The 144,179-nt window shown below is 45.7% G+C and overlaps 1 protein-coding gene across 1 annotated transcript; it reads right to left on the bottom strand.

Annotated features, from left to right (window-relative positions):
- Positions 1–59,092: 59,092 nt before the first annotated feature.
- Positions 59,093–117,486, bottom strand: LOC144826440 (nicotinamide riboside kinase 2-like). Its single transcript, XM_078684767.1, has 8 exons — positions 117,242–117,486; positions 105,150–105,240; positions 104,511–104,556; positions 104,240–104,420; positions 89,275–89,346; positions 75,634–75,740; positions 62,991–63,082; positions 59,093–59,309 (listed from the first exon to the last, which is right to left on the bottom strand). The coding sequence occupies exons 1-8, from the start codon at positions 117,265–117,267 to the stop codon at positions 59,304–59,306; spliced, it is 621 nt and encodes a 206-aa protein (XP_078540893.1). The 5' UTR covers positions 117,268–117,486; the 3' UTR covers positions 59,093–59,303.
- Between the last annotated feature and the right edge of the window lie 26,693 nt (positions 117,487–144,179).

The raw sequence follows: 144,179 nt of genomic DNA, 5'->3' as shown, positions 1-144,179 counted from the left end.
ACAGGCGTATTTACTGCGTAGGCCTGTAGGTTATGCGTGTGTTTGTAAATAAAAAGTATTACAATAAAATGAAAACCAAAATATCTGTTACCTATAACCTGGTGATATAAAAGCGAGAAAGCAAAAGACCTTGTTAAATACAGATTTTAAAAACAACTCATTAGTCAGCCATTTTGAATCCCCTCATCTTTAGGACAGTTTCCATAGATGTAATAACAACTGTTGATTGATTTGATTCAACATGAAACAAAATTAGGCTACAATACTCACTGTTGTACAACCACATTTCAAATTAATAGACGTAACAATTTCTTTCTTTCTTAGTCGGACATAAGCATGAAATATGTTCAGAACAACACAGACCACAGTGTTTGTCACAAACCATTTTACCTTTCAATAAACCCGGAACTGAGACAAAGGAATGTAAGGCAATTTAAACTGAAAGAAATGACTTTTGATGCACAGTGTCAGCTTCACCCAACCAAGCTAGCCTCCTAGAGTCCACAGCTGTGCAGAGGTGCCAGATTCAACCATTTTAGTAATAGGAAGACATGCATGTAGACTTGCATCAATTAGTGCCAATGTCTGCATTCAGAGGCAGATGCATCTAGAAAAGTTGATGTATGAATTAGGCATGTTTTAAACTCGCCAGATCGTGAGAAAACTAGGTTATGAACCATTTCATTGAGAAACTAGAGATTTATTCTCTCGGAATTGGCTGTAATTACTAAATTCTAGACAATCAACGATATGTTAAAATCAGTCTTTGTCAGAAACAAGACATCAAGTGGTGTGTCTGTGATACAGCCATTGATGGAAAATCTATGCTTAGAAGCTGAGCAAGTACTGAGTAAAGTGTAGCAGGTCCTGAGATGGATTGTCACAGCCAGATCTTAAATATTCAGTTTGCACGGACTAACATTCTGGGTTTTGGAATCCCATATTGAGTTATCACCCCCTGAGGCCCCCTGAGGCCGGACTGGCCATAGCGGCACCGGCAATCCCCCGGTGCGCCGCACAGGTGGGGGCCGTTTGCAGCATAGCTGCAAAATCGGCCCTGTACCAAGATCGGCCGAAAACTGGCCCCAGCAAAGAGCTCGACGGCACCTCCAACCCCCCGAGTGAGGAGGGGGGGGGGGGGGGGTCCAGCGCAGCACTTTGCCAGGGCCGGTTGTGGTTCCCAGTCCGGCCCTGAAACAAATGTGTTCTAGGATGGGACCAGGTGCTTTTCCCGGCCCAGAACAAAACTTTCCAGATGAAAGGGATTGCAGGGACATTCTAGTACAGTTTAACTGATCAGAGATTTAAATTGTGGGGGAATAAGATACCTTCTGTAATGTAGAAAATATGTACATTTGGATTACCTGTCCTTTCATAATCACTTGTACCTGGCAACTCAAAGTAATGCGCTTCAACTGGGCTGGATTGGAAGTATCAGATTTAAATTCTCACTGATTCAACAGAGAGATGTTTCTTTGCTAGATCATGTCGTTTTTCCAGGAATGTCAGAATGTCCTAACAAATCTAATCTAAGTTGGAAGATAGTCTAGCTAATCAGCTTTCTAGCAAGCCTGGCAGGCAGTACCGGCAGGCATCTAGGGGGAGGGGGGCAGGCACATACACAAAATAAAAAATAAAAAATGTAAACTTACCTGAACGAGACGTCCTCCTCTGGTCCTCTTCTCTCCACCGGAACTGGCAGCAGCAACTCCCTGGACCAATCGGGGCGCTGCTCTCATGTATCATGAGAGCAGTGCCCTGGAGGGAGGGAGCGGCCTCCCACGGCACTCCACAGCGCTGTTTTGGCTTTGGCTTTGGCTTGCTCTAGGAACTGTTCAAAGTGTGCATCTGTGGCTAGCCGTCTCAAGACAGGCGGTCAGAAAGACATAAACACTATAAAGAGTGCTATACAGGCCCACCCTCCTCGCTGCTGAGTGACGTGCCTTGGTCACTCAGCAGTGGCCCGCCCCCTGTCCTGACTCTGCTCAGGATGAGGAAGAACATTAATTAACATTTTATTTTTATGGGGCTTGGGGGGCATTTTAAGTGTTTAGCTGAAACTGTAGATACAAAATTGAAAGGAAAACATGGAGGCTTAAACAATGTCTTGGATGTTAGATTGAAATTGATAGTTCTGATGAAGGACAACTTTAATCAGCATTACAAACAAGGACTACCTTGGTTTAGTCAGAAAATTGAATCCTTAGCCAATCTTGAAAACCAGGAAGAAAATGAGCAAATCCAAGGAAGCGAGAAGACAGATCTGCTGTAAAACTAAATTGAGGCTGCAGATAAAAATCAAGGAAGCAAAAGAGGAATGTTAAACAATCAATTACATCAGGGCAAACACCTCACCTGATCTTTTCATGAACACAAACGTTGTTCCTTCGCAAACTTTGATGGATGCATTGATGATGATTTATTAAGAAAAGATCTTGAAATGACAGGAAAAGCTCAAACAACCCCCTATACTCCTGCCTTAGTCCAGATTCTCCTTCTGCGGTGAACAACCTTTACAACGCAACTTTTACCATGCAGTGCCTTTACGACGCAACTTTTACAATGCAAACCATTACAACGCATTGCGCTGGGGGGCGCTCTAGGATAGGGAATAGGTTTAATCTACTATCCAACACCTTCCCTACTATCCACGGGGACTGGAGTTGGAATAGTAAATTAAACTATTCACTATCCAGCGCCCAAAAGCATTATGCGTTGTAAAGGTATTCGTTGTAAATACCGCGTTGTAAAGGCATGCGATATAAAAGCATGCGTTCTAATGTCATACATCCGTTTTCTGGGTTCTTCTAGAACACAGCCCAGAATTTGGGTTTCTGGACCCCTGCCACCAAAGGATTTGTCAATGTGCCAACACAAGACAGAAAGCTAACTGGACTTCAACCACCCCACCACACACTGAGCAATGTTTAAGTGAGATGGGTTTCGGGAACGATCAATCCTGTGACACTTTACGGGGATCGTCAGTGGAATCCAAACCCTCTTTTATTAAAGGAAGGCACACTCAATAACAAATGATGCCCATATTTTAATGATGTATTTTAACATCAATCACCTATGCTACTGCACAAGATATGAATTATAACCACATTAAAGGTAAATAAAATATAAGCTGCAATTTTTAACAAAATCATGAACAACATGTACTGAAACATATTGGCAGCATAACTTTATTCTAATACCATGCTCATTCTTCCATTTACTTAACTAATCTTTTTTTTTTGTAAATCTTTTTATTATTATTACACAAGAGAAAAATACACATATCGGGTGTCGGTATACAAAATACAGCACTGCAGTGGACGGGCAAGGGAGGTGTCACAATAATGTACAATTATATGCAACAGAAAAATCAAATGCAGCGTGAAGCAAAAGTATCTCAATGAAATAGCAAAGACCGCAGGCACCAACCAACAGTACCCGCCCACCAGGAATGTAGGATACACGGAGCAACCATACGACACCCCGATACGTTAGGTGAGAATCAGGAGAATACGCCACAACCCTTGTGAAGAGAGGAAAAGGGAAATAGAACGGTCATAGAAAATAAGAAAGGAAAAAAAAAAAAAAAACCAACAACCCCCCACCCCACACCCCTGCAGGTGGCTACGACCTAACCCCACTAGCAGCGTGCCTGTCGCCCTCTAAACTACACCCCAAGGAAGGGAAAAAGGTTGGAGGAGGAGAATATAACAAAACAGTTCCGGCTCCCGGAGTACCATCCCCCCGCCAAGAGCAAACTTACCGCGCCATAGTGTTAAGCAAATTATGGCAAATCAAGAGGCATTACGTAATGGAGTCGCAAGCAGCAAAAAGGACCATCACGCCCGATCCCAGGCACCATAGAGGCAGCAAATCCCATCTCGAACACATCAGACACCGAGATGTCAAGCACTCGGGGACACAACTAGCCTTCACTCCCACAGATATTTCCCAGCAAAAACAAAGAAAAACATTGCAGCAGAGCCAAATCAAGCGTAGCCCAGACCCGCACATCCCCAGAACAGCAAGAGCCAATATGACAGGATAATTTACAAGGGACAGAATCAGCCAAAGACCATGTATCGCAAGACCCCCACAACCCTAAAAATCAGAAAATGTCAATACGGAGGAAGCATTGTTTATCCTTGCCCAGTCTTGATCATACCATCAAAGCCCCCCAGATTACCAATCTCCAAGTCCATAGCTGCAGGGAATCGTAATGCCAAAGCATGCCCAGCCAGCAACACCATTGCAATGCTTTGGTACAACCGGACCTCATCCAAGCCCATTTCCTGCTGGTACGGCGGACCCAACCCGGCACAAAAACATGACTCCCACACTCCCTTCGGCAGAGTAACGCAGGGGGAGAATGTCTCAATGTCCAAACACAACTGGAGCAGCACCAGAGTCACTAGCAACATGACGTGGAGAAAAGGTCCATCGCACAGTTCCAATCTAGAGCCTACAGGATGTCCGAGGCATCCGACGTCGCGGGCCTGAAATGGCACGAAGATCAGTATCTCTGGCCCTCCGGTATCAGTGACGGACGCCATCTTGTCGCATCTGGGTAGTGAGTAAGGCATCTCGCCGTGCATCAACGGACCATCCGATCCCATTCGCCCGGCCGCGAGAATAACAGCATCCAACTTACTCCCCAACAATCGGGCATCCTGCTCCAAGGTGTCGTGAAGGGCAGCTAGGGCAGCCATAAGATCGCCAAAGTGTAGTTCTGCCCCGTGCCCCCTCTTTGTCACGCTTCCCCTCTGCATATGCCTTGCATTAGGGCGAGACTCAGTTTCCCAGAAGCTGCACTCTTCTCTGCCCACTATATTCCGGGGAAGCGCAACTCCGGACTGGAACCGAGGCACACGCAGCGGGGCACCGGGCGCCATGGAGCCACCGTCAGGTCGCCAAAGCCGATGCAATGCGACCGGACCGCGGCCATCCATGGAACAATCCCTGCTCGATCGCGATGCGGCCCAAATTCGGGATCCTCCCGCCAAAAGCGGGACGAGTCTCTAAGCACTTCCCGGTGGCAAACGAGCAAAAGTCAAACAATCACTTAACCCACACGGGGCACTACGATAGGCTTCTCCCCAACTCGTGCCCCCAATCGGCCAGTGCAAGCGCTGCGAAAATCGGCCGTTTCTGCCACACGGGATCTGGTCGGTCCTTCTGCACCTCCGGTGGCCGCTGTTGTGCACTTGGAAACCGGCCGTAAAATCTAATCGAGGCCCATGTCATAGGGTTGTTACGGGCCGCAGACGTCGGAGGCTGTTTCTCCCGATATTAAGCAGGCACGAACCTCGGGATCGCGCCCTCGATGAGCGGTCGTGGTCATACACCCAATTATGCCATTTCGCTTCAGGATATCAAGCAGGATGTAAGCGCCGGAGGAGACGGCACCCGGAGCCGAGGGATTAGGCGGCCATCGCGGTCGCCGGCTTGGCTCCTCCTCTACTTAACTAATCTTAACACTAAAATGAAAGCCTAGGTCGAGGTTCAAAGATGGCTTAAACCTGCATACCACAGTAAAGTTTATGTTCAATAAAATAGCAGTCTGCTAATCTTATCCCTGCGGGCAGCCGTGCTGAGGCTGCATGTCTCCTTCTAGCCTTCAGCAAAAGTAGGTGATGAAATGCTGCATGGCCTGTCTCGTCCTTCACAAAGTTCCTCTCCAATCCTTCACACTCCATGCTTAGCTTATATAACATTGTTTAGTAATTGTTGAGTCTTTCAGGATAAACAATTAGGATAAAGTTGCCTGGAGCCCTTTTACTTATTTCCTTTCTGCACAACTGTGTACTTTGAACAATAGTATATGAGAAACTTTGGGGCAGATTTACAAGCCCCATGCACGGCCGGTGCAGCACGTTGCATGACCCACCGGTGGAGCAGCCTGCTAAGGGATATTTACAAGCACAGGTAAAGTTAGCCTGCGTGACTTAACCTGTGCTTGTAAATATCGCCCCTGTTCACACAGCACTTTGCGTGTTAGGAGCGGGACATGGGTGTTGCTGTGGGTGTTCCCACGTAACACCCATGTCCACTGATGCATTTCCAGATTTACGAGAAATCGTAAACCTGGAAATGCGTCAGTTTGCTGCGCCACCATAGGGGTGGCGTAACGAGGCGCAACGAGGAGAAATGTTTTTATTTCTCCTCGTTTTTTCTTCTTTCAATGCGTGCTGCATTTTACAGCACACATTGATAGAGGAAATGCATGCAGTGATAGCTTTTGTGCAGGAAGGGGCCCCTTACTTCACAAAAGCAATCTCCCCATGGCGCAGGCATCCTTGCACCATGGTGCAAGGGTGCCTGCGCCAGCGAATGGCAGCTGTTTCTGCGCCAGCGCTGGGCAGAGCACAGGAATGCGAAATATTCTTGTAAATATGTTGCATTCCTGTGCTCTGAAAGTGCTGCAGCGTGGCGCAGCCAAAAGGCTTGCGGTGCAGTGCTGCAGCACTTTCTTGTAGATCTGCCCCTAAGTTATCAGCTTTTCATTAAACATTGTCCACAACTTAACCATGATATTTAGAACAGAACAGTCAAATACTGATAATATATTTGAGCAGACTTGATTATCACGTTGCAAAGAAAAGTTATGTGAAATAAATGTGCATTATATATTAATTATTACTATTCACATCTAAACAACTAACATGTGTAACCTAAGAGGGAAATACCTAGAAGAGAAAGACATAATAATCATAACAGTTCCTCTGTGTGAAATAAAGTCATAGGCTTTGTACCCATCTATGTGCAGGCTGCAGAGTCCATGTTACTGAAAATGGACCGGGTAGTTTCCCTTTAGCTTAAGCATGCTGTACTCGCCCTCCACTCTGAAAAGACAGTCGCTGCCCAGTGGGCTTAGCAAACCTCAGGACAATCTCAAGTCTTCCTGTGATGGCTAAAGTCGTGGAGAGATTGGTCAATAAGTAACTTCGACAATGGCGAATGGGCACTGTAAAGCACAGAGGGCCATATTATCAAGAAAGGGCGATACAATATCGCCACTTTTATCGGTAGGAAACTGCCGCTAAAGTGGCGATAATGGGCTTGATAATATGCCCTTGTGAATGCCCATAGAAGCCCAGGTTCTGGTGTTAACCTGGGCATCTATGGGAATTCACAAGGGCATATTATCAAGCCCATTTTCGCCGCTTAAGCGGCAGTTTCCTGCCGATAAAAGCGGCGATAACGTATCGCCCTTTCTTGATAATATGGCCCACAGTTCCTTTACAACAGATCCCAAAGAGTCGAAGTGAATCAATCTCTATCTCAGCCCTCTAGAGTATCAATGGGGGTCCCACAAGGGTCTGCCCTATCGCCCACACTCTTCAACCTATTTCTGGAACCGTTAACAAATGCACTAAACGCCATGAACATTCTTTTTCATATGTATGCAGGTGACACGCAACTTTACCTGAAAATCACCTCCCCTGAAGACTTCAAATCACTCAACTCCACCCTGACAAATACCCACAACTGGCTAACCAAGAACCACCTCCTGCTCAACACTTCCAAAACCAAATTCCTTCTCATCTCGCCTCCTAATCACACCCCCAATATAGCTCTCTGGATGAAACACCTCACAGACTTCAACTGCTTTCCTCACATTATTGATTCAGCTAAATCCCTCGGAATCACCCTGGACATGTACTTGAACATGAAGAATCATATTAGTTATGTTTGCAAGGGTGCTAATCACCAGAAGAGGTTACTCAGGAATCTCAAACCATTCCTTCCACACGATTACTTCAAACAGGTGGCGCTTGTATTGTAGAGGCTAGACTATGGGTGTGCTTCGCTCAGTGGCCTCCCCAAATATACCTTGGCCCCTACTAGGGGCTTCCTTGAATGCAGCAGCCAGATTGATTACCAGTACAAAAGAAATGCTCACATATCCCCAGCCCTAAAATCTCTAAACTGGTTGCCTTACAAAGCAAGAATACAGCTAAAGAATGCCTGCATGGCTCACAAAGCCCTCTATTTTAAAACCTCCTATTATCTGGCTCATAAGCTAGAATTATCTGGAGGGGGTAGACCATCACGAAGTACAAACTCATTCCTCTTGAAACCACAGATTTTTCACAAAAAGAGAACGAGTCACAGAACTTTCCAGGCTCTGCCCCGAAGATCTTGCACTCTCTCCCACCGGAAATCCGCAGAATCTTCTCCACTGCTTTTTTCAAAAAGGAAGTAAAGATAATTCTATTGAACAAGTTCCTACCCTAAATGGCCAAGGCTCATCTATTTACTCACCACCCTCTGATTACTTACTGTATTGGTCTAACACTGGTGAAGCCCACAGTTGCCTGCTATATGCAGATAAGTTATGTTCGTTATTGTCTTGCTAAATGTGATGTTCTTTGATACCCCCTCTGTTATTGTTCTTGCTTGCATACTTAAATGACGCTGGTCCTTCCCTTTATTATTTCCTACCCTTCCCAATTGTGAAGCGCTCTGGTAACCGCCTGGGTCATGTATGTGCTATACAAAACTTTATAAATAAATAAACAAACACAGGGACAAGATTATTGGTCAGAAATGGAGAGAATCGATTACTAGTTTACCTCCGTATTGGGAATGATGTCCAAATGGTTGTAAGAAAGTTGGGCAAGTAGTCCATTTATGTTGACCAAAGTATCACAGCTGTAAACGGAGTGTGTTTTAAAAATGATAAACAAACGGGCATAGGTATGTACACACACACAGACCTAAGCATGCCTCTTTCATACTTCCACTGCATCCCCACTGCAGACTCTGTACCTGATTTCCACAGGTGAACCTATGATAGTAAAGAACAAAGCAGAACATGTTAACAGTATATACATAGGCCTGGGTGTGTGGGGCAGGGCAACAGAGGGGTTCCCTGCTTTTTTAGGGCTACTGGCTCCATCAAAAGAAGCAGGAGCTACAACAACAGCATGTGTCTTTGTAAAGCGCACATTCACCCAAGGGTATCTTGGCTCTGAATAAAAGATGTTTATTGAAACCTAACTCAATGGTACACATTTTATGAACTTCAGAAGGATACATGTCTGAGTGGACCTGCTGGGATTTTTAACCTGTGACCATGAGGTCGAACAGAGGCCCCTACAGTGGGTGCATTAGTCCACTAAGCCACCCGGCTACCAATGCAGTGGCCATTCTAAGAATACCTAACCACTCAGCGAAAACGAGCGTGTGCCTCTGCTGCATATAGCAGGCCAAGGGCATGCTCCATTCATTTCAATGTGACACTGTCTAGATAGCTACATACCCTTGCCTGGACAGACAATAAATACATGCTGCACCTGACTAAAAGCCTCTTTTGTGTACTGTTACCTTAGAAAGCACAGGGATTTATGATTACTCCCATTAATTAATCTCTGTCCTAATTCTGTAGTTGTATGAAATCTTTCATGTGTTAAAATGCCTTCCTTCTCTTTTTTATGTTCATGGAGGACACTGTATATTTGAATGCGGTAGACCATTTTGTTTAAAATGAATGGTTTGGGGGGGTCTGGCCAAGCGGCCATGTGAGTCGTGCAGATCGCTCCTCTGCTGCCCGGACCGACACTAGCAGCAACCTGCTGAGTCCCAGGGGCCTCTATTTTGACTGGATGCCTGAGTTGAAGGTTGCTGCAATCTCCAGGCTCCACCTGATACACATGAGCCAGATGCGATCGCCAGTTCAGCTGGAGGATCGCAAGCCCAACGTGAGGCCAAGTGGGGAAGTGAGTGAGTCCGGGCCAGCTCAGTAGGCCCCACACAGCTGGTTTGACAGGTGCAGCAATACAGAGGACCTGGCAGCCGGGCGAAATGCCAAGCTGGTAGTGGAGGACTGAGGCACAGTGGTCCCCACAGGCCCCCTTCTCACATGACTGCTTTCCACCAGTACGGCCTGGATCCGGAACTTGCACCCGGACTTCGCGCTAGGCAGCTGCTCCTGCGATCTGGGGTGTGAAATCCCATGCACCCGACTTGGCAGCAAGCACTCTGGTGGGACAACCTGGAGCTGAGAAGAGTCCGGTGGCCCCGGGGCACAATTGAGAAGCTATCAGGAACCAATGCAGTGTGGCTTCCCTTCATGGGTGCCTTATTTCGGGACATGGTGAACCGCTTCCATCCTGTCGACTCTTCTTTGGGTGTCGCAGAGTTGTGGGGCTTGGGAGGGGAGGGGTCAATTGGCCTCCCGGGCCGAAAATACATATAAATTCTCTCACTTCTTGCGTAGATGAGAGCCTTGGCATGGACCCTGGAACACATTGAATTCAGCACCCCGTACTGTTGCACAAGGTGCTTAGGCTGAGATGCACACCCAAGGAGAGCGGTGTCCGGGGTAGGTGCGGCACACCAGCATTCTTTACTGAGAGTTCGCTACCAGTACACTGATAAGAGACTGCTTCCCCCCAGTTCTCCACATTTAACCTGTACTTCCATAGAGAGAGCGCCTGTAGACTACCTCCTCTTGTGGCATTGGCAGATGTGACTGTCTGTGGGGCGTGAGTACGTCAGTTCTGATGTATCATCACCAGAGGAGGTCTATCCTGATGGAGCACAGCACAGAGAGCTCAACATTGACTAATCCTGCAATGGCGGCCACCAAAGGCAGGAGGGAGCATTCTGTTCGTGAATTGCTCACCCAATCCACTGATGTTGCCCCCAGTGATCCCGGATCGTCCACATAAAAACCTCTCCAGGAAGTTACGATGGATGCGGTAGACCAGGACTCGGCCTTCCTTGTACCTCTGATTTGGACACATGTGATTGGATAGTTTGTAAATGTAAGGTATTTGTCTGGAATGTGATTTTTGGCATAAAAAGGATGGCCTGGGGGGCGTGGCTAGCAGCCGGTGATGGCGGCAGCAAACTAGAGAGGCTCCCGGAGTAAGGCGGCAGCCCACATCAATCCGCATGTCTATCCGCTCATCAACGATCTCGGACGGGATGACCTGAGTGCGGTGACCATACGGCCTTCAGCAGAGAAGTTTCGGAGCAGCGGCGTGCCGGAAATCGGTGGAAAACGCGACTCCCGAAGGCGGCCTAGTGGCGCTCGGAAAGCAGCGAACGCTGGTTGAAGGGGCGCCCGGGCGGAAGTACGGCCTAGGCGGAGTGCGCCGACCGGAAGTGCTCGCAGTGCGATACGACTTGAGCGACACAGGCGGTAAAGAACCCGGCATTCCCACAGTCCCTCCGGAGGTGCAGTACTTCGCCCAAAGCATCCACGGTGCCACAAACAACGGCAGTGCGGACTGGAAACGGAGCCCGGAATTGATGCGACACCGCCACCATTTTCCATAGCCCATGCCACTTCGGAAGCGAGCCTCCCACCAGCGCGGGTCCAGCTGGCACACGCCACGGCCTCATCGGGCCTGACAACGATAGCTTCCACCAGCGCTGTGACCGGAGTAGAGGTGTTGGCCCATCCGTGAAATTGAACCCTACTCAGCACGATCATCGCACGTGACCCCATAATCGGGATATGTTTGGGACTTAAGAGACCCCGTCGATCTCCACCTGGCGGAATCCCACTAGGTGCACCTGATGGTGAACACCTTATCGGCACACGACAATGGCGGGCAGGGGGTCTAAGCATAATTCCACCCAGGCTAAGCTTGACAAATTTGCTTACGAAAAACAATCTCTCCCTGTGCCGGAGCAACGCAAGTCATTGACCAAAGGGTCGGAGGGTGACAGCGCAAAAAAAGGGACGCTGGATGACATTCTCAGCGCCCTGGCCCAGGTGCAAGCGACAGTGGGGGCGACGGCAACGGAAGTAACGCTCATTCGGGCTGACCTCCAGAAAATGAGTGAAAGGGTGAAGCAAGTGGAGGTGGTCGCCAAATCCATGGTGGAGGATGGGTCGGACCTACAGAGGGACATGGAGAAACTGCAAGCGGACAACAAGGTACTTAAGGAGAAGCTGGACGACCATGAAGGACGCTCCAGGAGGAACAACGTTCGCATCCTAGGAGTTCCGGAATCGGAAACAAAAGGCGCCATGGATTTGTATGTGGAAGACTTGATCAAGACCCAGCTTAATCCCAAGGGCCTCTCGAACTTTTTTTCTGTGGAAAGGGCCCACAGGGTACCAGGAGGCCAGCTGAAACCAGGGGCCCCGCCGAGACCGATCTTGGCGAGACTTTTCAATTTTCGCAATCGGGACGCCATTTTGCAAGCGGCGAGGGTGGCTCCGGCCATCCAAATCCAGAACTCAAGAATATCTTTCTTTCCGGACTATACGGGCGAGGTTTCGCGTCGGAGGAGGATATTTCTGGAAGTAAAGAGGACACTGCGGGAGAAGGAACTTCCCTACTCCATGTTGTTTCCAGCCCGGCTTCGAGTGGTCGCCGACAAAAAAGTCTGGTTCTTCGACTCCCCGGAGGCGGCCAGAGACTGGCTCGAAGGATGGCGCACCGCGGGACCTCCACGTAGGTCCAACAGAACGAACCACGGACATCGCGAGGATAGCCGGGCTGGGTCACAATCATCTGGCAGAGGCGACGCAAACAGATCACCGTCACATGACCTACCAGAGACTGAATGAGGGGACTAGCTCGGAAAATCTGCCTGAACAATGGACGCTGACTCCCTTTCTTAACTGTCATTACATGAGAGTCATGGGTGGACGCTGGCCGGGGTGACCCTGAAGAGAGCAGGGATGCGGCCTGCCCGGGGAGACGCTCTCCCCCAACGTGCAATTATTCAAGTTTTGGGATGGGTAAAGCGCTCTGCTCAGTTGGGGAGGCGGCAGTTGAAGGTCCGTTAAGCAGGGAGGCAGGGAGGGGGAAGGGAGGGGGGGGGGGGTTGTTGGTTGTTTGTTAGGAATTCACAAAGACGGTCAAGTAATGGAATGTTATGGATGATTACTCTAGCGGATAGGATAGTCCCAGGGGTTCGGGTCCGTAACCTGGATACACTTCAATACGCCCATAAGTCTAGCAATGGCGGCTGGTCCGATACGTAACTCGGAGGAGACCGGGTCGTGCTCACGTGGCTCCCCCCTACGAATACTGACATGGAATGTAAGAGGTTTGGGGAACAAGGTGAAACGTGGCCTGGTATTGACGGCATTGAAGAGGCAAAAACCTAGCCTAGCACTGCTACAAGAGACACATTTAACTGGTGGGGCGACTAAGGCCTTAGACAGGAGAGGCTATAGAATGTTAGTTCACTTGGAATTCTCTTCGGGATCCCGGGGTACTGGCATCCTGATTAAGAAATCCTTGCAATTTATCCCCCTAGGCACAATGACTGACGGACAGGGCTGCCTCGCAGCGGTACAGGGACAGTGGGAGGGGCGGCTTCTTAATGTGGTGTCGGTCTACATCCCACCGTCACTTCACTCACTAAAACTTCTGGCGCTGGGTGACTTCTTGCTGACCCTTCCCGAGGGAGATGTCATTCTTGGGGGTGATTTTAATGCTACAATAGACACGCGACTCGATAAATTCCTGGCGACGACCCCGTCTGGGGGTCCGTCCAGGTTTCATAGATTCCTAACGGCAATGGGTCTAGTAGATGTCTGGCGACACGTCCACCCTCGGGATCAGCAGTACACATACCACTCCACAGTCCACAACAGCCTATCACGGATAGATTACTTTCTGTCACTAGGTGACGGACTACAGCACATAGATACCATTGACATACACCCTAGAGGCATATCAGATCACTCTCCGATAACCCTAACAATCTCTACGCAAGAAAAGTCACGCAGACGTATCTATCCCATACAAGCTGCATATCTCAGGGTTCCGAAGTTCAGGAAGGCCCTCCGAAAAGCAACCACACAGTACTTTGAAGAAAATGTTGGTTCTGTGGGATCTTCCGGGGTTCTGTGGGAAGCGTACAAGGCGGTTCTGCGTGGGCAGGCCATAAACTCAATCACGGGCCACAAACGAGAAGGGGCTGCTGAGCTGACCAGACTCGAATTGGCTCTTAGCGACGCAACGACACTACACGAGGCAGCCCCAACACTGGACACGGCACACACCCTTTCACTGCAACAGCAGTTATACACAGATCACCTCCGGCACCAAGTGAAGGATCAAATAGCGGACACACAGAACAAGATTTATGACGTCGGAGATAAGGCGGGTAGGATGCTGGCCTGGCTAGACAAGAGAGGGGGTAGCGCAAGGGGTATCCAGCAGGTGAAGGACAGCCGAGGTGTAACTCAGTCGAGCCCTGAGCAGATAGTGGAGATACTGGCGGAACACTTTGAAGGGGTCTATACCCCCGACCGGATTATCCACCGATCTGGCGGGAGCAGCTTTGGACCAGATAGTGACCCCGACATTGAACCCGGAGGCGAAAGCTGAAATGGACGCAGACACTACCAGGGACGAAATACAAATGGCTATATGAGCGCTGAAGCCTGGCAAGGTGCTCGGTCCAAATAGCATCCCGATAGAATGGTACCAGGCCGAGTCCGAGAACCTAAGTAGCCATCTGTTGGCCATGTATAAAGACTGTCTGGGGCAGGGCGAACTTCCGCTTGACCAGAGGATAGCTACTATAGTGGCGATTCCCAAGCCTGGGAAGCCGCAGGAGGACTGCTCCTCTTACCGCCATATCTCATTGCTGAATGCGGAGGTTAAAATCCTGGCCAAACTCCTGGCTTCCCGGTTGCTGTCACATCTGCCAGACCTTATACATCCGGATTTATGCCTCACAGGAACACGGCGATGAACCTCTGCAGGGTGCACAGTGTGCTTGCAAGGGCAGACAAGATCCCGGACCGGGCGGTCATACTAGCCCTGGATGCCAAAATGGCCTTTGACCTAGTTGAATGGAATTATCTCTTTGAGGTCCTAGCTCGCATGGGCTTTGGCCCAATCTTCATCTCTTGGATCAAACTACTGTACACGAAGCCGGTCGCTCACGTGGTCGCGAACGGACATATCTCGCGGGCGTTCCCCTTGGGGAGGGGCACCCGTCAGGGTTGCCCCCTCTCACCTTTGCTCTTTGCGCTCACCCTGGAGCCTCTGGCGATCCTGATACGGCAGACTCCGTTACTTACAGGAATGAGGTGGAAGGAGGGATGGGAAGACCGGCTCTCCCTCTATGCTGACGATATGCTGGTGTATTTAACTGACCCTGAACATGGGGTGCCGGCTCTTCTAGACCTCTGTAACGATCATGGTAAAGTATCAGGGTACACGATAAACTGAAATAAATCAGAAATATATGTTTTGAAAGGCCCGCTCCCAGAGTTGGGCATAGACTGCCCACTGAGGGTGGCTGGCTCCTCCTTTAAATATTTGGGGATCCACGTTACAATGGACCCTACGGAGTTCGCACGCGTGAATCTGGCACCACCTTTGGAACGATTGAAACAGGACGTCAAATTCTGGGCGGGATTGCCTTTGACGATGCTAGGTAAAGCGGCGCTTTATAAGATGATGTCCCTTCCCCGTTTTTTATATATACTGGAGAATACGCCATACCCAGTATCTCCGGGATACTTTAAGAAGGTGGCAGCCTTGGTCTCCGGGTTGCTGTGGAGTAACCGCCCGGCGCGAATTGCGCAGGCCAAAATGCACAGGGGATGGTATGACGGTGGAATAGCGCTGCCGAATCTCAGGCTCTATTACTGGGCGGCCCATCTCAAGCCCATTAATCAGTGGATCCACGTCCCACGGACTGACCCGGCCTTCCAGGCAGATCGGGCACAACTGGGCACTGATAGTGTGTTAGCCCCGCTTTATGACCAACGCCAAGTGCGAAAATTAGTAGGACCCACGAGACTCACCGCAGCGTTGTGGCGACGCTGGGCTGGAAAGGGAAAATAACAAAGCTCACCCCGCTTTGGGACTCTCGAGCCTTGGGAAACTTGAGAAACAGTAAGGGTTTCTCCCAATGGGACGCCATTGGGATATCAACGGTGGGGGACCTATGGGAAAGTGGAGAGGTTATAGCGTTCGACCGCTTGAGGGAACTGTACGAGATGGGACCGCAGGAATCGTACCGATATGTACAGATACGGCATGCATTGCTCGCTGCCGTATCCACCGGGGAAGACATACCGGAGGCATCCCCGATTGAGGATCGTCTCCTCACAGACTTCATGGTTGAGCGAGCGACGTCGTTGACGTACCGCAAGCTCATTAATAACTTGCCTGACCCAATGACTCCGTTGAAGGATAAATGGGAGGGAGAGATAGGCGAGATGGACGAACATGAATGGAATGAGGCACTTGTGTCCCCGCGGGAGGTGGCCATCTCTGCTCGACTGAGGCGTGTGCAACTCAAAATTTTACATAGAGTATACTACACAAGAACAACGTTACACCGCATTCACAGAGCACAGCACCCTTATTGTCTTCGAGGCTGTGGGGAAGAGGGTTCATTTTACCACACGATATGGGATTGCCCACAGATCCAGGAGTATTGGAGGCAAATAATGCGCACAGTGTCACAGACCCTAGGGACCTCACTTCTCCCTGAGCCGCGAACATGTCTGCTAAACATATGGGGACCAAACGACTTGTCCAGGTATGGCCAACTTTGGGTCACGTTGGGCATGATGGTGGCCAAACGTGATGTAGCGCAGCGCTGGGTGGTGGCGAACCTGCCGACAAAAACACAATGGTGCAAGAATATGGACAGGGCGATGGTGACAGAGAGGGCAGTATACTTAGGCCGCGTGTGCCCAAGGAAATGGAGCAAAATATGGACCCCCTGGAATGCGTACCGGGGAGAAATCTGTGAACCACTGCCAGAGGATGACCCCATAGAGTCTGATGAAGAAGGGGAAGAGGACTGATAGGCCTTGGGAACGAGATGAGGGAATGTCCGGGAATGACGTGGGGATGAGGGCCAGGATCAGGGAACCGGGAATTGAGGAAGGATAAGGGCGGGACCCATGGACAGCCACGTGTCAGAAAGTCCAGGCTACTCCGAAACCAATTATGCTTACTTTACTCAGCAGATATCGACAACTGTGGACACAGGGGGCAATCCAAATACTCAGCTAAACGTCACGCTACTTGCTTCAGGATGACCGCAATGTGATTTCCTTGTTGTTTGCCATTTTGTTATTTTTCTAAAAAACAGAAAACAAGAACCTCTACTGATCCGCTTTTTCTCTTTCGTAATGTGCCTTTCAATTTACCTTTGACTTACCATTTTGGCTGATCACTGCTGTACTCCATAAGAGGCCCTCTCGGGGGCAGATTATTTATCAGTACATGATTGCGGCCGGCCCGGAGGGTTGTAGGCCACTGGCTGTGTATTAACGTAAGGTACAATAAAGGTTTAAAAAAAAAAAAAAAAAGGATGGCTTGCTTTGTAAAAATTGAGCAGTCTCCTACGAATATACAGTCATTGTACTTCGTGGACCTCTGTTTCTGGTTGCAGCCAATAAATTCGATCTTTGACGTCACCGAGAAGATTCCGTGTCTCTGTGTTTAGAAGACAGGTGAACCTGGAGACTTTAGGCGTGTCCCCTGACGCCGCTGGGTCTTAAATAACCCGGTTCTTCATTTGGCGCCCAACGTGGGGCGACTTCAGCGGTACCGGTCCAAGCCTGAAGATCGTGAGGAGCTTCGTGTGGAAATTCTGGAGGAAGGCCTGCCACTTCATCGACCCCTGTATGTCGTCGTGGTCCGAAAGTCTTTGCTGCAAGGTTTCCCGCTTTCCGACGGCTACAAAGGACTGCTGCCCTGACTGTCGCCCTGTCTTGGAGCCTTTGATGATTTGTAGAGCGAGACGATAGACGGATCTTCTGGCGACGTCATCGATACTTCAGTTAAGTATGAGTGGAGCGTCTCCCAGTCCTTAGTTTTGTTTTTGGGTATCCCTTGGGATCTTTGATTTGGAACACTCGACGATCTTTGATTTGGAACTTGCAAGCTTCAAAGCCGAGGGACTTGTGTATTCACGAGACTATCGTATTTGATACTCCCTTGAAGTTTGAAGCTAGACTAGAGAGCGAAGATGCCTGGTCTCAGCAGACTTGGAAGAATGTTTTGTTGTGGTCGTAATAGGGATTCCCGATTGGAGGACTCGTGTCCGGTTCCTCCGATTGGAACTCCAACCTATGAGCTCTATGTGAAACATGGCGTGGGCCCCATCACATATAATGAAGTATGGATTTGTTACACCAGGAAAGACGGTGTCCTTAAATGGCCCCAATATGGTAGTTTTGACACGGAAGTTTTAGATAATCTAGAAGTTAGACTTTTTAAGAAGAAAGCCCGGCCGGCGATGTTTGACTCTTTCCGCCTATGGCGAAAGGAAGCCAAACAGAAAGAAATTAAATTAGCGAAGAAGAATAAGAGAGATAAGGGTATGTCGATAATACAAGCTGCTGTTCAGTTTAAAGATAATGAAGAAGAACAAGCAAGTGAGCAGTTGCACAGGCAACGTAAGATGGCGATAGATAAATGCTATCCAGTTTTGACGCCTCTTCAGCAAGATGCGATGAAGGATCTTGTGAAAGATCCTTTGATGTCGCATTTGTTGAATTTGCCACCCCCTTATGCTCAGAATGCTACAGCACCTCCGCAACCTTTAGTTGCACAACAACCGGCTGTTTTGCCTCACGCTATTGCACAGCCGCCAGCTCCTCTTCAGTTGGCTCCTATTCCTCTGGTGCAGCCTTCTCAAGGGCCACCGACTTCACTACCTGCTCCGCCTTTAATTCCTACGACTTTTTCACCTGTTCTTGCTGCCTCCTCTGCTACTGCTCCTACGTTGACCTTTTCTCAGTCCGCTTTATCTCCTGTCCTGTCAACTTCTCCTTCTGTTCGACAGAGGATGACTGATACTGTCACTACTCTCTTGTGTCCTTTCTTTGGGTCATTTAGTACGACCCCCATTTCAGAGCGTAAACAGTTGCGTAGTCAACTGCCTGATTCCCAAGAGAGGGAAGTATTGGATCATTTAGCGTACAAATGGGTCACTCGTCCTTTAAGATACGATGTAGAGTCTGTTATGAATGTCTTCCGTCAATGGGAAGCGCCGAAGCACAGATATGCCTTCGATAAGATGTGCACGTCCCTTCGTGAGGAATGGGAAGATAGTGATCTGGAACTGACTCCGTCTGAGTTGTACAATGTACAATCCGAGTTTGCGAAAGGCACGATTGTGGGCCCTGACGTTGAAAGAGCGGTAGCGACGCTGTTTTCGCTCAGGAATGAGTCTCCCTCTCGGTCGTTGTTTGAGCCTGACCCTTCTGTTAGGAGGAAAGTGAAGCAGTACCCGATGAGAGAAGTTCCTCCTGTATGGAAGGACGCTGTCGCAGCCGATGCCCCTAATAACATTGCTGCCGTACCAGCTAATTTTCAACGTGTTTGGGTGCATGTATCGTGGAAACGAGCTGAAGTTCTGGCCCTTAAGCAGACTTTACCGGACCCCCGTAAAAATCCTGCAGGGTATTATAAGGAATTATCACAGACTGCAGACTCATGCATCATGAATTTAGCGGATATAGACATGTTGTTTGGTAATGTGGTCCCGCAGCCTTTGTGGGGTTTGATTCGTCATACTGATCATGCACAGGAGTTAGGTGACACATGGGCTAATATTGGAGCTGCGGATACGCGACAAGTGGGTGGTGCTAAACCTGAGCCTGTAGTTGCAGAACTTCCTGGTAGAATCATTACTTACATGAAAACCTTAATGCCTGCTATGAGAGTAAATTGGGACAAATTGTCTGCGTGTAAGCAGAAGAAGGATGAAACCGTATCCGATTTCAGAAACGTTTATTGACCATAGTGGTCAAGACATGAGTACTGAGGGTGGTCAACGGTTGTTTGTTGATAAGTTTGTGCATAATTTACTACCTGAATTATGTACTAAGTTAAAGGATTCAGAAAGTTCTTGGGCTGTTTCCTCGTCAGCACAGATATTGGTTACTGCACAATATTACGAAAATAGGGATAAGGATGAGAAGGATAGAGCGGATAAGAAGACTAAAGAGTTCAAGACGAAGGTTCTTTTACAGCAAGCATACCCGCCTCGTAATAATCAACATGATTATCAGCAACCTCAGCAGTTTCAGCGAAACTCGCAACGGTTTGAGCCTTCTCAACCGCGTTTTCCTGTAGGCCCTAATCAATGTGCATACTGCAAAGAAGAGGGTCATTTTAAACATAGTTGCCCTGTTTTGTTACAGCGTATGAATGGTGTTTCTGGCGCAAGAGGTCGGGGTGTTCCGCAAGCTTCTAGACGTAGGGGACGTGGAGGTTTTCCCCAGAACGCGCGTTCCTTCCCTCAGCAGAATTCAATGAATTGTTTCGATCAGCAGAATAATGCGTCTGGTAGAACGACTCAGTACTCTGCTGATGACTACTACGTAGAAGGTGAGAATGTGGATGGTAATGATTGCTAGGACAGCCATGGACAAAGGGAGGGAGTTGTTTCAGTTCCAGTAGATCAGAGTGGACCTTATGTTGAAGTGATTACATCAGGTGTGTCAGAGCCTTTTCTGTTGGATACTGGTGCTACGAAGAGTTCTATTATGCACTCTAGACTCCCTGGCGCACCTATGTCTGGCTTAACGAACCTTTCAGTAGGTTTTTCTGGCGCCCCAGTTAGAAACCCGATTTCTAATCCTTTGTCTCTTTCGTGAACTCGAAGCACCCCTTATTTTGACGACAGATTGTGGTGAGAACTTGTTGGGATTGGATCTGTTGAAAAGATTGTATGCGACATTGTATTGTTCTCCTTCGGGAGTACAACTTACATTGGGTAAGAAAGTGGTCTCGCCTATGTATTTATCGAGAGATCAACTTCCGACAGAATTATCTTCTCTTCCTGATACTATTTGGGCTACTGGACCTAATGATGTGGGTCTTTTGGAGATACCGCCGTATGTTGTGACGCAGAAATCAAACGTTAAAATGCCACGCATTCCTCAATATAGGATATCCAGTGATGGTGAAAGAGCGTTGTTAGCGATTATCAATGATCTAATTGAGAAAGATGTAATTGAGGAAACAAGAGGCAATGTTTGCAACAGCCCTGTTTTGCCTGTCTTGAAACGCACTGACTCTTCTCAGCCACCCGTTTACAGGTTTGTGATCAATCTTAGAGAGGTGAATAAAATAGTTGTGCCACAGTTTCCTGTTGTTCCGGATATTAGTGCCTTATTGACCATGATTCCAGCTTCGGCCACGTGGTTTTCGGTGATTGATTTGAAGAATGCTTTCTTCAGCATCCCGATTGCCGAGGAGAGTAGGGACATCTTTGGCTTCTCTTTAGGAGGCCGAAGCTTCCGGTTTAAGAGAGCTCCTCAGTCCTTCTATCTATAGTCAGGCCTTAAAAACACAGCTTGATAGGATTGATTTACCTGATGGTGCTGCTCTTCTCCAGTACGTTGACGATTTGTTGGTCGCTGACGATACTGAAGAGCTTTGTAAGGAAGCTACTCTGTTGCTGTTGCGTCATTTGTCTGACTTTCATCACAAGGTGTCTCTTTCGAAGTTACAGTATTGTCGACAAGAAGTGACCTACTTAGGTCATCTCTTATCGAAGGAGGGAAGAAGATTGACCCCCAGAACGAATTCAGGCGATTGCGAAAATGAGTGTGCCAATTACACAGAGAGACGTGCGTGCTTTCTTGGGTATCACGTCATACTGCAGACAATAGATACCGAATTTTTCTTTGCTGGCCAAACCTCTGGTGGCATTAACGTGCAAAGATACACCAATTCCCCTCCCGTGGTCTGATGATTGTCAGAAGAGTTTTTCCGAACTGCGCGATGCAATATGTTCGGCTCCTGTGTTGGATACCCCCGACTACAGTAAGCCTTTTACGCTGTACGGCCACGAGAGAGAGGGATGTGCGTTGTCAGTGTTGACGCAATCTTTTGGGGACAAGCAACGTCCATGCGCGTATTTCTCGTCGACTTTGGATCCGGTAGCTAGAGCGTTACCGAGTTGTTTGAGAGCCACAGCGGCAGCAGCTGTTTCCATTCGACAGTCTGCTGGTTTGGTCATGAATAATATGTTGATTGTAATGGTGCCACATGCTGTGGATACCTTGTTGAACAGGACCAAGACACAGCACTTAACTAGTGCTCGATTGTCAGGTTACGAGTTGACCCTTTTAGCGAGCCATGTGCACATAAAGAGATGCAATACGTTGAATCCAGCCACGTTGTTGCCGATTTCAGTAGATACAGATGTTTCCGAACAGCATGATTGTTTTCTCAGGACAGAAGAGGAAACGAAAGGGAGAGTAGATCTTAGGGACACTCCTCTTGTGCAGTGTGATGGTACCTTATGGGTGGATGGTTCATGCTTCAAGCTTCCGAATGGTGATACGCCTGCGGCATATGCTGTTACGACTTTGCATACGATTGTTGAAGCTGCACGTATCCCTCATAATTCAGCTCAAGCAGCCGAGTTGATTGCACTTACCAGAGCGTGTGTGTTATCGAAAAGAAAGAGAGTGACCATATACACCGACAGCCAGTATGCGTTTGGTGTGGCTCATAGTTTTGGACGTTTGTGGAAGGAACGTGGGTTCCTCACGTCTCATGGAACAAAGATTCAGAATGGTCAGTTGGTGAACGAGCTTCTTGAGTCACTTACCTTGCCGTTGCAAGTTGCGATTGTGAAATGCAGTGCACACAAAAAGGTTACCGATGACGTTGGTCGCGGTAATGCGTTTGCCGATGAAGTTGCAAACGATGTGGCGAGGGATGTAATGAGTCAAATGTATGTTGCCGGCCCTGCAAGATGGATTGGTGACGTTGGAATGTGTGAGGATACGATAGAGAGTGTGAAGTCTATCCAAGCTGAAGCTACAGAGAGAGAGTTGAGCGTATGGAGAGAAAGTACGGGTAAATTGGATGCGAATGGCTGTTGGGTTGAGCTGTCAGAACATCAGCGATGGTTGTTAACTGATGCGTACGTGCTTGCAGTGGTTACGATGGCTCATGGAATGGGTCATATCAGTGTGAAAGGGATTTGTAAGTTGTTGGCTCCAGTATGGCAGAATGCTGGAATTCCTAAGTGTGCAGAGAATGTGGTCAAGAATTGTATGGTTTGCCTGATGTACAACCGTGGTAAGGGAACCCCAACTCCAGCTGGTCTTTTTGTGCCTCCGACGTATCCGTTTGAGGTTTTGCAATTAGATTTCACTCACATGGAGAGATGCAACAACCTGAAATACGTACTCGTGGTTGTTTGTGCCTTCTCGAGATGGGCAGAAGCATATCCCCTAAAAGATAACACTGCCTTCTCCACAGCCAGAGTCCTTATTAAGGAGTTCTTCCCTAGATATGGGTTGCCGAGAATGGTCTGGAGTGACAATGGGAGTGAATTTGTGGGCCAAGTGATGAAGAGAGTGTGTGAGGGGCTAGGGATACGACAGAAATTCCACGCTGCAAACCACCCACAATCAGCTGGACTAGTAGAGTGCTATAATGGCACTCTCAAGTTAAAACTTGCCAAGATACAAGCGAGCTCTGGTCTTAAATGGCCTGACGCATTGCCATTAGCACTTTTGTCAACTAGAATGACTGTACATTCTCGAGTGGGACTTAGTCCCTATGAAATAATTTTTGGTCGCCCGGCTAACATATGGGGAGTGCCGAGGCCGACAAAATTTAGCGAGATTGAACACCCTGAGTTGCTTGATTATCTGTATGATTTGACGGCTAAATTGCGTGTCTTACACCAACAGGTTCATGATACATTGCCTCAGGCTTCTGACGATCCAGGACATGTCATCGATCCTGGCTCGTGGGTGCTAGTCAAGAACTTCCAGCGGACAAAGAACGATCAGCCTTGCTGGATTGGTCCCTACTTGGTGCTCCTGTCAACACGATCTGCAGTGCGAGTACAAGGGAAGAAGAACTGGATCCACGGCGTACACTGTAAGAGGGTCCCTTTGCCTCTGCCGTACGACCGGTGGGTCCAGGAGGGCATTCCTGATTCGGAGACTGACACTGTACCTCGCTTTCTGCCTTTTAGCGATGCACGTTTAATTGGGACAAGTTCTGAGCGAGAAAGCGACGATCTTCTACAAGAAGCTGTGCCACCGTCAGGTCGATTGGACATTAATGAGCCTGAACTACTGTTTCGCGACCAGACATTGCCTGAAAAAGGCCGTTATAATTTGCGACCAAGAGTCATGGGACAAATAAAGTGATCACATTTTTTTTCCGCTATTCTTGAAACTCAGCTCTCCCATCTGAGAAACTGTTTTGACCGATTTTTGTTTTTTGAACCGCCATCCGAGTTCAGCTGTAGGGTCGCGGTGTCAAGTCTTTGGAGTGCAAGCCGAAGACACAAGGTCGACGGTTCTGGTTGGTCCTAGGGCGTTCCCTGGACTGACAGGCGCATTCCTTAGCACGGAACACCCAACCGCCACGAACGGCACGGTTAGAGGATGGAGTTTTTCAAGATGGAGAGACCTGTTAAGGAAACGAATTTTAAGAGCAAAATGTGTCGAATAATGAGCAGAAAATGTTTTTTAATATTATGTCTTTTTATGTTGCTTAGCTTAATGATGTTTTTAATGGGATCTATTGTATTCTCTTTTCAAGTGACGTTTGCACCCACTACACAACCTATACCTTCTTCTACTATTTCTTCACATTCTTTTCATCCTCTGCCTGAACATGAATCCATTAGAAGATTGGAATTCATAAATAACTCCTTTGTTCAGCTCCTACACCAACTCCAACTGGTAGTGAACACGACTAACTGTTGGGTGTGTGGCCTTATGCCGCATACTACCGATAAACGTATTCCTTACCTGGTCCTGCCATTCAGCTACAATGGTTCTGTGTGGGCATACAGAACGATGTTCATCTATGCCCGTGAGGTTTACCCCCTGCGTTCTATAAAGGACAATCCAAAGAATAGTGCTCTAGTTAAGGGAATAGTTGATATGATTAGAGGGTTTAGCTCCTATGAGACAATCCCGAGAGAAGAGACACTAGCGTACATTGGATGGAACGTGACTGGATATGGAGTCAGTCTGAGTGAGAACCAGCGAGCGAAAAGATCCTCTCCAATTTGGATCGTACCCCATCAGGGTCATCTTTGTCTGCAAGGTAATGGCCAGAATCCGAGAGCTCAGTTAGGGAAGAGTATCTGCGCGGAGACGTATGTTTTTGCGTCCCAGACTTCCCTACCGTTTCTAGCAGCTAAGGGTACCTATTTTGTCTGTTACGATAGGGCATACACATGGTTGCCCCCTGACTTCTCGGGCACATGTTTTGTATCGTTTCTATTGCCTCCCACCTATACAGCAGCGGCAGATTACCACAAGACGAGAATTGTTAGAGGTGTCTTCAGTAAGGAAGATACTGCAGGACAAGAATTTGGAGATTTCGTGAAGGGTTTTCTGCCGTTTTGGGGACCGATGGCTAACAGCAGGAACATACGGCAGCTAACGAGAGTGGTTGAGTCCACCGTAGGTGAAACTGCCGGTGCCCTTAGTAACTTGACTGCTGAGCTCCAGTCGGATCGTCTTAGGACACTCCAGAATAGAGTTGCGTTAGATGTCGTACTTGCAGATCGAGGTGGGGTATGTAAAGTGATCCAATCGAGCTGCTGTGTTTTCATTCCAGACAATGCTCCGACAGTATATCAGGCTATTTCCAAGTTACATAAGATCTCCGATTCTATACACGTGGATAAAGGAGATCGGTCGTTATTGGGATGGTTCTGGGAACTGTTATCCACCTGGGGATGGAAGATTCTGATGGTCATTGGGATGGCTTTAGCGATTCTGTTTCTGTTCTGTCTCTGTGTGCAATGTGCTCCTGCTATATGTGGCCTCTGTGCTACTACGTGTGCAAGGAGCCCTGTCCCAAGAGAGGTACTAAGCAATAGGATTATGCTTCAGCAACATCTTGATGATCTGATGAATATAGACCTGGACTCAGATTAACGTGAGCGTAGTCAATTGCCTATGTAAGGGCAAAAGGAGGGTCTGAGGTTCCGTGAATCCTGAACCCGTTTCATAAGGGTCATCATTTCGCTACGAATTTGCTATTAGTGAACCGTAACCAGTTAGTACGGCAAGCATGAGTGTTTTCGTCACATTACACCGATGGATTCACTATGTATTTAGTGATTCGTTCTGAACCCTCGGGTTCCATTTTGTATACGGCAGCCATTTTGTGGTTGCCCTCACGTAGGCCGATGACTTCGGCCACACGAGTCTTTAGCAACACGTACACTGTAGCTGACTTCTGAATGACCCGAGCGAACGACCCTCTTGCCTGAAGCCAAACTTGTTAGACCAGTTCCTTTCCCAGTAGCCGATCGAGATTGAGGATCAAGGCACAGGACATCATAAACCCTTTTATTGCACACAACTATGTCTTATCTTGCTCACACCTGTCTCTGCTTCTGTCTTTATGACCCGTTTTACGATGAGGAGGTGCCCGTTTTTATGATGGGTTTTCGATCGACCTGCCTGATGAAGAATGTTGGGTTCGACCAATGATTAGTCGTGGGCTGGGCAACTGAAAAGTGGGTTTTACCGTCATGCGATACCTCTGATTTGGACACATGTGATTGGACAGTTTGTAAATGTAAGGTATTTTTCTGGAATGTGATTTTTGGCATAAAAAGGATGGCTTGCTTTGTAAAAATTGAGCAGTCTCCTACGAATATACAGTCATTGTACTTTGTGGACCTCTGTTTCTGGTTGCAGCCAATAAATCCGATCTTTGACGTCACCGAGAAGATTCCGTGTCTCTGTGTTTAGAAGACAGGTGAACCTGGAGACTTTGGGCGTGTCTCCTGACGCCGCTGGGTCTTAAATAACCCGGTTCTTCAGGGCTTAAGGAAAGAGCTCAAGAGTGTCAGGCTGTGATGGGCAAACTGACACTGGCAATGGCTCCACATGACCCGCAGCACATCTGATGCCCGGCGAATCTGCTGTGTACATAGACCTTGGGTCCTCCCTGAACTGGTCGAGGGCGGTGGAGGAGCGTAATCAATCCCTTGCTCTCAGGAAATCACCCATCATCTTCCCAATTGGATTACTGTTCTCCATTGTTAATGGACTTGTCTACAAATGTGTTTTTTTTGTAGTTATGTTGGGGTTTTCCTTTTTATTCACTCCTGCTTAATTTTTTATTTATATATTTCTTTTTATTAAAATTTAAAAACAAACAATAAACATTAAAGAAACAAGGCAATACAATCATTACAAATGGTGAAGCGTCCTGCGAGGAAGGAAAGCATACAACAGTAGTACAATCAACAATACAGGATGGGGGAAAATAAGGGGGGAGTTGCAAGTCAGGAGGCATTTTAGCTGAAACAGTAGTAGGAATGTCGGGTCAGGGGGGAGGTGGAGTGGCCTCGGCGTGTGTGAAGGGAGGTGTACATATTTCACCTCGATAGGAGTTCCACTGGCTCCAGATTTTCCCCCATTTTCAGGGGCCTGCCGCGTTCCACGTATGTTGTCTTCTCTCTAAACGTACACCAGTCCATGTTTCCCTTCCATGCCAGAACCGTGGGCGACCTCTGAGATCCCCACAATTGCGCAATGTCTCTCTTGGCAATCATATTCCCGAGGGTCACCCACTGAGTCTGAGCCACATCATAGTCAGTCGGTTCCCAAACATTCAACAAACATCTCCTAGCTTCAGGCAACAACGCAACACCCATGACCTCCTCCATAACCGCATGCACTCGGTTCCAATAACGCACAACCGCCGGGCACTCCCAGAGTATATGGAGAAAAGTGCCCAGTTGGCCGCACCCACGCCTACACAGCCCGTCCGAGGAATATCCCATACTAATAAGGCGAGGACCAGTCACATAAATCCGGTGGAGGATTTTAAGCTGCACAAACCGGAGACGAGCCGGAATTGCAACCTCCTTCGGCGAAGATACCGCCGACTGCCAGTCCTCATCATCCAACTCCAGACCATCGCCGGTCCAGGCCTCTCTAAGACGGTCTAAGAGGTCAACCCGATTATTTATCAACTTTTTATAGATCAGCGAAATCGTACTGTCGGGGACGTGCCCGTCCAATACCCGGTCTTCAAGTGGGGATGCCTCCGGGATAATGGTACCCGATGGAAAAACCGAGGTCAGCGCATGGCGAATCTGGGCATAACGGAAAAACTCCCTATCACTCAACTCGAATTCCACTTTCAACTCCTCAAACGTCTTGACCCTGTCCTTGACCCAGACGTCATTCACTCTGCATATACCAACCACTTCCCACCTATCAAAGCCTTTCATCTTCCACAGGGAGCAAAGCCTCTCGGATGCGTATAGTGAAGTCGCTCAAGTCAATCTGTCCTTCCATCCCATTGCAGCATTTGCACGATACCATGCTTGCACAGCTACCTTAGTTGGACCCGTGAGCATCTTCCCGGCAGATTTTGTATAGAGTGCCCTGTTATAGTCCCCGCCAGGCAACAGCCACTTGTCCATTTCGAACGCGGGGTTCGAAGCAGGACCATACGTGCCATGATTGATTGCCCCCAGCTGAGAGGCCCAATAATAACGCCTAATATCTGGGAGTGCGATTCCACCATCGTACCAGGGGAGTGTCAGCTTGGCAAGGGCAATGCGGGATCGCCCCCCCCCCATATCAGTTGTCTATGTAGACCTTCCACCTCTCGAAAGTAGCTCGCTGGGATAACGTCAAATGTGTTTTGTAACGCATATAAAAACCGGGGCAGCGACATCATCTTAAATAGTGCTGCTCGTCCAAGGGGGGACAGCGGAAGTTTGCGCCATGCCACGACATCAGTCCTTAGGCGTTGAAGCGGAGGGAGCAAATTACGTTCGTAGCGAACCACAGGATCTAGGGCAATAAAGACCCCCAGGTATTTAAATCCCGCCTGCACCACCTGTATGGGACAACCACGCGGCAAGGGAGGAGAGTCACCCGAAAGGACATATACACAAGACTTAGACCAGTTAATTACAAGGCCGGAATTCTTCCCGAAAGAATTTAAAACATCAAATAACACTATCAGCGACTTCCGAGGTGACGTGAGGTACAACAGGATATCATCCGCGTAAAGTGACACTCAGTCCTCAAAGTCCGGGGTCCACCGAATACCTTTCATCGATGGCTCCCACCTCAACCAGGCTGCCAAGGGTTCCAAGGCGAGGGCAAAAAGAAGCGGAGACAACGGACACCCCTGGCGCGTACCCCTCCCGAGGGCAAACGGCCCAGAAACTCGACCATTGACGACCACCTGGGCCAATGGTTCCTCGTACAGCAATCTCACCCAGCCGATAAAAACCGGGCCAAAACCAAACTTCGCAAGGGCTTCCCAGAGGTACGGCCATTCTAGCGTATCGAACGCCATTGTGGCATCCAAGGAGGCCAATATGGCCGGCTCACGTAGCGACGCAGCCGTCGCCAGGGCGCCATGTAAGCGCCACAGATTCAATGCCGTGTTACGGTGTGGAATGAAACCGGATTGATCTGGGTGGATCAGGTCACCAATTACAGTTATCAAGCGGTTTGCGAGCACCTTTGCGATGATCTTGGGCTCAGCGTTTAAGAGCGAAATAGGTCTGTACGATACACACCGGTCTCATGGTTTCCCTTCCTTATGAATCACGACAATAAATGCAAGTCGTTGATCAGAAGGGAGCGAGCCCACATCTAACGACTCCAAAAACATCGACCGAAGATACAGTGCTATTCTATCAGGGCGCAGTTTGTAGAGCTCAATGGGGAGTTCGTTAGGGCCCATGGCCTTTCCAGATCGCACGGAGTGAATGGCAGTTGCCACCTCCTCGACGGAAAGTGTCGCGTCCATCGATTCCCTGTCTAAATCCGACAAGCGGGGCAGTGTAATGTCTCTTAACAGCAGATGCGAGTCCTGCTCTGGCCTGTCGGACACAGGGGAATATACAGTTTGGAAGTGTTCCGCAAAACACTCAACAATCTCATTAGGGTCAGTCACTCTCACTCCATCCACTCTCTCAATCAAAGGAACCACATGACTCGCCCTCTCTTTCTTATCTAGCCAGGCAATCAACTTTCCTGCCTTATCTCCCACATCATACAAACGTCCTTGCTGCTCTCTACTCATCACTTTGGCGGCATCCGTTACCAGTGCCCAATGGTCGAGTTGCTAGAGACTAAGGAGGTGGAGCTTGTCATGAGTGACACCAAGTTCCAATTCCCCTTCCAAGTCAGTTATTTCGGTCTCAAGTCGGGTCACAGCCTCGTATTTACATTTCTTAGCGCCATTAATTAATGATAGCGCCTGGCCACGGATAACAGTCTTGAAGGCTTCCCACAGCGAGATAGAAGATGACACAGACCCCACATTTTCCGTGAAGTATCGATCCAGTGATTTGATCAATTCCGCACGGGTCCCAGGGTCGCGGAGATACCAAGGCTTAATCGGGGCTACCCGGCCCTCAGTACCCTGCCTCGCTTCCATCACAAGCCATAGTGGGGAGTGGTCCGAAATACCCCTAGCCAAATGTCTAATCTCCCTGACAGAAGAGGCCTGTGTCGCGGGCATCAGAATGTAGTCGAGTCTCGAGAGACTACCATGTGCACCAGAGTGAAACGTGTATTGTAATTGCCCCGGGTGAAGAAGCCTCCAGCAATCTATTAAACCCAACGTATCCAAAAAGTCACCCAGCCAGGACTGTGATCTTACGAGTTCCCTGGGGGGGGTAGCGATCGTCACCTCCGGAGACAACCGAGTTGAAATCACCACCCACCACCAGGATGCCCTCCGGAAGCCCCAAAATCACTCTCCCCAAGTCGGCAAAGGTCGTAGTCTGAAGGCCAGGCGGGACATAGACAGAAAGCAGATTGATAGTCTTCCCCTCCCATCGTCCAGTAATGGCGGCATATCGCCCCCTATCATCGAGGATGATATCATCTACCTCCAGAGGGAGGGAACCCCTGACCAGTATGCCCGCCCCCCTAGAGCCAGTAGTGAATCCGGAATGTGCCAGAAGACGGTAGCCCGCCGGTTCATAGCATGGCATGTGTTTCCTATCAGGTGTGTCTCCTGCAATAGCACAACATCGGGGGAGAGGCGTCTCAATAGTTGTAACACCACACCCCTTTTTATCCTATCCCCCAACCCATTAACATTCCAGCACAGCAATTTCAATCCCCTACCCCCCATCCCAGGAATAATTGCTGCATCCACCCCACAGCGAACGCGACATCCAAATCCAGAAGTCAATCAATACATTGCCTTGAAATAAACAAAACACCAACAACGTCCCCCCTCCACCCCCCAACAAACACCCAAAACCTGACCCACCACCCTGCACCCCTGCGTTAGACTCAAAAGCCACCCCAACTTGCAGTGTGCCTATCGCCCTAACATGTAACTAATCTACGAAAAGAAACCCCGGAGGAGGAAGAGACCCACCCCCCCGCCACCCCGAGGTGATCATCCCTATACAACCAGTTTAACCACATCCATGCTCATGACCAGCTGAGCTCGTCATGAGTTGCGCCGCTCGCATGCTCATGACGAGCTCAGCTCGTCATGTAACACGGTAAATCGAAAAAAGACGCACAGCGCAAAAATGACCGCAGCACGCATGCGGTTAAGAGTCAGCAAACCACAGCTGGAAGGTCTGTATGTAATCCAGAAAACCAGGCCCGTTTCTCATTCCTGCTCCATCGGGCCACCTTCAGCTCCGCCAGAATGTTCAGAGTGTTCCTGCTGCCTGGGCAGCGTGTCGAGCCAGTCACTAGCGGCCTCAGGGTGTTCAAAGAAAAACGTCCGATCTCCATATTCCACACGCAGCTGAGCTGGAAAGAGCATTGCGTATTTCATGTCCCTGTCCCTCAATCGTCTCTTCACCCCCTGGAACCCCATCCTTTGCTTCTGCACTAGCTGGGTGAAGTCCGGGTAGAAGCTCACCATGGTATTTTCAAATTTCGTGGGGCCACCTAACTGCCTGCAGGATAGCGTCTCTATCCCGAAAGTTGTAGATCCTGGCGATTATGGGTCGCGGGGTAGCACCCAGCTTAGGCTTTCCTCCAGGCACCCTGTGAGCACGTTCCATGGCAAAGAAGTTGCTCAAGCCTTTAGGTGCAAGATGGTTCACGATGAGGTCCTCAACGAGGAGATCCACATTTGGGCTTTCTGGTTTTTCAGGGACCCCAACAATACGAACGTTGTTTCGCCTTGCTCGACTTTCAAAATCCTCCAGTCGGCGAGAAAAGAAATCGTTGGAGGACCGTAGATTGCGGACCTCCGTTTGTAGATCGGAGACATCAGTCGTGAGGCTGGAGGTCTTCAAATCCAGAGATTTAACTTTTTCATTGGTCTTAGCTAAATCTGCCCTGATCAGGTTGACATCGATTGCCACAGTGTCAAGTTTATGGGCCAGAGTCTCATATTGTTGGCCAATAGAGGTCTTCATGCTGGCAATGGCGTCCATTACATCACGTAAGGATCACGTAAGGTCAAATCGTCCCCCGCCATCGAATTATCTCTCGCATCTCCCAGGGACTTACTCACACCACCGGGGATCCCCTAGGATGAGTGTATCGGTCCATAACATTCGATTGTACGGTACCCCCACGGTGGACGGACTTGGTCTTTCGCTTCTCGACCTCCGGTTTGCCGGCCATCTTGGAAGCTGCGCCCCCGAAGGGTCCTCGAGACCTGGTGAAAATGGCTCCGTTCAGTTCACCCAAAGGGGTCCGCTAGAGGAACAGGTTACAACTTGCCATACGACGACCAGTGACATTTTATCACGTTACTGGATCGAAGTTGCGGAGTTGATTATGCCATGGGTAGCAGGAGCGAGAACGAGGCGGGAGAGGGTCCAAGACCAAAAGCGAAACCGAAAGCTAAGACCTGGGTAGAGAGCAGGATCAGGCAGGCCGATGTTGTTCAATTACTGCCCGGGCGGGCCATTGACTCGAGCCCGGGGCAGTTTCATGGAGGCCACAAAAGTTCAGAGTATCATAAGATCGGTTCCCGGAGTCCAAATCGATTTCTGAAAACAGCTATTATATCAGCTGGGTTGTATCTGCAATGACCCGTCGTCATAACCAGGATAGTATTCAGGATAAGTGCAGGAGGTGGCGAAGGTCCGGGAGCCCTGTGCTCACGCGGCCATCACGGTTGCGCGCGAAGCTCCTCCTCCACTCCTGCTTAATTGACTGCCCGACACGGCACATACGAGCTGGGGCCCTAGTGACCCTCCTTTTCCAGCCCTTCTTATGCCCTGGGCGCTCTACCGTGGGCCACCACTTACGCTTACTCTGTGCGATGACACTCTGGGAGTCAAGGTCACCTGCCTCAATGTCAGAAGCTTAAACAATCCAACAAGGATGGCCACAGTTCTATCCCTCTACGATCAGAGCAACCGTGACATCTGCCTACTTCAAGAGACACATCTTCTAGCCGAGGATGAATACATAATGAAATACAGCGGGTTCCCGCATCACTTTTGTTCCTCGGGACTCACGAAGAAGGGTAGGGCGTTGATTCAATCTCTCAAGGGCCTTTCAGGGAGAGGTGGTGGGTAAATTGGCAACGATTAAAGGCCAAATGCTCACATATCGCATACAAGTTTGCCAATCCCCTATGGCGCTCGCCTCCCTATATGCACCCAACGTCCAGCAGGAACTATGCATTGTAGGGGCCCTGACACAAATACTACAATCTCCAGACGTGTCCATTTTGGTGCGAGGGTACCTAAAGCTTGTTATGAGCAAAGACTTGGACCAGTTGAGTCAGTGCTTTGGCCAAACTGGGGCCTTCTCGGCTAGAGGTTTGAGGTGGTAGACGAATGTCGCCTGGGTAACTCATGGAGGCAATGCCATCCTACTGTTTAAGACTATTCATTCTACTCCGCAGCCCACAAAACATATAACTGCATTGACTACTACCTAGTCACCACATAATACAAAGCTTTATTAAGATGTGAGCATTGCTCCTATATTCTATCAGATATTGCCCTCCCTTGTTTTAGTCCGGTAGGTGGATATGGTTGGGGTCCTGCCCTCAGCCTGGTGTCTCTGCGATAGCTTCCTCCAGAACGGGACCAATCTCGCCACATTTGGGGCAGTGATTTTTGACTTCCTCAACGACACGGGGAGACACCAATGGCCACCCATTGGGAGACGATAAAGTTGGTTGAAGCGAAAGCAACTGAAAAAGACAGTACATGAGTTAGAAGCCATACACAAGTGAACCAGGACTCCCAGGGTCTGGCAGGAACTAGATAAGGTGCAGACACACCTTAAGGAGCTGGACCTCGAGAGGGCAGAGTATGCATTGGAACCACAAACACAAATTAAATATAGGGAGTAACAGATGTGGCGGATGTTGGTCTTTGGGCCAAAATGCAAGTAGACATCATCAAAGTAATCCACGATAAAGGGCGGGGGGGGGTTGAGAATCCACAGGGAAAAGCAAACAACTCTTACCTCAACTCAGGCTGACAGCTTGGAGGCCTATCAAAATTGAAGAGGTAATCTCAAACATTGCTAGACTGAAGCCACTAAAGTCCCTGGGCCCTGACAGCTTCTCTCCCCAGTTCTGTAAAACACTGCCACACACTAGCTCCACTCCTCACTAGACTTGTCACACCTTCGCTGATGCCTGGACAATAACTGACACTATGCTCTAGGCCTCCATCACAATCATTCTCAAGCCTGAGAAAGATAAAACACTGTGCAGCTCTTAGAGACCTAGTTCCCTTCTTAGTGTTGACGCTAAACTGTTCACGAGTTCCTGGCGCACTGCCTCAACCCCCTGATGCCTGGCCTGATCGACCCTGGCTGGGTTCATCCCAAATAGGTATGGCAGAGACAATACTGAGAGTGTGATGTATTCCTATAGGTACTGTATCGATTCCCCTATTCCTGACCCTGGTTTGGTTAATAATTAACTAGCAGTCATCCAACGGTGCAAAAACCGTTATCTGATTAAGCCACACCACTGCACAGAAGCGCGTTATCTGATTAGGTCATAACGCATGCCATCTAATTAGACAAGCGATATTCCTCCAGCCCCTGATAAGGCATACGGAGTTCTCAAAACAAATCTAACCTACAGCGACCTGGGAAATTCCCATAGCCATTGTTTCGATTTCACCGAGAACTTCAGCAAAGAATGTGCGAACGAGCCCGTTCATATGACATCCTTATTGAAGTATATATGTCCATCCTTACGTCAATCTCGGCACCTTTCAGGTATAAATATTACCGACATTGCCTTAAGCAAACACATGCGGTGGTGACGAGATCGGAGCAGTGAGACGTGCTGAGGAGCCCAGCAGAGAGCGAAGCCCACAGACGCTGCCCCGCCTTCCTGACGCGCTGAGAACGAGACGCTGCCTTTCTCCTGCCGAGAAATCCAGCTCCGGCGCTTCCAAGCAGCCCTCGCAGGCAGCTGGAATATCAAGACCTGGGATAAGAGATACCAGCCCTCCATCATTCTAGATCTCAGGTACAGAACTGAATAACCCCTTGCAGAGAATTCTCGAATCAGTCCCTTGGCAAAACAAACTTAACTTAAACTGCTACTTATCTACTCCCGCCCACGTATTAGGCTTAGGTCAGGTACACTGGGGTAGGCGTGGTTAGAAGCACCAGTTGAGTATGATTAGTCAAATGTATATATGTATGTATCTATTTTATCCATTTTAAAGTATCATATGGCTCAGAAACCATATCAATGCTTTTACAGTATTATTTTATAATTCTGTCTCTACTGTATGCACTTTACTTAACTACAAGTATTGCAATAATAGCGATTCATTTCTCTTGTATGAGAAAAGAGACTGATCAATAAATAACATCTTTTATTGAACCACGCCCATCTCTTATTTCTCTACAAACTGGTGAAACTAAGAATGCACGTACTGACTGAGTAAAATAAGTTGTCTATTGTTTTCACACGACTCTAGAGATACACTCTTGATTAGGGGAGAGCAAAGTTGTCATGTTCTATGGTTGTCAGAAACTAAATCCCTTCTTGTCTATCCAGGGAAGTTAAAATCCTCCTTGCCTATTCGAGAAAGTTTCTAGTGAACTCTGAGCTAGCTGGCAAACACAAAACTTTAAGTCTAATATCGTCGGTAGAAGACCTAGTTAACCTCTGCCCTAGGTCTATACTATTGAAGATATTATTCCAATGCGCAGAGCCTATTGGGATAATAGGAACTACACTACATGGCACCCAACGTTTGGATAGGCGATAAAACTAACGCAAGACATTAGAGTAACTCAGTCGTGCTTTTTCACACAGACCCCTTTTTTCCCATAATACTCCAAAGACGTCTGGAGTGGGTGAAAGGTCATATCCGCCAAACCTCGCAGGAGGAGACTCCTATGTATGGTTCTTGGTTTATTCAACGTTGAAGGATACACTGTTCCAAAATATTGTGCATCTAATCTTTGTTTCCATAGAAACCTGATCTGCAAACAAACAGAATAACCTTCTTGACAATAGTAACTGAAGAAGAAAGGGAGACAGTTAGACTAGCAGCTGAACTCCTAGAAGCAGACAATACTCTGCTGGAAAATGACCCAAATGCAATACTCATCCCGGTCAACATAAGGAAATCTATAACCTTAAAACTTATAGAAAATGGACTGACACCAAGAGGTGGTACAGTCATATTCGTAATTGAGGCACACGAATATCGGCAGACAGAGGTATTCTATTCATGGATAAACTTTCCAGCAGCAAACGCTGTAACAAAGGACTTCCACTATTACAAAATAGAGGAACCTCCTAGTGAGTACACTCCTTTCGAGGAAGTGGAAATACCACTCAAATTCCAAGAGCACCTGCTCTTGTTTCATGGCGCCCTAAAACATAATAATCACATCACCAGGCTCGGTCCACTAGGTAGACCAGGAGCAACGTGGCCGGTCCTAGCCGGATATACACCACATCCAGACATTGAAGAAATGCCTGCACCAGAGCTTTTAGCACAGCTAAAACAATTAATAAAAATACATAGACAATTAGTCCAATATGTAATGCGGACTTCAACAATCCAACCAGCAATTAAAATTCCACAGCTGACCACTCATCAGGGGAACACAAATAAAATTACACCTCAGAACATACAGTCCTGTCTAGGTAAAGTACCCGCAAAACGGGAACAAATTCCTTTCTGGCTAGCACAAAAAATCACTCAAATAGAGGCGGTGTTTCCAGATACCACCCCTGTTGAGAAACATAGGATTCTGACTCTCTGTCTCCCAATGGGAATCGCACCACATGTGGAGGACTGTGACACTTGGGGAACAGTCTTTGCTTCCATTTACACAAAAACACATGGTGTACCATCCATGTCAGTAATACCAGATGTGCTAAAACAGATTCAAGATGAATACGGTCCAGAACCCGCTTTAACTCTCGGTATGAAACTACTGAAAGATTTCAAGCAGGTCTCGGCAATATTATTAGCCAACATAAAGGGAGAAGCAGCAAATGTGGCGATTCGCCAGAGGTTAAAAGAGACAAATATAGCAGACCAACCATCTGAAATTGCCAGAATCATAGAAAAATCCTATGAAGAACTAGGAAGAGATAGTTTGGGTGGAATACCAGTGAAACCCCAACTAGTTGAAAGTCCTGAAAAGGTATTTATAAAAAATAATTTAAACAATCAAAAAAAGAGCTGGGATGGAAATAAACAATCCAATCCTAAAGAAAAAAGATTCCAGTCCAGAGGAAAGTCTCCTTGGCAGAGAGAAAGATCTCCCGACCAAGGACGCAAGTCTCCCCAACGGGAGCCCTCTGTGAAAAAATACAACCTTAGAAATAGGGATAATATAAAGAAACCTGATAGATATCAAGATATTGATACACGTCCCTCTAAATCTTTTCAGACTTCCTCGCAGAAATCGGAAAGAAGAGGACGATCAGAACAAAGGGAAGAGCACGTCAAGTCCAAAGACAAAGAACCTGCTCATCTGAATAAAAAATTACAATTTCCAAAAAAGAAGGTAGCCAGTATTAAAGTAATCAACAATGCCGAGAATACTGAGGACACAGCTGAAAAACGGAGAATGGGCTAAGACAATGCTAGACAGCGCAGCAGAAGTGAGCATAGCTCGCAAAGTCCTTATGAATCATCTGGAGACAGTGGACACGAATGAATACATTCAGATGGAAACTGCAGATACCAGAGTTAGCAAACCTCATAAAATATATGAAATAACATTGCGTATAGAGGGGGATAAGACTAGAAAAATAAGGGGACTATTTTGGGATAATCTGTCCAAGGGCTATGACATCCTTTTAGCTGAACAAGACTGGCCTCCAGAGTTTGTCAGGGAGTGCCCACATGGCGAAGAAATAATTATGCCTGCCTTCTCAAACCATATTCCAATTCATAAAAAATATACACTTGCAAGAAAGTGGGCAGTAGCTCAAGCCCCTGCCTTATATAAAAATCATGTGGGATGGGATGAGGACTCTCCTCCTCACAAAATCCAGTTAAAATCACAACCTACTGCACAGAGGCAGTACCCGATTAAGCAAGAAGCTAAAAAACAGGTAAAAGAGATCCTAGATCAACTTGAATACCAGGGGGTGATTGAAACTTGCACCTCACAAATGAACAACCCTTTGTTTCCTGTCTCCAAGCCAGACAATTCATATCGTCTTGTTTTGGACTACAGACACCTTAACTCATGTTGCAAAACATTTGCAGTACAAAACTCGCACAGTGCTGCACTAATGAATAACATAGTGCGCAAAAAATACAAAAAAACCTTAGACATTTCTAACGGTTTCTTTTGTCAAAATATAGCACCAGAGAGCAGATATTTGACGGCGTTCTCAATAAATGGCACGCAAAAGAATTTCTGTTGTTTGCCCCAGGGGTTCAAGAACAGCCCAGGGTTATTCTCAGCGAGGGTAACAGAGTTACTACAAACCTATGATGACGAGGCATTATCTTATGTCGACGACATCTATCTAACAGACGATGACTTGGATACTCACTTGAAGAGAGTGAACACCATAATACTTGGGTTCGCAGCAGAGGGTTACAAATTTAACTTTAAAAAAAGTCAAGAATTGCCCATCTAACAGTCCTGTTTTTAGGATATGAACTATCAGAGAAATGTGCTGTAATCCAAGCACCCAGAACACTAAAAAACCTACAATCAATTCTAGGCTTCCTGAATTTCGGAAGAACTTATATTATAAATTATGCAGAAAGGGTCAAACCCCTTTATGATCTAATAAAACCAGATTTTAAAAGAATCAATTGGACTCAAAAACACACAGAAATTTTGAGATCTTTACAAACAGACATGTTAATTAAAACAAAATTACAAACACGTGACAACACACGCAACCTTGTGATTCGAGTCATCCCAGGAAGATGCGGATTCACATACCTGACCTCTAATGAGGGAGAGAAGGTACCAATAGCATACAAATCACATTTGTACACAGAAGCTGAAAAAAGGTTCAGCATTAAGGAAAACATTGTTCATGCGGTTCAAACAGCTGTAGGAAAAGAAAAATACCAAGCAGACGGTAGACAGGTTACAGTCAGAACAGCAGAATCAGCTTTTGAGGCATTAACAACACCATGTAATTTACCGACAACTGCACTAAATCCAGAATGGATACAATGGGTAAATTCTGTTGCTACAGACAAAGTAAAATACTATTTTGACCCGGAAATGAAAGAATTAAAATATCTAGAATATGAGAAAGAATACCCTATGCCAATCGACATTCTGCCTTTACGACAGTATGCCTGTGTAATACATACAGACGGGCATGCTCAACCCTCAGTTTGGGGAGAGCTGGCTTACAAGGCCACATGCGAAATTGTAAAAGAAGTGTGGCGCGGAGGTAAATTAAGACCTCTACTTACAAAAACACACTCAGTGGAAAATAATTCAGAACAACAAACGGAAATAATTTCATTAGAAATGGCGCTAGATAATGCCGATCGCGAATTCCCGACACTTATTGTGTGCGATTCGTATTACTGCGTCAAAACATACAATAACGATTTGAAGAAATGGATTCACAACGGTTACAAAGATGACACAGGTGCAACAATAAAGCAAAAAGTGCTTTGGGAACAAGTAGTTCTTTTACAGAAAGAACTACCAAAAACTCACGTGATACATTCACTGAGTCATCAGCGTGATGGCGTTCACGTTGCAGGGAATTCATTGGCTGAGACAGCCACAGCGGGAGCAACTAAACCGGCTTCCGTAGCTACAAAGAAGCGTGCAGTAAAATACATTGACGGTGAAACTGTGCTGGCGGTGAAAACGTCATCAAAAGGCGACTGTTCAGCACTACCGATCAATTATCCACTCAATTATACATACATAATCGATGCAAACTCCGTCCCTTTTGCTCGAATCCCTGGAGTGGGGGTTAGAGTGATTCCAAACACGGACAGGAGAGGCTTGTTAATAGCAGACGCACATATGGGTGAGGGTCTCAGACACCTTAAGCTAAAAGATTCTCTGGAAGAATTACAATCAGTGTACTGGTGGCCAGGCATGAGTCTGCATCATCACATTTTTGTAAAAAACTGCCCAGACTGCAATAGAGATCGCAGTGGCGAGCGGGGAGGACTATTGCCATGGCATTTCACTCCAGATAAACAACAACAATAAGAAAGCCCCCATCAAAAAAAAAAAAAAAAGCGTTATATTAACATAAAAGACTAATTTTCACTTATAATGTAGACCCCAGCGCTCGGCTGACGTCTGGACTGTTATAAAAGGATTTGCGAGTCTATAATGGCATATACGCTAGGAGCATGCTACGTTTTGACTAATGTATTCCTTTTAGCCTTCAAGCTTATGGGGAAGCATGGCCAAATGAGCATAGCATAGCGGGACTCTTCTCACTTTCTTCCTGAGGGATACGGGATGGTGTAAAGAAAAAACCAAGACATAAAGCAATCTATAACGGAAAAGGTATTAGGTTCGGGTACTGGGTGGGTCAAACATCTAATAAGTGTCCAACGTAGTCTAAATAACCTGCCAAGGAATTCTCTGAAAGGGTTCAGTCCGTACGAACTATTGTTCGGGACTAAAATGATGATCCAAGATCTTGATAGTCAGACTTCAGTGGTTAAAGACAAAAGCTTTGATATCAAAGATCGTTTGGCTATTTTACAGGACTTAAATGAAACAAGAAAAGACCTGAGCAACATAAAGTTGAAACAACAGCCAACAACCACTGAAGAGAAACCACCTGTCCCAGCAAGGCCTGTCTGGATTCCAAAAGTCGGGGATCTAGTCAGAGAGAAGATCGCGGTAAAGAAGGAATTTGGGCCTTCTTACAGAAAAGCAGTTCCTGTCTTGTCTGTCAACGGGACAAGATCAGTAGTACTACCGCCCCTTGCTGGTAAAAAGGAGAACCGAGTTGTAGCCATCGACCTGGTTAAACCACAATCATGTGGCCGATAACAAACAGTAGGCCAAGTGGACTCCCAAGAAGTAGCAGAACACCAATGTTTGCTACGAATACAGAGGCTCAAACTGGAAGACTGATCACATTTGGGAAATCTACAGTGAATCAACAAGGACTATGCAACAAAGCAATGGAACTTGAACCTCTTAAAACCCAAATTAAAACTTTTCATCAAGAAACAACAACCTATGATGATGTAACTGCAGACTTTGCTAATGAAAGAAAGCAAAATCCAAAAGCAATTGGAACAATTGACAGAACAGCATCCGGCTACTTCATCACCTTCGATGATTCATCTGAAGACCTGAGTGAAACAAAGAAACAGCCATCAACAAAAACTTTTAAAGACAAAGCTAAGGAACTTTTTCAACAGCTGAAAGAAACCTATCTGATCTCTCCATGGATTGAATTTTGGGTGGCCTTCGGTGCATTTATCCTCATTCTTTGGCTCATCTTAGTACTATGCTTGGGACATTTCATTGAAGGAAAATATGCTAAAATGGACACAGCAAGCCAGAAAATCAACTTGGTCCTTAAACCACACACATCTTCACACATCGAGAAAAGAGAACTTTCTTCAGTAAACTTCACAGCCAATCCTATACCAGGTGGTGTAGCATGGGACAAAACTGATTATGAAATATATGGTCCGGTTGAAATCCTGAAGTATCTACACCAATTCAAGATCTCATTGAGTGACTTTGTAAAACCAAGCTCATTTGCGGATGATTGGGACTTTGAAAGTATTAATGATATGATGTCTGATCTTGTGATGTCTGCTAAATTTACAGAACATGATTATTTGCAGGGTTCGTCTAATTATGATCAGATGTTCTGCTACAACCATTATGGTAACCATTATCTACATAAATCTGCTCAACCTAGAAATGTTTTAAATTATAACCAATGGGAACATTGTGCTACTCCTCCAAAAGATAGCTCAAAAACATTTTATGATAAATATTCATACTTTTCAGGGTTTAACACAAGTAATGCAGAAACATTTTATTTCAAATTGTCAAATAAGACAGGTATGAAGACCATGCTTACAAACACAAAATTGATATATTCCGATTCATTCTTTGAACAAATGAATACATTTGGGTTTGATTTCTGGAACAATAATATTGAAGCAAAAACTGTTTGGGGTACAAGAGATTGGCAAGTACAAGGTATAGAATCATTGTTTAGAGCCTGCATGATCCCAGAACAAATTATATTTTTGAACGACACTATTCAACAAACTACCTGTCTTGGCTTAGCCAAAATCAAAGATTTGAACAAACCGTCTATTCCAAAGCCAACAGTGAACAGTAATAGCTCTGTAGATGTTGAGATAGACGTAAACCATATATTAAACCAAAACAGAACACATCCTGAATGGAAAAAATGGTTGATCTGGCCCACAGATACAAATAACTGTCAAGACAGATTCCTGAACAAAGAACAGGGGTTCACATTGACTAGGCCAGACCCTAGATATTCCCAAAGACAACATCCAGGGATAGTAACAACCTACAGCGTGGGCAAGCTCTGCCTTCAATGGCTACAAACGTCCACACTGGCTGAAATTAAGCAACACCTAACTTTACTTACAGAAGGTGCTGACTTGCGTGATTTCATATTGGGACCACGCAAACAGCGTCAAAAACGTTTCATAGCGGCCTCTATATATGCAGCTTATAACGAAGTCTGGAAAGTAACTCAAATTGAGACAGCAGAAAAAATACGGGAAATTGACCGTATTAATTTGGAAAAATCACTTTCTGTGGTGGACAATGGGTTAATGACTCTGTCCTCCAGAATATATTCTCTGGACAGCATTGTGTCTTCAGCAATCGATATAATATCGCAAGACTTACTGATGTTACAACAAGGTCAGTCCCAATTGCGTTCTATTGTACAGCTTGGCTGGACGTTACAAAATTTGCGTTCTGGCTATGTGCCTTGGCGTTTAATCAACACAACATCATTATTTAATATCTTTAACCTCACTGATAAATAAATCAGTTTGGCACAGAAGGGTGCTGACTATACAATTCTGAGCATTGAAAAACTTGAGAGATTACCATTGACAATGTCAGAACGACCTGTATTTGAATGGATAATACATGGGATAATAAATATTCCGATAACTACTTTCCAGTTTCAATTCTGCCAAAAATATATACAGGCAGGCCAGTATGAAAGGTTGGGTAAAGGATACATTAAGTCAATATGGAACTTGCCCTATACACACGAATGTGTCAGCAATAAAGGCCAGAAAGTGTTTCTCAGTGACGATAATTGTGCAAGATCACTGAGCGGTACACTTCTGTGTCAGGGTATTAGTTTGCACGGAGCCTGTGAAGGGACTTCAAATAACCTTTCATGTTACCAGCTAGGCACACCTGCAACACGAATAGAACCATTCTTTAGGAGACTCTCGAACGGGAGTTACATTCTAATAGTAGATCGCAGATGTTGTAGTTTGCTGGCCGGAAAACCTTATCTCATAACTGTGACTAGGAAGGTCATGTGCTGTGAACATGTATTGTTCCCCAGCGAGTCTGCAGACAGGGAGGCAAGGTTATGGCCCGATTTGAAAATTGCTTCTATTCGAATAGATACTTTAAGCAGAATGAAGACTGTGCTCCTACAGACGCCGACAAGGCTCACGTCATCAAAAGAAACGTATGATCTCCAAGTTGCAAGGACAACAGAAGAGATTCATTCATTATTATCAACTAATTCCCCCATACATTTCGCAGAAATACTGAACGAAATCTTAAATATTTCTGATACCACTGGTATCTCCAGTGTATTTAAAGCAGTGTTTTCGGGTGCTTTAACTCCATTCAAAGCCATCCTGGGTATTTTTCCAGACTTTGTCCATTCCATTTTTGGCGGACTTCCACTCCTTTTGGGACTAGTAGCGGGTATTCTATTTTTGATCCTGTTATTTCGCTATGGCAAACCATGTCACAGACAAAACACCTGCGACAAGGGAAGAAATGATCCTAGCCATTGGCTACCGGGACCGGGTAACTAAAATCCTTGGACTATCCCGGCTCAGAGACCTGAACATGACTTGGTTTCTTTCATTTAGACCAATGTGGCAAAGTTGTGTTATGCCTGTATTAAGGTGCTTGCTATGCGGCGAAGAATGCGTGTTGGACACCTGTCTGGCACTACAATCGGATGTGCCAATGGACGCAGATACCTTTTTGGGTCCGGTAACGGCTCATGCATTGTGCTGTCCCCAGCGGCTACCAATCCTGATGACGGCATTCGTGGAGTCTTCACCACTACGATTGAGGGGTAGTGAAGTACAAGATGAAAGCAGCATCGATCAGGTACGACCTTCAGTCAGCTATGCTGATCCAAACATCAATGGAGGCAAACATGCTCAGGCTCATGAATGCATGGTAACAACCTTTTCCGAATTAGTGGAACTTACGCAAGAAGCTGTTGACAGTTTTTTCAACAGTCTAAATAATATGATGTTTTCACCAGAGCAGCAGGAATAACTTTGAGCAAACTAGCACTTGGAGTTCCCTACATGCTGAATTTGGCCTTCAACTTTTTGAAGAAAAGCGATATGAAAAAAAAAAATTCTCATAATTTTTTTTCAGACTGCAAGAACTTTTTCCCCAATTCGACAATATTTACGATTTTTGGGACACTTATCTTCTGCTTAAAGTAGACGTTATTCTCAGAGAACTAAATTTCTATTTTTAGGTAGTCACAAGACATTCGCTATGCTAGCACTGTTATACATAAATTTATGATTGTGATGAAATGGTCTCGCACTTTTTTTCTGTATTAAGAGCCATTTCATGTGTGGTTTTCGCATTTAGATTATGCTGAATTTTTAACATATGAGTAGCATTATTAGACTGCTTGTGCTTATAGTATACGTGACAGTACATGTGATTGTGTTTCGTATATTTTATAAAATCCAATTTTCGGAATGCATATAAATGTATTTTGGGGTGGTACGGTATTCACAAACGCTACTGATATTCACTATGCCTAGATTTGTAAATATGGACATAGTCTACGTGGAGTGGGTGTGATGTATTCCTATAGGTACTGTATCGATTCCCCTATTCCTGACCCTGGTTTGGTTAATAATTAACTAGCAGTCATCCAACGGTGCAAAAACCATTATCTGATTAAGCCACACCACGGCACAGAAGCGCGTTATCTGATTAGGTCATAACGCATGCCATCTAATTAGACAAGCGATATTCCTCCAGCCCCTGATAAGGCATACGGAGTTCTCAAAACAAATCAAACCTACAGCGACCTGGGAAATTCCCATAGCCATTGTTTTGATTTCACCGAGAACTTCAGCAAAGAATGTGCGAACGAGCCCGTTCATATGACATCCTTATTGACGTATATATGTCCATCCTTACGTCAATCTCGGCACCTTTCAGGTATAAATATTACCGACATTGCCTTAAGCAAACACATGCGGTGGTGACGAGATCGGAGCGAGACGTGCTGAGCAGCCCAGCAGAGAGCGAAGCCCACAGACGCTGCCCCGCCTTCCTGACGCGCTGAGAACGAGACGCTGCCTCTCTCCTGCCGAGAAATCCAGCTCCGGCGCTTCCAAGCAGCCCTCGCAGGCAGCTGGAATATCAAGACCTGGGATAAGAGATACCAGCCCTCCATCATTCTAGATCTCAGGTACAGAACTGAATAACCCCTTGCAGAGAATTCTTGAATCAGTCCCTTGGCAAAACAAACTTAACTTAAACTGCTACTTATCTACTCCCGCCCACGTATTAGGCTTAGGTCAGGTACACTGGGGTAGGCGTGGTTAGAAGCACCAGTTGAGTATGATTAGTCAAATGTATATATGTATGTATCTATTTTATCCATTTTAAAGTATCATATGGCTCAGAAACCATATCAATGCTTTTACAGTATTATTTTATAATTCTGTCTCTACTGTATGCACTTTACTTAACTACAAGTATTGCAATAATAGCGATTCATTTCTCTTGTATGAGAAAAGAGACTGATCAATAAATAACATCTTTTATTGAACCACGCCCATCTCTTATTTCTCTACAAACTGGTGAAACTAAGAATGCACGTACTGACTGAGTAAAATAAGTTGTCTATTGTTTTCACACGACTCTAGAGATACACTCTTGATTAGGGGAGAGCAAAGTTGTCATGTTCTATGGTTGTCAGAAACTAATTCCCTTCTTGTCTATCCAGGGAAGTTAAAATCCTCCTTGCCTATTCGAGAAAGTTTCTAGTGAACTCTGAGCTAGCTGGCAAACACAAAACTTTAAGTCTAATATCGTCGGTAGAAGACCTAGTTAACCTCTGCCCTAGGTCTATACTATTGAAGATATTATTCCAATGTGCAGAGCCTATTGGGATAATAGGAACTACACTACAAGGATATCCTCCATCTCATTGACAAGATCCACCAGTCCAAGAAGGAGTCACTGCTTCTTTCAATCGACGTAGAAAAAGCGTTTGCTTCTTTGCATTGCCCTTATCTATTTGCGACTTCAAAACATTTTGGCTTTGGGAATACGTCTTTCCGGTGGATTCAGAGTATCTATAGCTCCCCACGGCCACAGTGGGTCAGTGGAGTAATGTCCCGGCCCTTCACAATTCAGCGGGGTACACAAAAGGGGTGTCCACGTTCCCCTCTTTTATTTGCCCTTTACATGGAGCCTTTGGATCACTGGGTGAGGGCATGGGCAGACCCCAACATTATGGGCATCCCCTTTGGAGGGGCTTCACAAACCAACAGCCTCTATGCTGATGTTATAACAGCACTCACTGAAGCAATATCATCCCTACCCGCTCTGGTGGTGGAACTTCGGTATTTTGGAGATGTCTCTGGGTTCAAGGTCAATCTTCAAAAATCCCAAACACTTGACCTGTCTTTTCCCAACACATGAAAAATGCCTTCACACTGCGTTCCGCATTGCCTGGGCAGGAGCGTCCATACTACCATAAGTAGGGAATCAGATGGCCCAAACAGTAGACAGAATTGTGGAGACCAATTATTCTGCTCTCACCTCGTAAGTTCAGGCGGACGTAGCTAGTTGGCACTGGCTTCAACTATCCTATTTTGGCATTATAGCAGCTGTTAAAATGACTATCCTTCCAAAGATCCTCCTCATCTTCCAATCCCTACCGCTGACACCTGCTAAACAGACCCTTCGGTCCCTGCAAATAGGGATCAATAGCCATCTGGGATGGAAAAAAGCTGCAACTCTGTAGACCGCTCCTGTACTGTAGGACAATCTAGGGTGGACTAGGTGTCCTTATGATAACAAGATGTTACTTAGCTCTGCTTCATGGTGGAATGGGGAGATCCAGCCACAGAAAAGTAGTGGTGCTTTATGGATCAGGCTGTTGTTGGAACTCACATTTGGAAGGAGCCCTGACTGCCCTGTAGACATAGGGCACAGGGCATATACTCATCACCGGTGACTAGGTCCACCCTCCAGATGTGGGATGACATGGCACTCTGGGCTTAGCTGACTTTCTTCCCTTTCCCAATGACCCCCATAGTGGCTAACCCTGACTTCTTGCTGGGCATGTGGGAGGAGGCCTTCCACAGATGGCAGGAGGGGGGCTGCAAGCACGTAGGTTGCCTGTTTAACAACCATGGGATCATCCTATTCGACCGTTTGAAGACCGATTATGTGCTGGAGGAGACAGACTGAAACCAGTACTTACAAATTTGACACTTTGGTGATGCACCCTTCTGTTAAACCGCAGACTGAGCAGCCCCTCACGCCCTTTGAGAGATGGGTATTCCTTAAGACAGACAATTCTGCTACACTTAAGCCGACCACTCCTACCATCCTTGGAGACGACCTCTGGCGCTAAGGAATAGGGCGTGATATCCAGGACAGACTCTACCAATAGCCCTGGTTGGATTGCTAGATGGCAAGCGCCTAGCTGTGCATTACCTCTTTGCAGGAGTGATGGCGGGGGAGAGAAAGTTTCATGGGGTAAAATTGGATTTTGTTATTTATTTATATGTACATGACACTGTCGCCCCATGGTTTGTAGGTGGACAGCTGTGCATGAAAATTACCTAAGCATATGTTTAACCCTAATAAACAGAATTGATCCCTAAAATTAATGGTTTAAAAAATGGATATTTCAAAGTCCGTCTGCCAGTGCTGGAAATGGAAAAACTAAACACTCTACCAAGAGAAAAAGCCTTCACTGGGGCACGAGTCAGGCACTGGTAGGGGCAGGGTCTCATTCAACTGGTAGCTTATTTATGTGAAATTTAGTTCTGGAACCCATTTTACTATGCCCATTTAGGCGCCAATGCTTGTTCATGATCAGTGCAAACATTTGCAGCATAGCTGCTAGAGCGTGGTGTACTTAGCTCAAACAGACATTCAGCAACAGTATACTGCCTTTTAATGTAAACATCCCGAAAATAGGGTCCAGTGCCAAGAAAACAGGAAACCTAGCAGGGTGACAAGATGGTACTCCCAGAATCACACTCAATCAATCTCCTTGCTGTAAGGCCTGTTTAAAGTGTCCCTCTTCTAGGTATTGATGGAGGCCTAAGCTTGACCATTTGATTTATGAGCTGAAATTTGGCTAAATGTTCTTGTCCATCATTGTCTACCTTTTGCGAGAAGGCATTTATAAACAAACTGCCAGTCGGATCATTATGTTCCTCTTCAGCTAACCTGTTTGAGGCACATGCTTACATCAAACTCAGACAAGTGGTCACTTCTTTCCCATCCATGCTTCAAACTTATGGAACTCAATACCGAAGGATCTGAGAGGGACCTTGAATCTGTTGACGTATTGTTGGAAACTGGAAGCATGGCTCTGCTCAACTTTACCTTCTTCAGTGTAGCACTGTTCCTTCTCAACACAAATCTTCTGTTAGGAGTTCCCATGTGGAAGATACACTTAATAAATAGAAATCCCATGATACTGTGATATGATATGTATCTTATAATTTCCTGATATATACTATGTGGCATCCTCATAGTGTAATCGATCATGCACTGAAAGGCGGATGCAAGGGTAATGGTATTTATACTGCATGCTTATTGTCGCTTGGGCAAGAGTCTGCTCCAAATTTAATATAAAAGCAATGTGAACTTATAAATTCCTGTTTCATTATGCTTTGGAAGGTGCTTTTAATAGCGATAAAGAAACTGATACTGCTTTCAAACTCAGTGCCAATTTCAACAAATACCATTAGAAGGAACAAACATGTCAGCTGACTTTTCTAAATCACAGTGTTCACAATTAACTAATCTCATTTTGCGATCAGTACATGAATCGCAAAATGAGGTTAGAAATGCATTATGAATCGCAAATTGGAGGGGTGTGCTTAGGGCCTCCCTCCCAAATTTTGATTTAGAATGCTGTGTATCAATGGTTTGCGACTACTGATAGATTACAGACTTCTCAAATGAGGTGGTTACCCATTCGTAAAGGGGAAGAGGTCCTTGTGTGATCCCTTAATTAATTTTTTTAAACAAATGCATTTTCTTTCCTTAAAAGCAGGCCCATTTTCTTGAAGGAAAACAGACTACACTAAAAAAAAGTACTTTATCAGAGACCCGATGGTCTGCTGTCCCCAGCAGCAAACATCCGTGTGATGGCTTTCAATTGGAGTCAGCAGCAACTGGTGATCTACCTCATGAATATTGATGAGGTAGGTCGATTTGCAACCCACTTGTGATTTGATTTTTTGGCAAAAAGACTGTGTGCAATTTAGTACCACTTTTTGAAATTGATTCTATGTACATCTGGCCGCAGGCATCACTGGCAAAACCTGAGCCTTTTACAGCTGTGTTTTAACTTCAGAAAATGTTACCAGTCTGGACCATAAGGCAGTCGTTGCCAGACTAGCAGAAGACTGACATAGGTACTGGAAATCCAAAGAGAAGCAAGAGACAGGAGCAATAGATGGGCTGAGTGGGCAGCAGACAAACAGAGCAGACATTCCTACATTACCTTAGGTATTAGTGGGAAGCTGCGGAAGTGGTATGAGCAGATGGCAGTCAGGACTGCTGAGGATTGCAGTCAGGACTGCTGCTCCATGCCAGCCACGTCCCCAGGTTCGCCTGCTGCATTATGTGCGTACACACACGTGTGTATATATATTTATATATATATGTGTATATATATATATGTGTGTGTGTATATATATATATATATATATATATATATATATATACATATATCCAAAAAAACACCCCTCCGATACTGAAAGGTGAGAGGTCACTCGGGGAATTCAGTTTGGAAGCCTTTTAATGGGACTGATAGGCATAATGCATTTCGGCGCACACCGCCTTCCTCAGATGCCTCTGCATACAAGGTGCTGCTCCACCCCCACTTATGTCTGTCCTGCCATGCTCCCATTGGTTTCGAAAGCCGCGCCCCATGGTCACCTGTTAGCACGCCCTCTGTGGTTGATGATCTTGACCACAGGTCCGAGAGTTCACCTTTTCGGGATAGGCTTTGTGTGGGGAAGACGAATTGAATGTCCAAATTACCAGGGCAAAAGTGAGAATATTCAAGGTGGAAATCCTTGATTTTGTGGAAATGTCCCGTGGCTTCCTGAGTCCCCTTAACATCCTAGCCCCATATATATATATATATATATATATATATATATATATATATATACGACAGAAGGGCAGAAGTTGAACACGCTAACAATTGCGGAGGGGCCACACGAGTTGCATGAGTCCGCGATAGACACAGTAAGAGCTCAATATTGTGCAGGACAAGTGCTAACCAGACATGTTTTCGGATGCAGAACGGCAGGCGGCAGCCAAGGGCATGTTCAAGCGGCAAGAGAAAATATTGACTACAACAACAATGCCGATAGCGGAAACGCCCAACAATCCACTACTAATCACCTTTACTAAATTAGAGAGACTCCATGAAAGGGAGATCCGTAAATGGTGGGAGGCGACTAGCCTCACCAACTACATTGAGGAAGAGAGGGTACCGCGAGGGTTGAGGGTTCATACAGTGCCCTCATATGAGAACCCGGACCCACAGCTACTTACAGATTGGTTTGAACATACTGCACAATACTGCGAGGGGACATTAAAAATACTGATTAAGTATGCTTGGAGCGATAGAGAACGAGCATTGGCTGAGATCGCCTCAATCATCACCGAATTGGACAGCGAAACGGAACCTAGCCTGATAACTACAATTGGGCAGATGAAAGAACAAATGAAAGCCCGGCTAGTAAAATATGAAGCCAAAATCAGACTTCGCAAACAGGAGAAATATGAGAGGGACGCAAATGATTACCATACTGGACGCGTACTCACATATGCGAAGAAATTTGATGCCCCGCGCAAAGCCCTACAGAAAACTAGAAGTGATGGTGCAGGGGTAATGAATGCAACTGGGGAAGTGACATCTGAATCGGACATTACTGAGAATGAATCCGAGGAGAACCAATCGGACCCAGAGGAACGAAGGGGCAACAAGGGACCGAAGGGAATGGAGAGGAATAAAAGAACTCCTTTTCAAGAGGAATTCGAAGTGATAAAGAAGTCCTGGCTCCGGGGGGGAAAGAACAAACCACCGGACACAGTCACCCTAGGAACAAGAAAAGAAGGAGAACAAGAAGGGCAGGTGGGGGCGGGAAGAGGCAGAGGCGGCGCGGGGCCACCTCGCTGGCCGAAACGGAACCGCACCAACAAGAAATGACGCCACCCGCCAGTGACAACGCTAACATCTATGCTAACACCCCCGACAACCCCAACATCAGAAAGGATCAAACCAATCTAACAGTGGTGAACTTAACATGCAGAGAGCTTACGACTGATGAAGAACAAGTCCTAAGCCTTGGACTAACATTTTGTCCTACTAATGAGTTGGAATATACCCAAACCAAAATAGACTTGTTCCGCTTCACGCGTAAGTTAAAATTACATAAATATTTTAAATCACGACCACATCTACAGGACAAGGGGAATAAAGGTTCCAGGATTACTGCTACTGATGCTTTAAGCATCAGAGATTTACAAGCAATTGAGACATTGGACAACCTGGAACTAGAACAGACACAGGAACATTTCCAAATGGATATGGCACAAAGAGCAGAAATGCGAGGGATAGAACAAGAGAGGGACGCGAGTGGATTCAAGCCAGTGTCAATCTTTGTTCCTCAATCCCCTTGGGATGCGGTTGATGTATTCTCGGAAGCTATGAGCAATGATCTATTAAAATATCGGAAAGCGGACCACCATGATTTTGACTATAATATTACGGAACAACAAAAGTATGCACTGAAGACCCTAATGGCAGACACGAACATTATTGTGAAACCCTCAGATAAGGGCGGGAACGTGGTTTTAATGACACTGGAGTATTATAAGCAGGACGCTCTGAGGCAACTCTCAGATGAGAAGTTCTATAATAAATGTACCAATGAGATTTACCAACAAAGTATCTGGGATTATGATACACTGATCACAAAATGGTACGACCTCCAGATGCTTAATAAGGACGAACATTTGTTCTTACGAACCAATTGTCCCATGACTCCTACATTCTACCACCTCCCGAAACTACATAAGCATCGTGACTGCCCACCTGGTCGTCCAATTATTTCCTCTATTGGGAGCCTAACAGAGAATATGTCTCGCTTTGTTGACAACATCTTGTTTCCTCTGGTAGCAACTATGGAATCCTATGTGCGAGACACAAAAGACTTCTTGATGAAGATACAGAACCTTGTGTGGGAACCAGGATACCTGTTGATGGTATTAGATATCACTAGTTTATATACTAGAATAGAACATCAACATGGACTGGAAGCTATCAAGCATGCACTGGGACAACGGCAGTTGCGTTTTGCAAGACACAACATTATGACTCTTGAATTCGTACACTTCTGTTTAATCCATAATATTTTCCTATTCGAGGATCAACTGTACATCCAGAGGTCTGGGACGGCGATGGGCACCTGCTTTGCCCCCAGCTATGCGAACTTGTTCGTAGGCTGGTGGGAGGAGCGGGTGCCCAGGAGCTGTACAGTTGGAGGAAAAGAGGGCAAGGTCGTATGCTGGCATCGTTATATCGATGACCTTTTCTTGGTATGGAGTGGCGATTGGGACACAGCACACGAATATATTAATGTGCTAAACAGAAACAAGGTTAACCTGCATTTTTCGGGTACAGTGAGTCCGGTGGCAGCGGACTACCTGGACCTGAAGATATTTGTAGAAGAGGGACAACTGCACACATGCCTATATAGAAAAGAAACTGCTGGCAATTCTACACTCTTTGCCAGCAGTAGCCACCCTCCCCAACTAATCAAAAGTATCCCCTATGGGGAATTACTTAGGCTTCGCAGAAACTGCTCTAGAGAGGCTGACTTCGAAGCGGCTGCTTCGGAGTGCGTATCCCGGTTTAAGATCAGGGGATACGGGGAAAAACTATTAAGTGACACCCTAAATAGAGTAAGGAAAATTGAAAGACATACCCTTTTGACCACCAATCCTGAACGGGGGAGACACAGAGGGGAAACGGGTAACAATACAGGGAAATTCAGAGTAATAACTCCCTATTCATCAGGGGCCGTAAATCTAAGAAAGATGCTAAAAAAGAATTGGCACATTCTCCTAACGGACAATGTACTCAAAGAAGATCTACCGACCCATCCTCTCCTAACCTTTAGTAAAGCTAGATCAATAGGCGACATGCTAGTGACAAGCCACTTTGAGAAATTGCCTCAGAGAATTAACACCTTGAGGGACCAAAAAGGTTTTTATCCTTGCGGCCGCTGCAAAGCGTGTGCTGGCAGCAAACGCGTCTTCTCGTACATCATAGCTGATACAGGTAGAAAAATTAACATCAACAAATTCATTACCTGCAGCACACAGTATGCCGTCTATTGTCTACAGTGCCCATGTGGCTTACGCTACATTGGGAGCACGATCAAGGAGCTCAAGCTGAGAATACTTGAGCACCTAAGAGCCATAGATAAAGTGGATCAGGCTTATCCAGTGGCTCGCCACTTTGCGGAGGCCCATAAGCAGGACCGCAGTAAACTTCAATACTTCGGTCTGGACATTGTGCCTCCCAACATACGTGGTGGTGATCGTCTACGTAGGTTAAGGAGATTAGAATCCAGATATATCGTAGATCTTTCAACAAAATTTCCGAAAGGTCTAAATAGTGGGGAGGAGATGGCCTTTCATCTGGGGAAGTAAGTTTATTTGAATCCCAAATGAAGATCTAAAATGTTATATCAGTTCGATAAAGCTGTGATAAGACCTTTCTGATTAACACTGGATCATCAATAAGGAGGCCTCATATCAGTATATGTAACAGTACAAATCAGTTAGATGAAGAATAGTGCTAGGGGTGCATATATATTGTTTAATATGATGCATTAGCTTTTAAGTGATTTGTTCAAGTGATTGTTGGATAACAATTTTTTCACAGAGATCAACTATGAGATGTGTAATTATAGATAACTTTTCATGTATTTTGTTAAATTGCACTACCTGTCGCCACGTGTATAGCATTCAGCCTTATGAACCCTTTTTTATTTATAAGTAACTTCTAATGGAATGTAATGGAATTTGAAGTCTTATAATTGGATGGACTGTATCGATGTATTTGATAAGGGACATTAGCCGATCCACGGCTTGATCATTTCCTCCATTTTGGAATATGTATAGTATACACACCGCAATCAGAATAGGGTAACTGCCCATCTGTGGGCTTGATGTTATTCTCACATATAGGGTGATGATTCTGTTCTGATAACCACAGTTAACACTGTAAGATGGCTGCCCCTATTCTGTATGTGGTGTATGTCCCTTTTCTCTGTCGATGTCCAGAATGTGGGTTTGGCAAAATAATGTTTAAAAACATGTCGACACTAAATGCAGTGTAACACACACTGACGAAGGCAGCACGCCGAAACGCGTCTGTGTGTGCCTCTCCGCCAAATAAAATCTAGCGTGTTGGCAACATTTCGCCCTCCGAGTGCTGTTTTATCCTCTCCTGGAGTTTTGGGAGGATTTGGAGCGTTATATATATATATATATATATATATATATATATATATATATATATATATATATATATTGGAAACCAATCCAAACTTCAAACATCCAAGAAAGGCACTAACTCCGTGAAGGATAATCCAAAGAAATTTATTTTCAGTAGCTGCTACGCCGCGTTTCGGCGATTATATATAATGGGGAACGGGAGTAATTGTCCAGCACTGTACTCCCAGATCACTGGTTACCCCACCAGTGTATATTTTATGTCAATATAATACAATATCCAATTTTCTGAAGGGAGAAATCTTCAAAAGATAAAGTCTCTTTATTTCTTTCTAGAAATTCATTGATTTCCAGATTTTATTCATAATGTTCTCAACATATCACTGTTCTCAACACAAATGTAATTGTCAATCTAACATCCGAGTAACAGCCAACGTCGGTGTTGTATCTGGACGTGTTTTGTGATTGCTTATGTTTATCAGATTCCCTTATTTATCACTTGTGGTATGTCGATTAGAACAGACCCTCTCTGAACACGAATTCTGAGCATGTCCAGACACCATAAGAGAAATCAAAGAGAGGTGTGAAGATAACATTATTTACATAACCTAGTCCTGAAGAAGCAATTAGATCGCTGAAACACTTGTTGGCTGTTACCCTGATGTGAGATCTACCATTACATTTATATTGAGAATGGTGACATGCTGAGAAAATATGAAGAGTTTTAATGAATCCTCGTTGCGCCAATCTAATGCCTGCTTTTGCAAGAAGTTAGTTTTTGTTGCTGCCTCAGATTTACAGAACCTTGTAAATCTGGGGCAACATAAAAAAGCAATGTTTTTTTTGCGGTGGAACACCAAGAGCAAAACACATTGAACGTCCCTTTCACACAGAAAACTGTGTGAAAGGGATCCATATTTACAAAGCAGCTTTAAGCCACAAAAAGTAACTTAACACCACTTTGTAAATATGGTGCAGGGCATTGCGCAACCGGAACATTGGAAAAAATGATGTTCCGGTGGTGCAATCGCCTAGTAAATATGCTTCTAAGCATTTTGAGATAACTTGGCATTTTCAAACTTGTACAGATTCATCAAGGGGGTAGCTCAAAGGAGGACGGGAGGGGAAACAAGTGTTCATTTGTTAACATGTTTGACACTGTGTGAAATGATTAGTTTAGTATTGGTTTCTAGTGTCTTGTGCCAATCCATCAAGGGGGTAGGACCAATATAAAGGTATGGGGTTGCATACAATTTATTTCTTATATCTTTGGCGCTGTTTGATGACTCAGCATTAAATGTTACAGGCTGTTACTGAGTTACATCCAGTGCAGATATTTCAAGTTTTTATGAAGACCCAATTGGAGCAAAGTTAAAGATAGGGTTCAAAGGTATTTTCGATTTACTAATATCATTGGTATCGTTTGATGGAGCTGCACAAAATTTGACGGAGATTTAGCCTGTTTCTCTTGACATTTTTAGGTTTGCGTGGCTTCATCGGGGTGGAAAGTTCCAAGTGGAGGGGGGGGGGGGGAGTGATCATTTGGCTAATAGCACTGGTAATCTGTGACCAAAATGTGCACACTGGGCAGAAACCTGGACAGTTTCGTTTTCTATTAGATTGTCAAAGCTAATGCCAATTCATCGGAGGCAAAGTTAAAGTGGGGCAATAACATTTCATTTGCTTACAACTTTCATGTTTTAGATGAATCTTCATCAAATGTGGCCAACAGTAGGTTACATCCATTGCAAGTGTTGTGCAGATTTAAAGAGGGTGGGTGGCTGCAAGGTGGAGGGGTGAAAACATTTATAAATCACTAATCCCTTTAGTGTTGTTTTGAGGACCTTTACAGAATTTGTCAGAGCCTCAGCATGTTTTGCCTACTCAAAGTTTTCTCAATTTCATACAGGTCCATCAGCCGCATCTTTCAAGGGGGAGGGGGAAAAAGTGTTCGTTCGATCATATATTAGGCAGCATTTCATGAATCCGCACAAAATATGCTAGAGGTTTATAGGGGTTAGCTTTCTGTTGGTTATATCAATCTCTGAGTAGAATCCTTCAAGGGATGACATAGGTAAATGAGAGCGGTACATGTTTCATTCACTAATGTTGGTACTGTTGGATCTGCGTGAAATTTGGCAGGTAGCCTGGCAGGCCCTGCCACCACCATTTGCTGTGCACTGCCTAAGCAGGGTTGGGAGCAGGGACTCACTGAAGGCTGTGCATAGCACAGAATATGTACATGGCGGTCGAATGAAGTATATGATGAAAAAATATGAAATTCAATGAAGAAAAACACTTAAAGTTTAGTTATGGTTCAGCGAACACAAAACACAAAAAGCCCTGACATTCATCAGTTATGGTGTGCAATCCACAATGCACACCATAACTCCCATCACCAACCATACTGAGAACACTCCAGAGCTGATAGCATGTGGAGAAGTGTGGCTCAATGGTTAGAGCGGCAGACCCTGATGCAGAGATCTAGCCCGGGACCAGGGTTCAATTCGCCGCCTCGGCGGGTCTTGGGCTCAAAATTCCACGGACCTGATAATTCTCGCCTCGGTACCTATTCCAATCATGGAGTCCCACTCTGCAACTCTGGGCAATAGCTTGCTTAATCTCCACAACGGCCCCCACAACACTAAGGATGCCTGGCCTCCACCTTGGGGGTGCCCAGGAGTGGACACCTCACAGGGAAAGCCAGGATGGGTTCCACAGCGGTATTCGTACAAGCGCCTTGAGACCCTTGCGGGTGAGTAGTGCGCTATACAAGTATCAATTTACATTTACATGTAAAAATAAAAGACATATCACAAATGGCAACATGGTGGGAGGCAGGGGTTAATGGTGTGCATTGTGACATCCACACCACAACTGGCGAATTGAGTGCTCTTTTGGTTTTGTGTTTGCCTGAACCATAATTGACATTTAACTGTCGCTTTTTGAGTGAAAATATATACATAATAAATAAAATACATATATATTGAAGTGTTCTAGTGACATCATAAACCACAAGGCTGAAGGCAGAATGGTTTGTAAATATCATTAGAGTGCTGAGATGGCCATACAGCACCATATTATACATTGTACCCAATATGTATTTTTATATTGCATGTTTATCTTGCGGTTCTTTGCTTGAAAAGTGATTTTTTTATCGAAGTGCAGCTAACAGTAGGCATTGGCGGGAATTGAATTAGAATGTGTAGTGTTTATGTATTTATTCTTAACTAAACTATTTAAAAAAACAATGGCTATGGTGAGGGTCGGTTTTGTGGCTGCCACTTTATCGTGTAATTATGGATTTTCTGTATTTGCTACAAAATTTGCATATTTCACAAAAAAGTTTCTATCTCAAATGGCTAAAATAATTCTGACTGAAAATGTGCTGCATAATTTGCATTTTTGCTGCATAATTTAGATCACCTTTCTGCATAATTTGGTCCTACATGCCACATAGTCCTATTAGTCCTGACAATGTGAAAGCTCTGCAGAGAGGTTTGATGGATGTTGTTATGATGATGCAATACATGTCACAGACCATCATGCAATATTTCTCATATTTCACTCTTCCCTATGGAAATGGGTTTTCTAACACTGCATTTTGTGCAATAAATCACCAAATATATAATTATATACATACATACTTTCAGGGTTATAACATCTGACTTCACTGTCTGTTCATAACATTAAAGGTAGCAATCATAGTGAATGAGATGCATGTTCTGCAAACAAAATGATGAAACCAAATTTCTTAAAGGACGATTTATTTATACGGAGCATTTTAGTTCTCAGTGCAGTGTGCAGTCGGTCAAGTGCCCATGATAAAGATTCCAGTTTATAACAATGTCTTCAACCAAGCTTAGCTATTCACATAAGCTTAAAGCCAGAAGCAAAACATATATATATCCGAGAGATGACAACATCGATAAAAGATAGGAAGACACCTGGAATTCTTCACCTAGATCTGTTGAATAAATAAAAATGGTAGAGAGAATTAAATACATTTCTAGCTTGTCAATTTAGTTAACATTCTTCTTCCTGGTCAACTAGTAAATTGAAGTGCTACCAAAGTTCAAAAGTGCTAACAATTCAAATTTCAAATGAAAGATTATGCATTGTTGCATAAACCAGTTCACAAACAGATTTGCCCTGGTTTAGTTGACATTGATATCTTCACGAAAAGTGTTACTGAAGTACCGCTGCATTCATGAGACACGTTCCCTTACTGGCAAGAGGGAATCCTTTAAATTAGAGGAGATGTGTCCACGTATTACAGAACATACACTACGCTTTTGACAAGCGCATATTGTAATTGTATTTATTTAGCGCTTACTATCCCTGACTAGGCGTTGAATTGCTTTTTGGCAAGTAGCACTCCAGAATCCAAGGTTAGACTTTTTTTAGTTAGCAGATTAGTGATGTTGCTTTGTTTTTCTCTGGGTGATTAGTGGTGGAAATTCCCTAAGTGTATAGTTTGAAGGGATATATTGGTTCTGGTAGAGTAGTAGAGGAAAAATGTAAACTGTTATGTGAGTGGTGGAAGTGTGCACCTGTTAGTCGGATGAATAGGATAAACTAGGGAAGAGTTTGGGAAGGGTTATTTGGGAGTCCACAGTAGTATGAGAGGTTTGGAATGAGTCAGAGAATGCAAGTAGGAGCATTATTTGAAAGAGGTTTAGGGTGAGTCAGAGAGCAGAGGTATGGGCAGAGTTGTAAAGGTTTCTTTTCACTGGTGTAAGTGGAACATATATAGAAACTTACCCCCGCATAACATATACATATGTAGAGTTTTAACATATTACACACATGCAGCATAAACTAGAAATATGAAACTGTGCTATATAAGGAACCATATCTAAAGCATCCATAAATATTTACTAACTCGGGCGTTCACATTTTTGCAGTTGATATAGTTTAAATATCCCCACCCTCAATATTTCAATAGTTAAGCACTTATAAATACACTTCTTGTAATCATATTTACACATTGTGATAGATGAGTTATCATTAAAATATAAACCAATAAGCATAGCCTCATCAACTTATATTTTATCTATATATCAACCTATTTATATATAATAAGGATAGCAATATATACATGTATATATGTATATATATATATATATATATATATATATATATATATATATATATATATAATATATATATATATATAATGTGTGTGTGTATGTATATATATATATTTGTTTTTTTCTTCAGGAAATATAAAAACATATAAATGTAGATACATATCCACCTTGATGATATATAGGCAAAACGTACATAGTTAATCACATTAACACATTATATAATGCAATGTTTGTGCACTATTGAAGATAAGCCTACATTATAAACACCTATATGTACAGGAGGGCTTTATTATTTACAAAATGAGGCGTTTACATTTTAGCTGTATATAATTTATATGTTTTAAATGATTTATGTAGATGAATAGTTAAGCCCTCATGTATGTTCCCTATAGAATATGCAATAAGTATATTTATAGGATGCCATGCTCTCTCAGGCAGAGTATTTACACCAGAGACTAACATCTATCAAAGGACATCTGGCAGCATACCCTGCACCCTTGTCTGTGTAAGCTGAGGGCGGCTTCAGGCATGCAGCCTCAGGTTTGTTCATATTGCATGCTTTCATTATGTTACTACTGCCACAATAAGTGTTACATTTGGTACCACTGTTCTTTACTGAGCTGACATAATACATATCTCTAATAACACTGGTTCAGATATCTTGTGTGTGTGGACTAATTACGGGAAAGGGTTAATGAGAACTAATCTATGACCTGTCAGTCTAGCAGGCCTGTTTATAGTGCCAATAAGGATCTTTGTTCGGGTAAACTAGAGTAGAATCTTCCTGAGACACCTGTTAACATGCTCTGCTGGGCAGATAAAGGGGGGGGGGGTGCATCTTTAATATATGTGGAATCAAAAGATTTCTACTAGGTGCAACCAAGACTTCTCTGCAAAGTAACAATATGCGGCGTCACAATGAGTGTATTAAAATGTGTTGTGGTGCATATCTAACCATTAAGTAATGCACCAGTGAAGTCCCTTCAACCAAAGTTTTTTCTAAAAGAATATACACACATAAATGCATAAATACGTGTTTACTGTCTTATTTAAAGAGACGTTATGGTTCTCTACAAACCCCAGATAGGAATTCTGTGAAAAAATATGTGCCAGTTATAGTAACTTGATGGTTATGATCTGACACCTAACAATCACGCAAAATAACCAGTTATGCTGATTACCTGCAGTCTTATAAATAACATCTCCATGCCCTTCCCACCCCTGGTGCACTGCTGAGACCTCACAAGCTAAATTCTAGAAGATATCTATGATAACACGACTAGAGACATCACCAAGAAGCGGTCTGGAAACTGATTTGCAAACATGCATTTTACATTAGTTTTTTGCACACATATAGGGTGTGCTTGGCTCCATAGGGTTGACGTACACACATCTTTCCCTTCTATTGCACCATAAGAAGTCAGAGTAAAGGGTCCATTCTGAAGTGCAACCTAGTAGAATACTGTACTTTATCAAAAATGTAGTTTAGTGAACAGTAATGAGGGCACTGGATTGAATTGCTAAATTCAAACCTATTAAAACTTCAAGCTAAAAGCTGTTCTTCACAAGCACTCATTTGCCCCAATGGGGAAATTGCTCTATATACATTACCTACTGGTCGGAAGGGACAGGCAATGGCCTTTGTTGATCTCTCTGTAGCATTTTGGGAAATATTCTTAATAATATCAATAGTAACCATAAAAAAAACATTCTACTTTTACCCAATGACATATCTTCTTGCTCTGTAGACCTTCAAACTTGGCTGGAAAGGTTTTTCTTGGGAAAACCTGTGACAAGGGCTGAGGAGACTCTTCCACTGGGTTGCCCTTTGACACTACGTTCCCCCCATGGCCTTACAATTTTCCAAAAGCAGCACAGGCGCCCTGGTGCACAAACATGGAACACTGGCCGGACCCAGTACAAATACCTGCCCACCAGTTCAACCGAATCTAACCTTGGGTGACATGTAAGGGGAGTGCAGGCATAAATCGCACCCATCACAACGAAGGGTAAAGACTGTGAATGCATTAACCTCGTATGGGGACTTCAACCGAATGCAAAAGCAGGGGGAGGGAGGGAAGCATGAAGATGACTGTGACAAGTATGAGCCAGGCATCACATGTCAGGAAGCATCTTTTAAGGCATAGCGACCGCAATACACTATGAGCTGCAACAACTCTTGACTTCTTCAGGCACAGAGTACGTGCACGGAGGCTATCCCAATCACGGAGCAGGCGTCCTCTACATACTATGGCGTTACGATTTTAATCCCTGTGACTTTTTGTTTTTCTATTACTAGATCCTCCCAGTCAGAACTGCAACGTTATCTGGCTTTGCTACTCCTTCCCCCACTGCAAATGCTCTTTCCCTCTGATCCCAGTTTTTTGGCTGACCCTGTCATAGTCTACAGTATTTGGAGCACTAATCGGCCAAATATGATCCAGACTTCCCAACTGACACAGTATACTTTTTTTACAGCCTTAAATGTTGTGCAATACATCTTTCTGTGGATAAAATGCATAGATGTTAAAGTGCTATTACAAACTGCTTTTTACCTTTGTACGCAAGCATTCATCGATCTTGTTCTGAATATCACCATACACTGAATTGAACAATTCTTCCTTGGATTTTGTTCCATCCAGTCTCACTGGGGGAAGAAATAACATACTTAATACACTTAGACTCATTTGGAAAAATGAGTACATGCTCTCAGCAGTCTGCCGAGCATGTGAGTGGGTAGATAGGTTGATAGAGGAAGGATGGTGGCAAAGGGAACAATCATTGGTAATGTATTGGTTTAGCCTATGTGATTAATAACAAACTAGTTTTTTTTGTAAGTTGTAGCTTAGTGAGAAATTGTGCAATATAAATTACTGAAACTCCTCTAAAGTGTTATGACTTATTTATGTAGAAAGACAATACATTGTGCACTACTACGACTCAAGAAGATAATGCCAATCAATAATTGTGAATCTGTGTGAAAGTGTGTAAAGGAGAAACACAGCTCTCAACATATTGACAGTGGGGTCAGCTGTGGGCTTCTTGAGCAGAGGTCTGAATTCTGTGCGCTTCCAGTCGTCTGGGAAGGTGCCTGTTTTGAAGCTGGCGTTAATGGTGCATTGTAGTTCAGGTGCAATGGCGGCCGCGGCTCTACGGTACATGTGAGGGGGGCAGGGGTTGGTGGGGGCCCCAGCTGGATGCTTTTCATGGTCAAGGAAGTGTCTTCGACCGTGATCGGTGTCCAGTTGGTGGGCTGGCTGGTGTTTCTGGGGGCAGGGGGATGTCTGTGGCACCCGGTGGATGGTCAATGAAGTTGTCGTAGAGGTTTTTGATCCTGAGGTGGAAATAGGTTCCAAGCTTGTCGTAGAGGTCTTGAGATGGGGTGATGTCTGTGGCTTCCCAGCGCAGGTTGGGGAATTCTTGATTGACACTGAAAAGTTCCTTGAAGTTGATGGAGTTGGCCAGGATTTTGTTGGTGTAGTTGGCCAAGTTTCTCTTGGTGGCTGTGATCTGGTTGTGGTAGTCCGTCATGGCGTCCTGTAGGTGGTGTGGTTTTCGGTGGTCTTGGTGTTTCTACAGTTCTTCTCCAGGCGTCTGCAGGTGTGTCTGGCTTCTTGGAGAGCGGTGGTGAACCAGGCGGCTTTCCTGGGGCGTTGTCTGTCAGGGTTGGGTAGCAGGGCGAGCTCGTCTGTACAGTCGGAGATCCATGTGTGGAGTTCTCTGGCTGCGTCGTTTGCGTCGGGTGCCCAGGTGTGGTTGTCTCGGGTAAGGGCGGAGTTAAGTTGCTCGTCGGTAGCCTTGTACCCTAATGGTGGGCGTGCGGCTGGTTTGGGTGCCTTGGGTTTGTTGATGGCAAAGTGTACGCAGTGGCGGTCAGTGCATGGCGGCTGCATTGTGTGTCTGAATTGGATGCTGTGTCCTGCTGCGAAGATGGGGTCGAGGGTGTGTCCTGCTCTGTGTGTCAGTGTGTTGACAAATTGTTTAAGTCCGATGCTGGCGAGGTTGTCACGAAGGATAGTGGAGTTTGGGTCGCTGGGGTTGTCGAGGTGGAAGTTCAGGTCTCCAATGAGTATGCAGTTTGTTGAGGCGATGGCGTAGGGTGCGATGAAGTTGGTGATGGTGGTGGCGAATGGTGTTCAGGGGCTGGGGGGGTCTGTAGACGAGGGTTCCTCCGAGTGTGGCTTTGGTGGTGGTCTGGATCTGGAAGTGCATGCATTCGGCGGAGGGGAAGGATTCGCTGGAGGTGGTGAGGCAGCAGGTCATCTTGTGGGCGACGGCGAGGCCCCCTCCTGGGTGGGTGGGGTGGTCTTTCCTCTGGATCTTGTTTCCGTTTGGGATGGCGGTGCTGATGTCGGGGGTGGAGGATGCGTTGGTCCAGGTATCTGTGAAGAAGGCGATGTCAGGCGAGAGAGAGTCGAGTAGGTTCCATATTTCCATGGCGTGTTTATGTACGGAGCGTACTTTGAGAAGGATGCATTTTAGGGTGTCACCGATGCTGGTGTCTGCGGTGTTGGAGGCCTGGGTGGCAGCGAGGGTCTGGTGGCAGTGGAGGCAGGAGAACTGGCCGTGGGTCGTGTTTGGCGAGGCCTGTTGGCATTCTCTAACTCTTCCAGGGTTGAGTGCGAGGAGGGTGGTGGTGTTGTAGCGATGGGTAGTGGGAGGTCCAGGGTTCCTGGCTCCGGTCGGGTCACGGACAGGCGCAGAAGGGCCGCCATTAAGTAGGGGAGGTGGGAGGGAGGAGATGCTGGGAGGCGGGAGCGGGGGAATTCCATGGAATTCCCGGGTGGATTTCCGGGGGCTAAGGGCTGCAGGGACAGCAGTGGCAAAAGGAACAGGCAGGCACGAGAAAATAAAAACAGTAGTGGAATTAGAGCAAGATACAGATGGGCACAACAGGGAAAAATTAAGAAAAAAAGTCTGAGAAAAGTTACGGTGGTTGCAGGCAGTCTGGTCCCAGTTGGAGTGGGCAGCAGGGGCAGGAGGCGACAGCAGCCTCGAACCTCCCAAGGAGGAGGTTGGGGTCTGGAGACGGCACAGCAGAGCTGTGGGGGAGAGTGGACCTAGACCGAGGGTCGGAGAACACCATCAACTACTGTTCGTCAGCTCCACTGTGTCATTGGCAACAAAAAATGGAATATGGCTGTCCATCGTGGACAAGGTGAATGAAATGTCCAGGGTCCCGCATCAAATAGGCAGCTCATCCCAAACAGTCACAATGTACACTGTCATGCAGTCTGTATGTAAACATGTACAATGCGTCAACATACATGTGAACATAATGTTAAACTGCATCTCCCCTTCACATTGCAGAGGGAGAATCAATGCCTCCTGCAGAGCAGACACAACAACTCTTCACTGATGACGAAGAAGACCTCCCCACCTTCGACACCGATGCCCTCCAAGAGATCATGGACAACTTCCGCACCCCACCTCCAGGAGCAGGGCAGCCCAGCTGCATCGAGGAGACCCCCCCCCTGCACAGACTACACAGCAGGAAGCACCACCATCACTGATGTCTTCCAGGACCCCCACGTACAATGCATGGCCTTCCAACGCCATGTGTTGGGGTGCGAAGAGAAGATGGATGAATAGATGCGGATGGGGTTCGACCTCATGGCATCCAAACTAGATGCCATACATGGGTGTCTAAGTCCCATCAGGGACCACTCACAGTCCTTAACGGACACCTACAGTCTGCTCCATGCTCTCCAACGATCCATGGCTGACGTCGCTGGAGTCCTGACTTGGAGACAAGAACAATTGTCTAGTCAGAGTGGCTCCAGCGATGTCAGCCGAGAGTTGGGACACATGCGGAGGATCATGGAGAACGTGGAGCGGATGCAGGCGGAAAGAACGGCTGCCATGGCTGCACACCAGCGAAAGGTAGCTGGGTTCTTCCATGCCCTGAAGACCCTCATCATGGCATTGCCACATGGCATGGCGCGAATAAATGCTGCTGCTACCACTCCATCCACATCTCTGCGCCCTGAAGTGTCGGTGCCACACAGTGCGGCAGACATTCCACCTCTGGCCCCTGATGTGTCACTGCCACACAGTGATGCAGACAAAACAACACCACCCGCATGTGAGGCACATGATACATCAGAGGACGAAGATGCAGAAGATTCTGCCTCAGTGGTAAGAAGGACGCAGTAGCATTCATCTCCACCATATGGCCTGTTTCTGCTTGGTTCTGCCCTCTGCATCATCACCTTCCACTGTCCCCCGATACACTCTGCGACACTCACCGTGGACCTCGACATGGACTGCCATATTCTGTTTGGTTACCAATGACACAGCAATCAGACTGCGGACTGAACTCTTCCTCTTCCGATGAACTTGTTATTCCCTAACGGACTCTGGCTAGCCCTCAACGGAGCAGCACTGTACAGTGGGATTTGCATGGCCTTGTACTGCTCCAGCTACAACACTCCACTGAATGTGCACTAAACATTCAAATTCACACAGATGTGTCATGTATATGATCATTCAAGTGTGAAAGTATGGATAATTGTAGGGTCAGTGATTCCCCCTTACGTCCATGTTGCTCATGTTGTGGGACTTGAGTGACAGGGTGCAACATTACTGATTGCGGTCCGGGGGGGTGCCAACACTACAACAGAGACACTTGCATTAGTTACTTCCTTGTCCAGCCCAGAACGGAACCACGCCCAGAGCCCCGGGGTCATTGTGCACACCCCTACGCTGGACTGGCATACGCCAGGCTAGCCCACTCCGCTTACGCTTATAGGGGGGGACGACAACGCTACATGTCCCAGGTATTCTCTATAGTGATCTGCTGATAACAGGTCTAGTTGTTAGCATGTCACAGCCACTCCCTGAGGGCTGGTTTACACCCACACCACACCCATCCAGCACCGGCATCACAGGACATGTGATCCTGCCAACAAAACGGGTGCACTTGCTCGAGGTCATTTCCACTATCTATCAGAGTGTGTCTGGGTGGTCATTATTTATGCATGAGGGCCTAGGGACCTCCCACATCACATTCCCCACTGCCAGAGGTGACATGATGGCATCCGCACCATGAGACTCAATCATAAATGGCCCATGACTTGCTGTGCACAGAGTTGGTGGCAGCCGAGGCACTTTGGCCGGCATAGGCCTCCTGCCACGTGGCAATGACTTGCGGTGCGCTGAGTTAGTGCCACCAGAGCTGAGCAGCCTGCGATGATGCGTAGGCCTCAATACGCCGTCCTGCCAATCAAGATTCGATTTGAATTGTGAGCCCAGCTGAACCGCAGTGTATGCCAAAGGCAGCAGGCTGCACAGACATGACTCCGCGGTGCGGTGCGGTGCAGCAGGGTGCGCTGGGGGCTTGTAGCACGGAATCCTGCGATCGGCTGAGGAGGTTGCACCGGCACGTGGTGGGCCCTCTTGGAGACGCGCCGGTGGCAGCATGTGAGCGTTGAGGCCTGGATGTGCAGGGTCGGGCAGTCATCGCTGGGCGGCGGACCGGTCTGGGGACCAAGGCTGGGGTTCTTGCGGAAGATGTAGGATTCATGCACACTGAATGGGAAGTTTGCAATGACATTGGTAAACAGGCCCTGGTGGTCCACTTTTGCCTGCACATTGATGGACTGCGTGTGGTTTCTGTTGCGGTGACTGTGTGCGGTGTCAGCAGTGGGCACAAGTAGTACCTGTGTGCAGTCAATTGCCCCCAACACATGCGGGAAAGCTGCTATGGCGTAGTTCCCTTGCTTGGTCTCCTGCTGTTCCTGCGCAGTGTGGGGGAAGTGCAGGGGTATTAGGCTGATACAAACCGTGATGCTTACGGGTATGATAAATCCTGCCTAATGAGACCATAACAGAAGTTTGTGTGGTTGTAACCTTCCTTTTCTTTCCTACGAAGGTTATGACCACACAAACTTCTCTTACCGTCTTTTTGTGCAGGATTGATCATACCTGTAAGCATTCCGATTTGACCAAGTGCAATACACTGTACCAGATTGAGTTTGTGACTATACGGACGCTTGACCATTTTCACCATTTGTCCAACAGGTTTCTGAATCCTGACTTTCGGAGTATGGAATTGTATCGGGGAGTTCCCGCAGCTTATGCAGTTACTTGAATCCGCACGTTGCCCTGTTGAAGTTCCCTGTTGGGCGTTGACTGTGCTTTTCTTATTGTTTATTTGTGTATTTGTAATAAAGGACTGTTTTTGCACTACTGTTGACTACTGGACTTCATGACAGTGCGCACCCCCATTTCAGTTACTACAATCTTGGATCTGGGGCACAGAGGCGTCTAACAATGGGTGTCGTTGGGGTTGGTTGCTCAGGAACACTACGAATTTGAACTGTTGTGGTGTGGATACAGGGACCCGCTGTTGCTATTGTGAACATGCATCCAAGACATGTGTGAGGAAGTTTGATAGGGCTGGCCGTGAGACTCCTCCGACTCTGGTAGTTGTAGGTTGGGAGGTACCAGGGGCCCACAGGTGCAGCACAGCCAGCAGCCTTGTCTGAAGAAGGATGTTGGTTGTCTGCTGTATTGGTATTGTCAGCCTGTGTGCAATGTGGCTCAAGATTTGGAGGAGGGTTATTCTTTTGTGCCTATTGTGGGACAATGACTTCCTCTGGCATTGAGTCACTGAGGCTGGTGCGTGTTAGGTACGTCAACCGTCCTGTTCTGCGCTGCCTCGGTGGTAGTCCGGAGGTGTGTGGTCCGGGGGTGTGGGCCTGGGGGGATGGCGTTGGGTGTTGTGGACCTCTTGGGTCTCTGAGCTGCATAATCAGTGTCTCCATGACATGTGTTGGTCTTCAGATGTGGCTCTGGGCTGGGCTCCCTTTCATACTGCAGGTAGTCGTCCTGCTTTACACCAGTAAAAGGCAGGTGTTAAATACCTGCTGCTAACGTGCCACAATGATTCAAAAAGGGGGGTGGTGATGGACAGAGTATCTGAGTTAATCAGAACACTCCTACCCAGTCAACAGATCAGGGCTTGATCCATCACCGTTTTTTAGCTCACTGCACCATCCCAGTTCAGAACCTGGCTATATGCAAATTAGTCTGTCTCTGGCCCAGTGCATCATGGGAACAGGGCAGACCAAACTACCAAGCCAATTCTTTACTGGAAAGGAAACAAGCTTCCGGGGACCGGTTTCTGGCATTACAGCCGTCTTCGGCCCGGCTTGCTTGAATCCTGATGGTGCAGTGAGCAAGGGACTCACATCTGAGCATACCCTTCCACGCTTGTGGTGGCCAAAATGATTCAAAAAGGGGGGTGGTGATGGACAGAGTATCTGAGTTAATCAGAACACTCCTACCCAGTCAACAGATCAGGGCTTGATCCATCACCGTTTTTTAGCTCACTGCACCATCCCAGTTCAGAACCTGGCTATATGCAAATTAGTCTGTCCCTGGCCCAGTGCATCATGGGAACAGGGCAGACCAAACTACCAAGCCAATTCTTTACTGGAAAGGAAACAAGCTTCCGGGGACCGGTTTCTGGCATTACAGCCGTCTTCGGCCCGGCTTGCTTGAATCCTGATGGTGCAGTGAGCAAGGGACTCACATCTGAGCATACCCTTCCACGCTTGTGGTGGCCAAAATGATTCAAAAAGGGGGGTGGTGATGGACAGAGTATCTGAGTTAATCAGAACACTCCTACCCAGTCAACAGATCAGGGCTTGATCCATCACCGTTTTTTTAGCTCACTGCACCATCCCAGTTCAGAACCTGGCTATATGCAAATTAGTCTGTCCCTGGCCCAGTGCATCATGGGAACAGGGCAGACCAAATTACCAAGCCAATTCTTTACTGGAAAGGAAACAAGCTTCCTGGGACCGGTTTATGGCATTACAGCCGTCTTCGGCCCGGCTTGCTTGAATCCTGATGGTGCAGTGAGCAAGGGACTCAAATCTGAGCATACCCTTCCACGCTTGTGGTGGCCAAAATGATTCAAAAAGGGGGGTGGTGATGGACAGAGTATCTGAGTTAATCAGAACACTCCTACCCAGTCAACAGATCAGGGCTTGATCCATCACCGTTTTTTAGCTCACTGCACCATCCCAGTTCAGAACCTGGCCCAGTGCATCATGGGAACAGGGCAGACCAAACTACCAAGCCAATTCTTTACTGGAAAGGAAACAAGCTTCCGGGGACCGGTTTCTGGCATTACAGCCGTCTTCGGCCCAGCTTGCTTGAATCCTGATGGTGCAGTGAGCAAGGGACTCACATCTGAGCATACCCTTCCACGCTTGTGGTGGCCAAAATGATTCAAAAAGGGGGGTGGTGATGGACAGAGTATCTGAGTTAATCAGAACACTCCTACCCAGTCAACAGATCAGGGCTTGATCCATCACCGTTTTTTAGCTCACTGCACCATCCCAGTTCAGAACCTGGCTATATGCAAATTAGTCTGTCCCTGGCCCAGTGCATCATGGGAACAGGGCAGACCAAACTACCAAGCCAATTCTTTACTGGAAAGGAAACAAGCTTCCGGGGACCGGTTTCTGGCATTACAGCCGTCTTCGGCCCGGCTTGCTTGAATCCTGATGGTGCAGTGAGCAAGGGACTCACATCTGAGCATACCCTTCCACGCTTGTGGTGGCCAAAATGATTCAAAAAGGGGGGTGGTGATGGACAGAGTATCTGAGTTAATCAGAACACTCCTACCCAGTCAACAGATCAGGGCTTGATCCATCACCGTTTTTTAGCTCACTGTTGGTTGTCCGCTGTATTGGTATTGTCAGCCTGTGTGCAATGTGGCTCAAGATGTGGAGGAGGGTTGTTCTTTTGTGCCTATTGTGGGACAATGACTTCGTCTGGCATTGAGTCACTGAGGCTGGTGCGTGTTAGGTACGTCAACCGTCCTGTTCTGCGCTGCCTCGGTGGTAGTCCGGAGGTGTGTGGTCCGGGGGTGTGGGCCTGGGGGGATGGCGTTGGGTGTTGTGGACCTCTTGGGTCTCTGAGCTGCATAATCAGTGTCTCCATGACATGTGTTGGTCTTCAGATGTGGCTCTGGGCTGGGCTCCCTTTCATACTGCAGGTAGTCGTCCTGCTTTACACCAGTAAAAGGCAGGTGTTAAATACCTGCTGCTAACGCGCCACATCGCCTGTTTTTGGATCACAGATCTGGCTGGTCATTGAGAATATCGTGAAGTGGTGTTTTTGTGTGTTTTTGCACGGGAACGCCTAATCTGCATATCATTAGCGTTAGTTGTCGCTCTCATCCGTGGTGTTGTTTTTTGCTGCAGCTATCGCTGGAAAACTGGCGATGTCATCAATTTGCACCAGCTTGACAATGGGGCGATAATTCTTTCGCTACTTTTACTGCCCCAATATTTCATGGATGATTTATAAAGGCACCAAGTCAGCCTAAAACTTCACACTGGAAGAGGCAGCTGCAGTCTGCTGGCTGCAGTCACAGCTTGTTGTGTGCTAACAGGACAGAGAGGACAGGGCCGGTCTGCAACCAAAGTGCTCTGCTTTTTGTCCTGATGGGTTTTTGAAGGTGCTAGAGACCCATGCAGCAGGGCGTGGTGCAGGGGTCAGTGCTGCTGACTCGAGAGCTGGGGATCCCAGTTCGTGTCTCTGCGTCCTCAGGGGGACTACTGATTACACACTTGCCTGCAAGCACTCAAATATGTTCCTGTTTGCGCCCTGGGGGCACTAGGTTGTGCTTATCCAGAGCAGCTAAAACAATAAATGCTAAGTCTCCACAGCAGAAAAAAGCAGTGCGTTGAGAACACTGCAGTGTTTCTGTGCATCACTTATATCGAGTGTTTGTGTGTGATCACTTAAAATTAAAGAACTGTGCAGGTAAAACCATAAGAAAATAGTTCCCCAAAAGTGGATAGTTACAGTACTTTGCTGAAACTGGGAAAATTGGGAAACTGATAAGAGAAGCAACAGGAGGAACAAGCATTGGTAAATGCAGAACATATGCTACCGCCAATAGAAATGGAGGAAAAGTAAGTGGCAGACACAGGAACCAATCAAAAGTTAGGAAAGTGAAGGGGCAGGATATAAGCCCCTTCTAAGATGTATATTCGTTTATTTAAGAAGCGTATAGAGTGTGCAGCTACCCAAAGGGGTATCCCGGTGCTCGAGGCAGACAGTAAGCAGAGATGCTAAGGCAAACTGGAGACACAGCAACATACCAGGTGACACAAACTCAATCGGGACAATTGAAAAGCATGATGTTTAGGTTCTTATGGAAAGAAAGCAACGAGTTACAGTTCCTGAGAGCTAATGAAAGAGCGTTCCATAGTTTGGATCCTATAAAGGAGAAGGAGCGCCACTTAATACAAGCCCGACTAAACCTAAGCGTGGTAAAGAGTGTGAAGTTTGCTGATCTCAGCGATCGGGTGGGGACATAAGGAGACACCAGATCTTGGGAATAAGAAAGGGCAAGTCTGTGTCTAGCTCGAAACATGTAATTTAAGGCCTTGAATTTAATATGTTTGTCAACCTTGAGCCAATGTAATTTGTGGAGGAAGGGAGAGACAGCAGCATATCTAGGCAGCCGGAAAAGAAGGCGGGCAGCCGCATTTTGGATGATCTGCAATCGATGAACCAAGGATTTATCAGCGCCCAGATACAGTACATTCCCATAGTCCAATCTGGACGTTACCAGGACCAGAATCACTGTTCTCTGGGCACTTAGAGGAATCGGCCAGAAGCTTTTCTTGAGCAATTTGAGAGTGGAGAAGCAAGAGGCTGTGAGCTTAGAGACCTGCGGGTTAAGAGTAGGATTCTTATCAATGATGACGCTGAGGTTCTTAACCTTATTAACTGGCTTGTGTAAAGGCCCCAGTGTAACGGGCCAGTGGTTAACTCCCCAAGGTTCGGGATTGCTTCCCAGGCTCTGAACTTTGTTTTTAGTGCCGTTAAGTTTTAGGGGGTTTCTGTTTATCCAAAGTGCGACATTAGACAGACCTTGCCTGAGTGGGGAAGGATCTTGATTATGGGCATCAGATAGTGAAAAAATAATCTGGGAGTCATCTGCATACGGAAATACTGTGAAGCCAGACTTTTCTATCACTTTCATCAAGGGGCGAAGGTAAATGTTAAAAAGTAGGGGACTCAATATAGATCACTGTGGAACCCCCTAGGTCAGTGTTAGGGTCGTAGATGTATTGTTAGCTTATGAGACCTGAAATGTTCGATCTATATATTAAAAACAATCAATTTCACAAGCGTAAGCGCTATGCAGGCGAAACCTAAAAAAGGGGAACCCATCACATCCACTAACCTCGTACTGCCAGCATCAGGTCACCTCAACTACCAGCGCTCACAGCCTGAAGTATGTGGACTGCAGTTAATTATTGTTTCTTATTTAGACAGTTTTATCAGTGTAACTACCAGAATTTGCTCTCTCTAGTGAAGAGAGGAAATGGTGTGTAACAAAGGTAATCAGAAGGCAAACGACTGCCAGTGAAGGTACACTTAAAAGATGCTTTAAAAGGCAGAAGTTTAGTGATTTCTTGAGGAGATAACATGGGCCACAGATTCTTCCGATGTGCATATTGAAGAAGTTGGTGGTAATAGTCTAATGGCTAATAATTGGTTGGAAGAGCACAGTTTAGACTAGCAAAATGTGATGATCATTTTTTTGATTATGTTGTGTTCTTGTTGGTGATGTTTAGTACACAAGAACCTTCTTGTTGTGGGCTACATTCTTTTTTTTAAGTTTGATTTTTATTGAAGATTAAATAAGAAAAGGAGGAGGGTAGAAAAGAAGAAACAGTAAGAAGGGTATGTCAATAATTACAATGGAGGGAAAATACATTAGCTAATTACAATAAAATCTCACATAAGGCAGGTAAATGAGCATGAAAATATCAATAGCAAAAAATGGGTACGAACATCAAATACACTTTATGATAATATTGGGATTACAGATAACAAAAGGAAAGGGAAATTCAAGGTGGTTTACGGACCTCAACAGCCTCAGGGTCCATGAATGAGCTTGTCGGGGCATTGGAGGATAGGTAATTTACCAAAGGAAGCCATATAAGATCTCGCTTAATTGCCAGTGAAATGGGGGAAACAAAATTAGTATCTAATCTGTGATGAAAACACACAGCGTTCCACCAATAACGATAGGACACGTTTGCAGCTTGTTTCCAGTTAGATGTGATAGAATGCAGGGCGACCGCTATTAAGAGGTCAAGGAGTTGGTAGTGATTGGAGGACTGAGGAAGGTCAGGTGAGACAGAGCCAAGAAAAATAAGGGCAGGGGAGAAGGGAACCTGAAAATGAAAAATCTTTTGGATTTGGGCCCACACAGAGTGCCAGAACCTGGAAATATGCGGACAATCAAAGAGCATGTGTTTTAAATCTGCTGAGGGATAAGGGCAAGACCAACAGGTAGAGGGTGTCTCTGGTGAAAAACGGGAAAGGGAGAGAGGAGTGAATAAAATTCTATTATAAATAAAGTATAAAGTTTGGGTATTATTAGCAGCTCTAGAGGTACCATGAAGTTTGGAACAGATTTTCTCCCAGAGAAGAACCGACCATTGTTGAGATAGATCGGATTCCCAAGCAAGCTCAACTTTAGATTTCTCTCGAGTAGCCGTGTAGCGAAAAGAATTATAAAGGGAAGAAGCAGAGGGGGTAGAATCAATTAAGGAGGAAGTGGTTTTGAGCTTTAAAGGAATATTGTTGGAAAGTGGCAATGACTGAAGATAAGAGGTAAGAACAGGGAGAAGTGAATCGTATTGTGAACGGGTACTGGAGGGTAATGTGGGCTACATTCTTAATGAGTCCTACAGATGTAAGCTGTAATGCATGAACGTAGGCGTTCTGGTTCTATGGGATGGGTGAAGATGATGCAAGATTAGACAGGCTATCTAGAATGTATGCAATTTGTTGTACATCACTGCCACAGCTTGAGGCAAAGGGTGTTTCTAGGGTAACAGAAAGCTGTTTTTAGCCATATTTGTTTTTGGATGGCTTATCGCCTGCTTCTTTTTTTTTTTTTAAATGAGGTGTGGTGTTTTCTTTATTCTGTAACCCTGACATGTTTCAGGCGTGGTTAGTGAAGTCTGTCATGGTATTACATTAAGGTGTAGGGATTTTTTTTAATTTAAATGAGGTGGAGGTATTACCTTTTGATACCATCAGTATAAGTGACATTTAGAGCATTTGCATTCTCAGTTTAAAAAACATTAATATTTAGATTTGTGTTTTTTATTTGAACAAACCATTAAATTCCTTTCTACTCACCCACATCTACCTGGAGATTGTCCATTATGTTACTGTGTTTAATATACATTGGCCAGACGTGACCATCGAATAGTCCGGGTGGATCAGGAACAGTGTAGTTTCTTGAACTAAGGACAAACAAACCAAATAAAGTTAGCAATCTAACCAAATAAACCAATGTGGAGAAAGCTGTGTATTTACTATTGGTGAAAAAGGTGGTTTCATGGTTATTAGCAAAGCAAGAAGAAGTAGATAGCTGATGTTACTCCTGCCTGGATTTCTCTTTCTACCCTCATTCAGAATATTTCAGCAAAGTCCATAAACCGCGTGACACCAACTGTAGAGGCTTGCATTTCAACTTCAATGTCATTGCATCAAATATCTTAATTGAAATCCACCTAATATTGCACCCCCATGTAACACTTTAGAAATTCACAATAGTGCCTAAGTCAATACAAATATGGAGCTTTTTTCTTAGAAACATTTATTAATGAACAACCTTGCATGCCAATTTTCTCAAACTATTCTACAAGACTCTCCCTATACCCCTTAACCATATATATATATATATATATATATACACACACACACACACGCTGAAAAAGACAGTGATGTAATTTGAGATGTCATGAGTTATGTCACTGACCACGTCATGAATGATGTAATATCTGAGGTCATAAAGCAGTGCATTGCGGGGGCGTAAGTTAAAGTTAGCTCATGTAACTATAACTGCTGAATTTAACTGGTTTTGTACGAGTGAAATTTAAGCCTAACTATAAAGTCCCTGTAACCTCTGTTTTTTTTCATTAAATTTCTAAGGTTTTTTAAATTCTATTTTCTAACTATAACGTCCCTGTAACCTTTGTTTTTTTCGTGAAATTCAATGTTTTTTTTATTCGATTTCCGAACTATAAAGTCCCTATAACCATTGGTTTTTTGAGTGACTTTATGAATTTCTAAGGAAATTTGTAAGGTTTTTTTAAACTTCATTTCATAACTGTAACCAATAACCTTTGACAATAGGTGCGTGAGAGAGAGCATGAGTGTCTCAGTGGGTGTATGAGTGTCTGAATAGGTTTGTAAGTGGATGTGAGAGATAATGAGCGGCTGTAAATGGGTATATGAGTGTCAGTGGGTCTGTGAGTGGGTGTATAAGATAAGTTCTCATTGGGGTGGGCGGTAAACTCTGCTCCACCAGCAGTTTTGCAGAGTTTTACCACTGCGCTCCACGTGGTATGCAGAGTTTGGCAAAAACTAGGCCAACCGCCAGCAGAGCAGTTTACCGGAGCACTCTCTCCCAGACTTCTTTCTCCAACCATTAGGGCACCAGGAGGCCCCTTTGCAAGTGGTTGAGAAAGGGGTTGGGGTTTCCGACTAGGTCTGAGCTATTCCCCCGTGGGGGACTTACTTGTGGATGTTATTTAGCCCCAGGCGGTGGTGGTCCCCGTGTCTCAATAAGCCTCAGGGGGTCCCTGTGCACCCCCCTTCTTTAAATTATCTATGAGCCCACATGCTCCCGGGACCTGGCCCATCCGGGGGCTAAAGTGTAAAGAAGCGTGATTGGCCGTGCGTTTTGTTTGGTGGGAGCAGCAAAACAGCATGACTCCCACCAAAACAAAATAAAACGTTTTTCCCTCCCCTAAGAGGCCTAGGGGGGTCAGGGTATTCCTACCCTGCCCCCTTCTCTTTTTGAAAAAAAACTTTCTTGTGAGACTCAGCTAAAGCTGAGACCCAAGATGGAAGCCAACACGTCCTGGACGAAGTGTTGGCAGCCAATCACATTTCAGCACTGGATTGTTGGATCCTCGGAGGATCCCCGTCCCTACATACACAAATTAGTTGTTTTTAATTTCTCCACAACTACTGAACAGATTTACACCAAATTACCAAAAGCACTCTTTCTGGACCAAGAGCTAGATTTCTGCAAAGTTTGGTGTAATTCCGTTCAACAGTTTAGGCTACTACCTACGGGAATTAACATTGGAACCTTCCAAGTACAAGAATAACTGGCACACTTTTTGGGCAAAATGTTGCTAATTATGATATACATAGTTAAGGGGTATATGGAGAGCCCTGTAGAACAGTTTGAGAAAATTAGATGCAGTGTCATTCAGTAATATATATATATATATATTGTTTGTTAGACCCAGCAGTTTCTGCTGGCTGGGAAGCATCGTAGCCAGGCAGAATCCGCCGTCTTAGATAGGATGAGTACAATACCCTTGTCCTATAACCTGTGCTCACTGTTAGGTAGCTTGGCAAAGAGCAGATAGGCTTATCCTCAGGGTCAAAGTGGAAAGTACTGGCACACATTTCACCCTTGCAACACACCGTGTAAGCTACAAAAAGACTCCACACTGTATGTTACACACAGTGAAATCAAAACAACATACACATTGGATATATATGTTAAAGTTATATGCAATTCTCAAACTTTTCCATAAGCAGCAGACAGTATGAACATATATGTACTAATTATAGGTATTCACTTGTCCTGTTATCCCCTCAGCCTCGTAAGCAACATAAACCAATGCGCGTGCTTCGCTGAGGTGTTCACAATCAAAGCAATCCCTCCCACATCAAAAGGGACAGTAAACACATATGCAGGCTGTTCAGAGGTATTCCACTTTCCTGCTAACACATTAGCATGAATCACAACATTCCCAATATCACATACCCCATACGGTTGTAAGGGTCAAGAAATCATAGGCTTTGACTACGCCTCGTGACCCAGCCCCTCAGCCACTCAAACTACACCAGCCAATGATACACGTTGCACCCGCTAGTGACACTTTGATCAGATTGTCAAGACCACCTAAAGAAGAAGGAAACAGCTATGTGTTCTCCTCCATGCGGAGTAGGTCCTCAGGCACCCAGCGGCACCTTCATGAATGCAGGATCACTCTCTACATCCCCAGGTAAAAGACTGTGACACCAGAAGCTCATGCGTTTCCAATTTGTAGTATTGTTTCCCCTCTGGCTGAGGTACGAGCTGCAGTTGCTCAAGGCTGCCAGCCATGAGTGCACACAAGGTAACAAAACCCTTCGGGTCCAGTCACAGTAGTTTCAACAACAGAGTATCTTGTGGCGTGGGTCCAGGAAGAGGGAGCCAGCAACCTCAGACTGAGGTCGCGATGTCAGGCACTGTCGCTCTCCCGCTTTGGAGGTCAGAGGCAGTTTAGGCTGCCAGTACAGTTCCTACAGATTCAGCAAACTTCCCCCAACACCCTCAAACACACCCGAAATGGAATGCGAGCTAGCAAAGGTTTCTAGTTGTAAGCTTGGGTCCATTGGACTCAGCAAACTTGCCCGCACTCCTTGAATTCCTCATGCTACAGCATCCCCAGGTAGGATTCTGATCGTTACGAGCACACTCCTCGGCACAGTGTGATTATTGCACACATCGGGACGTTCCTTGTCCCAATCGATGATCACTTCCACTTGTTTCTGCTGCACCCTATGCGGTCCTTATGATCTTGTGGGAACGGAGAGATCCTTTCTGTCACTTGGATCTCTCTGGACAGAAGGCCAGCCAACCGGCCCTTGAAGAGTGCTTATGGACCCGGGCAATTAGCCGCAAGCCAGCACCATCCAGGCAAAAAACACCAAATTATGGTTCCCTTCCTAAAGCATGTCAAGCCCCAGGCCACCACAAGTCTGCGAATAATCCAGTAGAAGTCCCTCCTGCACCAATTGTTCCTCTTGTCAATGTCCCAGCATCGAACCAGCGTAGTATGGGTCCACTCCCACAAGTGTCTCTAACTCCTAAGGGCAGAGCCCCAGTAGTTTTACTTTGAAGATGAGATCAGTACAATCGGCCACCTATGAAATGCACAGGCCCTCTCTAAATTTCGTCTTGTTTGCCATCCTACCCCGGGAGGCTTAATCAAAATCTTTAGCGGGGCCAAGACCCTCCCCCTTGGAATGCAGGTGCCAATTCTACCCCCAACTATCCGTCCCAGGAAGGCTCCTCAGAATCAGAGGTCTGCATTTTCCTTTATGGCCGTCTTAGCAGGAATAAACAGATGAAGCTGTCCCCCCTGCATACAGATGTGGATTGTAAATATATTGACAGAAACACACAGCCACAAGCAGAGAAAGGCCTACTTTCCTAAAGTGGGATTTTAACGTTAGAAATGTAGAATCCACTCGCACCACCTGAGAATTTGCCATTACTACTTCATCGATATCAAACACTATACTGTTACTCTTCTGCCTATAGAAAATATAGCTCAATAGCTGTTCCCCAGATCCATCCTTTCAATCCAATGTGAGAAGTAGGCTCTACTGTATCGAACATACCATCCAATGCCATTCACCACCAGGGCATGCAGCACACAGGTGCAAATGCCCTAACTCTTCTCGACACCACACCCTGCCCCCAGGCAGTACTCCGATGTAGCGAAATAACATGGTTCGGAGCCCTTCCGACCGGAATCTAAATCAGCCCCAAAGTTTTACCTCTCCGCTATCCAACACTTTCCCTACTGTTGCACTCACTGGAGTTGGAATAGTAATTATTAGCTCTCCGCTATCCAACATTTTCTTTACTATTGTACTTACTGGAGTGGGAATCTTAAGTTTTACCCCTCTGCTATCCAACACTTTCCCTATTGTTGCGCCCACTGGAATGGGAATAGTAATTTTTACCTCTCCGCTATCCAACACTTTCCCTACAGTTGCACTCACTGGAGTGGAAATAATAATTTTTACCCCTCCACTATCCAACACTTTCCCTACTGTTGCACTCAATGGAGTGCAAAATTTAAATTGAAAGACTATTAAATATTTTTAATTTATAAGACATTTTTTAATTATATTTTATGTTAAAGGTGTATGTAAGTATGTAACTGTATTTTTAAATTTGTATATATTTATAAAATTAATTAAAATGAATCGTTTATTAATTATTTTAAAGGAAATATATATATATATATATGTAGATATATTACATTTTATATATGTATGTTTAAATATTTTTTTAATTACATTTATTTTATTATATTTGTTAAACTGTATATTAAATCTAAATCATTTTTTAAAGTTAATTTTATTATTTAATATATTTAACATTTATTTTAATTTAAATTAAAAAATCGATATTCTGTACATCTATATTTTTTACATCAATATTTTTGTTTCGATATTTTTGTACTTACACTTTTAAATATAGGATGTTGATATTTTCGACATCAATATTTTTGCATCGATATTTGTGTATGGGGATATTTTGTGAATCGATATTGTATCAGTGAACCCCTCAAGGTGCCCAACCAATCAGAAGTTTTAGCCAGTGGAGATATGTATCACAGTAACATAACATAACATGCATACATACATGCACAATATACCTTCACACTGAGTGTATTTTGAGGTTTTTACCATGTACCAGATCCAGATGTTTAATGCTACCCACCTCAATAGAACTTAATATATCAACCTCAAACACATGAAAGATCAAGTAGACTCACCATGAGTTGACCCTGTGACTATGGGTCAAACATAGATCACTGATGTTTGACACATTAGTGCACCACAAAATCCGTCTGTGGGAACTTGTGTACTAATTTCCTTTGAAGTGCATTCACGTATTATCTGTGACAATGCGTTACTTGCGCAGTTAAACACTCAAGCTAAACATGTAGGGGGAGATTTACCAACTTTTCACGTAGCGCACTGCAGCAGCCACAAATGCTGTGCTGCGCTACGTGAAAAGGAGGAAGGAGGAGAGCGCCAGATTTACTAAAATAAGGCACACTCCTCCCCTCTTACTAGCGCCGACGTAGAAATCAGCTGCCCTGTGCCACGGAGACACCTTTGCGCCATGGTGCAAGGGTGTCTCTGTGAGTCTAGCATAGGTTTTGTACTGAAAGGATACCTTTCCAGTATAAAATACTATGCTGAGACTCACTTCAAACCTTTTCCCTCTTTGTATATGTGCTGTACAGTGCAGCACATGTGCAACATCTGAAAAGGAAGGCAAAATTGAAGCATTTCTCCTTCCTTGCGCATACTTGAAAGGGGCGCAGTTTTCCCATGCTGAAACCAGTCTACTTTACTAAGTAAATTGGATTTAGCGTTAGAAACCTTGGGTGGTTGCATGGGAATGTCAGTGCTCCACCCTTGGTAAGCCCCCATGGCACAAAGTAATTCAAAGCAGCACTATGCGCTGCTTCGTGTTACTTTGCTGCTATTTCCAGTAAGGGGCCTATTTACAAGCCCCTTGCGCCACCGGTGCGCCACTTTTTGTGACGCATTTTCCTGCCCCATATTACAAGGACAGGAAAAGCCACCCTGCTAATGCAGCACACACAGAACGTGAGAAATGCCATTTCAGATTGTTTGTGCCGGAAGGGACACCTTCCTGCACATAAACAATCATTCCCGTGACGCATGCTTCCTTGCACCATGATGCAAGGCACCCCTGCAACGGTGCATAGCAGCCAATAGTGCACCAGCGCAGGGGAAAGCACAGGGCTGCGACATATGAATGTAAATATGTTGCATACCTGTGCTTTGAAAATTCTGCAGCGTGGTGCAGCCAAAGGGCTTGCGGTGCCACGCTGCAGCACTTTTTTGTAAATTAGGCCCCGAATTGGAAAAAAAAGATTGTGCACCGATTTAACACAGCGCAAAATCTTACTAAATCTCCCCTGAACTGTTTTTGAACTAGTTATCAGGTTTAGTGCCAAAGGGAACTTCTGTCTTCTAGCGTCTCGCGTCCTTTTATGATTTCAGAAATATGACTGGTTCTCATATCCGCATGAGTCAGTGACTATTTTACACCTCACGTCAGCCAGCCCCAGCTCAGTCCTGGAAGTGGCAAATGAAGGGATGCTAGACAGAATAGCAACAGGACAGTAAACACCAGAGCTAAGTACAAGGTGGAACTCGCCAGGAATGACAGATAACTGAAGTGTTTATGTGTGTTCTGATTGTTAAGTAGTGTAGGATTCAGTCTAAATGTATCTTGAACCACCTGACCCAGCTGTCCCACAACGTTATTATCCTAGATATAATGCAATTCTCAAAAAATCCTTAGTTGTAGCTGCGATTTTTCATAAAAAGGGCTTATTTACAAGCCCCTTGCGCTGCTGGTACGGGAAAAAGTGACGTACCGGCGGCGCAAGGGTTTGTAAATAAGCCACAAAATGTTTGCGGCCCAATGCTTAGGAACAGTGTCGGTTACCATAATTCTCGGTTGGAACTTGAAGACCAGTGATACAGAATCACATTATTCTCTACGCCCTAATTAACCCCTTCTGCGCTCATGACGAGCTGAGCTCGTCATGAGTTGTGCCGCTCGCACGCTGATGACGAGCCCAGCTCGTCATGTAACGCGGCTTTTTGAAAAAAGCCGCGCAGCGCAAAAATAGGGGCCGCACGCATGCGGTTAACACGATGGAGCTTATTTACAAGCCCCTGGCGCCCCCAGTGCGTCACCTTGTACCCGGGGGCATCACTTTTTCCCAAATTAAAAGTGACGCACCGGGGCTTGTAAATAAGCTACGATGTTTCTTACATCCTACCTTTCACATTCACTGTGTAGGACTAGAGACCAGCCAACGTTAGCGTAAGGGAAATCCTGCTATTAATAGTGCCCCCGCCCCCACAGCCCAACTGAGCAGGCAATATTTAGCAGGTGCTGACAGCTCAAGGCTACGCCCCTGAAAGACTTGGGACAGGAGGTCTTTCGTTAATTAAAACACAAAACTCCACTTTAACTGCAGTGACAGTAGAATCCCACTTTGAAGCTCACTGACGACAAATCGCTTGACTTCTGGGAGCTTGAGTGATGCATTACCACCACATTCTTAGCTTTCTACCCAGAAAAGTGCGACGGGCAGGAGAGGAGTGAACTAAGGGGCATATTAGCAAGAACCTCGCTAAAATTATCGCCGTTTTAGCGCCGGAAACTGCCGCTAAAACGGCGATAATGGGCTTGCTAATGCGTTATAGAAATCCAATAGAAGCCCAGGTTAAATGTGCAGGACATCTAACCTGGGCTTCTATTGAAATTCTATAATGCATATTAGCAAGTCCATTATCGCCGATTTAGCGGCAGTTTCCGGTGCTAAAACGGCGATAATTTTAACGAGGTTCTTGCTAATATGCCCCTTAGTGATGTAAAGCGCGTGTCAAAAGTCCAGTTGCAAACATTCAGGTCAAAAGGTGAGATGCACAGTTCGCATCTTTAACAGCAGTGTATGATATTACAATCTGTGTCAGAGGCGCTTACGTGTACAACGGGTAAACATCTGTCATACAAGTTGTGCCTAATACCAAGTGTTCAAGCTTTTAGATTCGTTATATTCACAAGGATGCCTGTTTAAAGGTTACTGGCACTGGATTATCTGCCTATGGCCCCGCCCAGGTTTTACTGCCCGCAGAATGACTAGGGATGGGCGAGCCAACCGATTAACAAGGGAAGCCGAGCTAGTGCTGGGCCAAGGGTCAGGCTCGGCTCTTAGAGCCCGTGCACGAACAGAGCCTCAACGTATGTTTGCTATGCACACATCGCGTGAAGTATGATAAAGCCTCTTCAAACTAAAAAAAATTGTGTATTTCTTTACTATGTGGAAGCTTTGACATTAGTACAGTGCACTGAGGAGTACTTATTAAAAGTGATAGTTTTTTAACATACACCATTAGTGAACTAAGACGCAAGACAATTGTGATGGAAACCCTGTACACCCAGATTATTATAGAGCAACATTATAGTCTAATAAATTAAACAATAGGTTTTTAGATAACTGGAATTCTGAACTCACATATTTGAAAGTGCTGTCATACGGGATAATGAAGACAACTATTGGCAAAGCCAATAGGTCTCACCTATGATAGTGCTTTTGGCACTGGCAATATGTTTTAGCCATGTTGTATACCAGTGTGGCTGCTGTTCAGCATGGCTAAAAGTTAGTAGAGTGGGGTGGAGTGAGTTCGATTGAAGTGGCTAGATTGGGGTACACTTGAGTGGTGTAGATTGGAGAGGGGGTATATTGGGGTAGAGAGGAATGGGGTAGGTTGGAATGGAAAATTGAAGTAGATTGCAGAGGAGTGGGGTAGATAGGATTGGGGTTTATTGGAGTTTGGTTGATTGTGGTAGGATGGAGGGAGGAAATTGGAGTGGAGAGGGGTAGATTGGATGGGAGTGGTGTAGACTGGAGTGGAGTAGATATGGTGGAAGTGGAGTGGGATTGTTTGGATTTGAGTGTGGTAGACTGGAGTGAAGTGGATTAGATTTGGGGTACATTTGGAGTGAGGTAGATTGGAGTGGGGTGTTGCAGACTTGAGTGGGGTGGAGTAGGGTGGATTGGATTGGAGTATTGTGGATTGAGGTAGACTGGGGTGGAGTGGGGTAGATTGGAGTAGGGTAGATGGGAGTGGAGTGGGGTATACTGGATGGGTTGATGTGAAGTGGGATAGAATTGGAATGGGGTAGAGTGGAGTGGGGCTGATTGGAGTAGAGTGAGTGAGGTAGTTTGGGGTACAGTGAGATAGAATGGCATTGAATGTAGTGAAGTGGGGTAGATTGGGGCTGACTGGAGTGGGGTAGTTTGGGGTAGAGTGGGGTAGTTTCGAGTGGGGTAGTTTTGAATAGTGTGGAATGGAGTGTGGGAGACTGGAGTACACTAGAGTGGGGTTGATTGTAGTGGAGTGGAGGTGGGAAGACTGGAGTGGATTTGAGTTGAATGACCTGGGGTAGATTGGGGTCAGTTGGAGTGGAGTAGAATGGAGTGGAGCAGACTGGAGTGAAATAGGGTAGATTGGAGTAAAATGGATTGGGGTAGATTGGCATGGCGTGGAGTGTGGTGGGGTAGAGTAGGATGGGGTAGATTAGGGTGGTGTGGAATAGGTTGGTATGGAGCGTGATAGATCGGAGTGGGGTTGATTGGGGTGAAGAGTAGTGGGGTAGATTATGATAGTTGAGTAGGGTAGAGTAGGGTGGGATAGACTGGAGTGGAATGGATTAGATTTTTAGTGGATTAGGCTAGAGTGATGTGGGGTAGATCGGAGTGGGTAGAGTGGGGTAGAGTGGGGTAGATTGTAATGCAGTAGATTGGGGTGGTGTGGGGTAGATTGGAGTGGGAAGGCTGTGATGGAGTGGGGTAGATTGGAGTGGAGTGGGGTAGGTTGAAGTGGGGTACACTGGGATATATTGGAGTGGAGTGGAGTTGGGTAGATAGGAGTGAAGTACATGTGAATGGATGGAGTGGAGACTGGAATGGGTAGAGTGGGGTGGGGTAGTTTGAAGTGTAAAGGGGTAGACTGGAGTGGAATGGGGTAGATTGGAGTGTAGTATGGTAGACTGGAGTGGAGTGTGGTAGATTGGAGTTGAGTGGGGTAGCCTCAGTGAACTGGGTAGACGGGGTTGGAGTGGGGTAGAATAGAGTGGAATGGGAAAAATCAGGGGTTAATTTGAGTGGATGGAGTAGGGTCGATTGGAGTGGAGAGGGGTAGATTGGGATAGATGGAGTGGGGTGGGGTAGATTGGTGTGAAAGAGTAGACTGTATTGGAGTGGGGTAGATAGGAGTGGAGTGGGGTAGACTGGAATGGAGTTGGGACTGGGTAGATTAGAGTAGAGTGGAGTGGAGTGGAGTGGGGTGGATTGGGGCAGGCCGGCTCTAGGGTGGTGCTATTGCTGCCACCGCACCCGGCACTGACTTCTGCGGGCGCTGCGTTGTTAAGTATACATTGGTTTAAAAGCACCTGCTGCAGCGTTCCCTGCCTCCAGCAATTTTCAAGCAACAATCGAAATGTCAAGATAACTCTGGTGATTAATGGACCTGCTGGAGAGCGCTGCGTTTTGTCTAGTGGAAGTTTTGACTCATCATAAACAAGCCCAGAGGGTTAATATGCTTGCTGCAAAGCATGTGTACCACGCAAATCACAGAAATGCATAGAATGTAAATAGTTCAGTGGGTTACAGCTATTGAAGAGATCCTTCTCTTACTTACAAATTATAAATTAAAATCCTAATATAGAACGGTGAGCTGTTAACTGTCATCAAAGCGCTGTTTGAAAACTGCAGGTTAGAGCATTATGATTTTTCCCCAAGTGTTCATTATCCTAATGTTGCAAAAAGGGTTTAATTGGGTAGAAATCAATTCTTATTAGTAAAGACAATCCCCAACCATGGTGGTACGTTTTAAATTCTTAGTTTTTGCTTCTCCAGATCAAGCACTCTTAAACTATACTGCCTACAAGTAGTATCATGCCATCTGACTTATATATCTTGTAGACTTCTTTTATGTAACATTTCCCATTCAATGATTTACACATGTGTGATTCATTGTCTCTGTAACGTTTGTGTGATGTAAACTGCAGTGAGGCCATACACTGGTAGGAGTAGCAATATAAAACAAAAGAAAAGCATGTGACAGAGAGTGGTTATGGGGACTTGAGGGGCACTGATAAAGGGTGGTGGTGAGGGAATGCATGGAGAAGGAGGTCATTGGGGGGGGGGGGGGTGCCAACAACAATAGATGCACAGGGTGCCACTAGCGCTAAAGCGGGCTCTGGGGTAGGGTGGAGAGGAGTGGATTGGAGTAAATTGCAGTGGAGTGGGGTAGAGTGAAATGGAGTGTGGTAGATTGGAGTGGAGTGGTGTAGTTTGGAGTGGTATGGAGTAGAGTGGAGTTGTGTAGCTTGGGGTAGGTTGGAATGGAGTGGGTTAGACTCGAGTGGTGTGGGGTAGATTGGAGTGGAGTAGGGCTCAAACGGCCTTCACTGTTTACAGTATCCCTTGCAGCAACTGCGCTTGTGCACTGTTAGGAAAGACCTAAAAAAGGAGCTTTGGTGAAATAAAATATTTGCCTAACATCACACAATCTAAGCGGGGAAGCCATGATTTATCGATACTATCTGGTTTCCCTTTGTAGAAATCAGCCGCTAAATGAGTATCTATTTGTCCTAACTTTTTTATGTTACAGCTTTATTTTTACCTCTTTATGCATTTTTCTATATAGCGAGAGCTAGACTCATCGGTATTACAGAGCTTTACTTGACAACCAGTCACATTCATTTTTACAGGCATGTAGGGATTCAAGTGATTTGCCCAGTACCACAGGATGCTGAGCCGACACCAAGATGCAAACCTGCTTCTCTAGTTTTAAAGTCTGCAGCTCTGGCTGTAACGCCGCATTCTGGGAAGAGGGAGAGCAGCAGGCAGAAGCCACTTGAAAGCTCGACTCGTTATGGGCTTGAGGTTCCAGCAGGACATTGAGCAGAGCCAAGGCAGGCTGCAGGGTCGAGCCTGGCTCGTGCTTGCAGCGGCTCGACAACCTCTTAGAATAACTGCCCAGAAGTTACTGACTGCAAAAGTGAAGCAAGCAGGCGGGGAAAAAGGTAAGGCAGGTGCGGAAGTAAGGGTGTAACGCAGGACCCTGGTGGAGGGCAACCCTTCATGGGAGGACCCCATTCAGCCCAATGCCAATGAATATTTTTGAGATATGGGAGACTCAATGGGCCTTCATTACTTTCTGCAGGGGCGGGGCATCATCCGCTCCTGAGTGGAAGAGAAGGATGTGGAGTGAGGGCGGAAGGAAACTTTGGGGAGAGTACGAGTCCCAACGAGACGAGGATGCAAGAAGCCATTTGAGGTGAGCACTGGGGTTCATATTGTTTCTGCTCCATGCATATGCATCACCTGCCTCACAGTAGGCTCGAATTATAAGAAAAGTAAATAAACTCCTGTGTGTATAAAACAGACAGATATTTGTGCAAACACAAAGTCTTTGCTAATGTGGATGTGCACTTTGACGTTTTTTCCATCGCAGGGGAAATATTTTCCCTGTTTCGAAACCTCTTCGCAACGACGCTGAAAATGTTTATTAAAGATCCTCAATTTAATGCAGAAAATAAAGAAGTACAACAAATGAAATGCCATTCGGTATTTTTATGCGAACCATTCACCCTCTAAAAACAAAAGAAATGAAATATACAAGGTGGTTGCACAGTTGTACACATTTCCCCCCAGTCCCTCCCGGCCCGCGCGCACTCTCTCTCCTCACTCTCACGTCACTGTTTACAGCACACAGACGTGGCATGCCAGGAAACCGGAAGTTACCTTCGGCATTTGCATTGGTAAAGCATGAGAATGACGCAGCTAACCTAACATGGGGGCTGCAGGCCCACGCACACGCACTCAGAACTACTGATACTCGTTAGTTCAGAAATACATCTTTTGTAAAAGCTGCAGTGCAGTGTTTATTGGCCACATACGCTGCACATTATGAAACCTCTATTAGTTAATGCACTGCAGAGATCTGTGTCTGTAACCAGAGAGCCTGATAGGGAAAATGAAGAATGGAGGGGAAAAAAACTCCACATCAGGGCCAGTAGCACAGGTATTATTTTTTTCCTAAATAAAAAAGTTTGAAAATTGGGGGCTTTAGCATGGCACTAGCTCAGCAAACCTTCTGTGCTGTGAAGGTACCGCCAATACGCTGGCAAAAATCTCCAAATAGGTGGACCAGCAACTATCCACCAGAGTGTAACAGGTCCACCTGGTTCTTTTGTGGTGAAATCTCAAGAGATAAATGGTCACATATTGTGATGTATTATGATATGTAAAATTAGCCAAAAAAGCAGTAACATTTCTCCACCCCTCTTCCTGCAAAAAATTAACAAAACTTTTAAAATCTCAATCCAAAACTTACCTTCTCCTCAATTTACAAACGTCGTATGGAATGGAAAGAAAGTACCGTTGGTGGAACAAATCAATCAGTGGTCTGAAAAGTAATAGATTTATATATTTTAATGATAATCTAACACTCGCCCAATTACACAACTAAATTAAACATGGCAAGGAAAAAAGTACACTATTAAGACAGTTTCAACATGCAAATACTTCGTTATTATGCAGCCACGGCCAGTCCATATGGATGGGGGGCCACTCCCCCCCAATATCCCTCCTCTAACAAGTAGAGTGCCTTTCATGCTGAGGAACAGTCAGCCGGACACTCTTCTAGTTCAAGTCAGGCAGCCATAAGCTAGAAATGCTCTAAATGCACAGGCGTCTGTCTGCCTGAGCTGAACTGTGCCAGGCCGAGGATTTCACAGTCCTGGGGCAGAACACCTCATCCTGGCAAAAGTACCTCAAGGTCCTCCTCTTGTGACGAGGAGGACCGTCGCTGATTGCCTTGGACCTGGCTGCTTCGGTTTTAAGCCAAAAATGCCCAGGGCCCAGTGAGTGCCAATCAGTGAGACGTCATCACCGAGGGAGGTGGGGGGTCAGCAGTCTCACTGACCCCATCTCACTCGGTGTTGACTGCTATCTTCACTCCTGGGCTGACCTAAGGGTAGTCCAGGAGGGAAGGCAGCAGTTCAAACCCTCCTGGGACCTCCAATGCTTCACTTCCCTAGAGCTACAGGAAAGGTGCATTTGATGTGTTTGAGGTTTGATGCGTGCATGTATGAGTGTCATGAATGGGCGTGTGTGTGTGTGCAAGTGTGTAAATTATGGGTGTGAGTATGTATGTGTACTTGTGTGGCCCCCAGGCTCCCTCCCTGCTAAAAGTACCGGCTGCCACTCTATTATGACTATCAATACAAGTTATGTAATACATACTCACATGTCCTTTTGCCAACATTTATATGTACTCACACTTTAGTAATTATATGTTGCTCTGTTTGCATCCTGTTCCTCCTTACTATCTGGTTGGAAATTGTCTATTGCCACAGACAGAGACAGAAAAAATCTACCACAATATAGTGTTTATTTTAAATGTTTTATTGGGCTATATGGCCTTCAGCATGCACAGGTCCCCCGCTTCTTACTTGTGCATCACCAATTGTTCACATTCTGTTCCTGCTTAAGTGCATAAGTGAGGGTATCCTAGTGCTGAGCAGTTGTGAGTCAAGCCAAACCTAGGGCCAAGTGAATTTACTCGAAAAGCCAGCTCTTCCGCTTCTTGCTGAATTCATGAAGCGATGAGGAGGCTCTTATGTGTAGCAGCAGGTCATTCTACGCTTTAGGAGTGAGACAGGTAAAGGGGTCAACTTCTCCAGTATTTCACTTTTAGGAGGCAATGGCAGCTTTTTCAGAATAACATTTTGAAAATAAAGTTGACTCTCTCTGTAATTCTGTTTACAACAGGCTTCAAACAGTGAAGCAGTTGCAGTGAACAGTTCTCAGGCTCTGACTCACAAATAACCTGCATTTCAACCTTCTGAAAGTTCCATCTGATGTGATTCTGCCCTTCTCTGCTAGTGCTGAGCTGAAGAAGCTGTATCAAGCTAAAATAAAAAGGGTCAGTACCGCAGACCATCACTTGACAGAAGCTTTCACACCCAGGTGAGCAAGGTCTGGTAAAGAGCACAGAACCCTGGCTGCCAAAGACTATTCAGACATGGCTGTGGATGGCCGCTATTCTGAGTTCCTCAACTGTTTGTTCCAGACTGGTACTCTGTGGCAGCACGCATGTAATGGCTCGAAGGACTGCTGAGACTTCTGCTTTGCCATGAAAACATGAATGCATAAGAATAGAACTCTGCAACAGCATCTACCTCTGCACTTAAATCACTTTGAGATCAGACGAGCCTAACTTACAGAAAATGGCAGCTAATCAGCACAGCGAGTCCCTTCAAGGATGCACTTCAGAGTGGGATCTTCTAAAAGGCCCCCCTTCCCAGGTCCCTCTGCCACTTCATCAATGTTAGGGTGGGGGGCGAGGGGGTAGACGCAAAACACACTTCACCCCTTTCCACCATTGCTAGATTGGAAAGCCTTGTGCCTGATAAATTAGTATATGCATACCGCTGCTGTGCGCTGCTATGTGCTGCTATGAAAAACTCTACTAGGAGTCAGGACAAAAGCAAATGGGGTAGGTCCTGCTAGTTCCGGAGTGACGAGTACATCAACACTCTTCAGGCTACTCCAGATGCAGTTATCTCTTTCATCACTTACTCAGCAGATAAAGGAACCCTTGCAACGTCGTTTATTGATCTCTCAGCGATTCGGCATACCTTAACAAACTGGACAAATTCCCTCAGTAGAACACGCACGTGAAATGAGGCCGCGAACCTCTGGTCTCCTGTGACAATGATCTTAGTTAGGAGATGGTCTTTTATGAGCCTTTTGGTAGCAATCGCCTTTGACAGCAGAAGTAATACATTTCATACCTTGACTTCTGAAGAACCATCCAAAGTCTTAACAAGGAAAAGGCGGTCCTCTGGGCGGTGAACGCCCAAAATATAGAATCCAAAATATAAACATGCCAGAATATCGACTCCAAAATATAGATAGGACAGAATATCGAATCACCAAAATATGGTTAGTCAAAATATCGAAATTGGGGTAGGAAATATCGATTTCCATAATTTCGCATTTAAAATATCGATTTCCATAATATCACATATTTTTTAGTGTTATGTATGGTAGTATATGTGTTAAAATTATGTACTATTTTTATAATGTATGTTTAATTTTTTTAAGTAATGAATGTTATGTAATTTAATTTTTGTGTGATTAAATTCCGGAGCGGGTTGTGGGTTTATAGGGGAATAGGGTGGGAAGTCATTTAATTATAGTAAATTAAATATGACTTGTTATTTATATGTATTGATAATTAATTGATTGATAATTAATTATTAATTATTACTGGAAATTAATTTTTATTAATTGGTAATTCATTTTTATTAATTGATTCATTGATAATTATGTTAATTGTATTATTTATTATTTGGAGCGGGTAGTGGGTTTATAGGGGAATAGGATGGGAAGTCATTTAATTGTAATGAAGTAAATATTTATTTTTATTTATATGTATTGATAATTAATTGATAATTAATTATTAATTGGTAATTAATTTTTAATAATTGGTAATTACTTGTTTTAATTGGTAATGAATTTTTATTAATTGGTAATTATTTCTAATGAATTTTTTATTGGTATTGATAATTAATTTAATCTTATTTTAATATTAAATCCTTACTTTCCCTACTGTTGCACTCTCTGGAGTGGGAATAGTAATTTTTACCCTCCCACTATCCAACGTTTTCCCTACAGTTGCACTCACTGGAGTGGGAACAGTAATTTTTACCCTCTCACTATCCAACAAAATCTCTAAAAAAATTTACGGGACATTTATTATTTTTACATTTTAAGCTTTTTTACATTATTTTAAGTATGTTTTATTTAATTGTTTTTAATATTTAATTACTTTTATATTATTTTTAATACATTTAAAAAATTCAATATTTTAGTGAACTATATTTTAACAATCTGAGGGGCATATCAGCAAGAACCTCGTTAAAATTATCGCCGTTTTAGCAGCAGAAAACTGCCACTAAAACGGCGATAATGGGCTTGTTAATATGCGTTATAGAATTCCAATAGAAGCCCAGGTTAGATGTGCAGGACATCTAACCTGGGCTGCTATTGGAATTCTGTAACGCATATTAGCAAGCCCATTCTCGCCGTACTGCCGCTAAAACGGCGATAATTTTAACGAGGGTCTTGCTAATATGCCCCTATATTTTGGATTTGATATTTTAGTACCTACCTGTTTGTAGATAGGGATTCTATATTCTGTACTTCGATATTTTGGAATCAATATTTTGGAAATTCTGTATTATGTCCCTCGATATTTAGTCACTGAACCCCTCTGGGCAGCTGCTACTTTCATTGCAAAAACAGCGACAAGTTCACTGTTTTCGAGTATTGCAAACTGTGCCATGTATTAGCTTAAAAAACAACGTTTAATCTGGATATTTTAAAAACATTTTATTTGGAGAGAATCAGCTTCTTCTTCAGACTTCTGAACGTTTGTCAGCTACGGTTGGATTATCTTTTGCATCAAGGTGGTCAAAGTCCACTGTGACAAAATAAATATTTTTCCTGCATTTCTAAGTGATATAAAATATGAAGGGTAAGCGTCTTAATTCTCATGACACCAGTGCAAAAGCAGTGCCAGTGGATTTTCTATTACAAGCACCAACTGGAAATCTGTAGTGCAACATGTGATACACCTAGTGGCTTTTGTAAACATTTTCTTCATGTACCTTCATAGTGATTTCTATCTCCCATGTTTGCAACCTCCACAAATTAAATGGCCGCCAAGCACATGCCATGACTGATCAGCTGATAACACATGAATGGGGAATTGGGTCACTGTGCTCATGATCCTCTAAAACTTTTAAAGTGACAGCTTTCTTTTTGAGAATCTCCCTATGGTTCTGCTTGTCTCTGCACGCTTCTGCTGTTCAGTGTTAACTAAACACAGCAGGGACTCACCAAGAATTAAATCGCCCCAACTCTCCCAAAAGGGCATCAAGCTAGGTGTACAATTTATATAAAGAGAAGCATAAACTAGAGGAAGCACTGCTGGCAGCCACAGGACAGCCGAGGCTTTATGAACGAACATGTAATAAAGGTTAACACAGAGAAGTTCCAATAGATTCTCACTATTGCTCTTCTGAGACCTCACTGGAAAGTTGTCATCAACACTGCAACCACGAAGTTTCCAGATTGTAGGGTTAGGAAAGCTTAACTACCTATTTGCTTTATGCCAGCCATTACTTTAGTGTTTAATATCCCCCTAAACAAGAGCATCAACCTTTTTTACAAAATGTATATACACTGAAAATACAGGAAATCATTTAAAACACATAACAAACGTGACATGATGATTGTTTGAGGAGAAGTACCGTTTCAAGGGAAAGTTTAAGGTAAAACCCTACATGTGCTGGGCGTGGTGATAAAGTACTGTGATAAAGTACACTACATGATTATACCTACTAGCAATAAATAATTATTCACATATGGCTCAATTGGTGGTCTAAGTTAATTAAAAACAGTTTGAGAACTGTGATCCTGCGTGCAGTGGGAGTTGGGGTGAGAAGTGTGGGGGCTGGGTCAAAGGCGTGGCTGAAAAATCAAAATATTCTTTAGCTTTTTTCGGCCTTTTACCTTCAAGTCTCTATATCTTATATTAGGTTGGGCTTAAATCAAAAATGAATGCGAGTCAAGTTGAGAAGTGCAAATCGTAGATTATGAAAGCTCTTTTAGTTAATGCACTGCAGAGGTCTGTATGTGTAACCAGAGAGCCAAAAAGCTGAATCCTGGTTGGTGCAGTGGAGAATAGTGACTTCTGTATGTTTAGTGCTACGAGGTCCCAGTCTGTGACAGAAGCACAGTGAATATTTACATTTTATACTGTACACAGAATAAGATAGGCTGCTGTTACATGCGGGAGGCAAGATGGCGTCCACGCTGGACGCGTGAGCGAGCCGCTCCTGCCGGACCTCGCAGAGCATGTTACCGACGGAGTGAAGAGCAGAGTAAATGGGGTCGACTGAAAGCTGATTGAAAGCTGAAAAGTTACTTATTGCCTACCCGATCGGGCGGACCGGGAAAAAGACCGGGAAAAGACTGTCGGTGTTTGCTGTAAGGCAGAACGCTGTAGCCTGGAACCGGATGCTGCTGCTTCGAGTAGCCGCAATCTCAGAAGCCTGGAGCATGCTGAGGAGCCGGTGGGCGTTTCTACTGAGGCGGTTCACCTGGCTCACCTGGGACACAGCCTGCCGCTGTGCATCGAGCGGTGGAGGAGTTGGAGACGCCTCACGGCAGCAGGTGTTTTAGAGGAGAATGGCACCGAAAGGACGGAGAGGGCCCGCACAGGGGAATGCAGCTGACCCGCAGGAAGGAGCTGAGGGGTCGAAGGAAGCACCTCTACCAAGTGAGGCGACAGAGGTTGGGTCGGGGTCAGCTGCAGCACGAACTAAGGAGGGGGCCACGGCGAGTGTTAGGAAAAAAATCCCAGAGCTGTTTTCGGCTATGAAAGTTAAAGGGGCTGAAAAACAAAATCAGCAGAACCAAAAAGCCGAGGCTTTACCATCAAGCAACGGGGGTCTGGAGGCTGTGGCAGAGGACGCACAGGGGAGCGTGCCCTCCAAAACTGTTGCTGCTTCAGAATCAGCACCTAATATGAATGGTCTAACTGAAATCGAAATCCTTGAGGAAAATGAGGAAAACTCGGCTACAGCGACAAATTTGGTGAATAATGAGAATAGTCAAGAGGCGGCAATAGTGGCTGGTGATGAGACGGATTCTGCTGACTTTTATTCGTTATCTGAACGATCAATGTCCTCCTCAGAAGATCTTGCAGAACAGTATGCCATGCGCATGAGTATGGAGGATGGCAGGATGGAGGATGGAAGTAATCACAGCAGCTTGGATGCGGATTTGGAGGAGCTGGAAGGGTCAGAGCTCCGGACTGTGCGTAGGCTTCAACTAACCGCGAACGACAATAATAGTGCGGTCAATGAGGTGTGGGAGGAAAATACAGGCGCCGCTGGCGCAGCAGCCTCAGATTCTGAGTGGGAGGATATACACAGAGATGAGACACGAGAAGACAGTACGAGAGTTCAAAATTCTTGTAGGAAACTACAGAACTCTGTGAGGCGTTTGGTTAAGTCACACTCAGAGTTTTTGGCGAGGGCGAATGAAGCAGAAACACACATCTTGACCTTAGAAGATGAGCTAGCGCATCAAAAGAAAGCGATTGAACTACATGTGGCCACTAAGGAGGACATCAACTGGAAACTTGTGGATATAGAAAATCGCTCCCGCAGAAATAACTTAAGGTTTTTGCAGATACCTGAAGGGAAAGAGAGGACGGACACTTGAGGGTTCATAGTTCAACTTTTTAAAAAAGCAATGCCTGAAGCCACAAAATGGGACTGGGACCGGAAGGTAGAGCGGGCTCACAGATTTCCATTTAAAATTAATCAACGTGACCAAAAGCCAAGAGCCATCTTAGTGGCTTTTAACAGTTTTCTAGCTCGCGAGGAAATATTTCTGAAGGCTCAACTGGATAAAAAAGGTAGTGGTCTTGACTGTGAATTTTTTGTGCGGCCCAATTTATGTAAACAATCTGTTGAAATACGATGGCAGCTTCGGCAGTTAATATCCGATTTTCAAACTAAAGGGGTGCAGGCATATTTGATGTTTCCGGCCAAATTAAAAGTAATTCATAGGGAGCACATTCAATTCTTTACGACTGCCAGTGCTGCCAAAGAATTCTTGGGGTCATTATAATGCATGTGAGGTACAAGATACAGGGGCATTGAGGTCGACAAGTGTGATGATAGCTATTTCTTCTTTGCTCTTAGCTTTTTACCCGGAAGAAGCGGGTGTTAGTGTGGTGAAGGGATGATGGGTTGATGTCCCACGGGCAAAGGCAGAGGGTTGGGGGCAAGCTCGCATCAAGATGACCATAAGTCCTAAAGCCTCTATAAAGGGAGAAGGGAGGGGGAGGAGGGGTGGGTCTGGGGGTTCGGACTGGGGGGTGGAGGGGGGCACTTCGGTGTGGGGTAAAAATTGCATCGTAGAGTGCAAGATTGAAGGGAGGCAGCTAACGTCATGCACAGTTTATGGAGCTAACTTGGACGACCCGGTAGCACTGAATGAAATAAATTTAGAATTAGCTACTTTCCCGCAACCAGTAGTGGCATGTGGGGATATGAATATAAATTTAATGAATAGTGCAATACAGGACGGTTTTGATCAATATACAGGCCGGAAACCTAGAGTATATAAAGCACTTGTTAACTTATTAAAAGACCAAGGCTTAGTGGATGTATGGGGGCGGCTTAGGGGGCAAGATAGTGGGTTTACATTTTACTCGCATCCTCACAAGAAGCTGGTTAGATTAGATTATTTTTTTGCACCGGAGGCTCTACTGGGTGGGGCTACAATAAAAACGTACCCTAGGATTACATCTGACCATTCCCCCATAGTGCTGGAATTACAGGGTGGTGTGAACAGCCCTAAGTGTTTTAACTTTACGTATGACCGAAAGCTGGGTTTGAATAAGGAATATAAGGTGCACATGGACAGTTGGATTCAGTCTTTTTTTAGTTACAACAAGGGGACCGCCAACGTTTGTACAGTATGGGACACATTTAAAGCGGGATTCCGCGGGGAATGCATGAGTTTTTCATTCTGGCAGCAAAAGACACTCAAAAAAGAGCTTGCTATGCTATTTGAGCAGCTAGTAGAGGCAGAGACCTTATTAACGAGGGAAGTAGTTAGTGGTCGGAAAGAGCTATGTGAGTTAGAGAACATGGTGGCTAAGGACAGGGCTAATGTTCTTGGGTTTTGGAGCACTGAGATTTCCAGAAAGTTCTTAACATCTAAAATGCAAAGTCATGAGTTTGGGGAGAAGGCTTGCGGTTCGATTGCGGATGAAGGAGTCAGCTAGGAATATTCAAGCAATGAGGGATAGCGAGGGGGTATCACACTTGGAACCGCAGCAGATTCTTAATATATTTCAGAAGTTTTACTCTGAATTGTATACCCAGCAAGGTGGGGATGGTGCGGGTTCGGACTGGTACGAAATGCTGGAAGTGGGGTTGAAGGTACTCGAACCTATGCTAGTAAGTGATTTGGATTCTCCTATTACGATGTCTGAACTGGAAGTGGCAGTAAATAGTTTGGCAATTGGTAAGGCGGCAGGCCCTGACAGAATTCCCGGGGAAGTATACAGACAGTTTTTTAATAATATTAAGGAAGAACTGTTAAGTGTAATGCAGATGGCCCAGCTGGGAAACCCTCCTAGTACTTGGTCGGACGCTACTATTGCGGTATTCTGCAAGAAAGGCAAATCCCCTGATTTGGTGGGATCCTATCGGCCTATATCCTTATTAAATGCCGATAATACAATTTATTCAAAGATTCTGGCCATCCGCTTATATGAAGTTATCGCATCTTTAGTATCTCAGCAACAGCATGGTTTTATACCTAAAAGAGGTACGGTAGACCACATAAATAAAGTCATTACTTTATTTGATACCGCTGCTGTGAAGAATAAAGAATTAGCGCTTATTCTACTTGACGCGGAAAAAGCGTTTGACCGGGTGCACTGGGGCTATATGTGGAGACTCATGGCCAAAATGGGATTCGGTCAGAAATTTATCGTATCAGTACAATCCCTTTATTCTTCACCCAATGCTAGGATATCTGTTATGGGACTACTCTCGGATTCTTTTAATAATTCTCCAGGGACCCGCCAAGCCTGCCCTTGCTCCCCTTTATTATTTGCCCTGTATATTAATTCTTTTATAGAACAATTAACCCGGAACATACTTATCCCTCCGTATCATGTTTTTGATTATTTCTTTTCCGTTTTCGCGTATGCGGATGCTATCGCTGTTGCAACAGTTAATCCGGGAACAGCCATTGTAGAGATTGAGAGGCTTGCTAAGGAGTTTGGATCTGTAACAGGGTACACACTCAACGCATCAAAGACCCAGATCTTGTGTTCAGAAGCCTTAGCATGGAAAGATGATAGGGTGGTTAAAGAAGCTACTTATTTGGGGATAGTGATCAAAGTTAATATGACGGAACTGGTTGATGCTAATTGGGACGACTTGGTTGCTAAAATTAAGACGTCTCTTGATAGGTGGGAACGATTGTATTTTACCATTATTGGTCAGACTAACATTATTAAAATGAATGTCCTACCTAAGGTTTTATACCTGTTTAGGTCAATACCTTTAGAATTCCCCAAACACAGGATACAGGCCCTGCAATCCTTATGTGGCAAATTCATCTGGAGTCCTGGAAAGCCAAGGCGGGCGATGAAGTATATGACGCTACCATTAGAGAGGGTGGTTCCGGATTTTTTTCTTTATTATGTGACTTGCTTTTTATTGAAAATGAGGGTATTGCTCACAGGGGAGAGAGCCGTTGATACTCCCAGCACTCCCTCTATTTTTGAAATTGTACTAGGTTCATATGCGAAGCAGAGTTTATTTATTGAAGTAGACGGAAGCTATTATAAACGCACGCGCTTCAAGGTTTTGCTGGGCGCATATAAGTTTTGGAGATGGCTCGCTAGAACAATGTACATATAGAAAATATCGTATTATACACCTTTTAAAGCATCTAGGATATTGCCTGCGATATTCTTAGACGGAATGTCACAGAACTGGCAGAGGAAAGGGGTGAGGTGGATGGGGGATATCTGTTTGGATGAGGGCACGTGTAAATCATTTGATGAGTTAAGGGGGCAGTTTTTTCCCCTAGAACTTATTTTTTTAAATTTCTGCAAATACGGGATTTTTTTCTAGACGGAAGTTAACTCTGCAAATCAACAAAGTAGTAGAAGGGGTTAATAAACAGGTTAAAATAGGTTTTTTGTATCAGATATTGTTAAGGGAAAAAACATATGATCTTGAAAAAGTAAGGGCAAAGTGGGTTAATACTCTAGGAGATCCAGAAATAGTGGTGGAAGATCTACTTACGTTGTCAAAAGATGTATTAATGTCTGCGAATCTAAAAGCCCAATTTTTTAAGACGGTGTTCGATTTATACTACACACCTGAACGCATGGCCAAGTGGGGGGAGGGATATGATGGCAAATGCTTTCGATGTAAGGCTGATCACGCAGCTAGTGTTCATATTTTTTTCTCTTGCCCTAGGCTTCATTGTTTTATAGGAGGAATTGAAAAGTTTATTACATCAGTTATTAATATCCCTCTAATTATTACACCTGCTATGATGCTTTTGGAGAAAATACCCATAAATAGTTCCTTGGAGAGTCTATACCCACATCGCTATTTTTTTTTTTCTATGACAGTGGCACGATTATGTATAGCTAGTGAGTGGCTTCAGGAAAAGCCGCCTGACTATCAACAATGGCAAGCAAAAATGTATAGCTTATATAAATTGGAGTGGGGGCTCTTCTCAATTAGTGGCTCAAGGAGAAAAAAGAAGCTGGGTATGAAAATCTGGGGTTCTTTTCTTGATTACTACGAAGATTGAGAATGGACATAAGAATGAACTGTATTTGTTAATAATGGAATTATATGTGTTATCGATGGAGCTATGTATTATAATGATATAACTATTTGTATCAGGCTGTCTAATTAGCTATTGTGTACACTGCTCATATACTACCATGTAAAGGAACTTCTTTTTGGGCTTTAACTCTTATGCTGTATTACTGTGTTGCTGTGAACATACAAATAAAAAAATATTAAAAAAAGAATAAGATAGGCTGCTGCAAAATGCGAAAAAATGTTTAAGATAAAAATAGGACTTCCAAAATATGGATTTTAGAAATACCTAGACTGTAAATAGTGCTATTTTCTTTTATAATTTTCCTTTAGAAGAACACACTTCACAGCTCACCATTAACTCCCTTGTAATACCACTCAAAAAGAATAAACCTGTGTTATCAGAATGCTTCAAGTGATCGTGTTAATTAAAGCCTATCTTGGTACCCTTTACATTTACGGATTAATCAGTTTCACAAATTTACATTTCTTCCAGGCAACCTGGCAAGGTGGTTTGTTTAGCTGCCTGCCCTGCCCCTCTCCCGGTTTCACAGCACAGGAGACTCCCTGCTTCACAGTTACACTTGAGCATTTCAACTCGTGGAATTAACCATCCAGGATGGGTGTATTTTTACAAAAAGTAAGAGAATTGTTTTTTCTTCAATTACAAACGTATGGGCACTTTGTGCCCCTCAGATCCCGCCCACTTTGATCACTGACCTCTAATAATTTACATGTCGTTTCGCCACGCTACCTATGTTCTTGTAATGCCTCCTCAGTCCTTCTCCACCAACCCACCGAAAAATTTCAACAAATTACAACTTATAAATAATCATGCTATTTGAATAGATCAAAAGTCTGTGAACTGAGAACCACAACATCCCTCCCCCTGTAGGTGCTCCACTGGCTGCCCATCGAAAAATAGAAGGTATTCCTGGCTTCCTCAAACTCACCACGGTTAGATCATCCATCAAAAGTAACCATCCCAAAATTCGGACAAACACTGACTAGGGAGCAACCATCTGAAAGGACTTGCACCAGACCATGGGAGCCCGAGAGGCCGTAACATCCTGAAGAAGATTCTTAACATATCTCTCTTTAAGAGGTGTTACAGCTGTTAATGATCGCTTGAGACTGATCGCTATTCAGCTCCTCCAGCAAGTGCACGCTGTAGACTGATATGTTACTTTAGGTTGTATTTTTGGAAGCAAGCCTATTAGGAGGCACACCCTTTCAAGATGCATCACCTTACACCATGCGTGTGAATAGGTGGCCTTCGTCAGTAGTAGTGCTGAATAAGTGCTGCATAAGTATCACTAGAGTTATGTTTGAAGTTTGGCAATCAAGAAATAAATTGTGAGACTAACTAACCTGCACCCCTAACGTACATTCAGCATGGTCTTGGGATATAAAAACTCCATGCTGGGCTGTTGACCTGTGGCCATTTTCTATATGTGATCCTGCTTGTGGTTTGCAGTTGGAGTCAATACTGCAGAACTCATCCTCTGTACACATCACCAGTTATCACTCCTGCAGGGCTGACACATGCTACTTGGGGTAGTCTCAAATGAAGGTCCGACCTCTGTTACAACGGCATGCATGTATCACTACATCTGTCATCCTATTTCACCCCTTGGGCACGGTTATTGCAAGGCTGATTTTTCATTTCTATGGTTATAAATACTTGTGGAGAAAAACATACTAGTAAAACCTGTTCTGGGTAAACTTCAACTGGTGAATTTCAGTGTTATTACCATACTTATCTAGGCCTAACCGGTGCTGTGCTCGGCAGGGGTTTGCTGCTGGCATGACCACATACTAGGCCCTGCGCCCAACGTTTGCAGGTTCCCAGCCACCTGCCATGCACAGCCTTTGGTTGTGAACAGCATGGCCAGGCCCTAAAACCAACACCACACAGATGGATAAGACCCCATTTTTGCAGTTCCCCAAGGCCAATCCCTTTTTTTATTTTCAAAGAAGCACTCCTCCTCAATGCCACGCAGCCAGATCAACGCCCAACCACAGTCCAAAAACAGAATTCATCACTGCCACAGACAACATCTGCATGATCCTTGACACAAGAGACAATGGCAGCCCTCATTCTCGTGGACCTCTCTGAAGCATTTGACATGGTCTCACACACCATCGTCGTCAGGCGCATGCATGAGATTGCCGTCAAAGAACCAGCTCTCTGCTAAATCTGCTCCTTCTTAACGGATAGAACACAAGTTAAGTTGTCAGCCTGGCACCTTACTCCTCAGAAGCTCACAAACTCACCTAAGGAGTGCCTCAAGGCTCATTGCTCTGCCGCTCCAACCTCCACAATGCATACATACCCTCTGGCCAACTTCATCCGCACAAATAACATCAACATCCTCTCCTACGCAGATGACATGCAACTCATACTCTCCCTCTTGGAAAAGACTCCCATCACAAGAAAGTTCATCACCTGCACGATGGAAGTCGCTAACAAGATGAAAGCCAACTGTCTCAAGTGCAATACCGATAAGATAGAAATAGTGAACTTTGGCAAGAACACCTCACCATGGGACTCCAACTGATAGTCGGCCAAACTCGGACCCACACCCAGAAACCAATGCCAGGAACCTCAGAATAATAATCAACAGCAATCTGGACATGGCCACATAGGTCAACGCCTTTGCTGCATTTTGCTTCCACACCCTGAAGATGCTGAGGAAGATCTGCGTTTAGCTCTCAAGCAACACCAGAAAAACTGTCACTCACGCCCTAGTCACCAGCAAATAGACAACGGGAACACCACCTACGCCAGGATCACCAAGCAACTCACTAGAAGACTGCAGCCCATGAATAACTCGGCAGCCAGACTAATCCTCAACCTACCACACAGAACTACACTGGTTCCTGAGGCACTAACACACTCATATCAAACACCTCTCACACACATTTTAACCAGACACATCTGATCTGCAGGATTCCTACTCGCACACATCCCCTGCATTCACAGAACCAGGTCAGGAGGGCGGGAGTTCTCTAACATCGCTCCTAAGGCGTGGAAAGACACCACAGCCTCCTCTCTTCTTGACTTCCACAAGACGCTGAAGACCTGGCTGTTCACATAACTGACCTACCATAGACAGGGGTAAGCACAAACACCTGCTCAGCACACGGATACCCACGGTGGAGGATAGTGCACTCTACAAATACACAAAATATAGCTACCCATTTACAATCAAATACTGCGCAGGACAACTTCAACAAGAACATTACCTACTTTTCGAATCAAAGGCAGTTAAAGCTTTGAAAAAAGTCATAAGAATAAAGAAACAGATATTGTCTGCCAGCTTGTTTGATTATCCGACATACATCTACAAAGACACGTTACAGGACTGCTACTGCATACAGTATAAACTTCACTGTCTTGTCAAATATCCCAGCTTAAGGAATGTGGCATTTTGAAACCTATGTCAGCTGTTAGCTTTGAATTTAAAAATGTTTTGAAGTGAAATGAATACCGTGTAATTATCAACTGGACTGCAGGCCAGCAACCCAGGAGTTGTCAGCTCTTGGCTGACTCTCCACATGATCTTGGCCAGCTCGCTGAATAGGTTTTAACAGTCATTTTTAGAGGAGTCATGTGACCTCATGGATAGCCATGTCTAACGCCTAAGACGGAGGTAACTTTCTAGCCTGAGACACAGATACATACATTATGTGAGAGATAACATCTAATTTCTGCCTCACATAATGTATGTGTAACCAAAGATTGCTCTTCAATCCATTGTCAGAGACACATATAATAGGTCTAGTTCGCGCTATATAAAACTCTGCCAAAAAAAAAAAATACACTTTGTGTTTTACCTGTAGGTGTACAGGAGGAAGCCCTCGACAATAAGAATGTGGACCACCTCCTTCTTAGAGTCTTGGAGGAGATCAGCATCCGCTGTGTTGTTAATGCCATGCGAGCGCTCAAACTTGCTTGGGTCTTTTATCCAGGCTTCAATAGTGCTTACCATCGCCTCCATATCTAGTGCAGAAATAACTGGAAGCAAATAGACACACGAAGGATTAAGGCAACTCCAGACTCAGGTCTGTATTTGATAACCAGATTCAAAGTAGAAGGCCACCTTACCATCGTACTGCTTAAACCCATCTTCAAATGCTATCTGGTCCTGGGGCTGAAACAGTATTAAAAAAAATGATCATCAATTTCCAGGATTTTTGAGGTTTATGTTTCGTGATAGATAGAAATGATGATTTACGTTTTGAGAGCTCTGACACTGCAGCCATTTAGATGTTTCATAAGTAAGTGTAATTTCATACAAAGAGCATCAAACTAAATATATGAAAAAATTAAGTGTGCTGTGTTCTATCTTAGACAGGGCAGAACCAGTTTAGCAGTAGAAATTATAATGGGCAAGAGGCAGGGCTGTAGAAGAGAATTTGAATTTCACAGCAAATCTAAAGAAAGCGACTCAACCACGTATCTCTGGACTGCTGGGCAGTATCTCATCAATCGACACCCAAAACACTTAACCATGTGGACAGATATGGCTTTTTCTACTTACAAAAACATCTTTTTTTCTGGGAAAATGAACAGTGGAGTTGAAAATTAAGTCTTTTTCACTCCCTTAGAGTCTAAATATTGTTGATATTTAATAATGTTTCTATCTAGTTACCTAATCACAAAAGTGGAAATGCTTCACTGGCATGCAAAACATTATAAGCATTGTACAGTTATAGCATGCACAATTTTATCACAATAACTCACCTTAAAGAAGTCATCCTGGTGCACTACGCAACAGTTGGGTAAGTTGCTGATAAGTTTATTTGTAAGAGTGGTCTTCCCGCCGTTGGTAACCCTACAGGGAGAGATATATCAATTGTTTTTCAGGAGTCTACAACGTGTACCTATTTTGCCCACACTGGGGCACTATTGCCGTCGTTTTAGGATTAGTATTTTATCAGTGGTTTAATTCTCTACTGCGGGCGTTAACTGCTCTCAATAGCCCACCTCAAAATTAAGATTTTGAGGGCAATACATCTATTAGCATCCATTCCCCAATCTCATCAAACACCGACTGACAAATAGGCCAATTGTCCACATCTGCTGTATATTCCTGCTTCATGCTCTTAAAGAACTTAAAATGCAAGCAAACAACTGTTAGCAGCAACATTTTATACAATTCGATTGCTCGATCCATCCTCATCCATCCACACCATGGCTCTAGCCTGCCTCTGGTTTTGGAAACGAATTTTACTTTAAAAAAAACATGTATGCTCATGAATGTTTATGTTAGCGAGCCAATGACTGACTGCCCTTTGAATGCCTCACTTCTTTGCTGGCATGCAGCTTCGTTTTTACTTCATCTACCCCCAAAATAAGGAAAAAAAGGCAATACAGCTCTGAAGGCCTGATTAACAGAGATATTCTCACGCCCACTCTTAACTTAGGTGTATAAATTACTGCATTTATGAGTGCAATTTTGCTTTTAGTATTCACACCATGTAAATTTGCTCTTGTAAATTGATTCACTTGCACACAAAGGAATGCAAAAATAATGTAATTTTACATGTGAGTATATCTACTCAAAGAGGGAGGTTGTGGATCATTCTGAGTGGGAAGACCTACAACGGTAGGTGAGCACTCACTAACATTTACAGACACTAACACATTTTTCAGCCAGTTTCCAATGCCAAATATACAGGAGTGATGCACTTCCTGTACCCTGGCACCCAATAGCCGTTTTGAGTGGAAAGCAGCTGTGAGCTTGGCCTTAACAAAGGTTGACAGATGTGGAGGGACAGGGGTCTCATTGTCTTAAGCATTCTGGCATTACTGGACAACTGCATTGTGACAGAGAATAAAAAGCACAGACCCAAGCCATCACTTACACCCTTTTTAGTGTCCTTCAAGGATGAATTATTTAAGTGTGCAAGAATCTTTATTTTAATTTTTTTACTTATTTCATTAGTGACATCAGAAATGTATTCATAATACCCACCCCCTCCATCTGGAAGGAGCACTGTCAAAATAGCAAAGTACAATAAGAACCACCTAAAATTCTAAAAAACCCGTAAATACAGTGAGGATGCCAGCGTTGGACCAGAGCGGAGAGGGTGCCAGCCATTGCCTGCTATACTTTCCTACCATTTTCCATCCTCTTCTCTTCTTTGCCCAGTCTAGTACACTTTACTAGTTGGGATCTTCATGCTCCTTTTGGAGTCGAGTATGTGCTGAGTAGGAGAGGCACACAGTGGTAGAAAGAAGGGCAATGTGAATTCCCCTTCCATTTTTTCCTGAAAAGGCTGCTTTAATGTCTCACAGGCCACAAGGACTTACACCCAGCATTGTTTTCTAAGGGGTTTGCATAACCCTGCAATTTGAGTGCTTTACTAAACGGAATTAGAGAAACAAATATATTGCAGCCTCCACACATTCACAGAAGCAGTCCTTTCCAGGCCTAATAAATGTCCCTGTCCTGAATTTGACTGCAGCATGGAGCCCAGAAGTAGGTGAGTACTAACCACCAGGTGTCCCCTCATTTGTTCCCTTAACCTTGTTATCTCGAGGATTATTCCTAAATAGTGAGAACTTGGGGAAGCCAATACGCTCTACAGGAGCCTCACAAGACCTTATGGGGTCCCCAACAGGACCCACTATTGCCTTATTCATCAACGCACAAATCAGATTTCTGTGTCCTGGATGCCTTGTAGTGCAGCACCAGAAGATGGAGTCTAGACGAAGAGTGATATGAGTTTAAGAATTCTTTCCGATAACCAAAAGGGGACAGAAACCCAGGTACCAAAATGTCCCAAGTACTTACCCCCGATATTTCATCCACAAGGCATGGACGCCAAGGATGGCGCTTTGCCTATATCTCACTTTGATATATCGCAACATCAGGATTGGACCAGTTTAAGTTCAAGTAAAGGTTTATTGAATAAATAAAAATTATAGTAAAAACAATACTTTGTACAAACAATCATTTACCAATACATAAAGACAAGAGAGAATATTTAAGAGTGCTAGTGATATACAATAACCGCTGAGGTAATTGTGAACCTTTGAACATATTCATATTATTTTCTAAGTTATACTTTTATTGCCTCAGTAGTTTTTGTATATCACTAGCACTCTTAAATATTATCTCTTGTCTTTATGCATTGGTAAAGGATTGGACCAGTTTGGTCGATCAAGAAAGGCATTACCTGGCCAGAGACATGAGAATGGATCACAGGAGTGTGGGCCTCAGAGCAACTACCCAGGGATGGTTTCTGCATGTGAGCGTTGGGGCATTGCCTCACTCATATTTTGCCCCCCTGTGACCTATGTTTTATGTGCATAAATACCAATAAACTAATAAACTTGTACTCAAAATGCCACATCTGCATTTATTTACTTTCCCACGGCAGGCAGCCGACAGCCTTCAGTCGCGGGCGTCAGTGGTGGGCGGGGTTTAATTTTGATAGATACCACACACTAGAGCAAGCAAGCGCAGGGCAGCCAGGCCCAAAGTGGCATGCCGGGATGGCCGGCTACCTTTCTCCAGCCAGCCAGACATGCGCACTAGAGGCCTCTCTTCACCTACATATTAGAGACTGGGGGTTGATCAATGCTGCAACCCACGGTCTCCTAATGAGCGGTGAGTTTCACGGATGAAGCTAGTCCTGTTGCTGCTCTCGTGCTGTGCAACAGCATGGGAGCAGCGTCGGGATTGACTGCCAGGCACGTGCTAGGCCAGCCCTAGGCCCATGGTGTTGGCAGCATGGCACAGCAGATGTGGGGGGCTCTGCACTCGATCATGACCAGTCACTGTAATGGTTTATAGTAAGGCCATGCAGTGATTGGCCATTTCTGCCGTTGTCGGGCAGGGCTGCTCAGCCAGTGCCTCTCCCCCTCTTCGTGAGCCAAAAATTACAAGGGTGTGAGGGTGAGACTTTTGCTTTGGCCAGGCTCAAGTCACGTCGCTAGCATTCTTGTCCTGACTCCAAGTCTTGTTGTGTGACTGTGTCACAAAAGCGTAGATCCGATCGATACGCGACAACCCTTTATGGAGTGGTGTCCATGTCTCTAGTCTGTGAGTCATTTAAGTGAGCTGGGTGCAGGCCCTGAGAATCATGCACGTACAGTGTCCACGTTCAGCTGACTGTGATATCCATGCCTGCTTTTTGCCTAGAGTCATCAGTATTTATAGTTTATTTACATGGGGATGTGTGCTGGTGTTTCCCCTTGGCCTTAAGTAAATAAATCTAGTTTCCCTCCGAAACACATGCCTGACTTTGTCAAAAGTCCTGAAATTAAAATACCACACCTGAGTCATGAGTGACCTCCTCTGTGGCCAGGCAGGCTTGAGTCGCCTTTGTCCTAACTCTGAGGCCTCAAAGTCAGGACAATGTTGTGTGATCCAGTGCAGTAGTCGAAGTGGGGGGGAGGGTATCTGAAGGGCACGAGCTGACATCTTTCTGATGTTAATTGAGGTTAACTTGGTACAACAACGGGCTGAATGAGATGAAACACAACATATTTTATACCGGGTATAAAATATGTTGTATAAAATATGTTGTGTTTCATCTCATTTGTATTAGGTGACATCAATTTTTAGGAGTATATACAAACTGTCCTGATGAAGGGGGTTGCAATAATCTAAGACCATCTAAGACGCGCCGACGCCTTAGCAATTGTTAAATTTGGGATGGTAAGCAAAAGGAAGGGGGCTATCAGAAAAGATAAATTCAGCCCGTTGTTGTACCAAGTTAACCTCAATTAACATCAGAAAGACAGAATTAATTGTCTTGGCACATTTTTCTCTACTGTGTATTGATATTTTCTTTTCATTGTATTCTTCCTCCATTGCGTCTAGTCTTCATTTTAATTGTATGAACTGCACTTATGTTTTTTACTGTTTTTATAATATTGTCGTTTTATACTTGCACATTCTGATGAATGTTTTTAAAAGAGTGAAATAAACACCCTATTTGGAGATAAGGTGTAGTGTATATTTTCTTTGCAAGTGCTTCTCAACACGGTTGAGGCCATAGTAGAGTACTAGTGACGAGTAAATGGATGTGGTGTAAGTGTATTTGATGTGATACTACTACCAAAAGGGAAACCTTTTTGTTTACTTTTCAGTAAAAAAGACATTTACTTACACTTCACTTGAAGCATTTCAACTGTCGGTATGGTTGTATTAAAGACAACTATCCCTTATGACAGTTGAAATGCTTCAGATGCAGTGGCTGCCTGGGTGGGCCACAAGGAGGGCGGGGCGATGTAATTTTTTTTTTAATAAACACTTACCTTGCCACTGGTTCCTGCGCCTCAACTCATGCTCTCCTCCGCCAGACTCCAGGAACAGGAAGCACAGCCAGGCTTCCCTGGGCAATCACAATGCTGCAATGCAGGATTGTGATTGGTCTGAGCATCGTGCTACGCTGCTTAGCTAGGGAATGGGGCCTGAGCATGTTCTCCACGCAGGCTGTTCAGCCTGCGTGGAGAGCAGGCAAAGTGCGCATTACCATTTGGCTGGCCCCAGACACCCACCCGTCAAAACAGTCATGTGCACTTAGGAATAGGCAAACCAATCCTCCCCTGCCCTGCTACGAGAGAAGAGCAGCTCACCCACAAAGCAGCACGGAAACATAAAATGATAACTCAAAGTTATTATCATGTTATGCTTTCTTTAGTTGCACTGCTTAAAAGCAGTGGGACGACGCTCCTCTGACATAGCAGAGGACGAGCCACTGTTCAGATGAAGTATACGGCCAGGCCCGGAAAGAAATGTAAATGTGCACGCCAACTGGTCAATCTGCAAACGTAAAGGGTGCCTGGTCTGTTAGTAATTTTGGCTTTGATTGATGGAATCACTTGTAGCTTCCTGAGAAACACGTTTATTCTTTTTCAGACGTATTATAAGAGACCTACCAGCTACGATGTAAAGTGTGTGCTTTTAAAAGACAGTTACCAAAAAATCCTTCCTGAAGACACACATTGTGTCACATTTATTCCATATGATAGGTATTGTAAGGGACCTACAAGCTAAGCTGTGTGAAGTGTGTGCTTTTAAAAGACCATTATAAAAAAAACTGCACTACTAAGTTCAGTTTGCAAAAAATCTATATTTTGGAAACAGTTTTTTTCTTTAACCTTTTTGTGCATTTTGTGGCAGCCTATTTTATACTGTGTGTAATACAAGTTTAAAATGATGACTTGCATGGTAACAGTGCTTACTGTCAGACTGAGACCTTGTAGCACTAAATATACGCAACTCACTATTCTTCACTGCACTAACCAGGATTCAGTTCTATGGATTTCTGATGCAGTGCTTTAACTAACTAATAGAGGTTTCGTAATGTGCATTTCCTACTGATTAACATAACTTACATTTAATTTTCATTTAAGCTGTGCATTATTTTATATGTAGTTACTGTGAGGTAAAGACTGAAAAAAGTTACAGAATATTTTCTTTTGTAGCCATGACCACACGCTCACTCACCTCACCCCCTAGCACGCAGCATCACAGTTCCCACAATTTTTTAATGCACTTCGACCACCGGTGTGATCATTACGATCATAAATAAAGATCTGATCCCCTTTCTCATTACAGCAATGTAGGTCCCTTTCACATATTTGAGTTAACATTCATAAAACATCAAACGCATAGAGCAATGCGGAGGTAGTATTGTACGTAACACATAATCAGCAAAAGGTGAGCGCTGAACATCAGTTGACTGGGGAAACGAAAAGACTGAAAATAAAACTGAAATGGACTTGAGAGGATGAAGCATGGCTGCAACATTAACAAACTGAGACAGTCACAGAAGAACCACTTATTTAACGTACAAGGTGTGCACAGTTTAGTTTGAAACATGGTGAGCAGGCAGGCGGCAGGCCTCGATGTGTAGCAGTCTGCGCTCAGGGTTTTTTAAAGAGAATTTCAGGCTGACTGCTGCACGATTATGTTTGATTTCTCATGCAAGAGTGTCCTAATGTGGGTCTTACAATGCGTTTTAGGATCGAATGCAGCCTGCTGGTGCTCCTTAGCTGCAGAGGAGGCCGGGGTGTAATATTCACAACAAACGTTTCGGTCACTTTATTATACATAAAGTTTGTGTGTGACAAAAGCCTAACACACAGGTCTCCTTTTTCTCAAAGGAGGCCGGTGTTTGCGCTCATTTGCGTATGATTGCTCACACAAAGTGCAGTGCTCTAACATAAACCATCCCTTTTCTCTCCCATTGTAGTGAGTGGTCGGATTGTAAAATCGTTGGCCACTTACCATCATGATCCTGTAATTTGTGTTCCTCTTAGATAGTATATCCTTTCTCTTAACATTCTTGTACCACAGCAAGATTGTGGCATACTTCACAAAATCCTCTCATTTTAATAGTGCGTAATTGAAACCAGCACTTCTGTCAATGCCTACCATTGATTTGCCATCGCTAAAATTAGGGAGCCTTTTCAACGGAATACCCTTTTCACCTAAAATTATTTTTACAGGCATTGTTGTATGCAATAACTTGGATTTGAGATATAATGTATCTGTTTGGTTGACACTACTATAGTATGTTCTATTTTTCTTTTCAGCATCTGGAAAAGCCTGAAAAACTTTATCTCATTTTTAGGCGAAGAGCAAGAGGACCAAACCTCATTTGCTGTTCTTGTACCCCCTACAACACAACAACATCAGCGTTTAAGGTAAGGAAACTGATTTTGACATGGCAGTTAAGGGCTATGTATGTAGTCTACATAATGAGTGGGTGGGTGCACATCAGTATCATTTTGAGGCATTAGATTATGTAATCAATATTAAAAGATAGATCTGAATGTTGAGAGTTTCATTGAATAACATTAATTGGATCAAGAATTATAATGGCTGGTATAAGCCTTCTGCTCCAACATTCCAATGTCTTTTTCTGTATAACAATTTGTTTTGCATTTTAATATATGTGTTAAATTTATAGAGGTTATTAATTTTATCTTAATTAAATTTTGCGTTTTTTATTCTGGAGCGGGTTGTGGGTTTATAGAGGAATAGGGTGGGAAGTAATTTAATGATAATACATTAATGATTACTTTTTATGTATTAGTATTTATTTAATTTAGATTTTATAGTGCTAACTGTGGGTATTAATTTATTATTAATTATTAATGAATTGGCTGTTAATTATTAATTAATGGGAGCGGGTTGTGGGTTTATAGGGAATAGGGTGGAAAGTAATTAAATTATAATAAATGTATTCATATTTTTTATTTATTTAACATATATTTTATAGTGTTAATTGTGGGAGTTATTTTATTATTAAATATGTATTAATTGGTTGTTAATTGTTATTAATTAATTTGTAATTAATTATGTTAATTGTGTAATTGTTTTAGGAGTGGATGGTGGGGTTTATAGGAGAATAGGATGGGAAGTAATTTATTTATAATTAATTAATTATTGTTTATCAATTAATGCTAATTAATTATTTACAATTAAAATACTTAATAATTAGTTGATTATTAATATTAATTTATCAATTGATAAATATTTATGGTTAGTGTGTATTGTTATTTTGTGTGCGTTTTGTTTTTATTGCGGTAACATTATAAGAAGCCATATTGCCCAACAGTCGAAAAAACACAGACTTCGTGGCTATTCAGGCTGATGACACCACTGATGTGACTGCGAAAACACAGCCTGTATTAATATTTCAGTAGCTTGACAATGACTAAAGTTGTGGAGAGGTTCTATGGTTTCACACATTTAAGAGACTCTAGTGCACTTCAGCTGTACAATGTGAACTTAGCTTGAAATTTCCAGAGCAGCCTCAAAAACAAAAACTCATTGTACAAAGCAAGGATAGTGCTTCAGTAAGGAGTGGAATCTTTAGTGCAGTCAAAAAAGTATTAGAGATGTGTACCCTAATGCCCATTATGTGCACTGTTAAGCCCATCAACTTAATATAGCAGTAGAAAAGATCTCTGAGCCACACATTTTCTTTTTAGATGTAGGAGGCATGGCAGCATTCTTTTCACGTCCCCCCAAAAGAATGGAAGTATTTTAGGAAATTGTGGCCAAAAGGCTTCCAAGGAGACCCCCAAAATCGATGGAACTTTCACATACGTACAATCAACCTAAACTCAAATATAGAGTTGATCTTGAGAAATGTTTTGACACCACAGAAGCCAATGCTGACTTTGAATTTAAAAGTTGAAATGCCTTGTAGTGTTCTAGCAAAGCCACGGGATGTGGCTCTGCTAGAACACTACAAGACAGAGAGTTTCAGTTCTTTCTGTTTTCATTTAATGACATAATGCCTTGTGTCCACATATTACAGTTACAAAAACGAGAAATAGATACTCTCTTTGTGCAAAGAGCTACCAGTCTGTTTGTGACCAGCATGAACAAAGTCAGAGAACGGACTGACAATTTAGACAGCAGACTGCTAATTGATCCTAGTTTCTCAAACTGCAGGAAAAACGTCAGTAGTCTAGTCAGAGCTGCAAAGGAGATATGTGACACTACAATTGTGCATGCACAGAAAATGTTTTCTTTTACAAAGCATTTGGTGAGTGCTCCTTTACTACTAAGTGATCAGTTTGCAAAATATGACACCTCCTTCCCTGAGCAAGCACTGAGTGAGTCTGTGGAAACGTATCCTATGCTCAACAAAGAGGATCTGAGAACTGAGTTAACTGTACTGTACGCAATGCATGTGTATTGTGAGGCCACTGGTGCCATTTCTTTGCTCACTTTAATTCAGAACTTAATAATGAAAAATCCCTTACAGAGACAGAGGCTTTACAAAAAATAGTCATTACCACTCCTATGACAACAGCATAGTTGGAACAATGTTTTTCTGCTTTAAACAGAATTAAGACATTCCTGGGAGCACCATGATTGAGGAAAGACTGTGTGCTTTAGCAATGCTCTCTATAGAGACCTTGTTATAAGAATCCCAGACTTTAATGTTCAAGTGAAATATGTTAATCCTAACATATCTTGAATGCTGCTAGTTTGTGACCTGCTCAGTTGTTGTTCCTCATCTGCTGTAGATATTAAGAGACACTGAAATCACTGGTGTATGCCTGACTTCAATCCGCCTAATATTTACTTTATGGTTGTTTGTTCTCAATGAGACGTACAGTGCCTTGTAGGATGCCCTACTTCTTAATGTGTATTCCTTGCTCTCTCACTGTGTCCACTCTGACAAATCCCAATAGCTTGTATTGCTTCAGTACATTTGATTTCTAAAGGTATATCCATATATAAAGAAATCAGTGAGGTACTCTGCATTGTTATCTCAAAGTCTGTTATGAAGTTCTGTGGTTATACTGAATATGCAGCTATCTAGGTTTTTATCATATTAAATCTATTTATGTCATAACTACACTTTCACAATTGCTTTAATAACCTTGCTTTCTCAAATTTTCTTGAAAATGTACCATTTGCCCACTCTTTTGCAAAAAGTTCTAGAGGCGATAACTCCCGCGAACCCACCTTATGTCAGCCGGGTTCACTTGCTACACTCGCTCACCACAGTGCACTCAGCCGCAACTTTTACGCCTCACAACTTTCAAATCTCACCAGGCACCACTGCAACTAACATGTCAGTGGAGCCTAAGCCCCTCTCCAATTAGAAGTCTGAAAGCTTTTTTTTATTGATCACATAAGGCAACATTTGTGCTGTCAAGCCAGACTTAAACACTCTGGGAACCCATCAATGGGATGGGGAGCAAAAGTGGAACGGAGATGTCAGGAGAGGGGTCCAGGACAATAGCATATGGTTTGAAAATATAAGCATTATTTTTTACAAAGTTTGACTACAAAGAATTTGCAGTGATAGTAAAGATGTTCTGGCTTACTTTCTTTTCAAACAGAGACCTCATTTTCAGATAGCATAAGCGTAAGCGGTTAAGACCCTACTGGCCATATCTATGTGCATTAAGGAAGTCTAAAACTATACAACTGGTGCGATAGTTTAACTGGTTAATGCTCTTGCTACAAATCTGTGTATTCTATATTTAATAGGGTTAGTATCCAGCTGCAGAGGATTAACTGTCTCCGGCAAGTCACAGGTTGTATCCTTTATACAACAGCTCTGCAAGAAAATGAATTTGTTGCAGAGCACCTTGTCTACAACGCTAGCAACAAGTTTTAATCCTGGAAAAAAAATACTCAGAGAGATACTCAGCTTCAAGTAACTGCCTGTAATGAATACATTTGATAAATTGTTGGTTTGGGCTCAATATTTTGTTCTTCTAATGTTGATAAAGTTGGTTTCACTTATGCCATTGTTACGAATGCATGGAGTGGTATCTCCAGACAGCTATTGATCCACACAATTGTGAGTGGTCTGGTATTTACAGACTCGAAATGTCAGGGGAGTAGAAACTCCATACCAGGTTCTAAAGGGCGCGTATTCCTACCCAGTAAAACTGTCAATGAAGATGGGTAGAAGCTGCAGGCACAGGTTCAACCAAAAGTCAGACAGCCCTAGCCAGCATCACAGGAGGAACAGACAACTCAACCACAGCAGGGCCGCAGCCTCCCTCTGCCACCGACGCCCCACCCGTTCAGAGCAGGCGGTAAATATCATCAGACTCGTTCCTGGAATAAGGAAAACGTGTATATATTTAGCCAGTATTACGGGGCCCTCGCAGTTATTCCCTATTTTAAGGACTAAAGCTTGTAATGGCTGGAGAATCCAAGCCTGCGGGCCCACGGTATCCCTGAACCTAAAGGGTTTTTTGGGGCCTTAGTTGAGTAGAAATAACAACAGTATGAACTTTCAAAACCACGAAAACACATTAGTGTAATGATACTCATAGAACTGATGCAGAGCTCGGGAAAGCAAACTGCTCTCTCTCGTGCCAGTTTGTGTGAAATACAAAGAGTTTGTTTGCCCAATGTGGGCTGGTTTAGTGTAAATGTCCGGCTGTGCACATCTTTCGGTTGTGACATTTGCTCCAGAGCAGGACACAACCCAAACAAATGGAATTATAAGTGTGTTCTTCGAGCGTAACACATAGGGGGTTAAGAGCAGGTGGGAAAATAGACTTCGAACGCCCTCCTTCCTACTACACAGAGCAGCACTGCTGTGCAGTGACATAATGCAGATTGTAGTCGTCCCCCCCCCCCCCCCCCCACCCCATCCCCCGAACAGAACATGACGAGGGGCCCCAGTGTCTCCCATATCTCACAGATATTCATTAACCTTGGGCTGAATGGCCCACCGTGAAGGGTTGGGGGCACCCTTCCGCCTCAGGGGCCTGCGTCACGCCACTGCTGCTAAGCACAGCGCACACATTGAAGGGGTGGCTTCGCTTAGCGCGTCTCGGCGTCGGCACACTGCGATGGCAAACCCTTCGGAGCCGACCCGGAACCAGGATCCGGCAAAAGTAACCCCCCAATCGGAACCCGACAACTCGTCCCATAACCCACTTGGCCCATTAGTCATTGTTATGTTCGCCATTAGTCACCTACACCTGAAGCTAGTCACGCGCGCCTCAGGGTCAACATTAGTCATTCGCACCTTAGGGTCATTCCAATGTGTTTGCCACGTGTTTGCCACGACAGCCTCAATCAAAATTTTTACTTTCGGCTGTGTTGACTTTGTTGAGCTAATAATAGTTCTCTCCCCTACATACATTCGTTTACAGAGCTAGGGCCACGTGGCATTGCGTCTATACAAAGACTGAAATAAATAAGCAACACAAGCGGAAGAAGTTACTGTTGCCTACTTGCATGCATATACGTATTCCCCATACCTACCAGTCGTGGTATGTCACTCTTAGCACGCTGGGCTACTATTCGGGGCTGTTACCGTCTGGAGCACGTGTGACAGCTGTCCCTTTCCTTCCTCCCCCTTACTCACCCTCCGATTCCGACGATGAACTTCATGGTGACTGCGAGGAGCGGCGGGGCGCGGGACTGTCACAGCGGGCTCTGCGTTGGGAAGGCTTAGGGGCGCCGCTTGTCAACTAAAGGCATCGAACTCCATGTTGTTGGAGGAAGAGCGGGCTCCAGTGCTGTCGTCCGGGGTTTGGCCGCGTGCTCAGGGGAGTCCCAGGCAGCGCGAGCCAGGCACGTAGAGTGCGGCTCTCTGAGGAGGAATAACCTGTCTGCGCACCGCCCAGCCATTGGCTTATAACCAGTCCGCACCCGGCCGCGCCCACCAATGACAAGGGGGCATAAGGACACACCCATCTCAGCACCAGCCACCGCCCAGGCAGCAGCTGCCTGGAATTGCCCCCTCCTGCCAAGAGACCCTGAGCAGTCTGTGTCATGTGTGTGTGTCATGTGTGTGTGAAGGAAGGAAGGGTCATGGGAGAATTGTTCAACTCTAACCAACACCTCCGAAGAAACACATTATACTCTACAATATCATTCTGAGATGTATAGCACGAGACAAGTTCCAGCACGGTCCACACTGCTCCATAGAGTACTTCACACTCCATACCATGTGCTACAGCTACCATGGACAGGCTACACCGATTGACAACTTCTACCAACGAGTTAAGATACGAAATTGAAGAGATACAGTAATAAAATATATCTAGTGCACAAAATACTTTTAATCTGAATGGTAAATAAGAATACATAAAGTTTCAAATGAAGCCACAGAACTGTCAGGCAGATCCTCAAAACACAAAGAAAGAAATCGTATGAAGTGCAAAATATTTAAATCGAATGTTTTTGTTGTTGTTTTTTTTAACAGATTTTATTGATATTCTCAATAACAGCATTGCAACAGTTCAGGTTAGAACATCTGTTACAAACTCTTCCGCAGTAACTACTGTTGTTACCTGTCAGAGCGATTTGAGAAGTCAATTAAAGTTAGAACTATAACAGTTAGTATCCTACACTCCCCTCCCTGCGAGAGTCATCAACGTAGTAGTGCAGATATAGAGTACGGGAACAGTGTATGCAGCAATCAACCAGAGTGCATTTGTAGGGCAGTGCGATGTAAGATCAGTATATTAGTGCTAAGTCATGCATTGGGGCCTCCAAGTATCTGGCCACCTCTATGTTTCGCATCCCTCTTTTAGCTTCTCCCATCAGTGTTCGTCCCTCGCACCCTGCCCACTTCAGGAGTTCTTTTTTCCGGTTCCTGTTTTTTCTTGCGCTTCGCTAGTACAAACGCTAGGTCTTGAAATTTACTAGTGGCTTTGGTTTTTGCTGTGTGGGGGAAAAACCCAAACAGACAATGGGCTTGAAAGTAAGAGAGCTCCCTATCAACGACCTCACCTAGGCCTAGATGTATCAAGCTGTTTGCGAATCGCAAACGGTCTATTACCCCCAGGTCCCTCCGTCCTCGACACCTTCATACTAAACAAGTGGAGATGACCATCTCCCGACAGAAAAAAAAAACAACAAGAGGCATGCTGGGACACTAATACTGCCCCTCCCCCTGGGAGTACATAAGCAGTACTTACCCAGCAGACCTCCTGTTCTTTTTTTCTGTCTGTCGACAGAGTTGATGGTGTGCTGGTGCTGCTCCTGCTGGGCTTGAGTGGCGGTGCTTCTTTTCTCCCCCCGCCCTGCTGCCTGGCTGTGTGGGCGTGGGGTTCCCTGGACTGCCTCCTGGCCTGCCGGGCTTGCTTGGAGTCAGTCTTTCTCTGGAGCCGGTGTTTTGCTGTGTGACCCTGCACCTGCCGGCCCTTTGTGGCTGGTGCTGGAGTTCCTGGTTGCTTCCGGGTCGCGGGCTGGGCTTCCCGAGCCTGGCCGGGGAGCCCTGCCTTGCTGGATGGGCTCCTGATGGACTTCTGCTCGGCGGTGCTGTGGGGGCCTTGTTCCTGGGGTTGGCCCCCACTCCTGGTGAGTCCCGATTTTGGGATCCCTTTTTTCTTCTGCCTGGCGCTCTTGTCCTGTTTTCTTTCTTTTTCAGGGGCCCGGCGCTGGCTGCAGCAGGCTCCTTGCCTCGCTTCTTGGGCTCTCAGTTCGCTGCACTTCTCTTCCTGCCCCGGAGGGCGGGGGGGGGGGCTGCGGGGTCCCCCGCTCTGCCTCTGGTGTCATCTGCGGTGTTTGCGATTCTTACTCTGGGAGTCTCGTTCCATGACGGTGATTTCTCAATGAAACAGTGACGTAATTGGCATGTGGATGTCTGTGTTGATTTACTGTTCTCACTTGCGAGAGTGCCCTGCATTCAGTTCAATGCGCTACCAGAACGTGCTTTAACTTTGTGGATTGTTGACGCCCACAGGCCTATTAAGGCTTCCCACACAGCGCAGGTGGCAGCGCTGGTGTGTTTCCTGTTGCTGGCATGCGGGGGCATCTGCTGTCTGGTTCGGGGGCCGCCTCTGGTGTCCTCTGCTTCATTCCTGTCATCTCGATGGAGGGTTTGTGCCTGGGGTCCGGGGCTGTGTTTCTTCATTCCCTGTGGATCCATGAGAGCTGTGTGGGGGACGTTCCTTTTTTAGGGGTCTGATGACTCAGTGGACTGATGCTTCCACTGCTGGGTCCTGCGTTGGGTTCTTGGTCTCAGGTTCAATTCCCAGCGGCTCCACTCGGCCTTTCATCCATCTGTGTTCGATGTGCTGGGCCATTACCTGTTCCCTGCCCACTGTTGGCTGTTCTTTTCCCCGCCTTGCAGATGTGCTCGTGTTTTTCTCTTTCTGTCTGTGTGGTTGGAGATTGCTGAGTGTTTGTGCCTGTTCCCTCGGTTTGGTGTCCTTGGGTAACATGATGCATTTGTTTTTCGGCGCCTGGTTCCCCGGTGCTGGAGTGAACGTGCGCTTTCCACATGCATTTGTTTTGGTGCAATGTTGTTTCTACATTTTTCTGGCGTGCTGTAGTGCGCTGGGTGCCCTGTTTCTTTACTGCAGTGTCTCGTGGGGTCTGTGGTGTATGTCTTGTTTTTTCCCTCCATGTTGCGGTGGGGGCCTTGTTGAGCTGATTGCCCCCCGCTCTGGTTGTTTTCACCCCCTTTTTTCTTCTCGGTGGACCCTGTTGGCCTGCTGGTGTCTGTCCTGGAGTGGTGACGGGCGGACCTTCTGTTCCATGCCTTGTTCCTGCGTCGGGTGCCTCCTGGGGGTGCCGAGGTTTGTGCTGGGGCCTCTTGCTTGGGGTGCCTGTGTTCATGCTGTGCTTCATCCCTTCTTCCTTAGGGGTGTCCTGCTGCCTCTGGGTGCCCCGCGCTGCTTGCTTCCTGTCTGGAATGGGTGGCGGATGCTTCTGTGTGCCTTTGGTCGCTCGGACGTCCTGGTGCTCTCTGGGGCTCCCTGTCCGCGCCCTCCCCACCTGTGATGCGGGGGTGTCTGGTTGGTGCTGGGCGGTCGGGCGCTGTGGTTCCTGTGCTCCTCTTCTTGGCCTGTGTGGTTCGGATTTCTGTTCCGGGCCTGCTGCCTTGCCGCTTGCCCTGGCTCTCGTCTGTTTCTGGGTTGGGGCTTGCCGGGGTCTTCTCCCTTTTGGTGCACTTCGGGTGGTACCCCTGCTCTTGGCCGCTCGTGCCTGTGATTTCCTTTCGGGCTCTGTTGAGGGGTTTCCTCTCCAGTGAGTTGTTTGCTGGTTCCCTGTGCTGTTGGCTTTCGCTCTTCTGTTTGTGGCCTGCCTGGGGTTGGCGTGGGTTCCTGTCGCCTCTGTGATGGCTGGTTCCTTTTCGCTGCTCTGCTTTTGCTTGCTCCTGGGGTTCCCTGTGTTGTTGGGGTTTTTCCTGCGTGCTTGCTTACGCCTTGGTCTCTTCTGCATGGCGTTCCTCTCTTCTTCGGCGACGGCCTGTGAGGGGTGCGTTCTGTTCCCCCTCTTCTTCGGGATGCCTGCCCCACCTGGTGGTGAGCCGGTGTTCCGGCTCCTCGGACCGATGCGAGGGTGTGGTGCCTCTGCTCTGCTTGGGTGTCCTGGTTCTTCGCTTCCTGGCCTCTGTGTGGTTGGTCGCCTTTGGGGCTCCTGGTTCCTGGTCCTGTTCCTCCCGTCCCTAGGGCTGTGCCTGGTTCCGTTCCTGGTGCTTGCCTGTGTCTTGCCGGGGGCTCTTTGGGGTGGTCTGTCCCCTCTGCCCGCGCTTGGGTGGCTTGTGCTGCCTTGGGTGCGGCTGTTCTGATTCGGCCCTGCCTGTTCCTGTCCTCGTCTGTTCCCTGCTTGGTGCCTGTTTGTGGTGCCTGCCTGGGTCTTCCTGTTGGTGTGGGCTTCCCTTGCTCCCGCTTGGGGCTTCTGGTGTTGTCCGGGGGCTTTTCTGTGTACTTGGCCTGGATGCTTCTGCGCTGGCTCCCCCTGGGCTGGCTTTTGGCTGTCTGCCCCTCCTGTTTCTGCCGGGGTGCCTGACGGGTTTGTTCCTGTTTGGGGCATCCGGACTGCTGCCGGTTCCTGTCATGCCTCCTGTTCTCCGGGTTGGTGTGCTGTCCCCGTGCTCCGCTGTCTGCTCTGTGTTGGTTTGGTCCGGCCGGGTTGGTCCCTGCCTGGTCTTCTGGGGCTGCTGGGGGCGTTTGGCTTCCAGGTCCGTCTCCTGTTGGGGGTGTTTGCTCCCTGTGTTGTTCTGGTCTCGTCTGGTTCCCTTGGTGGGTGCCTGGCTGAGGTTTTGGCTGGGGCGTGCCGCTCCTGCTTGTTGGGATCCTTTTTGGGCTCTGCTTCCCTGCTGGTGTCCCTTTGGGTCCTGGCGGGGTGTTCTGCGTTGGGATCGCTTCCTGGTGGTTCCTTCTGGCCCTTCTCCTGCTGTTGGTTCTCTTCCCGGGTTTGTTTTCCCGGTGTTGTGAGCCTGTGTGGGGTTCTGTGGCTACAGTTCTGCCGGCTTCTTGCTGGTTGTGTGTGGTTTCGGGCTGTGCCTTCTGGGTTTTCGGGCTGTGCTGTCCCTTTTTGGCCTGCTCTGGGGGTTTGTTGCCGGCCTTTCCGGGTTGTTTCCTGGTTCTGTGGTCCTGGCTCGCTCCTTCCTCCCTTGCTTTCCAGTGCTTTATTCCCGGTGTGGGTCTGTTTGGTTGCCCCTCCTTCTGTGGTTGGGGTGCTGTTCTGTGGTGCTCGTGCCTCTGCGGGTCCCTCCCTCCTGGCTGCGGGTTGTCTGTGGTTTCCTGCTGCTTGGTCCTCTGCTCTTCTTCTGGGGTTTGCTTGGGCCTGCTCTTCCTCCTGCGTGGTCGGGTTGCTTGGCTCTGGTCCTGGCTTCACGGTTCTGTTGGGGTTTGTTGGCCTCTTTTGCGGTTTGCTTGGCTCCTCTCCGGCATTGCTGGGTTGGGGCCTTGTGGTTGTGGTCTGGGTGCTGTGCTCCCTGGGCTTTCTTTTTTCCGCTGCTCCTGCCCTTGATGCTTGCCTGGCCTGGGTGTGGGGTTCCTGGGTGGTCCTGTGTCTTTTGGGTGCCTTCTTTTTGCTGCCCTCTGTGCCTCGTTGGGCGGCTGCTGGGGTTTCCCAGTTGTTCTGTGCTCCCCTCCTGCCTTGTGTTCCTTCCCTTTGGGGTTGGGGTTTTCTGGGCTTGTGGTCGCTTTCTCTGTTCCCGACCTGGTTGAGTTTTCTTTGTGGCTTTCAGGTCTTGTTGGCCTCTCCTTGTTTGGTGGGCTTTCGGCTGGGTTCTGGGGTTCTTCCCCGTCCCTGTATTTTGGGTCAGGTTCTCGGTCCTGTTCGGCTCCTGGGTGCTTGTTGCTTCCTGGGCCTCCTCGGCGAGGTTTCCTCCTCGGGTCTCTTGAGCTCGGGTCCTTTCTTTTTGGGAGTTTGGACGTGTTTCGGGCCTGTGCTTCTCCTTCCTTTTTGGGCTGGGTGCTTGTGCCTGCGCTCTGTGGGCCTTTTCTTCTTTGGCTTTCTTCCAGGTTGTCTCGTCTTCCTGGTGGATCTGCCTGGCCCTGTGTCCCTTCCTGCGGATTTTGGCCTGGGCGGTCTTCTCCGGTGGGTTGTTTTGCTGGTCTTGATGTTCTGGTCCGGGTCCCGGTTGCTCGGGTTGGCGGCCTCCTTTATTTGGAGCCCTGGGTTTTCTTCTCTCCGGCCCTTGTCCCTGCTGTCCTGTTCTGGGTTGCGGGCCGGATGTTTCCTGCGGTCTTCCTTTCCTCCTTCTCGGTGCTCCCTTGGGTGGCTGCTTATGTTGTGGTTTCCTGGGTGTGCTTGTGCGTGCGGAAGGCCGGGTTTCTGCTTTGGTATTCTCCACTTGTTTAGTATGAAGGTGTCGAGGACGGAGGGACCTGGGGGTAATGTCCTATTACGTATGGTAATCTTCATTACTCCGGGTCCCGTAGTCCTCGACACCTTCATACGCCCCTCCCTCCCTCCCTGGCGGCCGGCCTTCCTGTCTGGGCTTGTTAGTACAGGAGGTCTGCTGGGTAAGTACTGCTTATGTACTCCCAGGGGGAGGGGCAGTATTAGTGTCCCAGCATGCCTCTTGTTGTTTTTTTTTTCTGTCGGGAGATGGTCATCTCCACTTGTTTAGTATGAAGGTGTCGAGGACTACGGGACCCGGAGTAATGAAGATTACCATACGTAATAGGACATTTGCATGTTTTGGCATGCATCAAAAATTCGCAAAATAAGAAATTGCAAAAATTGCCGATTCCTTATTTTTCCATAGCATTTAAGGAATCGCAATTTTGCGATTCCTTAAATGCTATGTATGTAGTATTTTTCAATTGCGAATTTTGGTTAAGAAATCGCAAATTACCACCAACTTGTAGTTGATGTTAATTTGCGAATTCTTTTTAAAATGCACTATCTGGCATTTTTTAAGGTGGCATGTGACGCACACACATGCCCATAGGAGAAGCGTGGCTCAGTGGTTAGAGGCGGCAGACCCGGAAGCTGAGATCGACCGTGGACCAGGGTTCGATTCCCCGCCTCGGCGGGTCTCGGGCTCAAAATTCCACGGACTCGACAATTCTCGCTCCGGTGCCTACTCGAATCACGGGGTCACACTCTGCAACTCTGGGCAATAGCTTGCTTAATCTCCACTACGGCCCCTTGCGGCGGGATGCCTGGCTTTCACCTTGTGGACACCCTGCCGGGGTTTCTCACAGGGGAATACCAAGACGGGTTCCCTAAGCAAGCGCCAGGATGCCCTTTGGGTGACAGGTTTGCGCTATATAAGTACACTTACATTTACATGTATGTGCGCCATATGCACACACATGTAAATTTCAGGGGTGCAGCAGGGTGTCTTTGAGACACCCCTGCACCCTTGAAGTTATTCTCAATTTGCGAATTCGCAAAATGCGGTTCGCAAATTGAGAAATGTTTCGCAATAATTCCTATGGGCCTCCTGGCCCATAGGAATGCATGGGAAATTATTCCTTATTTGCGAATTCGCAAAGTGCAAATTCGCAAATAAGGAATACTAAGGAATTGCTAAAAAATAGCGATTTTTTACATACATTCCATTTTGCGAATTCTAAATAGCGATTCCTTAAAGAAATCGCAAAATGGAATTTTGATACATCTACCCCCTACTGTTTGTAGCAACCCTCCCAGTATTAGCGCAGCTGGGGACACGCCCAGAACATGTGCAGGATATGTGCTCATGCTTCGCCGCAGTGTGGGCAAGCAGCCCCCTTTTTTTTTTAAATTTATAAATCCTTATTTGGTCAGCCAAATCGTATGCTCATTACAAAATACATAAAAAATTGTAAATATTACAAGCCGTACAAACATAAACATAATATATCCATCCGTTGTTTTATTCTCTTTCCCCCCCCGCCCTCCCCACCCTCCCTCTTCCCAGAACCATAGGAGACCGTACTTTGGATTAGATTACAACAAAGAAAACAGCGACTTAAATTCCTGAAAGTAAATAAATGATTGAAGCTAATATTGCTGGGAAGAATGCCATTACTCTACAATACACTTTTATGCATTTGTTTCTTGTAGCAGCTACCTGAGATTATCTGTTTCATCCCATAAATCCATAAAATCTGGAATATTTCAAACACATATGGCCACTCTACCCAACTGAAGATTAAAACATAGGTTCATTAATCCAAGTGCTAATTGGAGACCAAATATTTTTTTTTAGCTCTTAGGCCTCTATGTTTATATAGCTCTTTCTCCCAGCGAAACGTAGCTAACAGCTTTCCCAACCAACAGTGCACTGAGGGAGGTTCTTTATCTAGCCAGATCGTCGCTATGGAGAGCCTAAACACAGCCATCATAATAAAAAGCAAGGTCTTCTTGCGCGCTGTCAGCGCCTGATTGCTTATCCCCAATAAAATGACTTGTGGTGACGGCACTATATCACAATCCAAAATCTGTTTGACATAATAACCCATTTTTCCAATCAGTTCAATTAAGCGGGGGCATGTAGCAAACATGTGAACACTATCGGCGGCGAGATCTCCACAATGAGAACAATAAATACCTGTAGAGCCTCCCCACTTAAAAATCCAAACCGGAGTAATATATAAGTTTAGCCATGTCATAAAACATTGAACCTGTATGTTAGCGGAGATGGCTCATGTTGAGCTTAGCAGCAAGGAGTCCTCACAAACCCCTGTATCCGCTTGGACCTTGTCCTGCCATCTGTACATATGTTTAGCGAGGTCATCCTTGATTGTATCACTCAGCAGTGTAAAACTTGGAGATTGATACCCCTTGGGTCCCCAAGGCCGCCTCCATAAGGGAGATATTGTGGCCCTGAATCCTCTTTTTAGAAAGAAAATCCCTGACTTGCAAGAATTTGAAGAAATGGTTGTTTCCCAACCCAAATTTTTCTTTAATTGAGTCAAACGTCAATATTGTGTTATCCCTTATTAGATCCCAATATATCTGATCCCTTTCTCCCTCCAAAGTTCCATATAGCCATCGTTGAAGATTTCTGGTAGGAGTAGATTATTTTGCAGAGGCGTATACCTATGGATCCTATTCAACTTAAGTTTTTTCCTGAATGAAGTCCAAATTTTGAAAGCACCCAACAAGACCTTGAACTTGACTCTTTTAAAGTAGGCAAAGTCAATATGCCACATCAAGCACCCATGTCCCCAAGCAGTAGCCTGTAAATAGAGGGGTAAAATCCGTCTAGGGCGTCTGGAAGTCCTTTCCCCAGCAGATCAGTCATCTGTTGAAGATTTGCAGCCCAGTAAAAGATCTGAATATCTGGGACAGACCACCCACCCCGGACCAAAGGAAGGGTCATGTACTTCAGAGCTCTCTGCGGGTGCTTCCCTGCCCATAAAAAATTAGAAATAGCTTGGTTAAAGGCAGAGAACCAAGTTGTATTAACTTCCAGTGGGATGGATCTAAAGAAATATAAAATTCTGGGCAAGAACAAGATCTTGATAACATTGCACATTCCCAACAGTGTCAAGTGTAAGCTATTCATTCTATTGAAGTCAGATTTGGTCTTGAGTAGCAGGGGCTCCAGGTTACATTGCACTATATCATCCACATTAGCAGAAATTTCCACCCCTAGCTATCTAGCCGTCCCTGTAATTCTACTATCGACCAGGTCTGCCTCAGAGTTTTTGCCGATCATTGTTTTTCCCCTATTCAGAAAGTAACCTGAGACTTCGCCAAATCTTTTGGCCTCTTTTTCCACCTCCCTTACTATATCCGCAGGATTAGTAGTTGTTATGGCAAGGTCATCTGCGTATGCTAAAATCTTTGACTCCCCCCAGAGTTTGAATTGCCCGGATGTTATTGTTCCCCACAATTGTCCTAATAAAAGGGTCTATATATAATGCAAATAGTAGTGGGGAGCAAGGACACCCTTGACGAGATCCGCGTGTGATTTTAATTAAATCCGATGCAGCGCCCATCCTAGCCTCAGGGTTTTGATACATGCAGCCTATTGCATTAATGTAGTTTCTGCCCAGTCCCTGCCTTTCCATGGTAGCCCAGAGAAAGTGCCATGAGACCCTATCAAAGGCCTTCTCTGCGTCAAGAAAAATGGCTACCATAGGGTCTCCTGTCACCCTTGCAAGGTCAAACAGCGCGACCTTGATCTGTAGTCCCTCTGCCTGGTACAAATCCATGCTGGAACGGAGAGACTAGTTTCCTATGACTAATGACAGTCTGTTTGCCAGAATTTTTAAATATATCTTTAAATCGCTATTCAGGAGGGTTATTGGCCGGTAAGATCCCAGTTCAGCGATAGGCTTGCCTTTTTTGGGAATACGATGATGTTAGCCCCTTTCCAAGTTTCTGGAGTAGCCTGTTCCCGGTGTGCCCTTTGAAAGACTTCCAACATCAAGCCCATGATCTGTTTTATAAATGTTTTATAAAACTCCCCTGGAATTAAGTCTGGGCCTGTGGCTTTGCCTGAGGGGGACATATCTATGGCTGTTGATGGTTCTTCCCAGGTAATCGGCTCGTCTAGTCTCTCTCATTCTTCAACTGAGCTGACCCAAGGCCAGCCCCGATAAGTAGTCCTGAATTTCACTGGTCCCACCCTGAGTGTCTTCGGTATAGACATTTTGGTAGAATTTCTGAAAAGCTGTAATAATAGCTTTTGTCTCAGTCACCAGACCCACCCCTGGATCCCTGATTTCTCTTATTCTGGCGTGAACTGTTTTTTCCCTGGTGCGTGTTGCTAACAGATGGCCTATTCGCTCACTGCTCTCATAAGCCCGGGTTTTCCATGCCATATATTTACCAGCTGCCTTTTTAGCTGAAATTTGTATGATTGCAGATCTGGCAACGGTAACTTTTAGCTGTGTTGCCTTTGAATCTGTACCAGCAGAAAGTACCTCTATTAGTTGAGCCTTTGCAGCACCTAGATCCTCATATAATGTTTGCAGCAGACTTTTCTCTTCTCTCTGTGTCTCCCACCCAAACCTGTTTGATTCTCCTCTTACCCCTGCTTTCAGTGTATCCCAGACATTACTTAGGTTGGTGCTTCCCAAGTTATCTTCAATGAACCTGGGGATCCACTCGCCAATCTGCCGTATGTATTCTGCATCGCTTAAAAAATCCCTATTAAAGGACCACCGAGCCTGTCTGAGAGGGAGCTGAATATCTAGTTCAATCTTATGGCCGTGATTGGGGGTGCAGCTACCCGCAAGAATCACGCAGCCGCCATCTTGCCTCGCAAGCAGCCCCTTCTATTTGAAAGTATCTGCTATGCGTTCAGGGGTCATGTAGGCTCTATGAAGACATAGTAATTTATCAATTTGAAGCATACGTTTTTAGATACTCTAGGTAGCCCAGCTAGTATATTGTCCCAGTCCTTCGCCGGGATCGGGGTGTTCAAGTCCCCTTCCCACTGTAGCCGTAATACCTCCAGTGGACGCAGTCCATCCTTGTGCAGCACTCTGTACAGGCAGAACACTGCCTGAATAGATAACACCTTAACCCATTATTGCTGGCAGGAGATCGAAAAACAATCCAGGCTAAACAAATCCGTATTCCCAGCTTTAAAGGAACCGCTTTCCGCATTACAGCTAGACACGGTCTGGCACACAACAGTGACATACTCTGAGTTTAAAAATGCAGCGAGCAAAGCCATCAAGCATCACTCATTGTTAATAGACAAAGCTGCCCTGACCCAGAAACCACACGCATGGGCCGTGATGCAATCCTATAAAACCATGAAACCCCAACCATACCTGTCAGAACACTTTTCATACCAAAAAAAGCGGAACCTGACACTCCTAAGTCTGGGATCATTCCCTTCGAAATATCTCACTCCAAAATGGAAACAGACGGGGATGAGAAAGGAATGTTACCTCTGCTGACAAGGAGACGAGTCACTATTACACTTCTTATGTACTTGCCCAGCACTACTAGATGTTCGGAAATCACTCCTTAGAGAAACACTGAGGAGAGAACAAATAAGGACCTGCAGAGCGGCGGTCATAAAATGTCTTGGAGGCTTGTCAGTGTAAATGTCCTGCAAAGCAATAAAACTTTGGAACATAGAGGCAAAAGAACTAGACAAGAACAAATGCTGAACCGAACTATGCAAGAGGGGACTGCTTTGCACACCCACTTTTTTAATTTCTTCGTTCATTCTATTTTAGTGCTTGCAGCACATTACATCCTGGAGAAGCAAGCAAGTCAGTTTTTAACTTATCTATCTAGAATGTTTGTTCTCCTACACACATACAAATCCATTTTTTAATGAAAACATTTTTTTTATTAAGCAAAGTAAACAAAAAGAATACATTTCACATACCAATCCTTTGGCATTTCATACTTCTTTCCTATTTCATACATATCACATACATATCTTAGTGGTCCCGGAACAGAGAAAAAGTAAATCAATCATAGACCGAGTCCATCATTCCATATTCCGTACCCAAATTCTATTTACACTATTTATATTATTCTGCAGTGTTATTTATCGAAGCACTCTATAACACCTCTTTACCTCCTATCTTCAAGCCATCTAATCATAGGAGCCCAGATCTTGTAACCTTTCTCCTTGGCTCGTCGCCCCTTAATCTCATATAAAGTCATCTCCTGTCTGTATATATTCAGAAGTCGATAGAACCATACAAGATATATAGGTGCTTCGATATCCTTCCAAGCTGTAGCAATCAGTAATCTAGCTACTGCCACTATTATAAATAGAAAATCTATTTGCGATGAAGATAGACAAAGTCGATTATCATATCCAAATAGCATTAGTGGTGAGGTTAAATTAATTTTTTTATTGATTGTTTGTAACCAAAATTCCTCTATACCAGTTTTTAGGGGTGTCAGTTTGCTAAATGTGGAAAATATATGTATTATATCTGCTGGGCTAGCCTGACACCTAGGGCATTTATCGTTTTCGCGCTTCCCTCATTTCAATAGCTTCGCAGGTGTATAGTACAAATTAAATATAGTTTTATAGTGTTGGGATCTAAGATTTGCTGAAAGAATTTTTTTTTTTGCCAGATCCAATGATTTATCCAAATCTATTTCTTCATCTTCAAGTTTTTCTGCCCTTTTAGACTTGTTTTTTTCCATATCAACAAGAAGATTTCCCAACAAAATATTATAGTACTCCCCAATCTGTGCCTTCCCCCGATAAGCCATTTTTAATACTGGTATAGTGTCATGATTAAAAGTCCCTCGTGGCAGTGTCTTCAAACAACTCCAAATTTAAATATATTTGAATTGGGATCGTTCAGCTATCCCCTTTTGTTTAACCATATCCGAAAATGTTATAATCTCTGATTTTTCATTATATAAATGACCAATTTTATCAACACCTGCCCTTTCCCACCCTCTCGCCATCCAATCATCAATCCTACTGGAAACAGTGATGACCCCCACAATGGGGTATATCTGTTATAACTTGGGATTTTTAATACTTTTTTTACTTTCATCCACACCCTCCAGGCAGCTTTTATGCATTTGAATCGTTTTTTTTTAATAATAGCTAGGTTCTATTTTCTCAAAAACAGACCAGAGGCTTCATTGCCTACAGCTAGATGATAGATTGAAGGTAAATCATTTTCTTTTCTAGACCTATCTATTAGGAGAGGTCCCATCACTTGAATGATCGCTGCCCAGTGATAAAATAGCAGATTTGGAGCCACCCAACCACCTCTGTCTGGTGGGAGTGTTAGAAACTTTAAGGATCGTCTAATTTTTTGATACTGCCATTCGAAATTTGAAAACATTGCCTCCATTTTCCGACTAGCTATAGCCGGCAGTTCCAAGGGGATAAAACGGAATAGGTATAGTAGTTTTGGAATAATTTTCATTTTCAGTACATTAATCCTCCCGACTATAGTTAGCTGAATTTTATCTATCCGTCTTAAATCCATACCTATTTCACCCAGCATTTGCTCAAGATTATTTGGCCATATCTTATCCAAATGAGCTCCTATCTTAACCCCCAAATATACTGCTGATTCAACTTGACGTTGGTCTTGAATGTTACATTGCTTTAAGCAGATTATCTGTGTCTTACCTTTATTTAGTAGATATCCCGATCTATATCTAAATTCTCCCGCCATCCTTTCAATTTCTGTGATTGCTACCCCTGGCTAGGACATAGTGATGGCAATGTCGTCCGCATAGGCCAGTATTTTAGTTTCATAGCCACTAGGTATTATTTGTTTCATTTTGGGATTCAGTAGTAGTTGTTTAATAAATGGGTCTAAATAGATGGTGAAAAGAATTGGGTAACTTGGGCAGCCTTGCCTTGTCCCCCTAGCTACTTTTATGGCTCCTGATGCATTTCCCATAATTTGTAATTTGGCTATAGGTCTATAGTACATTGCACGAATCACTGTAATAATTCGCGGGCCAAACCCTCGTTCCAGTAACGCATCCCATAGAAATTGCCAGGCCATGCGGTGCAATATCCAGTAACTATATCACCCGTCTAATGTGATCCGTAGTTCCTCGGCCTGGAATAAGGCCATGTTGCCATGGCAATACTAATTTGGCTATAACTTTCTGCAGCCTATTTGCTAAAACTTTTGAATAAATCTTTGCATCCAAATTTCTTAATGCGATGGGACGATATGAACCAGGTAGCTCTGCTGGTTTCCCTTTTTTGAGAAAATTATTATATCAGTTTCCTGCCTGGAAATAGGTGGGATACCCCGATACTGTACATCCAGGAATAAATCGTGTAATAATAGAGCCAATTCTGGCTGCAACATCTTATAAATTTCAATCGGGATTTTATTCAGGCCTGAGGCTTTTCCGGAAGATATGGAAGCTACTGCAGTTGTTATTTCTTCCAATGTAAATTCCTCTTCCAATTCTAGTTTAATTTCTCTCTCTATCTTACTCATTTCTATATCCCTTACCTCACTTAGTGATTGGGATAGGTCCATCTGATCATCTTGATATAGTTTTTGATAAAACTGCTCAAAAACCCCTATAATTTTATCCATAGTCGTCTCAAGCTAACCCTCAGTATTCTGTATTTTTTAAATATTGTTTTTAATCACTCTCTGCCTAGTACGGAGGGCCAATAATTTACCTACCTTTTCCCCATATTCGTACATTTCCTTCTGATGGGCTCGGTATGTCTGAGCAGCCTGTACCTGAAATAGTTATTTATTTCTGCTTTGGTAATCGCTATTTTAGTCCGCAGTTCTCTTAGTACCTCCTGCCCCGCTTGTGTAATATGTTCAGTGTGCATTATCTCTAATTGGGCCAAGTTTGTCATTAATATGTTAACCATATTTCATCACTGTTTCCTCTTATATCCTACATAATTTATTACTTCCCCACCTAATCCTGCTTTAAAAGCATCCCATACAATAACCCTTGGGGCACTATATCTATTCATATTGAAATATTCTTTAGCCCATCTTTTATTATGACACTTAAATGCTTCTTCTACTAATAATTTGCGATCAAATGACCATTGTCGCATTTTCAATCTTTTAAAATCTTGCCAGTCTATTTCCAATATCAATGGATTGTGGGGCTGAAAAAATGTGGGGTAGTTTACTTATTTCTATTCTTTCCAACATCAAAGTGGAAACCATAAACTAATCTATGCATACATATTTTTGGTGTGGATGTGAATAATATGTGTATCTGGGATCGTTGGTGTTTTTATATTCCCGGGCATATGACAACCCATGCTTTTCTTGACACACGTTTAGGGCCCGGTGGACCTGTGGTTTCCTGCCTATATACTGGGAGGAATCCTGTCGTAAAGCCCCATAGTGTATATTGAAGTCTCCACATACTATTAATGGAGTTGGCCAAGCTGCCAGCTCAACCTCAAGGTCCCGCCAAATTTTAGGATCGTCTTGGTAAGAGCCATAAACAGTAACTATTGTGACCCCTGTTTCTTATATAGCAATGGCCCATCTGCCCCATTTATCCACCAGTGTACGTTTCACACATCCTACATTCTTCCGCATAAATATTGCAACTCCTCTTATCGTTGTCGTTTGTGATGAACATATTATCATTTCATAGCCTCTTATCTGCAGATATTTGTTATTGGCCCGTGAAATATGGGTCTCCTGTAAACATATAAATTCTGGATTCCAGAACCGTAAAATCTCATATACCCTACCTCTTTTTTTCCTATTGATCAGCCCTCCAACATTTACCGAGCAAACCAGAATTTTATCCATACCAGTTTATTAGAGTCCATCATCTAAATTGACCATTTTCAACATTCTTTGTTCTTCCCCCCCTTTATTTTCATTTACCTTGCTTGAATTTTCCCCCTATTATCCCTTCCCAAGCCCAACCCTCTTTCCCACCCTCCCTGCCCTCCAAGCTCTCCCCACCCTCCTTTACACTGTATATGAAGGGTTTTTAGTGATTCGGGAGGAAAAAAGGCGCTCTGCTATGTCTACGGTTGTTTCAAATGGTAGTGAGTGTACGGTGCCACTAGGTAAGGGGACACATCCCTAAAACCCCTAAAAGTGTGTAAGGAAACCCTACACAGAGTCAATAGCAAGTAAGTCCCGAGCACACGTGAACAAGGTGAAAATCCAATGAAACTAAATCTAATGTTCCAGAAACAAAAAGTCTCAAAGTTTAATCGTCAATATATTCTTGTTGTTTTATTCAAAGTAACACACGAAAACCAGCGACACGTGTTTCGTTGCCAATAGGGGTAATCCCGCTCTTCCTCACGGCTTGGAGAAAGTAGTGAAAGTCTTCTAGAAATGCTCTGTTGGTGATAATTCCAACCCTGCTGGGGTATGGTGTTCCCAAAGAACGACTACTCCGAAGTTGTGTTCTAAACTAGCAATCAAATAGTACCGCCCTCATAAAAACTAAATGTTGGTGTAAAACCCTACAACAGCTCTGTTGCTTATAGCTAATAGTGTTGTGAAAGTCCAAAGAAAAATAATCAACAGGTACAGAATAACCAAAATATATGGTGTTCCTGAGAAAACTTGTTATTTGAGCACTGATGTCAATGTTCTAATGGTAATTGGCTGACAATATCATAAAGTAAATTCTATTGCAATGGAGACCCATATTTGGGCAGGCACGACGAGCAATACGTAATCAATCCCGGTGGCTCCAGCGGATACGCTGAGGCTGTATTTAGACTGAATCGTAAAGTAAGGTGGAATTGTCAGAAGCGTGTGCCTGGGACTTACTTGCTATCTCCCCACCCTCCCCTACCTCCCCCTTAGAAGCTTCCAGACCTAGGTCTGGCTTAAGATGAAAACGAAGTCTCATCCCCAATCCATTACCCCCTCTCTTATTTCCGTTACGTCAAAAACAATAACATTTGTTATAATTATTATATCAATCCACAGTTAAATATAGCACACATCCGACACCCACCCTCATATCCCTCAACTTAGCAAGTATTGAGCTTAGACAGTGTATTATTTTGCCAGTTCATAGATTTCCCTTATTACTTATTTGATAAGTCTAGGAATCCTTAAGCTTTAACTTCCGCAGTAAAAAAACGAGATTTATCTCCTAACACAACTTTCAATTTAGCTGGGTTCATAAACTGATTTATCATCGGTCGTAGGCGCCAGCACCTCTCTACTGTGACATGGCAAAAATCAGGGCATGTAAAAAATTCCAAACCATCTATCTGACATTTCTTGTCTGATCTGGCTTTTTCAAATATAATCTGCCTAAGAAGATAATTACTGAAGTATACTCGTACAGCTCTAGGCCTGCCATCAGTTCCACTATGTTGCTTGGCTATTAATGGAATTCGGTGGACTCTCTGAATTTCTTGCGCCCAGTTCCAGCCCGTAACCTCAGGGAAGGCCTTTGCCAATATATCAACTATAAAGAGGCGCATATCTGTCCCTCCCCTTGTCTTCCGGAATGCCCAAAAATCTTAAATTGTTCCTTCGCTGGCGATTTTCTTGGTCTGCCATCTTTCACTGAATGTCGGCTAATCTTGCCTCATGTGATTCGGATTGTCCTTGAACTGTCGCAACGTCAGTCTCCAAATTTTCTGTTCTTGTCTCCAGCATCGAAAGCCAATCCGACATCTCCCCACATACATTAGCAATTTTTCAGACTGACCCCTGGATCTTTCGTATAGCTGTTTGTGTCCTCCTATTCTCTTGTTTACTTTCCTCGCGAAGAGCTAGCACCGATTGCAATATGGTGTCCAAGGTTGCATTTACGCTATTTTCCAGCCCACTTGGTCATTCTCCTATTTCTCCAATAAGTTGATTAGTGGGAGTGTAGTCCCAATTTAATACTTGTGTTTAATGTCCTCCTTCGAGATCAGGGAGAATGGGTGTCTGGCTACCCTTCTTTCTGATTGTGGCAGAGTCTTCACCAGTAGTATCCGATTTGCTCTCTGACTCACTCTCTTCTCCACTTGAACTCAGCATAATAGAGGAGTCTTCCACTGATGTTGTATCATTGGATAAAGAATAGAAGGGTTCTGACATTTCCCTCTCTATATCAGTCATCTGATGTCTATCAGCAACCAGTCATTGTTTACTTGCTTTAGTGGGATTATTAGCCTTAGACCCCCACTGCTTGATACTTTCTGACAGTTTCTTATTCCAATTTTTAGGCTTGACCCTACTCTTAGTTTTTTTTTAGTAGCCACCATAATGGGAATTACCCCCTTTCTTTGTTCCTCCATCCTTACACCATTCGCAGGGCATACCACACAAGGTGATATTGTTTCTTTAGTTGGCCGAAGCTCCGGTCTTACCACAGCATCAACATTAGCAATAGTGGTATCCTGAGTTGCGTGAGCATTCTCCACTGACCCAATTCCCTGCCTTTTTCAGCATCATCCACGGCTTTAACAACCTCTGTGTGCTCTACAATTTCCAGGTTATTAGGCACTACAAGTACAAGGCTGTCACTCCCCGGCATCTGATCACTCTGGGTCGGGGGTACTTCAGCTATCAGATCTTTCTCTAACTGTCCCAAAGCTACCTGAGCCAGCTCTTGTGCGTTTACCTGTGGTTTTGATACTCGGGGGGACACATCTCCAGTCGGTCCTGTAGAGTCCTAGCATGAACACGGTCTAGTGTTCAGGAGTGATGTAACACACTTTACACCCACCCACCACAGACGTCATGGTGTCACATGACGCTGCCAATAAAAGGGGCCGAGCGCACGTGCTCGTGGCCATTCCCACTACCCCTAACTGGTGTCCGTGTGCACGTTACTGCTGGTGTCCACCATGCGGGCCTAGGGCCCTTCACAATTCTACACTGGCGACGAGGCCGGTAGTGCAGCCCATGCGTGCCACTACCCTCGGCTGAACAAGAAGAAAAAGGGGAAGAGAGCTGCCCGCCTAGAGGGCATCCCCTGTAGCGAGGCGCAACGCGCCGTGAAGCCGGTGGGCACGTCGGAGCCCCGCAGCGACCGGGAGCCCCACAGCAAGCCGACCGGAGCCCACCCGCGTCGACCGCCACCAACGAGTGCCACCGAAAACGAGCGGACCGCCCAGTGCCCACCTGCGACGGCCGCGTGGCTGATACCCCCACCGGAGAGGTGCACGGGCCGGGCGGAGCCCACCCGCCACGACCGCGACAAAGCATCTGGCCCGCCGGCCAAAGGTGAGCCCCAGGGGTGAAGCACCCGCCATGAACTGTGCCAATGCATAAGCAGGACCAGCGGAGCCTACCCGCGGCCTGCCCGAGTCGTCCCCTGCCCCCGCCGCGTGTGTGCTTAGAAGCGGCGGGGCACAGAGACTAATGGCGGCGTGGGGAAGTGCGGCCGGACCCGCAACAACCGTCAACAGCGAGGGGGAGGGAGCGGAGTAGCTAACCGCCTCCCGACCCCCCTCGCAACGTGATCCGGGCCAGCGGAGCCCACCCGCGGCCCGCCGGTAGCCCCCCAGCGAAGAAAGACTCTGCAGCGCCAGTGGAGCCCTCCCGCGGCCTGCCGACGGCACCCCCGCGAGGAAAGACACTGCAGAGCCAGCGGAGCCCACCCGCGGCCTGCGACAAGCAAGGCAGGTCTCCGCCGCGCAGCGCGTGCAAAGTGAAGCTGCTGCGGCGGGAGACCGGAGAGTGGAGCCTCATCAGCATTTAAAAAGGCAGAGCCGGCGGAGCCTACCCGCGGCCTGCCTCAAGCGCCCCCGCCCAGGGAAGAGTGACCGGAGCGATGCGCTCCCCCACCAGAGCAAAGAAGCATCAATACACACCCCCGCCCGCGCGAGGACTGCAGGAGGCTGCCGCGAGCGAGGAGGGTGGAGAGGGTTGCAAAGCCTGCATGCGGCCAGCGCCGCCGAGTACAAGTGTGCCCCCACCTCCTCGGCTCCCTGGCGGAGGAATGAAGCGTCCATAAGCTGCCAGCGCAGCTGAAAGTGAAAATAACCGTGCCCCTCCCGCAGAGACAGTAAATAAAGTGCCGGGGCACCAGGCAAGAACCCTGGACACACCTACCCACAGAACTGCCTCGCTATCATGCCTGCTCACTCCCACCCCAAAAGTACACAAAACTGAGAAAGAGACTCACCGGGAGGACAGTTGAAGCAAGTTCCCAGCAGCAGCTCCAGCCCCCTGTGCACTGAGACAGTAGAGTGCACATCAGGGGAAGACAAGACAGGCTGCTACCAAATCCAGCAACACTGCCACCCAGTGGCCAAAAGCAAAAGTGCACCTGCATCCATAAGGACAAAACAAGCATTGCACAACACAAGCTCAATCAGCAGCAGCAAAGAGGCGACAGACTGAGTAGCGCCCCCAACGAAAGCATCTAAACTCCCTCAGCAAGCAAGTACGCAGCAGTGCACTAAGTAGTGCCAGTCCAGTAAGACACCCACACACACCAGCAAGGAGTCGGCGGCTGCCACTTCCAACGCGACGTGGGAAGAGGCACGAACGTCTCACTACGCATCCAAGCACTCACAGGACGTCTGGAGGAAACGACTGCCAAGCACTGGAAGAACGTCCAGGGAAAAGACTGCCGCGATCAAAGGACGGAGAGAGCAGCGACGCCTTGTGGCCACAGGCGCTCACCGCAGCATCAACTACTCCCGCCAACGGTCCAAAGCATCAAGTACCTGACGACAGCCAAAGCAGCAAGCACCCAACGTCACGCAACAGGCGTCCCAGAACCCTGAACAGTAAGGGCGCAATCAACGCGCCACGTGGCATCGCACAGCCACCGCAAGCAGAAAGAAGAGTGCATGCAGCGCCATCGCGCAGAACAATCTTCGCGGACGACCCCACGACATGGCGCCTCCCAGGAGCCGATCCGCTGAACGATCGCCCATCAAGTGCCGACCCGCGACAGGTCCATGGCGCCTCCCAGGAGCCGATCCGCAGAATGCTCGCCCCTCAAGTGCTGACCCACAACGGGTCCCCAAAACTGTTGTAGCGCAAAGTCCGACAGGACGACCGAAGGCAACCTGCCAGGCATCGGCAGAAGTGGACCACCAACCGGTCCAGGACGTTCAACCATGAAAAGGTCTACGGACGTGGACCCCCGAACGTCACCAACAAGCATCAAGAAAAGAAAGCATCAAGAAAAGAAAGTTCGCGACACCAACTCTGGCTGCTGAGGAAGAAGGAGAAAGTGTTCCCGACAGGGACAAGACCAGGGGTACACATGCAGAGTGCGCGCAATGCATGGAGGACCCAGGTCAGGAGAGAAGACACAAGATCGGTCCAAGTGATGTCGCGATTTAGGAGGAAGAAAAGGAGAGATCCGAGTGGCACGTCTGCCACCGCGAAAAGGGAGGAAGAAAAGGAGAGATCCGAGTGGCACGTCTGCCACCGCGAAAAGGAAGGAAGAAAAGGAGAGATCCGAGTGGCACGTCTGCCACCGCGAAAAGGAAGGAAGAAAAGAAGAGATCTGAGTGGCATGTCTGCCACTGTGAAAAGGAAGGAAGAAAAGGAGAGATCTGAGTGGCACGTTTGCCACCGTGAAAAGGAAGGAAGTATATCCATGTGGCCTGTTGCCACAGTTAAGAGTGGAAGGAGAAGTCAGTGCGAAGCAACGTCCCCACAGTGAACCAACTAAGGAAAGTGAGAGGAGTGCAGGAAGACCACTCACACTCCCGAAGAGAAGGAAGGCGACAAGTGCCAGGACAACGGTGCGAGGAACAAGAGGCCGGAAGAACACCAGTGGCAAAGAAGACCAGCTGACAGACGATGTTTCCGCACACCCAGGATCTGCGGAGAGGAGCAAGCGAGACCGTTTGTGACATCCACCTTTGGGGTCACACGGACACTGGACAAATGCCAGCCATGGTGACTCAGGGGCAGAGGCCTCCGGGACGCAGTCCCCGCGACGAGAGACGGTCCTCCGACGCCCATCCGAAAGGTCCGGGGAGGGCGAAGACATCGCAAGCAAAGACAGAAACCAACAGCTACCTTGGGACGAGGCTGCGGAATCTGAGGTGAGACACATCGTCTCTTCCATACCCCCACTGACGGCGGCGTAGGAACAACTGATGTGGCACATCCAGCCCAGCGCAAATCCGAGAACGAGGACCTCAAGGATATCCCGTGGCAGGGGAACACCGACGAGAGGGGTCATCCTGGTGAGAGGGATGCCTTGCAACGGATCTGCCTGTTGCCAAGTAGGACACAGACTACAAGTAAAGCTAAGGCCGAGACCGGAAATCGTGCATCATTCCCCGGCGAACGACAAGAACTCTAACTGCACCCATCGCCATGGAAGTTAGCAAAAGAAGGACTGTGAGGACAATTTTGCCGCAGAGTCGTCAAAACACTGGTTCCATCGAGCACCCCAAACCGGTGCCACTGTGAACTGATGTTCCCCGCAGCAGATTGAACATCATCTGTGATTCCAAGCAGCGGCGGATAAAAGGACTCAGCGGAAGTTGAACACTTTACTGCATCCTGATACAGTTTGTTTTTCCCACAGGTTGATTTCTGTATGTGGGTTTTTGCGATTAAAAAATGGGAGGGATGTAGAGTCCTAGCATGAACACGGTCTAGTGTTCAGGAGTGATGTAACACACTTTACACCCACCCACCACAGACGTCATGGTGTCACATGACGCTGCCAATAAAAGGGGCCGAGCGCACGTGCTCGTGGCCATTCCCACTACCCCTAACTGGTGTCCGTGTGCACGTTACTGCTGGTGTCCACCATGCAGGCCTAGGGCCCTTCACAATTCTACAGGTCCGTGATCTGGTCTTTCATCTCCTTGCAGACCCTTGTCTGCCACATCGGGTTTCTTCACTCCCCAAAACAGTTCAGCGATCGTCGGGCCAGGTTTACGCTGGTAGTTCGTTTCGCCTTTTCCTTTTTTCTCAGTGGGCTCTTTCTGGATTACAGTCTGCCCGCGGCGTTCCTGTTGCCGCCGAGCTCCTCCCGGTGTTCCTCAAACCTCCGTCAATGTTTCCACAGCTGGACTTTGGACGCCGACCGCCGCCGCCACTGGGGGACACTTCTCTTTCATACCAGCAAGTGTACCTCCGTATACCTCAGCGGTGGACCAGCGGCTCGTGCAGAATTGAGGTTGCCGCGTCCCGTATATCCTCTGACAGGTACGTCTCAGCTCCTGTTCCTGCTGCCTCAGTACCATGAAGCAGGGAGGAGTACAGTGGCAGATATTTTCTTGCAGCAAGCCCAGCAAGCTATCCAAAATCGTCTTTAGCATTCTGTTGGTGGTGGATGCATTTCAGCCTGCAGGGAGGGGATTCGCAATGGATCAGGGTGCTAGCATTGTTAGCGGTGCCTCAGCATTGCCTCAGCCAGCCGCCATCTTGCTTCTCTCACTGCTTGAGTCCTGCCCACACATACGAATCCTGACATGTTTACATCTTCTATTGCCTTTTAACTGGACTAATCATTTTGATGTCTTATGTATCTTGGTGGCATGTTCCACCCTTTTATGATTTAAAAAAATCCAAATAAAAGTATTTTCCTCACTGCCTTAATAGTGCCCGCCAACAAGGCTATATAGTAACAGCTCTGTTGTGGTGGGGGTTCTGCAGACCCTGCCCACCAACCCTTACGGATTGCTGTTGTAATTGTTCTATGCATTAAGAAATGTCCCTTGGGCAGTCGGAAATCTGTTCAGAACTTCTCAAACGGCAGTAGCTCAGTGTCCCTATAGAGGTCACCCATCTTGGTCATCCCCACTTCCATCCAACCCTCCAAGTCTCGGCAGTTGCCCCCATGTGGAAGTGCTTTTAGCATGTCTAGCGGGATGTGCAGTGAGTACGGAACCCTCATTCACATCCTCTGCAATCCCAAACACCAGCCTTTTACCTGTACTTTAAGTTCTTGAGAGTCTTTACCTGCTGATCTGTTCACCCTGTGGAACACTTGCAATAAGACGTGCAGCGGTGGTCTAGCCGTTCCCGGGGGCTCCGACTGTTGTCGCTCTAGATCTATACTTAGTACTAGCCACTGCAGCTGTGCTGCTATATAGTAGGTCTCGAAGTTCGGGGCCGCTAGACCGCCCACAGCTGATGGTCATTGCATTGTTGTGAGGGCAACCCTACATTGCCCTGAGCCCCAGATAAAGGTCCGGATCTGGGAGTCCAGGTCTTTGATAAAGACCAAAGAGATCCATAGTGGGAGTGCGTTAAAATAATACAACAAATGGGAGAGTGCCACCATTTTGAGGAGTGCAATCCTGCAAGCCACAGAGAGTGACAGGGTCCGCCAGAAGTCTATATACGCCCTCAGTGCCCGCAAGGCCCTCCCGATATTACCCTCATATCGATCCAGCCAGGTATGGTAGATATGGACTCCCAGATACGTCAGACAACTAGGTTCCCATTGCAGACGTTCGAGATCACTTGGGGGGCATCCTGTATGCATCACTGGGAAGATTCAAGACTTTTGCCAGCTCACATTGAGTCCTGAGATGGAACCAAATTTCTCCAGTAGGGTGTGGGCTCCCATTAAGTCCCTGTCTCCCCTTCAAGAAACAACAGCAGATCGTCAGCATAAAATGTTATCAATCAATCAATCAAGCAAATTTGTATAGCGTGCTACTCACCCGTTAGGGTCTCAAGGTGCTGGGAGGGGGGGGGGTCGCTACTGCTCGAACAGCCAGGTCTTGAGTTGTTTCCTGAAGGAGAGATGGTCCTGGGTCAGCCGTAGGTGGGTGGGGAGGGAGTTCCATGTCTTGGCCGCCAGGTAGGAGAAGGATCTTCCTCCGGCGGTGGCTTTGCGGATTCGTGGGACGGTGGAGAGGGCGAGGCTGGCGGATCGGAGCTGACGGGTGGGTGTGTAGAGTGTGAGGCGGCTGTTGAGGTAATTGGGGCCCAGGCGGTGGAGAGCCTTGTGTGCGTGGGTGAGGAGTCTGAACGTGATCCTCTTGTTGACGGGGAGCCAATGCAGGTCTCTCAGATGGGCAGAGATGTGGCTGTGACGGGGGATGTCCAGGATGAGTCGCGCCGAGGCGTTCTGTATGCGCTGGAGTCTTTTCTGGAGTTTGGCTGTGGTTCCAGCGTAGAGGGTGTTCCCGTAGTCCAGTCGGCTGGTGAAGAGAGCCTGGGTGACCGTCTTCCTGGTTTCGGTGGGGATCCATCGGAAGATCTTTCGGTGCATGCGCAGGGTGTTGAAACAGGTTGACGAGACGGCGTTGACTTGCTTGGTCATCGAGAGAGAGGAATCCAGGATGAAGCCTAGGTTGTGTGCATGGTCCGTTGGCTTGGGGGCGGTGCCCAGGTCCGGGGGCTACCAGGAGTCGTCCCAGGCAGAGGGGGATGGTCCCAGGATGAGGACTTCCGTCTTGTCTGAGTTCAGTTTCAGACGGCTGAGCTTCACCCATTCCGCGACGTCTTTCATTCCTTCCTGGAGGCTGGCTCTGGCGGTGGTGGGGTCGTTGGTGAGGGAGAGGATCAGCTGGGTGTCGTCAGCGTAGGAGATGATGTTTAGGTTGTGTCGGCGTGCGATGGCTGCGAGGGGGCTCATGTAGACGTTAAAGAGGGTGGGGCTGAGCGAGGATCCTTGCGGGACGCCGCAGATGACTTCGGTGGCCGCGGATCGGAACGAGGGGAGGCGGACTCTCTGTGTTCTTCCGGCGAGTAACGAGATGATCCACTCCAAGGCTGTTCCTTGGATTCCAGTGTTGTTGAGCCGTTGTATCAGGGTGCGGTGGCATACGCTGTCGAAGGCTGCTGAGAGGTCCAGGAGGATGAGGGCAGCTGTTTCCCAGTTGTCGAGCAGGGACCTGATGTCGTCGTTAGCTGCGATGAGGGCGATCTCGGTGCTGTGGTTTGCTCGGAAACCGGACTGCGAGGGGTCAAGGGATCCGTTTGTCTCGAGGAATGCGGAGAGTTGTATGTTGATGGTTTTCTCGATGACTTTGGCAGGAAAAGGGAGGAGCGAGATGGGGCAGAAGTTCTTGAGGTCCGTGGGGTCCGCGGTGGGTTTCTTCAGGAGGGCGCTGAGCTCGGCATGTTTCCAGCTCTCCGGGAAGGTGGCGGATGTGAAGGAGCTGTTAATGATGTCTCGGAGTTGGGGTGCGATGATGGAGTCGGCTTTGTTAAAGATGTGGTGTGGACAGGAGTCGTTTGGGGAGCCGGAGTGGATGGTGTTCATCGTGCGGGTGGTGTCTTCGGTGCTGACCAAGGTCCAGGTGCAGAGGGTGGTGGTGGGGGGCGCTGGTTCGGTGGTTGGGTGTGTGGTCTGTGGGCCGAAGCTGTTGTGTATGTCGGCGATCTTGCGGTGAAAGAACGAGGCGAGTGAGTCGCAGAGGTCTTGCTAGGGTGTGATGTCGTTGTTGCAGGCGCTGGGGTTGGAGAGCACTTTAACGATGCTGAAGAGTTCCTTGCTGTTGTGGGTGTCGTTGTCCAGTCCTTCTTTGAATGTTGTCCTTTTGGTGGTGCGGATCAGCTGGTGGTGTTTGCGGGTGGCGTTCTTAAGGGCTGTCATGTTTTCTGTTGTCTGGTCGTGGCGCCCGGCTTTCTCGAGAGTGCGTCAGGTTTTCTTGCAGTTTTTGAGGTCGTTGGTGAACCACAAGGCTTTCTTGCTGCCAGGTCTGCTGGGAGGGTTCTTCAGTGGTGCGAGGTCATTGGCGCAGTTGGTGAGCCACTGTGTGAGGTTGCGGGCTGCTTCGTTGGGGTCCGTCGTGTTGGTGGGAGGGTTCTGGCTGAGGGAGGTGGTGAGCTGGTCGTCGGTGATCTTACTCCAGCTTCTGCGGGGAACCTGTTGCGGGTGGT

Source organism: Lissotriton helveticus, chromosome 3_2 (assembly GCF_964261635.1).
Source record: "Lissotriton helveticus chromosome 3_2, aLisHel1.1, whole genome shotgun sequence".
Lineage (NCBI taxonomy): Eukaryota > Metazoa > Chordata > Amphibia > Caudata > Salamandridae > Lissotriton > Lissotriton helveticus.
This window is presented reverse-complemented; position numbering and strand designations above follow the sequence as displayed.

What these genes read in the sequence shown, in the direction of transcription:
- LOC144826440 (XM_078684767.1), bottom strand. Translation starts at nt 117,267, where the DNA reads ATGAAGTTCATCGTCGGAATCGGAGG. An exon ending in ACCAGGATGACTTCTTTAAG is followed by an intron (nt 104,557 to 105,149) that starts GTGAGTTATTGT and finishes ATACTGTTTCAG; the next exon opens with CCCCAGGACCAGATAGCATT. An exon ending in GTTTGTAAATTGAGGAGAAG is followed by an intron (nt 75,741 to 89,274) that starts GTAAGTTTTGGA and finishes GTTTGTCCTTAG; the next exon opens with TTCAAGAAACTACACTGTTC.